This window comes from Sceloporus occidentalis, unplaced genomic scaffold (assembly GCF_023333645.1).
Source record: "Sceloporus occidentalis isolate IW3139 unplaced genomic scaffold, rSceOcc1.0.p SCAF_1, whole genome shotgun sequence".
In the NCBI taxonomy this organism is placed as follows: domain Eukaryota; kingdom Metazoa; phylum Chordata; class Lepidosauria; order Squamata; family Phrynosomatidae; genus Sceloporus; species Sceloporus occidentalis.
The window spans coordinates 274467324-274609539 of NW_028316981.1; the positions used below are offsets into that span (position 1 = coordinate 274467324).

Below are 142216 nucleotides of genomic sequence, written 5' to 3' on the forward strand. Positions count from 1 at the left end.
GGTCTCACACTTGATGAGCCAGTGATTAACTTAACTCATCTACCTTTTTCCCCCCATTGTTGTCAGACCACTTTACCTTAACAACACAATGCAAAGCCTTTGTTTACAATGACCAAGCAACCAAACACCTTTTGTTCTCACCATCAAGCACCTTTGCCAGAAGCAAGATTTTCCCTATAAGTATCATCAGACTTGCCTGTTCACTGGGCCAGTCTGGATTTCAGGGGGAAGCTCTGTCCCTTTGAACCCTGACCTGGCTCCTGACTCCTGGTTCCTGCCCAGTCAGTCTATGGCTGAGCCTCATGCCATCCCCATCATATTCCATTTGGACTCCTAAAGAAGCCTACTGAAGTAAGTATAGCCCTAGTACTGCCTTGAACTATTCCCTATTTCCACTCTTGATTTCCTGAGCCTTGTATGAGTGTGTGTTAGTGAATTTATGTGTTTTTCCCCTTATAAATAAATTGGTTATTAATTCTAGAAGTCTGTCTCAGCTCCATTTATTGGAATCTCCTGGTCTTTCAGTATACACAATGGGAGACGGGCCGTCGTAGCAGGCCCCCCTCTTGCAATATTGAGCTAATAACAACAATAATAAAATTCCCCTAATCAGACCCTTGGCTACAGTCGGAGCCCCATTTCCTTCCCCCAACCTTAAAAATCCTAGCCCATCAAAAGACTCTTCCCAGTTTCATAGTCTGAGAAAAAAAATAGTAAGAGGACTAATATAGAGGAGAGGCAGGATGGATTGTGTGAGGACACAAATGAGCATTTGAGGAACCAGTTACAGGTAAGCAACCTGTTCCTCGTCATTGTGATCTCTGTGACTAACACAAATGGGTGAATCATTTTGTCTCATAAATGGGATCCAGTCTTACTGTAACAGGAAACTCCTTGCTCCAGTCAGTAATGTCCCAAAATAGCACTGCTCCAAGTCTCAGAAGTGATGCCGTGTGCCCAAGCCTAGTGAGTTCCCCAACAGCCACTACTAGTGAAAGATGCAGCCAAGGGAATGAGCTTGCACAGGGAAGCAGAGTGGAAGACATCACCTCACAAAGCAATCAGTGAGGCTGTGCCATCCCCACCATGGTCCTAAAGGCTGCTGGTTCTTCTGGTCTTTCTTGTACACCAATACTTTGGCTGAAGGCACCCTCTGTGACCATCTTTTTCCTCACCGCCTTCCTGTTGCCCCTTTTTCCCTCACCGTCCCCTGGATCTTTCCACTGCCCCCCAGAAGGCTGTACCACTCACTTTGGAAATCGCTATCCTAAATGGTAGGTATGTTTAGGAGAATGTATGAAGCTTGAGTGATAAAAGCAGAAGTTTGTATGAATCTGTATAGTCAGCCTTATGTATCCATGGATTCTTTATCCACAGACTCAACCATCCATGGCTCTAAAATAATTTTAAAATATATAATTTACAAAAAGCAAAGCTTAATTTTGCCATTTTATATAAGGGACACCATTTTACTACACCATTGTATTTAATGGTACTTGACCATCCATGGATTTTGCTATCCACAGGGAACCAAAACCCAACAGATACCAAGGGTCCACTGTATACGGTCTATGATTGGTTAAAGTATGTGAGTGGAATGTGCTAAGGCTGAAGATGCGAGTCAGACAGGAGTAAGGTAGATGGAGACAGAAGCAGTCTGAGTCTAAAAACAGTATGAAAGTGGGTTATGTATTGCCTTAAAACTAGTTTGTTTACAGTTATTAAAAGAAAAGTTCCATAAACATATTATATTTTATTTGATAATTTTTTATTATTTTTTTCAGCATAACCACATCTACTACCTTGTAGCTAAGTTAGAGCCAAAAATTTAGAAGAACAGCCTTATTCATATCTCAGGAATTGGATTCACTAAGGATCCTGGTAGTTGTATACCCTTGGGAAGAGTGTGGCAATACTGAGGTAAGATCACTACAAGTAGTGGCTAGGAACATGATCAACCCCAGTGCTGATAATGTCACAGTCGTGTATGAGGCTAGCAATCAGTTCCCAGATTTTAAAAAAATCTAGTTATATAAAGTATGAAAATACTCTTCTATACAACTGAACTGATGGTAAACAGAATCACCATATTATTCTACAATGATTTATTAAAGCCATTGAGGTCGAAAGATTTCATTAAGTTTGTACACATAAATGGTTTTAAAATGGTTTTAACTTGCTTTAAATGGTTTAATATGTTTTAGACCACTTTTTTCAGTTAAATTTTCAATTGTTTAAGTTGACTTTCTTGTACTCTGCCCTTAAACTTTCTCATACATCACTAGATTCAAATATCTTATTCATAAATAAAAATAAACTTTACTTCAAAGAAATGGCTTACTATTTTGTCATGGTAACTGGTCCAGAAATAAAATATACTCTTTTAAAAATATTTTATCTAATACAAGATAATTTTTCTATAATTTACAAATATGATTTTCATGTTTTTTCCATCAGTAATTACAGGCAACTTCATTTAACAGGAAAGATCTTTTAAAAGATGTTTTAACTAAAGTACATTTTTAAGACGACATTGGAAAGGCTTGCCTTTGTGAAACATGATATGGGAGCATTTAATAAAATACTATTACTTTCACTGAATAAACTGATTAAACATTGGGAAGGAATATTAAAAATTGAACATTAGGGTTGAATATGTCTATTGTATTTAAATATTTTAAAGGCCGAGTTTCATAGGGCAAGATCCAGTGGTGCACCTCGATATCAACATCAGTAAAAATCAAGACATAATTTCTCTTTCTCACTTGCCCCTCTGCAGCTCTCCATGGCATTGAAAACCTGCTCCACAGGTTCCTTAAATCTCTAGAACAAGTTTTTAGAATGAAGTATGGCAGATGAGAATAATTATGACAGAAAAAGCAAGATCCAGTAGATGCTCTATTGGAGGGCATATTCCTTTTTTGCAATAAAATGTTCTACACCCGATAGCCCTTGTATGTATCCCTGATCATGTCAAAGTCCATGTGAAGGCTCATTCAGTCATTTCCTGGTACAGTAGTTACATAACATATTACCAAAACAGGAGATGGCAGAAGACCCATCAACAGATCTCATATATTTATCTGTTTGTTTTAAAATTTAAAAAAAGGGGGGCTTAACACTTCCTATGTTTTTCTAAAGGGCCTAATTATTTGGCTAACTGCTTCAGAGTAATTTAAACTAAGAAAATTGCATGGGAAGAAAGGTCATTAAGCTCCATAGATCCTTCAATTTTTTTTAAAATATGGAATTTCAGACATATCTTCTGATACCTTGTTTGGATCACAGGATGTTGCTTCAGCATCCTCCTCTAAACACTGTTAACTAGAGGTATTTTAATTCATATAGAAATAAACAACCATGATCAAGTGAACCAGCTGTTAGCCACCTAAACTCTGCCAATATCCATTAAGTGATATGAAATTTCAGTTTGTATGTATTTCTTTGTCTAATCAGTTATTTCAAGCCTCTTGTGCTACTTCCATTTTCAATTGCCAGACTTCAAAAGAATTTTTGAGGTTGGCTCTAATCGTTATCTGTTTCACACATATTTTTCCATCTTTGCAGTTCTCCAGCATTGTTAGTATTCCATATTTCAGCAAAAGTCAACAGCCTTTTCCTGAAAAACAAAACAGAAAGCTAAGTGTTAGAACTTACTATACATAAGCATTTAAATATCTCACTTGCTTATTTATATATAGTAACTAATCAGCAAGATCATTTATTTATCTAATTAGACAGAACATTAAGAACATACTTCCATTTCATATCAGAAGCATGATGTGAAAACAAGAGAAAGATATGAACAAAATTAAGCAGGCACTGACACACCACCACAATTTCAGAATGGGTGTCTGAAGCCTTAAATGCTACAGATACTGACTCTGCTAGTGACTGTTTGCCAGCAGGGCACACACGAGATCCAGATCACTGCCAAGGCCAACTGCCGAAGCTGAAAATGAATAGGCCTGAACCAGCCCATGAAGCATGACGAATCTGTGAAACAAAGTTCCTAATGACTCTGCTGCAGCGAGGAATGAAAATGAACTGGTGGTTTTGGTGAGAAGCCCCATATTACAGAGGCACTGGAGATGGGCAGGGCAACTGCCAAAAAGCTTCCATAATGCCCTAGAACAGTGGTTCTCAAACTTCCTAACGCTGCAACCCTTTAATACAGTTCCTCATGTTGTAGTGACCCCCAACCATAAAACTGCAGTGTCTCAGTTCCTAATACCATCGGAAATACGTGTTTTCTAATGGTCTTAGGCGACCCCTGTGAAAGGGTCATTCAACCCGCAAAGAGCTCGCGACCCAAAGGTTGAGAACCGCTGCCCTAGAAGGTTCTGAATGATGATTTTATGTGAGTCACAGAGACCACACAGAATAATTAAGTATTTAGGAATCACTCAGGCTCTTTTAAGCCTGGTCTCAGAAAGTTTATTTTACCCTCATGTGAAAGCATTATTACTAAGCAACATATTAATCAATTTATAGTCTAACCTTTTTATATTCACAAATCTCTCTAGCTCTTTTGATTTGTGAGCTGCCTTTTTAAGGATTTCTTCAGGAACATCTGCTAGTTTAGCAACATTTAGCCCATAGCTCCTTGCAGCAACTTCTTTTTTTATTTGATACAGGAAAGTGACAGATTCAGGACTTTCTTCATCTTTAATTCCTAGAAAAGATGAAATAAACTTTTCTATTAAGAGTTCACAATTGTGCACTGTGGTTTACATTTCACTTTCTCAATAACTATGGAAATCTCTAAAGTTACTTCCAGCTAACCATTACACAAAGCGAGTCATGAAACACCTCTAGTTGCCTTCTTGCAAATATTAACCTGTGGTAAGATAGAAAGCAACAATTCCAAACCACTTTCAGGCACAACAAGAAGAAAATAACCAATCAGGTAACTTTGATATCATACCCGTTCCTTGTTCACTATCATCTTCATTCACCAAAAAGGCCATGTGGTAGTTCCCAACCAGACTTGGGTAAGCCCTTTCTAATTCACATAAAGGAGGGTAATGGGTGACAAACAGTGTCAGTGAACTCACCTAGAGAAAGAAAACACATTCAGATTTGGAAAGAAAAAAAGCTAACAGGGAAGTTATATAGTATCATTTACCAACAATCATTTTAACACATATGGTTAGCAAGGCTAGAGGTGCTGATGTTCAACACATGTTCACCAAATTTTCTGATACATTAGAAATCAGTACCCTTTTCATCTTGGGAGTATCTGCTAGGATCCATAGCACTGTGCACAGTGAAATGTATAGTATTCTGCTTCTAACAGCACCTCAAAAAAGCTGTTATGAAAGCCAGGGACTTTTTAGCACATCACCCTATGGATCATGAGGGGTCTTCAGTGGAAGGAAGAATCAGTTGCCACTGTCTTTGCACTTGCCCTTAAGTGTACTTCCTCTTATGTGTTTTCCTTGACTTTAACCCATAAATGTGAAAGAGTATAAGCTTCACTTACATAATCTACTATGAGGGAGAAGAAAAGACTTTATGGATGGACCCTACTTGTGTAAGTATAAACTCAAATTATGCTTTAGACTCTGTATACACTAGTAGAGGGAAGGCATGAGCTGGAACCCTCCCACACACCTCTAGTACACATGCAATCAGTATAACAAGGCCATGTGTCAACTAGCCCTCAAGAATACCTGAAATTGGCAGAGACAACATTAACAAATGGTATTCAGCCTTTTCAAATCATACAGGATCACAATCTTGGGATACTGGATCCATGCCCACATGTAGACATCTAAATGACAGCATTTTGCTATATATATGATGAAAATATTAACTTTTTAAAAACTAGGAACAAAGCACCTCTATCACTTTAAGCATACAAGATTGTAGTGTACTGTATATGATGCTACCCTGGACTATTGGAAGATTAATCTGTAGAATAAAGTGACTCACTATAACACAGAGACATGACTCTTACACTTCAACATAGGCACTAGTTTCCTTTTATCTTATGAGAGTAATATACAATATATGTATCTTTTCCATGGTAGATGGCCTATATATATTGAACATACTCACATGCATATCTATGGGTTCTGTTCAAGCTTGTACATGGAGTGAAGGAAGGAAAGCAAGCCCAAGGCTTGTTCCTACATCCTGTGTATAACCTCTGTGTGTGTGAGAGAGAGGAGGAGAGGAGCCAGTTCCTAGCTAGAGGTCAAAGGCATCCTTCTAGTAATACCACAGTTACCTTTTATTTTTAAAAAAATCATTGATAGAAAAGAAGATTTCAGTGATCCTACTCATTTGAAATTCTCCTCAATGGAAGTCTAGCCAAGGCCAGAGTCTGAGAATACTTCAGAAACATTGTAATTTTGGGTACGAGAGTAGGTGGAATTAACTCTGGTGGGACCTGCTATTTTTCCACCTGTTTCCTCCCCATTAATTTTGCTGCATGATACGTCTTCAATGGAAACTTTTCCAAAATACTAGGATTAGGCTGGCTAAAAATCCAAACAGTATCTCCCAATATTCAAAACAAGATCCATTCAAAATAATATAATATACTTACATCTCTAATAAAATATTCTAGAGTAGCATAAGCAATTGCAATTCCATCATGTGTGCTAGTTCCTCTCCCCAGTTCATCTAAAATTACTAGTGAATGTGAAGTTGCTTTTCTAATTATCTCAGCTGTATCTGTCAGTTCTTCCATAAAAGTACTGTGACCTTTAAATAAATTATCTGTGGCACCCATTCTGCAATTAAAAAAAAAGGTAAGTCAATCTTATCAAGTCTAAATTTAAGAGACTACTACACAAAAGTATTACTGTCTTATAGTACATGTACTTGTGATGGTAAAAAAAATCATAAGAATCTTGGCTGAACAATTTTACTGTGTTCTCTGTCCATCACAAAGTTAGTTGGCTATTGAAACATGCAGACAACCAAATGTAAAGACTGAAATAAATAAGTACTGTGGTATTCACTGAGCTCAGTGGAAGAGATGGCGTGAGTGGGGCGAGGCTCAGTGGAAAGGGAAAGGAGAGGCCCCAGCTTTAAAAAAAATGTTGCATTTAAAGTTTTAGTATGTAATTAAAAATACCTTTAAATTTTTCTTTAAAAACAACATCTTACCAAATGTTCACTTTAACCATATGAAACTATGTACATTTTAATACATTTAGGTTGTGCATATAATATTGTAATTTAAAGGAGGAGTTCATTATGAGAAAAGTGACATCACGAGTTACTGCACTGAGTGACACCAATCCGAGTGATGCCACTGGAGCTGCTTCCATTTGTCAAACCAGAATTTACAGTGGAATGATTCCTTCAAGATCTTGTTGATTATAGCCTTTATTTTTATTCATTTTTTTTTAAAAAAACTTAACCGATTTTACCTAAATCTGACATATAATGCAAATGATACTGTACTGAAGGTACACAATACTAACAATATAACAAATGTATGTGTATTTTGTAGCATCTTTGAAACTGCTATGTGAAAGAAGTTGTAGCATAAGCATTCACAGACTTGATCTATTTCCTCAGATTCACATAACAAAAGATTATACTACTCTTCCAAAATAAAGTGTATATAAAAATGCAAAAATGTACCGTATATAATCATCCATAAATCTAAAAATGTATGCCGAAAAATTGACCCCAAAATCCCAGGTCGACTGGTTTATGGGTCAGTATGGAAACATGATAGCAGCACTTTCAGATTTCTCCATGTGGTGTGGAGAGGAGTTTAGCAAGAAAGAGCCAAGCAGAAAGAGTTCTGGGTGATCAATTGACATTGCTGCTTATTCAAGAGTTCCTCTCCCACCTGCCTGTCTGGCGGAAATGATGAAGAAAACCTCAATGAGAGTCGCTCTTGCCATACACACACATACACACACTGAAGGAGCCTCCAAGTTTTACCCTCGACTTATCCACAGGTCATGGCAAAATCCACAATTCTGACCCAAAACCTGACCTCGACTTATACATGAGGTCGACTTATAGTTGACTATATACGGTATAGAAAACAGCAAGCCATTTAGCTATTTTATGCATAAAAGTGCAATATACTTAATGATGCTAGGCAAATCCAAAATCTTCCAACACTCACACAGGGATTCAAGCAGCAACAAATTCCAGGCGTATCTACGGTTTAGAAGATGTACACCACAAGAACTGTCAACCACCAAACACTGATTGTACAGGACTAAGTGTGTTTCCCCCCCTCCTTTTGTTAATTTGGATACACAAAAGTCTAAAATGTACAACTTTTCCATTCCTGCTGGCAAAGGAAATGGATAAGGAAGTGTACACTGACATGTTTGCTCCATCATATCAAGCTAGGATTCGTTATAATCCTGTCTTATCATGATGTGTTAATTAGCGTATCCTCACAATGCTCCACTAATATATTTGCAAATGGAACACCAAATGAGCAAATAGATATAACATAATGACTTCATTTCAAGTTATGATGGGAGATGCATCTACACATAGCAAATTCAATCTGGCTAGAAATAAGCAATTAAATAATTTCTGTGTATCCCTACAGGATACAACATTTTTAACAATTAGAAGTTCACAGATTTACTAAATTTGAAAACAATTTTAAAAGGAACACATTATTTCAAAGTTTTTTTTAAAAGTGAGAACTTATTTGACTTAAAAAATAAATTGCATTAGTTGTGCCTTTATTAAAATTATAATAGGGATGTACCACTACTGCCAGAATGTTTTTTATTCTTTAAACTGTATGCAACAGGGGCTGATTTTCTTCATAAACCAGCAACATTGTTTAATTGGCTTATACATTTGGATTAGCTGGCTTCTGCAACAAAGCATACCCAATGGATATATGGAAACACAAAGGGAGAAAATATTTAATGTAGCTCTAAATTATTAATGTGTTCAGTAATGATCACAAAAATCTGCATGAAACAAGAACTTTGGAACACAAACTTTTAAAGGAATACTTTCAAAACCTTTTTAGAAGAAATCACAAACTGAGGCGCGTTACAGACCGCCCATTTGGGGCGGCCTGTACCCGGCCTTTTCCCCGCTGGATCGGGGCCTCAGCTGCCACAGTGGCAGCCTCTGAGGCCCCGATCCGCCGCTTTCCAGGCCGCGGGGAAGCAGCAAAAGGTTTCATGCCCCAAGGACACCCGATGGCGGCGGGGACCAAGAGAAAGGAGCTGCATGGCCCTTTACTTATTTGTATTGCTGGCGCAGCTGTGTAGAGGCTGCGCCAGTGACGCAAATCCTGGAAGGAGCTCCAAAACGGAGCTCCTTCCTGCACCGCCAAAAGAGCGCCCCAGGCGTTCTCACGCAGCACGAGTATGTCACTTCCGTGCTGCCTCATTTGGAGGCGGCGCAGTGGTGACATAGCAATGGTGGCACCCTTGTGTATAAGGCATCACCATTTTGTACGTACCTAGTCCGTACTAGTGTTAGGGGCATCAGAAAGTGATGCCCCTTCCTAACCCTAGTACGTCCTGGGGATGTACTATAGGCGCGTCTGTAACGTGCCTCAGATCTCTTCAGCTTGACTTGCTTAGCAAACTCATTATTTGCCCCATATTCCTTAACATCATCACAGACACAGCAGTCATTTAAAGGAAACATCATTCAAACTTATGATGTGAACAATATTAACAACTCCATTTTAACAGCTACTATTAAATTATTTGCTAATATTGGCTGCTGAAATTGGGTGCAAATGGATTTTCCACCTAATTGCTCATCCATTATTGACTGTCCACCGAATTAAAAAATGGATTATTTGCTCATTTATTGAAAATGACTGTTGAATTGTCCATTTAAAAAATATGGTCACTGTTCGTGGCTACTACAAGATGACTTTCAGATGACCAGAATGATGCATTTGATATTGAATGCTCATGTGACCTTTTCTTCAAGAATATAGATATATCTCTGTTGACTATGCCTCTGACAAAGAAGCTCCTTTTTACAAAGTCTTATTACAGCTGGCTAACATCCTTCTTGTCCTCCTTATCCTCAGGTAGCTGTAAGTACTTTTAGCAGCATCAATATTCAGAGGAAGGTAAAGAAACACAGACTTTCTGTGTTGGGTTGCAGGAGCATGTCTGCAATAAATAATGCAATAAAACTTTATCTGGGAAAGAATGAGATTATTCTTTAGCTGGTTCTATTGTAGCTGTGTGTGCCTGCCTATAAAAGGCAAAGTATACAGCAGGTAACTCTGGACTCCCTTACGGAGCATAAATGAACAGCACAACAGAGAGAAAGGGGGAGGGCAGAAACCTGCTTCACCAGCCACTCCACAGCAGGTTAAAAAAGCATAGATTTCTAAATTTGGTCACCAAAACAGAAATCATAAGAAAAGTGGGAACTAGTGAAAGAAAAAAGCCATCTCCCAGATGCATTTTGGAGAAAGTTTTCAATAGCTCTCTAGAAATTTCAGATTATTTCTGTTTACTTATGCAAGGCTTAGCTGAACTGGTTGTTTCATTTCACATGTGTATTGTTGATTTTAAATAAAAGTTGGCAGAAATGTGTTGAACTGCTGTTCTTGTTTTATGATGTAAGAACTTATCCCTATTTTTCCCATGTTATTTTAGCCTCTGAAACCAAATTTTCTGCTAAAGTAGTAATAATGATAATATAATTTATTTATATCCTGCCCTTTCCCAAATAATCAAGGCAGGTTACAAGACAAAAAAACAAACAAAAAAAAAACAACAACAACAAAAAACAAAACAACAACAAACCAATAAAATACAATAAGCATAAAATATACAATTAAAAATAAACCCAACTCCCATTCCAATCATAAAAACTATAACAGTATAAAACAGGTTGCAATATGCATTAAAAATTATAACAGAGAATGAGCTAAAATTAAAGGTAGAAAAATTGAGGCAAAGAGCTCTGTCTTCGCGGGGTAATGGGAACTATTAGTATTAGAGAAGGGGAGGCTAACCTGGAAAGGCCTGCCGAAAGAGATCCATCTCAAATGCAGGCATTAATGTTGTACCCACATCTATACACATTAAGAACCCATCACTTAATATGCCAGCATGCTGAGCAAAATGTTGCAAGTAGCAGCAGTCTTCATTCTTTATGCATCTCTGGTTGAAATCTCTGATTGCTGTTTATGACCCACACTGTCTATGATGTTGTTTGCTGCTGAATTTCTTGGATCTTCTGATGTTGATTTACTACTCCACTTTCAACTTTCAACTGTTCTTAGCACATGCTCTTCACTCTTTCTCCTTAACAGTATTTCTGACCTCCTGGTAACTGACTCACCTTTTCTAGGCTGCTGCTGTACACTGACAATGACACTGCCTCAAACTCTGCAATAACTGTGGCATTACATGCTGAGCAAATACAAGCGGCTTTCTCACTGAAGTGCCTAGTAAATTTATTTCAACAGGTAACCTAGGATTCCACTTCTGGTCTCCATGCTTGATTCCAATAGTCTCCCCATCACATGAAATAGCTGTGCTGGGCAGAATGTTGAGGATAGGGTAGGAAAGTCAGGATAAATCTTATTCTCCCAATTTCACTACTGCATAACAAGCAAGATGAACCTTCTCATTGATCTTCAGTCTGACTAATCCATCCTATTTAACTGACTGTGGATCTTCAGTGTACCAAGGTTAATTACGGGTTAAATAGCACTGCAGTAGGTGTTTAGGAATGACCATATCAACAGCCCTTTCCATCTCATGAATCCAAAATGAAATCATGGCTCAAAAGTATTGCCACAGAGAGGCCCCACTACCAACAAATCAAATGTCACAAGAAAGTAATCTGAACATTATGACAACAGGGTGGTTTCATAGAAGTATTGCAATATCTGCCCAAGAGTGGAGGGCGACTAAAATGGTGAAGGGTCTGGAAACCATGCCCTATGAGGAACAACTTAGGGAGCTGGGGATGTTTAGCCTGGAGAAGAGAAGGTTAAGAGGTGATATGACAGCCCTGTTTAAATACTTAAAGGGATGCCATATTGAGGAAGGAGCAAGTTTGTTTTCTGCTGCTCCAGAGACTAGGACTCAGAACAATGGATGCAAGCTACAGAAGAGATTCCACCTCAACATTAGGAGGAACTTCCTGACAGTAAGGGCTGTTTGACAGTGGAACACACTCCCTCGGAGTGTAGTGGAGTCTCCTTCTTTGGAGGTTTTTAAGCAGAGGCTGGATGGCCATCTGTTGGGTATGATTTGATTGAGATTTCCTGCATGGCAGGGGGTTGGACTGGATAGCCCTTGTGGTCTCTTCCAACTTTATTATTCTATGATTCTATGTGTCAGCAGGCAGGCCACGAGAAAGGAGAGACTGAAGGCTCTCTCATTTGTCCTCTACTAGTCCCTTTTCCTTTGGAGGTGCTGTTCTTCCACACAGTCTGTGTTAGGAACTGTGTTCGTCCCTGAAACTATAAGGTAGAATTACATTTCTATATTAAGATGAATACATTTTCCCTGGAAATTTTCCCTGGAAATATTCATTTTCCCTGGAAATATTCAAAGGTTTTTAATACACACGTAATCTTACTAAATAAGCATCTCTCCTAGAGATAAATTTAAGTCTTAGAGTCAATCATACTTCATTTTGTACTATTTTATAATAATGAAGAACAAAAATATATTTAAAATGTCAGATGATGGATTATTAAAACACAAGCTAAACTATGTGGATTGTATAGGAATCCTGGTACAGGACTCTTTTAAGTTAATTCAAGTGGCACACAGTAGACTGGTTCTGCCCCATTTTATTTTTTTTAGAATTTGAAGTTTTTCTTGATATCAGAAAAGATGTGGCTGTGATTGAAAAGACAAAAGGAATACTGGGTCAGAGGGTGAGTGCTAGCTGGAAGTGGTCGTAGGAAGTGCATAAACTTTTCCTCTTGCTAATGGACATTTCACTCAACCTATCCCTGGAATTTGAAGCTTTAGTGAGCACTTATCTTCCCATTCCTCAAATAGCAATTAGGTATGCTATGTGTTCTACTTAAAAAGTATGAACCTAAATTTAGCTAACTGTCAAGCATATGTATTTACAGATAATATTTATAAACAAGTGTTTGATAAAGTCAGCATTATTTTAAGTCTATTATTTAATATTAAATAAAGATTTCATCTCTCACCTGGTAAATATGCCATCAACAATTCCAACTTGCACTTCTTCAGCTGGTACATAGGAACCAATCTGTGCCATGAGAGTAATCAATGCAACTTGCTTTATATAAGAACTCTTTCCACCCATGTTAGGCCCAGTAATTATCATTACCCTCTGACCATCTTCCTGGAAAAAATGAAAAGTATAATTACAGTATTTTAAAGAAATTTCTAATTTAATAATTTCATATCTTTCTGGTCTACGCAAGGATCTCTGGAACTAGAATACTTCCAAATTATTACTTCAGAGGTTTCTAATTTCATTACAATAGTTTTAGTTGTTTATGATATTTTTGTCTTGCTGTCACCACCTTGTCTGAGTACCCAAAGTGGTTTACATCTCATTGAAATATGCACGCACATACAATGTTATCATTGTTCAACAAAAACAAAATAATTGGGTAAACATGGTCTTTACTTGTCTTCTGAAGTGTTGTAATTCACAAAGCACCTTTCTCAAAAGGGAGTATCAGCACTGGACAGTCTGTTTGATTTAACTACTATCCTTGGACCTGGGTCTATGCGCACATGTATGTGTACAGACAGAGAGACAGAGAAAGAGAGCCCATGGAGACAGACATCCCCTCCCAAATAAGAATGATGTAAATATACCAATTTAAAAAACAATTTGTGTATTAGCTTCTTAGCAGTTCTTACCATACACCAATATACTAAATACTATGTCTATTCATCTTAATCTTAAGTAATAATCTAAAAAAATAAGCCTTTTTGAAGCAATCGCTTGCATTTTTCAACAGGTAACTGAAGCTGTTCACTGAATCTAGAGTAATTGCCATTAGGAAACTAAAAAGACAGGTTATAAACAAGATATATTTCCATATATATATATATATATATATATATAATACTTACTACTAAATGTGTATCATTTGGAACATATTGTTCTTGCTCTTGCTCTCCCAGTAACACATCTATCATAGGGTGCTTCCCATTTTTAATCATTATCTCTGATCTCCCATCTTTTACTGCAGGTCTGAAAAAATGTTACAGTATGTTAAATGGAATGGCACTTAAGGAGTTCCACATTCATACTTCTGCACTCTGTGTAATGAAGCAAGCTAGGCTACATAGTGAAGGAAATGTAACCCCATCAATTCTGCCTTGATCTCCCACCTGATAAATATGTCATCAACAGTTCCAACTTTCATTTTCTCAGCTACAACGTAGGAATATTCCAGTCTTATGGAGAAAGTCCTGCTTTCAAATATGGCAAGTAAGTGTTTGACAGTACTTATTTCTGTATAACATTACAACAATAAAGCTAGACCTTACTTTTCTGTTGCTATTATTTAGAAAACCATTACCTGCAATAGCCTCCTTGTTTGGCAACCTCAGCCAAGGAAAAGATGCAGTCCACAGTTGCTAGGTGATCCACAGCTTTAGAGATTGCGTGATAATGATCACTAAAATCACTACATACATGAAAATGTGAAATGGAGGATAGATAAGGAAGAGAAACAAATGGATCAATATGAATATGAATAAAGTATATCTATCCCAGAGTAATAAGTGATTCTGTCTTACAAGATAAATATATTTCCTACACAACTAGTTGAAACTACTCATTTGAACAGAAATAAAATATTTAGGCACAGTCCTATAGTTACACTTCTCTGACAATAAGTCTCATTCAGTTTAGAATGACTTCCAAGTATAGTGCGCTCACGTATGGCACAGGTGCCTTTTATGCGCCATTTAATGAATGGCACCTGCGCCACCGCACCACCACACACACAAGCCCCATTATCCTTAATGGGACTCAAGCATAGGCGGAACTTGCCTTATGCGGCAGGGTCCGGAACAGATCCCCACGTAAGGCAAGGGACCACTGTAGATAATGCAGTGGATTTTTATAAATTAGACCACACAAAAACAAGTATCCTGCTTACCCATTGTACTGCAAAAAGAACAGAATCATAGTGTTGGAGGGGTTGCATAGGACATCAAGTCCAATCCTTTGCTCAATGAAGGGAATACATCTCTAGAGCATCCCCAGCTGGTAGCTGTCCAGCCCCTTTCTGAAGATGTGCAAGGAAGATCATTCCCACCTCTCTAGGTAATTGATTTTGTTATCAAACCACGCTTATTGTCAAGAATTTGCTTCTAATGTTCAATCGAAATCTATCCTCTTGTAAGGTAAACCATTAGGCCTGGTCTTACTTGTGCAGAAAGCAGAGGGGGAAAAACTGTACCTACCTCTTTGTGACAGCCCTTTAGATATTTAAAGAGTATAATCATGCCACCCTGTCTTTTCTTCACCAGATTAAAACTTTTTTAACTTTTAATCATATGTTTTGTTCTTTATACATCCTTTGCTGCAGCATCACATTTCTGGCTAATGTTCAACTTATGATCAATGATAATCTCAATATCCTTTTCACAAATACTGCTACTAGTCCCAGTATCCCACGTCTTAAGTGTGAATTTGGTTATTGTGGCTCAAAAGTAGAATTCTGCATTCGCCCCTGTTGAATTTAATTCTATTATTTCAGTCCATTTGAATTCTGCTCCTGTCTTTCAATGTGTTAGCCACCCACCCAGTTTTATACTATCTACACACTTAATAAGGATTATCTCTAATCCATCATCTCAGTCATTGATAAAATATATTGAAGAATGTCAGTCCCAGGACAGAAATCTGTGGCACTCTGCTTGAGACATTTTCCAATCAATTATTGATGCATCTGACAATGTTTATATCTATTCCACATTTAATCTGTGTGCTAATCTAAATATCACTAGGGACTTTATCAAATCGTTTGCTGAAATCCAGATAAACAACACCCCACATTCCTACCACCTACTAAAGTAATGACATGATAAAAAAAAAAGGTGTAAGATTAGTTTGGCAAGATTTGTTACTCACAACTAATCACTGCATTGTCATCTAGATATTTGCCTACTCCCTTATAATCCATTCTAATATTTTTCCTGGTATTGGGGTCAGGCTGATTGGTCTGTTTGTTCTTCTCTGGTCCTCAGGCACCTCACTTGTTCTCCAAGATTTCTCAAAAATGACAGCAAATAGTTCAGATAGTACATTAGTTAGTTCCTTCTGCACTGCAGAATACGTTTTTTTCTGGTCTTGTAGTCTGAACTCATTTAGGTTAACTCGGCAATTCCAGACTATTTTATCAATGTTGATTTGCAGTCTGGATCCCTAACCAAAGTTATTGCTGATACATGGATGCAGACAGTTCTCTTTTGGGGGAAGGAACACCACAAAAATATGGGTTGAGCAGTCCTACCTTTTTGTTGTGATCTCTTTGCATCTTATTACCCTTACTGAGCAGAGGTGCCACCATTTCCTTGGTCCTTCCTGCCTTGAAGGTATCCAAAAAAATATTCTGTTGTTCCCTGCATGTCTAGCCAGTCTTAGTTCATCCTGTGTTTTATACTATCCCTGCAAGATTGGGCTACACATTCATACTCATCCTTCTCTCCATTCTTTATACATGCTCTTTCCCCCATCTTCCTCTTTGAGTTACTGTGCAACCACAATGGCTTTTTTAGATGTTTTCCAATCTTCTTCTTCCATGGGATTGTTTGTGATTGTGCTTTTTGCAACTCCTTCTTCAAGAACTCCCACCCTTGCTGTTTGTTTTTTACTTTAGCATAGAATTCTACCCAGTATATTCCTGAGCTTGTTAAAATCGGCTTTCCTGAAAGCTAAAGTCCATGTTTGACTATAATCTTCTTTGCCTGCCCCACAATTACAAATTCTAGCATAACATGGTCACTTTTCCCTAAAGTAGAGTTTTGATTTCAATGACTAACTTCTTCCTTTTGATTAGGATCAAGCCAAGCCCCTTGTTCCTTCTTTTATATTTTGAAATAGCAAATTATGTTGGATCATGTTAGCAGTCTCTCAGCAGATATGAGAGTAACTGAAGTCCCCCATAACTACTGATTCTTGCATCTTTAAGATTTCTTTCTGAAAAGGATCATCCACTACCTCTTTCAGGTTTGGTGGCTTGTAGTAGACTCCTACTACAATGCTGCATTTCCAACTTCTCCATTTAGTTTTATCCAAATGCTCTCAGCTGGTTCACTCTGATTACTGTTATGGATTTCCATATAAACGAAATCATTTTTCACATATCATGCTATTCCCCCTCCTTTTTTGTTATATCTATTTTTTTTCAACAGGTTTTCAATGGGTATTCATATGCGGTATTTGCCTTACACTGGGGGGTCCAGAACGGATTCCCCGCATAAGGCAAGGGCGCAATGTATTCCTCTTTCTTTTTCTACTTTCTTCTCCACCTCGCTATTACATATACATATTCTTTCTTATTTTTGAACTATGTAATTTATATATTCTATTTTTTTTTCATTTGTAAGAAATTATTATTTTCCACATCTTATTAATATAATGATTATCTTTATTTTCTAATCAAGTTTGGACCATCTCTTTCTACAGTATCTCAACAATGGATCCCACATCTCTTCTCCTTCTTTAGTTATTTTTTCTCTCATTAACATTGTTAATTTATCCATTTCGATTACATCTACGGCTTTTAAAATCCAGTCATCTATGGTTGGGGAATTGCTATTAGCTTTTAATATACTCTGTAACGAAAACTGCTCCAGTCCTGACAATATCGTTTATACTGTGAAGATCTTTAGTTTTGGAACAAAGCTTTCTGAACCTTTCTAAAACTTGTGTTTATGAACTGAAGACTGACAGTATATGACAGGCCCTCCTCTAGATGCACAGTACCCACAAAGAAAGGTAAGATGGCTGGTTTTAATGGTGGCACTCTGTCTGTGAAATTGCCTAGTCAGAGAAGCTTGCTTAGTACTTAAACAATGATCTTCCAGCATCAAGCATTCTATTTGGAAAACTGTTTTAGTGCTTCTACAGCTCTGAACTTTTACTTTGCTGGTGGTTTTAATTTAGTTTTATACGCTATTGTGTTTTATTTTCTAGTGCTGATTTTATCTTAGTTTTGTATTCTGCTTTTTTAATCATTGCCTCACTGCATTATTGTTGTAAATATATTTTAAACAGAATGACATCATTCAGGGAACTCCAATTAGTAGTAAGTATAACTACTAATGCAACAGTAAGTAAATTAATGAATAGCCTAGTTGAACTAAAGATTGGGCTACTCTTTATCTACCTTGTAAGAATTGTAGAATACGATATAAACATTCAAAAAAGTAATTGCCGTGTTAAATTACTGGCTCAATATATTTTAAATGTGCCACCTTTTGCAAAGCAGACAAGTATACACAACTGAATAACATTTGCTACAGTCATAATCGTAATAGTCATCCACCTGTATTCTGAAATCCACTTTTAGTCTTACTTCAACAATAAAAATTCAATTTGTAAACTCACTCTAAAAAGCGGAGCCACTCTGTATTGCAGTCAAGGACTAGCTGCTCTCGTAGTTGATTCAGATGCCTGTAATTTTCTACAATAAAAGGAGTATGGAAACGGCTGACAGCTTTTGTGCTAGAAAAGAAAATCAAATATGAAATGAAGGTTACTAAGCAATCAGTCATGGAACAATTTATACACATGAACAGTTTTTCTTAGGAATCATCACACATTATATGTTGCATATACAGTGGTATTCTCCATACAGGAAAAGGAGTATCTTGTTATATGAAATGATACATTTCTTGATAAAGGAGCTGATGCTCTTCTCCACTTATCTGCCTGTAAGTTTACTTATGGCAGACATTCATTTGTTCCACACAACAGACAATGTAGAACACATTTTAATGGGGTAATAACCTAAGGTTACCTCCATATTAGAGACCAAAGTATATGTTAGTGGAACAGGTATTGTTCTTTTAATATTATGAAGCTGCTCTGGGTCCCAGTTCAGGGAAAAGAGTGGGATACAAATAACAACAACTCCCTATGTGCCTTAAACATAAGTTTCACAAGAAAAGGTCCTTTTACTATGTTACTAAACTGTCAGTTCCGTCAGTCTTTATATGGTGAGTAAGGTATGTGGTTGCCAAGAAGCATTCAATGAAGAAAACATTAAAAATAACATAATAAAATAAGGTCAAATGCTCAGCTTTATATATTCTGCTTAACAACAAAGTGTTTCAGCTCTAAAGAAATCACAATGGAGAAGTGCAAGTTAGAATTATTATTATTATTATTATTATTATTATTATTATTATTATTATTAAGCTTTATTTATATAGCTCTGTAAATTTACACAGCACTGTACATACAATCTTTTAATTAGACAGTTCCCTGCCCTCAGGCTTACAATCTAAGAAGACATGACACAAAAGGAGAAGGGAATGGTTGGGGGGAAAGGGATCAGGTCCTGGAGTTCATCTTTCCCTCTGAGGCCTGGATCAAGGCAGATGGACTGGAGGGAGGGCTCTGTTTCTTAAGGATAGGCCCGATGGCGTTGGGCCTGCCATTTCACTCCCTCCAGGCTGGATGGCTTACCCTTCTCCATCTCTGGATGATGGTGGATGGAGGGATGGGCTCCTCTTTCAGGGAAGGCCTGATGGAGCTGGCTTCCCCCTTCTCCCTCTCTGGATGATGGTGGATGGAGGGATGGGCTCTTCTTTCAGGGAAGGCCTGATGGAGCTGGCTTACCCTTCTCCCTCTCTGGACGATGGTGGATGGAGGGGTGGGCTCCTCTTTCAGGGATGGCCTGATGGAGCTGGCTTACTCTTCTTCCTCTCTGGATGATGGTGGATGGAGGGATGGGTTCTTCTTTCAGGGAAGGTCTGTTGGAGCTGGCTTCCCCATCTCCCTCTCTGGATGATGGTGGATGGAGGGATGAGCTCCTCTTTCAGGGAAGGCCCGATGGAGCTAATTAGTAAAATCTGAATAAAATAACATTTCCTAATGGAAAATAATTGAATACAACTGTTCAAAATTACGTTTCGGGTCTACTTTGTTGTTTTTACCTGAGGGTAAAAACTGTGTGTATGATTTTTGTGTGTATATGCTAACTTGTTTGTGTTTGGGTGGTATGTTCAGTCTACATTGTATGTGTGTACATGAGAATCATAGAATCATATAGAGTTGGAAGAGACCCCAAGGACCATCCAGTTCAACCCCATGCCATGCAGGAACTCTCAATCAAAGCATCCCTGACAGATGGCCATCCAGCCTCTAAACAGGAAGGAGACTCCACCACCCACTGTAGGCTTACCTTAAGGTTACCATAAGTCAAAAACGAATTGAAGAAGCACACAACAACATCATCAACAACAACATAAAATAAATTACAGGCGCACCAAAGCTGAAAGATACACTCATTAAAATGTTATAATGTGAATCAAACGTCCAAATATACATCTGATTCTTTCCATGATGAACAGCACTGTAGAAATGTAGTGAGATAGTGCTATTGAAGAAAGTAAAGATGTATACACATGCTTCACCACCCTTTCTTTCCGTATTGAGTCTTGACATCTAAAGTGGACTTCTACTCACATTCAAATGCAATAAGGAATCTGATTTTATCAGACTTTTTACACCTTCCCCATAAAGCAGAAAAGTTGGGAAACTGATTATTTATTCTATCACATATTTATTTTAGAATATTTTACACTTTTCTAACACTATTTAGGACTTTAAGATCTTTTCTTGGAAGTTAACTGTTTAGTAACTGAAGTAAAAAATGGAAAGCAATAAAGAAATTTATTATCTTTCCATACCTGCTAACTTTAATCCAGTCAAGTGGTACAGAAGACACAAGTGGGTTCTTAACTTCAATCTGAAACTAAAATATCATATAATTAAACATGAGACAGGAACCTGCTAGTCTATTTCAGAGAAAAATACATTGTAGTACTCAAAAGATTAACAAATGAGCTGTGGAATAATCCTTGATGAGCAAGAGCCTATGTCATCACATACTTCATGCCTATAAAGCATTATAGAATCACATAGCTGGAAGTCCAACATCTGTCATAGAGAAAGGGGATGTGAGCCTATCTAAAAAGACTGGATGTTTGCTGTGGAGTTTCTAGGAAATTCCACGGCAACATAGGACAGACTAGATGGTACCATGAACCTCTGCTTTCTTATGTGCTGAGAAGATCCCTGCTGCAGCCTGTGATGTCAGATAGGGGTGCCTTGCCATGTCAGTGTAGCCAGGCACCCTGTTTCCACCCATGTGGGCCACAATAGGGGGTTCTCAGCACACACAATAATGGATGCAGGTACAGGTGTGTGGTGGTAGTGGGTCATGATGTGGCAGCAGGCAGGTGTGTAAACACCAACCTATCTCCATGCCAGCCTGGGGAGTGCCCCAGGGCAAGATGCCACGGCCCCAGCCTATGCTATCATGCCCATCTGCTTAGGGCCCCTAGTCTCTGGAGCAACCGAAAACTAGCTTACTCCATTTTCAACATGACAACAATATCATAAAGGATCTTGTCAAAAGCCTTACTCAATCAAGATGTACTACCAGTGATGGCAAACCTTTTAGAAATTGATTGCCCAAACTCAGTGGCATACCTGTACCATGTGTCACTGGGTGCTAGGGGCAGGACTTTCAGGGGTGGGACTTCCAGAGGACGGGACTTCTGCCTTCTGGGGGTGGCACTTCTAGGGGAAAAACCCAAAGCACACTCTCTCAGCTTCAGGCTAGCAATAGCAAAAACAAAAACAAAAACAAACAAACAAACAAAAAAAAAACAAACCTGACAAAACTTGCCAAAAGCCTCCATGATAGTTTCACGTTAAGGTCACCATAAGTTGGAAACAACTTGAAGGCACCACACACATAAGTCATGCTCTCTCAGATTCAGAAAACAGCAATGGCAACCCCCCTCTGACAAAGCTTACCATGGAAACCGTGTGATAAGGTCGCCATAGTGCCATCAGAAACTACTTGAAGGCACACAACACCCTGCCTCAAGTCTGAAGGAGAAGAAAGTAATGGCGTCCCCCAAGCTGCTGAGAGGGAGCAGATCATTGCCGCGGTATTTGGTTGCTGCAGCAACGATCTGGGGCCAAAAGGAGTGATGTTTAGCCACCTGTCTGTCGAGCCCCTTAGTAATCACAGCATTACTTTCTACACAAACTGACTGCTTACTAAGCTATTTTAGAACCTTTCCTGTACTGATGTCAAGCTGACAGATTGAAAATTGCTCAACTCTTTTACACTCTTTTGAAGATGAGGAAACATTCCTCCAGTCTGCTGGGACCTCTCCTGTTCTGAAGTCTCTAAAAGATAATCAATGAAGATTAAATCTACAAATTACTTTAGTTCCTCAGATGTAGTTCATCTGGTCCTGAGGACTAGAATTTGTGCAGAGAATCTACACATTCCTGTGCTATCTCTTTGCTTATTCTGGGCAGCAGTCCTCTTCCTGTATAATTTGCTCTATTTGGTATAATTTGCTCTATTTGGATTAGGCCAAATGGTGTTTTCTTTTTGTGATAATACTGGAGCAAAGCAGGCCATCAACAAATAGATGTGCTCTACAGTAGAAGCAAAGTACAACCTTCTGTGAAGAAACTCTGGAGTTTCCTGCTAGCAAAGATATTAATCTTCACTAATCTTTCCCTTCAAGTCACTTCTGGCTTATGGCAATTCTATCACAGGGATGTCTTGGCAAGATAGGCTGAAAAGGGGTTTCCCTTTGCCTCCCTCTAAGGCTTTGAGAAGGTGATTTGCCACAGTCACCCAGTGCGTTTCTATGCCTAAGCAGGATTTGTGCCTTGGACTTCAGAGCCACTGTCTAACATTCAAATAACCACATCACATTGGCTCCTATTGTTTGCCCTACTGAAGTGTTTAATTGGAATGAAAATATAATAAAGACATATGTACTTGACTCTCAGCAGATCATTACTCAGTTTGACAAAATATCTGATTTCATAATGAGCATATACTCAGATCATTTGCAATTTTAAATTACTGAATTAATTCATTACATTTGTTTTCCAGATACCTCAATATAAATCCCACACCTGCTTTCTGAAATTCTCAGTGAAGTGTCCACATGTAATCAGTATAACTGCATTAGTTCCAAAGCATCTCTCTGTTGCTATTATTCTAATCCAAGATATTACATACAGTTCTATATAAAGAGATTATCTTCTGTTGATAAAGCCTTTTTCAAGGGTAACCAAAGAGCAAGCAAGATAAGCTTGGTCTGTGTTTTGTTTTGTTTTTTGCTTTCAGGAATGGGTTTTAAAAGTAGAAAACAGTTGGTGAATCAATTAACTCCTTCAATCTTTGAGGTAAATAAAATTTAACAATATAGGTAACATATAATAACACAAAAATTTAGGTGTGATATCACTCATTAGAGAACTCTTGGAATAGTCTAAAATCATTAATTGGTAAGCACTGTACAATAACATTAAAAATCCACAAAATAGTGCTATCTTTATCGGATCAATCAGAATACACAAAATACATGTTGCAAGCTTTCGACGCAACATATTTTGTGCATGTTGGTTGTCCCAATAAAGGTATCAGTCTTTTGTGGATTTTGGATATTATTATACTTTGCTCCATGGCCAACACAGCTACCTCTGGATATATTCATTTATAAGCATTGACACATAGCTTTCAAAAATGTTGGTGGATACTATGTATTTTCATGCTTCTATCCTCCTTTATCTTCTATGTAGCAGTTAATATGCAACCATTTATTAAGATGTACTTGAAAATAACTGCTCTGTTTTTCACTCAACATTATAACTCCTTACAATTGTAGGAGTATATAATGAACATGATTTCACTGAACTAATATTTCACAAAAGGGGTTCATTACATTTGATACCCCCACCTATAAACGTATAGGTCACCGCCAGTTATTATTACTATTAAAAGCAAAAGATTATATCTGTAAAAAAACAAAAAACAAGTAAGATTAAATGCTTGATACAATTTATAAAATGCTGGTACACCCAAAAAGAACAGAATATTGAAGCCAATAATGATGTTACCTCTTGTCCTGATACTGTTACATAAGCAGCAAATGGGCAATTTAGTATTCTTCGTATATCTTCAAGGTGAATCTGGATCTGACAGAGTACTGCCTGAATCTCATCCTTCCTTGTCCTTATTAAAGGAAATTCTTGAAGATCCTTGAACAGTTCAGTTTTGTCTCCAGCCCTAATTACAGAAAACCGCATTTTTAAAAGTTGTACTCAATTTTTTTTACCTAAAACATTTTTTATTTTAAAGAGTGGTAAATGCACATGTTGTGAAGTCTAAGGTTTTCATGGCCGGCATCCATAGTTTTTTGCAGGGTTTTTGGGCTACTCTTCTAGACCCCGAAAAACCCACAAAAACAATATACATGTTGTCTAATAATGTAAGTATGTAAAGCATATAAATTATGGTTTAACTGGTTTCAACTTTAGTATTTTGTGAATTTTGACTGTGTTTTTTATCTGTTTCAATCTGACTACTGCTGCTGTTGGAGGTTGTGGAAGCTCACCATCAGTCCTTGGTATGTTTTATAAGACAGTTATATAGAACAGAATTACAAAATTATTCCAAGTGCTTTAACATGTATAAAATTCCTTTTTAATGTTTAAGAACGTTACATGTTTTAGCTATATCGTTCTTTTTAAAATTGTAAGCCATCCTGAATCCCAATTTTGAGAAAAAGGTAGGGTAGAAATAAATATAATGATGCTCCAAATGAGTCTACTGCACAGACACTAACCCCTCTGTGTAATTCAGATAGAAGAATCAGTTAAACCTACAGAGTCAGCGCAGTGTGGCACTAGGACAACGGCAACTTCTCATTCAGCCACAGAAATCCAATGGGTGACGGGCAAGTCACTCTCTCAGCCTTAGAAGATGGCAGTGCCAAATCTCCTCTAAATAAATATTGCCCCCACCCCTCCACCCCCCAAAAAAACCAAACCTGTGATAGGGCTGTAACAAGCTGGAATCAACGGAAGGTACATAAGAACAACAAATTACTGAAAATACTTTTTACTGCAATGATTAAAACACCTGTGTCCCACCTAGACACCTTCTGTCTTGAGAATCACTGGTGTAATGCTTAAAACTACTGGTAGGAGGTGTTCTATTAAAATCTTGTGGCAGAATTATAGCTCACCAGAGCATATCATCAACATTAATTTTTTTATAAAAAATATGCAGGATATCCTTTTTTGTAAAAATAAATAAATAATGATGATGATATAGGTTTTCTTTAGGGTCACCCTAAGTAAAAAAAAATTGAAGGCATGCAGCAACAACAGTGTAGGATATTCCAGGTCAAGTTCTTGGCATCTCATTTAAAAGATCAAGTAGTAGGAACGTGAAGCCAAATTAGATGGAATATTTGCAATGTAGTTCAACATAGTTATGTTTTTCTAGAACAAGTTTTCAGCACATGTGGAGAGGGATACGATTTGGACTGAAACGATGGTACACCCATTCTGTGTCTGAGTTATATACAACAGGGGGAAGCTCCAGTGGATTGGAATGAGAATCTCACTTCCATTGCAAATAGCTGGTTTACTAGGAGGAATCACAACCAGATCAGTAAGATAGAGTTTAAGTGCCCTTGCCCCAATAACATGGTTCTAACACAGACCCTGAATATTTGTTCGAGGAAGAAGAGTCACACACAGGGAAATATATATGACAAATGTCATATCTAGTTTAGCTCTGACCCTAGAGAACTACTGCATATGCTACTTTTTAGAACTGCAGAACTGAATAGGGCATAATGTGCAAAAAGCAAACAGGAAATGATCACTATTCAGAAAAATGTGGAAGCCAATCAAAAATTCAATAAAGAAAAACTAGTAGAAGATTACGTATAAACTCCTCCATGACTGTGAGTAAGATCTAACATACGCTTTATACAGTTAAAAAGAATATGGAGATCTAACCATGTTTTTCCATGGGGTTCACATCTTAATAAAATCTCTGTAAAAAACTCCAATGACAGCCTAGATCTCAACCCCAGAATGTTTGTATTAGGGTAGAAGCTGTGACCCTGGTTGATGAATCTCCAAGCTTCTCATTGGCTGAAAGGATTTCCCTCCTGATTATCTTAAACCACAAAAAAGTTAGCTGACAAAAATGTCAGTTTAGCATTGCTCTTATTTATGTTAGATAAGTTAGGACAAGATCATTTGTATTGTGTTCTCTTTAAGGTATACTGGTGCAAAATTCAACTAATTTGATTTGCTTGCACCTGACTTCATATAGCTTTTATATATCCTTATTCACTGAATCTCATTACAGTTATTTGAACTCCCTTTACTTTGAATCTCTTCTCTGTACCTAAGTCCTCTCTTGCCATATACCATGTGGATGATGTTTAAAGTTAGCAGGTTGAGAAGAAAACACCTTTTTTTAATTGGCATTCTCCCTTAGCACTCTCTTGCCCTTTCCCTGATGACACTTAAAGTGTAACAGAGTGCCAGTAACAATGTTACTTTTTGAGGTACTACTGAGAGGAGACAGGATAACAAAGAATTAGTTAAAGCTACTGTTTAACAATGAAATGACATTGCATCCCAAAACTAATCATAAACTCAGTTTACTTACTTTGCTGCATCTTCATTAAGTATGCTTAAATATTTTTTTATTGAAGACAGCAACTCAGGAATTTCCAAGAGATTTCTATGCAATAATGTTGCTTGCACCTGAGTCTGAATAGCTGGAACCAGTGCTGTAATTGCAGCTTCCAACTGAGAGAGTGTGCTGACTATTAGAAAGAACTCTTGAGTGGAACACTGAAAGTAGAAACAATTGTAAATTCAGGGTTACCATTTTAAAACAAACACTCCGTAAAGTTTCCCTAATTCTGAATCTCCATTGTAACATATCTATTGTAAGTGACATATCCCAGAGAGGAACTGAGTATATGTGTACCTGTGATATAATCAAATGGGTGAAGGAAGGGGAAAGAAAAATAAGAAAGAAAAAGAAATGTAGCAGCACTTTTAGACTAAATGGTTTTTACTTTGACGTGAGCTTTCATAGACATAATACCCACTACTTTGGCTGTAGGACTATTACCTTACAGAATAATAATGTATCCTTGGCAGAGACTATAAGACTATTTTCTCTCCATGAGCTGTCATGGTTTTTGTAAACTGCTGTGATCTGCAAGGAATAGCGGTCTAGAAATAAAATTTCATTCATTCATTCATTCATTCATGAAGTGCCTTTTTAGTAGTACTGTACTGAAAGCAACAGACAGCATTTACATTAACAAAAATCCTGTGTGGCTGCATCCACACTGCAGAAATAATCCAATCTGACACCACTTTAACTGCCATGGCTCAATGCTATGGAATTTCAGGAATTGTACTTTGTTGTGGTACCAGAGCTCTCTCACAAAGAAGACTAAATGTCTCACAGAACTACAATTCCCAAAATCCCATAGCACTGAGCCACGGCAGTTAAAGTGCTATCAACCTGGATTGTTTCTGCAGTGTGAATGCAGCCTTAAATGTTTTCAGTGGATAATCTTTACTACAGTAAATTACAAGAATTTTTTTTCTACTATAAAGGCCATATTTTTAATAATTATTCATACCTCACTTACCTTTTTGTGATAAATACTGCAGATCCCTCTCTCAACATCTGGCATTTTATGCAGAAGACTCTTGATTTCATTAAGGGCACTTGATTCAGACAGGAGGATCTCAGATACTGCATCAAGTCGGGAATTAATTTCACTGGGAATTAAAAAACAACAGTGTTCTCTGCAGAACAATAATAAACTCAGAATTTTTGTGAATTACATAGTGATAATTTTCTAAAGTATCCTAAAGCAGGAATTGCTTGCTTAAACACTGAAAAGTATAGTAAAGATTCTGTTAAAAGATCTTCAACATATTATCAGAAAACAATGTACAAGGAACAGAGTGAACTCAGTATGATTCTGACATCACACTCTCTTGTTGTTCTACATATTTTGAAAACTAATTATATCTGGACTGACCATTGTACTGTCCATCTGAATAGAGGTATAAGGATTGAAGATTCCGAGGCTGACCATGGTGAATTACTTACTTTAAATGGATATGTACAAACATTAATACACAATAACAGACATGCCTGATGGTAAGAAGATCTGGATTGTCCAACCCCACCCTGATTGGAATCTGCATTCTTTTCATTGACATTATGAGAGTAGAAGAGCCCCCAAAATTTCCTGAAAGATGCATTTAGTTTTTTGAAATATTTATAAAGTTTAAATAGAGGAGTTCCAGAAATAAAATAAGCAATTCTAGATATACCATTCATTTTAATCATATTTACATTACCCCACAGACTTTTCCTTAACCTTGTCCACCTCTCTAAATGTTATATTTTATCATTTTACTTTTATTAAGATTAACCATCTAAGACAAATCCCTAGGGATAACTATACCCAAATACATAATTTAGGCAATATTGAAATTACTATGCTTTAAATAAGCTAGAGTCTGTCATCTCCCGCCAGAAGTATTTCTGATGGGCCAATTAACTGAATATCTAGATATCTTTAAAAACTATTAATTAATTGCATCAAAACAGGAATTATCCATTAGGACTTAGAAAGCAACTACGTACAAACCATTATCTCCAAAAACAGCAATTTAAAATTCTAAACCAATATACACAAATCCAGTGCTCCTGAAATTTTGTCTAATGGTAAGCCCAAACTGAATACAAAAGGAGATAATGAAATGACTTTTTATAAAGTTGGTTTGTAAAGTTGGAGCAGTCTTGATGCTAGCAGACTGCAAAAAGTGTTGCACCATTCAGTTGGAAACCCATCAGGGCCAGAACACTTCACATTTCTCATATTTGCTATTAAAATCACCACCAGCAGCAATCAAATAATCATATTCTAAGTCAACAAAGTTACTAAAACATTATGAAACAACTCTGGTGTTTATGGATTAGAAATGCTACATCTTTACACTGTCTAGAAACATTTGTAACATATTGGTTTCTTGTAGGTTGGGAACAGCCTTCAGAAAATTGTCTGGCTGAGGTCTGTTAGATTTTACTTATAAGCTATTTTGAAAAAGTAATTGTTTTAATTGATGTTTATGGGCCTAATAGTCATGTTCCAGAGCTGTTTCATAATGTTTTAGTAACCCAAATTGGTTTCTTGTAGAAATGGAATGTCAGCCTTCAATTCTTTTAATTAAGAAACCACTTGTTCTCATCTTGCAGCTCATGAATTTATGTTAAGCATTAAATCACCAGTACATGACACCCATGATTCCCAATATTATAGAACTTGATTTTTCCCCAAAAAATGTTGTATACAATAGCATATATTTCCTAAAATGTCATCTGTAGTTATCAGTTCCATAAATCATAGTCAGTGCTTACTGTAATCTAACAAACTTGGAGAAACCTTATAAAATTACATTTGAGTGAATAAATTAAAAAAAAAAACACCAGAATCAACACCTGAGTTTTTAGTGGTTTGGTTTTTGAAAATCTGACAGCAAGAATAGTTACTGGGCTACTGTTGTTATGAAGCATAGCTATATATGCATATATCCTAAGCTGTTCAGAGGCCTATAAAGATAGTTTAGCACACATCTTCCTATCTGCCTGAATTATTTGTAAGCAGGCTCCTAAGGCAAATTGTGCAAGGTAGACATGACATCTAAATGTCTTTGCAGATGGTGCTTTACCAGGGATAAAAATAGCTTTTTCCTGGGTATAGGAATCCTTCCCTCTCTCAGGCCCAGAGATGACTGGGAGAGGTAGGTTCTCACCATTCTATCTGGCTAGAATCACTATAGCTTCTACAAAGCAAAATGGGATATAGAATCTGCAGTTATTGGCATAATGCCCTGTCTCAGTCCTAGAATGAGGAGGCCTGGCTACTTATTTATATCTTGCAGACGCTGGAGTATAAAGAGTCCTGTGTATTTCTTGCAAACAGATACATACTACCTGCATCTACCTTGTCTTAAGGGACATGAACAAACTTTGTTTTTATTTCTGTCACTTGGTCCTTTCTGTAGTATTCCTAATCAATATAGATGTATTTTTTATATAATCATTGGCTTCATTTTACTTCTGAGCACTCTGGAACCACTTTTTTCTAGGAGCTGAGCAGATCAAGCCCTCCAGAACAAGATGCCTTTATTTATGTATTCATAATATATCAACTTGGACCAAACAAGATGCCTTTATTTATGCATTCATAATATATCTACTTGGACCAAACAAGTGCAACATACCAGTGTAAGCATACAATGACACAGAATACAGATGCACCACTCTTCTCTTGAAAGGTTAATCTGCACTTTAATCATTTTCACATATGGCTATGCTACTGTGTCTCCAGTAATCCAACAGAAAAGAAGCATTCATATAGTTCACCCACTGTAATCCTCAATATTAAAAAGGGGGTCAGGAGAACATCATCCAATATCGAGTGACCTATTTTTTCACTTCACTAATATTTTTGGAAATACTGTTCCAGAAATAATAAAATGCAATATCCTCTTGCAGATTTTCTTCACTTTATATATGGTAGAAGCATATGCCAGTTTAAGTTTTAAACATTTTTGCTTCTCTTAATATATGTTGTAAATACACATATATTGTTTCCACCTCCATTTCCCACTTTCATATATGCGAGGGACATGGATCTGAAGTCCGTGGAAATGGAGGGGTAACTGTGTATTATTTCTTTTTTAGTTTGAGTTTGTATATATACTAGTATTTGGATAAATTATGTTTTTAAAAACCTACTTTTATACAAATCTTAATTATATTTCAAGGTTCTTTAGATGTTAAAATATTAAACCACACTCTTTATTGAGCTGAAATGTGATATAACTGATTTAACAGCTAAAAACAACAGTTAAACAGGACTGGTTATAATATTATTCAATATAAACTGCATACACCATTTGTTATTTAAAAAGCACACACAGTAAAGTATGGTTTGCCATTCTGGAATGTCAGTTTGAATACTGATTGTACAGATAGTACTATAATATACTCATGTGTAAATCTAGAAATTTTAGTCAAAAAAACTGACTTAAAAATTGACCTGGGTTGTCTTATCCAGTGGTCAATATAAATATTGTACTCTAACTGTCATTAAAAAAAAAAAAAAAGAATTAGCCCATTCTTTTGGAAGAGTGATGAAAGGAAAGAACCTATTGCATCTCAGGAGCACCTTAAAGAAGCACCAACCTTCTCTACACTCTCTGAAATGTTGTTGCTTCAGACCATTTGGAATGACTGGGCAGGAAAATGGCAGCAGTGGCAGCTCTTTGGTGCTTCCCCTCAAAGGAATGCCAAAAGAAACTGGGTTTTGAAAGATCTGAATATGACATTTGTATGTATTTGTCAGCTTTTCAAGCAAAGTTATCACACTGAAATTAAAGTCTATAACCACTGCTAATGCTGTCACAATTTTCATCCATTTTTAACATGTGTCTATTTTTAATAATAATAATAAATAATAATAAAGCTTTTATTTATATACCGCTTTTCCTCCAGATCAAAGTGGTGTACATACGATAAAACTCTGTGACACATGTCAAATACAATATTAAAAACAGATTAAAAGCAGTTATAAACAATTCAATTTTTAAAAACAGTGCAGTTAAAAATAGTTGAGATATCAGTTATGGGTAGTCGTCTTAATCTAGTTGGGGAATACTTTCTCTAGTCTTTAACATGTTTACATTTTCTTAGTCCCTCCCTGTGCCTGGTCCCCCCCACACACACACATAGTAGTTACCGTAACTCCCTCTTCCATCCATCCAGCTTTTAGAGTGAAGACAAACAGTTAAACCAGCTGGAATATTTTAAGTTCTTTGGCATCATTTTCCTTCACTTCATCCTTTGCCTCCTTTGTGACATGGCCCTAACTTTTACCCTGGACCCATCCATAGGTCATATCAAAATCCATAATTTTGATAATTTATATTTGATTAAAAATAAACCTTCCCTCAACTTATACATGAGGTGGACTTATTGCCAAGTATATATGGTGAATATTCATCTGTTCAGATATATCTGATCAATACGGACATATTGATCTGTACAAAAGTGTAGTCATGCTGATCTGTGAATGTGTTTAACTGTGTACTTATACTTCTACAAAGAAAACAGTGAGAACTGTATAATACTCCAATTCTTGCTGTTGAAGTACAGCTCCCAGGACTCTTGGTTATGTTGGCTAGTTCTGCTGAAGGGCTGCACAATTCCCACTTCTAGATTAGAGACTTAACTCTATTTTAAAATAAAAGTTGTAGATCCAGAACAGTTAATGCTATGAATGGGCACCAAGATGCATGGCTATAATTGAAGTAAAACCCAGTCAAATGGCACTTTTCCCCCTCACAGATATAACAAAATTTCACCCTTCCAGACTGCTCACTGACTCTCCCACATATTAGGAAGCAGGAATTCTTATTAATTTTACTTCTATCCCTCTACATTCTTTCTCTCTCACACACATACACACTTACTTACACACACACACACACACACACACACACACATATATATATATACACAAAAGCTTGGGAGTTAGTAATGTAACATTTACCATGCAGCTGTTACACATTGCCAGTGTGTTAATATTAATTACAAATGTAAATTTTCACACAACAGAACTTAAACCAGAATATAAAGCCATTTCTTTGAATGATCATCATACAGATGGGTGTTGCACATGTACAGAACATCCAACAGAAAGTTCTAGAACTGAGTAGTCTTGGAGCCCCATCCTGTCCTAACCATCATGCATGCCCAAGCTATTGTCTCTGAAGATGCCAGCCACAAATGTTGGCGAAACGTCTGGAAGAAAAACCCACAAAAAACTATGGATGCTGGCCATGAAAGCCTGCAACTTCATATTGTCTCTTCAGTTCCATGGTAAGCTGAGCACAACATTGTACCAAAAAAGATGGGAGGAGAGAAATGAGAGGTCAGATGACCACCTGAAGAACCAGTTACAGATAAGCAACTTCTTCATAGTCTCACATAAAAGGGTAAAGTCAGCTTACTTCTGCAGGCTGGTCAGGTTATCCCAAGAGAGAAAAAAGTACTGCTCAACCAAAGTTGGGGTCTGACATAGATCTTCAATTAAGTCAGTAAGTTTACAGAGCAAAGTAAATAAAGACAGAGAAGGTGGATAGCAGAAACAGGTAAGAGATAGACAGTAATGACAATAACAGATACTACTGAGAAGGTGAGCGGCTGGGGGGAAGGGGGATAGCTAGTATATTTTGATGTAGGAGTGAGGGTTTGTTTTGTTTACCGTTGCAAATTTGTTGTTGATGATGTGTGTCTTCAAGTAGTTTCTGACTTATGGCAACCCTAAGGCAAATCTAGCATGATGTTTTCTTGGCAGGATTTGTTCAGGGAATGTTTGCCACTGCTTTCCCCTGAGGCTGAGAGTATGTGACCCAGGGTCACCCAGTGAGTTTCTTGGCCAAACAGAGAATTGAACCCTAGTCTTCAGAGTCATTGTCCAACACTCAAATTTTCCGAGGGGGCTAAAGTATATTTCAGTGAAACACAGTATTAATTACTGTATATACTCATGCGTAAGTCTAGAAATTTGAGGTAAAAAATAGATCCAAAAAACCTGGGTCTGCTTATCCATAGATCACTGCAAGTGCTGTACCTTAACTCAAATAGGAACCATCTCCCTCTCTAGCAAAAGGTAAAAGCTTAGTCCATTCTGGAAGAACCTCTACTCTCTCCACTTTGTGCCGCTTCTGGCCATTTTAAATGCTAGGACAGGAAAACAGCAGCATTCTTTGGCATCATTCTCCTTTCCTTGTTGCATGCCACTAAGTTTTACCCTCGACTTATACATGAGTCATATCAAATTCCATAATTTTGGCCCCAAACCTACCCTCAATATGTACATGAGTTTGACTTATAAGTATATATGGTATTCCAAAGCTAGCGTATTCACTCTGTCCAAGTAAACATTAGAAAAAACCCTAAAGATTCAGTTAACAAAACATGCATACATAGGTCCCTTAATTTCAATATGATGTGTTTTAATAAGTGCAGATGAACCTAAGAGTCCTTGGCGGGATACAAAAGGGCAGGGGAAGACGTCTTGGAGGTGTATTCTGCTGAATACGGAGCCTCCAGACCGCCCGCCCCGGGGGCGTGGCTCAGGAGATGGGGCTTCCACATGGGGGGTAGTGAAGACGCCTCACCTGGGGCCGTTTCTGACCCGCAGTTTCCAAACCGCCACCTCGGAGGACGCTGCAAAGAGAGAGGCAGCTTCCTCACGGGCGGCCAAAAACGGGGCTTTTTTTTTCCTTTGCCGGCTGGCGGATGCGCAGCTGCAGCGCTAAGCAGCGGCGGCAGAAAGCCTATGGGCACATTTAAAGTGCCCAAGCCCCTTTAAAACTTTTTCCCCCGCTCTGCCCAAGAACAATGGTGGTCTCCTGCCAGCTGGTGATCAGCTGGTGTTGGCATCCTTGTCCGCTTGCACGTTGGTAGTGTCACCAGCATCATGGATGCCTCCTCTCCTTTGGTCCCCGCGCTCCTGCTGAATCTGCAATGCACAGCCACAGCTGTCGCCGCTGCCACCACTGTCCCCCTGCCATCCCCCATCACCTCCCTTGTACATATGTAAATATTTACAGTTTTAGCGGTTTTTATTGTTAGGTGAAAATGGCACAGGAATGTGTGTAGGGGCTCACTTTAAAGTCCAAACTTTCCAAGCAGCGCGTGCGTACATGTTGCTCTAGGGTTAGGGTTAGGGTTAGGAGTCTTAAAATGCGCTGCAGCTGTGCTGCAGCTTCCACACCTGCATGGCAGCTGACGCTGCAATTAAAGCCTGACTGCAAACTGCGCATGTTCCAGGACCCCGACTCATTATGCGACGCAGCAGACACGGAGCTTTTAAATGGGCAACTTAAATTAGCGGCGTAGCAATTCTGACGTACTGGTGCAGCAGCTTACAGACAGAGTTGCGCAGCTGCGCATCAAACGGAAAAGAAGCGGAGAAAAGCAGCACCTTTTTAATGCTGCCTCTTCCCGCTTGGGGCGTGCGGGGGGTGTGTTCATGGCAGCATTCAGGTAAGGCCCGTCTGAAGGCTCTACCTTCATGACGTCATGAATACACCCCTTTTTGCCCGTCTGTATCCCGCCCAAGTTTATTTTAGTACATGACCATGATTGTTTGATCGCTAGAAATAAAGGATTCAAATAGGAAAATTAACAGATTTAATCTTTTACAGACATTTCTGTTGATGCTTCAACTCCTGACATCAAGCAAGAGGTAGATGGGTGGCTTGAACAATGTGATATGCTGGCATGAGTAAGAAATAAGGCTTGTAATTGGAAAGGGGAAAGATAATGCTGGTGAAGGGCTACTCTTGCTACCACCAAACAAACCACAAGTTCTTCAGCCAATGTTAAGCCACATTTTAAGATAAATCTTGCTTGGAATGGTGGTCTTTTCCAAATCACTTTTGGCTTTCACATAACAAAAAAATACTGTATTGGTGTTTTGAATGTGCTGTGAATAGGTTGTGTTTTTCTTTCTAATTCTGTGTCAGGTTTTCTTTTATTTCCTGCTTGTTTTTCAGAGAGTACATCCTGGGAAATGGAGGAAAATCATGGAAGTCACCAGAGGCAGAAAGGGATAGAGAAAACCATGCAAACAGCAGGAAAGGATGGCAGCCCTGCAAGCAGTAGATACCCATCACTCTCAGTTTTATTACTTATGAATGGTCTACTTCTCCTAAATATTTCTGACTGAGAATTCTTCTTGGATGTGGTTTCTTAAAAATACTATTTACCAACCATGTGTGTGAGATTTCAGATTTTTATTATGAAGTATTATTTCTGCAGTGTGTTTTGGATCTGTATAATAGAATTTGGGAATACACTCCTCTCTTATCCTTCCAATATACCTGAATAGCAGCAGCCCTTATACATAACTAGGCTATTCAACAAATGTACAAACACAGTTGTTCAAAAGACTATACCAAAAGATAAAAGTATTTTGTAAATATTCCCCATAATGAAGATTTCTTCTGTGTTCACCTTCATCCATTTTTCTCTCCAATGATTTCCACTACTGCCTTGCTTTTCTCTGGCTTGTTTTATGGCTCTGAAACCTATTTCCTAGGAAGGCTAGAGTGGCCCCCTCTTTGCTGCTGTGCCTCTATTGGCAAGCAAAGATTCTTATATAGTCAGACAGTCCTCTGTGAGCTGAAGATTTTTCAAGTAATGGCTTTTATAAGGGTACTGTACTGTTTTAATTCTAATGTTTTTAAACAATGTTTTGTCATTTTTAAGTGTTATGTCCCAAATTGGTTGTGTTGCCAATTGTTTAATTCTATTTTAAGGTTGATATTTTTTCTGTTTTAACTACAAGGAAGGGGCAAAACCACCTCTGTGCATTCCTTGCCTAAGAAAAGCCTATGAAATTCATGGGGTCATATGTTGACAGGTTATTTGAAGGTGCTTGCACACACGCACGCGCACACAAACTGTGTAAGCTGCCTTAAACCCAGGAAGAGGCAGGGTAAAAATAAGATTAACAATAATATTAATAATTTCCAAACAATGTTCTTGCCAAATGAATAAGGAAGAGATAACTGTGGCCCAAGGGGATTCATGTGGTTTCCCGGAGACCCCAGTGCATCCCCCATTCATTTTAACGCCGAACTTTAGAAGAGACCTTGGAGACAAGGCACTTTGGGAAGGGTGAGCTGAAAGATCAGTTGTCCCATAGTACAAGTGAAGCCATTCTTTCTCTAGAGAGCTCTGTCATTTACTACACAATACCGTGTGCTGCTATGGCAGTTCTCAAAGAAGAAGACGGCATTTATATATGCTACCGTACTGATGGTAGCTTGTTTAATTTAAGCTGCCTGAGGGCTCGCACTAAGACTCTAAACTATCTAGTCCACGAGCTGCTTTTTGCTGACAATGCTGCCCTCGTTGCCCATACGGAAGCAGCTGTGCAGCACCTAACATCTTGTTTTGCTACAGCTGCAAAGCTCTTTGGGCTGTAAGTCAGTTTGAAGAAAACAGAAGTTCTCTACCAGCCTGCACCACAGGAAGAACACTACCATCCTCATATCACTGTAGGCAAATCTGTGCTTAAATCCATCCAGCAGTTCACCTACCTGGGAAGCATCATCTCCTCAGATGCCAAGATTGATAAAGAGATCCATCACAGATTAGCAAAGGCATATAGTGCGTTTGGAAGGCTTCTCAAAAGAGTCTGGAGTAACAAACACCTGAGGCAAAGCACAAAAATCAGTGTGTATAGAGCCATTGTACTGTCTATTCTCCTTTATGGGTCTGAAACATAGGTCACCTATCGCCAGCACCTATGACTCCTTGAACGCTTTCATCAGTGCTGTTTACGCACAATTCTAAATATACACTGGACTGACTATGTGACAAATGTTGCTGTCCTTGAGCAAGCAGGGATCATTGGCATTGAGGCCATGCTACTGAGGATGCAGCTGCGCTGGGCAGGACACGTTTCTAGGATGAAGGACCATCGCCTCCCAAAAACAGTATTCTACGGTGAACTTGCCATGGGTCAGCGTAAGAGTGGCGCTCCAAAGAAGAGATACAAGGACTCCCTGAAACAACATCTCAGGCTTGGCCAAATTGATCACCAACAATGGTCCGCCCTGGACTCGCATCGGGAGGCATGGAGACACACTCTCCACAATGCTGCAGCCTTTTTTGAAAGCTCATGCCGAACGAGTCTCAAAGAGAAACAACAACGCAGAAAGAACCACAACCCGGAAACATCACCCAAGGAGACTTTCTGCTGTGCTTTCTGCAACCGGACTTGTTTATCTCGGATTGGTCTTTTTTGTCATCAACGCGCTTGTACAAAACTCGAGATGAGTCCTTCCTGAATCTTCGTTCGCGAAGAAAAGCCAGAGAGACAGCGTGCTGACAAAAATCCTGCCTCTGGTCACCATCCATGCCTGACTAACATTTAAAACAGATTATAATGTACTTAATGTGGGCCTGCATCTGAAAAATGCTAAGAAATTACTGATCCAGTTGTGAAAATGGAAAAATAAAACTATTCATATCTGAATTCCAAAATGAGGCAATGAGTATTAAGAGAAGGATGCTATATGGAACATAACTCTGATCTGCAGTTAACTGACTGGCTCCACACTGCTTTCTGGAACTAATTCTGGAGAAAGTTATCTTTGTAAACTCTAAAGTCTTGAACTTTAAACCACAATGCAGAAAACCTTAAAGGTTACTTTCTTCTTGTATCAACTTACCTATGCATTCATGTTCTCTTCTGATAGCCCTTCTGACATACTTTATATTCTTGTCTGATACTGCTGCTAAGCTAATGTGTGGATCCTAATGTATGGAAAAGTAGAGTATAGAGTATTTTTAATAAAAGTAACAGCACACTTGAGCTTGTTTGTTGGTTTCTTCGTAAATCAACTCAGTATCTCACTCAAAATGTAAAGGATTCTGAAACAGTCTGAATTATGGAAAATTCTGTTGCATTTACAAATTGGAATGTAATAGAACCACAGAGTGAATGCAACAGAATTTTCCATAATTCAGACTGTTTCAGAATCCTTTACATTTTGTTTTGTTTTGTTTTTCTTTTCAGTACAAGCAGCGTAGCATCAGGGCATTGACTTCAGCAAGAAACTAAACAGCTTTTTAAAATGAGTTTGACTGGTCAGGCTTTCCGTGGACTAAAATAAAGAAACAGCAAATGAGTATCTTTCCCCCCCCCTTGTATTACAATAACTTAGTAAACATCTTGATTTTATATGCAGAAGCATATTGGTAAAAAATATGGAGAATAAAAACATTTGCAACATGTTATTTGTTTACACAGCTAAACAGATTTGAATCCTCCAATGACTTTGTGTTAAATTTCTCACTGTACTATTAGGATTCATAGGGCGTTTTTTTTAAAGCAAACCACAGCATAATTTTTATAGTAGACTGAAGAGACATTTTGTCTATGGTTTGTGAGGCACCTTTTCTTTGGTTTAGAACAATGGTGGATTTTATGGAAAATAACTCACAACACCCTGAACAATAAACTATTCTCAGTCAGCATCTAGACAAACAGCATTCCCTATATGTTGCAAAGCACATCTATTTTCCTATGTTGGATCAATATATTTTATATTTTTTCATAGCTGAGAACATGACCACAACTTCACGGTCACTGATCAGCTTACAGTTGTGTCAGGAATTTTAAGTGCCTAGTGTAAGAAACACCCCATATTGAGTTGCATTCCTAGCAGTACTATGTTAGTGAAGAACCATCTTCTAGAACATGCTAACCATGATAGGCAACCCAGCTGTACACAAAATAATTTTCTGCATCATTATTCTACTTTGGCCTGGTTATCTGAAAATCATTACAACAGATGATGGGCAGTCTAACTCTGAGTCATTAATGTGGGTAAACTCCTCATAAACCCAATATTAGGGCACATTACAGACCGCCTGAAAACGGCGGTCTGCCGGCACTGCGTCCGGGAACCGCAGTGGTCTTTTTGGGCCCCAGAAGGGGCGCCGCAAGTGCCCAATGGCGCACTCACAACATCACTTCCGTCGCGAGACGTGCGGACGCTACACATCCACGACGTCAAGATGGCGGCGCCCGTGTAGAATGGGCGCCGCCATTTTGTACGTCCCCAGAATGTACTAGGGTTAGGGGCGTGCGTAAAGGACGCCCTTTCCTAACTCTAGTACGTCCTGGGGATGTACTTTACACTCGTGCAGAACGGGCCTAGGTTAGCAACTGGATCATTTCATGCAGAACCCTCATCTCAGATACACTAGTTTCTCACTTAAGATAAAGCATCTCATTCCCACATCTTCCTCAAATGTCTCAATGCTAAACTATTTATATTGATCCATTCTTCAGCAAAATTACTATTGTGTTTAAAACAGGCTTTAGCCATATGCAGTCTTTTTTCAGGGAAAGATGAACCATCTAGTAGAATAGTTGTGTAATGAAAAGCTGCTATCATCATAAATTATTCTTAACTACAATTACAGCATACTTAGCAGCAACCATAGTCATTCATCATAAGTTAGGAAAGGAAGCTGCTGAATACACTCTGATTAGAAGAAAACCAAATAAAAGAAACTGCATTCCAAGAGTCATATCAACTAGCATTATTTTTCCCAGCTTTCATTCACATTTGACTGTAAATAAAATGCTGACTGGTTAGTATTTTACATAAAATTCCAGAGTCTTAAATTTAGTCTTGAAACACTAAACAACTCTAAGTTTTCAGTAATTGCTGCCTCTAGTTCAAAAACAGCAGATGCTTTCTCCCATTTATAACAAATTGTATTGTCACAATGTGAAGCCGAAGACTTTCATGGCTGGCAACCACAGTTTTTTGTGGCTTTTTGGGCTTGTTCTAGAAGTGTTTGTTTCTGATGTTTTGCCGGCATCTACGGCTGGCATCTTCTCTGAAGATGCCAGCCACAGATACTGGTGAAACATCAGAAACAAACTCTTCTAGAACTTGGCCACATAGCCCAAGACAAAAAACTATGTATTGTCACATATTGCCAAGTACTACTTGCATTGTCAAGAAAGCATAAGTCAACTTTTTACTCTGTACATATACCACTGCACAAATGAAATTAATTAGTTGTCTCACACTAGAAGTTAACAGATACACTTATAAGATCAAGCCCCAAAGGACATGATGAAGGTTTATTTTGGTAAATGTAGAATTACACAGCAAGAATAATCAATGCAACTCCTCAAAGAAGTTGACACCTAAACATCATAATTGAACATTAGTACAAGTGAAGAATATGAAAGAAAATGCCATTACTTTTAAAGCTGAAACAAATATGTCCATCAATGAAAAACTAATACAGTTCTCTCTCCACATTTGTGGTTTCGATTATTCATGAGGTCAAGGCCTCCAGCCCCCCAAGACCCCTCCCCCTCTGGGCAGCCCAGGGAGCAATTGGGGAGGGAAAGGATGGAGGAGTCTCTAGTCCCCCAAGACCCCTACCCTCCCCAATCTCACTCTGGGGAGGGAAGGAGGCTGGAGGCTCCTCCAGACTTTCCCTCCCTGGGCTGCCCAGGGAATGATTGGGGAAAGGAAGGGTCTTGGAGGGCTAGAGGCTCCTCCTGCCTTTCCCTCCCCGATCACTCCCTGGGGAAGGTAGCAATCTGGCTGGGAAAGTGGCAGGGATCCAGTTAAAGGGATGGGAGGGTAGGGAAAAAAGGAGCGCACACTCCTGCTCCTTTCCCTCTCTTTAACTGGCTTCTGAGTGGGAGGGGAGTTATTTGCGGGTTTTCCACATTCACTGGGGTCTTATTCCCCCAACCCCCGCGAACGTGGAGAGAGAACTGTACACTTCATATTTTATGTATATGTTTTGACCTTAAAGACAAAGTCTCCGGAAATTTTCACTGATAAGAATATGTGATGTCCACACAGCTGGTCTAAAGCATAGACTTCTGGCAACCAACGATATAACTCAGCTATACACTGGATAATAAAGGTGTTTCATAATAAATACCTTGATTTCAGGAGAGGTTGTGTCACCCATTTCTTTAGCTTCCTTCTCCCAAATGAAGTTTTTGTATGATCCAAGATCCAGAATAGGCTGCCTCTTGTTTTCATATCAGTCTTCAAGAACAATATCATTTTATTAAATGTAGTTCAAAACTGTAAGCTTAAAATAAACTATAAATAATCAAAAATTAAAAAAGTTGAATCTTTAAATAGAATTCATCTTTTTCATACATATGAAACTATAGGAGTATCATAAAAGCACTTGACAAAATACTTGAAAAAAGCAAAACCTTTTCCTCACAAAATAAAGAAGCAGAAGTTAACTACAGTTATGCATGCGAACAATTAAAAATAGGAAATTATTTTAAAAAATGCTTAGGTGAATTGAAAACATGAAATTGTTAAAAATGAATGACATATACCTCCAGTGCCTAATTACTCCATATTTGGTCCAGTACCTAATTACTACATATTTTGTTTCATTCTACTTGATACATTTTGTACACCCCTTCTATAGTACTGACAGCCTGATCTAGAAATATTTTACTAACAAAGAACATAATTAGTTTCCCTTCAACTTTCTCTAACTTCCTATGGCTCTCTTCGGAAGAATTTCTGCTTCTCGTACATTTAAATCTATGTTTGTTTTACTGTTTTGTTCTTTAGCAGTTATATATTTAGGAAATTTCTTTATTGTTTACTCCATTTTCTATACAAGGTTGTGTTGAAAGAACTGGCTTTTTAAACTTCCCTTGGTAAGGTAAGGCCAGAGTTTACCTTTTAAAAGAAAGCACCATCATCATTCTCCTAATATCATTACCACCATCCATGGGGATGGTGGTGATGACGATATTAATAAATCAGTATGATGTACATATATTCTGCCTCTCTTCCACAAACCTTAATTCTCCCAGATCCACCTTTAAGTATAAGATAGGATCTGCTTTTAATATTTTACAATATATATGTTCTTTCCTTACTCTACTCCCCTCTTGTTGACTGGCACATGCCACAGGGGCTGGGTGGCCTGATCAAGCTTTTCATATTTTTAACCTTTTTACCAGCTTCTTTATCAGTTTGTGGCAAGGATGAAACTGTAAAATTCCAAGGTCTAAGTAAACAATAAGCACTCTATGGCAATATAACAGTCCAAGACTTGGTCCCCTAGCAAACAAATGCACAGCATTTCTTACTTGATTCTGTAAGATTTCAAGATTCTTTAATGTGATTCCATTAAGTGTCATGCATTCAGGTCCACCTGATAGCATCTTAAAATTACTAAAAGAAGAAAGAATTAATTCACAGTAAAGATGCAAATTTATCCATCAAGTAGTTGACACTATGCCAAAAAACTAAAAATCATGGCACTGTACACTGTTGGCAAAAATGCTGGAGAGTCATATGCAAGAGCAAACTCCAAGAAATATTTGAGTCATTTTACTAATATGAAACAAAAATTAACTTAAGAACAACTAGCAACGTTTATTCTTTTTTAAAGTATGTAGCTAATTTTGCAACGATTCTACTGAAATTATTACTTGTTTCGCTATGCTTGATTCCACATAAAAGCAGATTTTATGCCTTATTCTTTGGGAGGGCTTTTTAGAATTCACTGCCAGAAACCACATGTGCCTCAAAAAATTACAAAACTTTTCAGAGGAGGCTGTCAATATGTGGAATCATATTGCAGGTTTTGGAGTGGCATGGGAAGCTTTCAAAAGGAGGAATGGGGAAAATGTCCCACCATGCTAGTAAAGGTCTGCTAGCACAATTCTGGAGTTAAGCCACAATGAACTACAGTATCTGAAACATGTTTAATGAAAGTCAAAGCAATAATCTGCCGATCTACTGATTTGTAAAATCAGAGAAACAATTATTCTGCTCCAGAAAACACAACAAAAGCAGTCATTTGATAGAAACAATTAGAATGACCTCTCACTCCCATAGTTGTTCTATAATTAATATTCAATTACATCTTGTTATTGCAAAATATAAGTTCTGGAACCAGTGTTACATTTGTTTCTCTACTTGAATTGAAACTAGTCAGAGAAGAATGGGTTTATACCATAGGTATCACAATCACAGTGCACTTATTTTGAAAATTGTAATTTGCCAAAATATACAAAATAATATCACTATAGCATGTATTTCCGGATTATAGGTTTCTTAATTTTAAGATATTTACCTAGGGTTGTAGAGTATCTTTTCCAAATTAAATTCTTTGAGATATACAATTACAGCAGCCAAGGAGCATAATACTGCCTTATCCAACTTTAAAATGAGTGACAGGGCATGGGAGTCTGAAAAATACAATTTTTTAAAATGTGTGTAGTTGTATTCCAGCAGCTTTTATCAATAATAAAATTAGCCTGTATGAATTCCAATAGTGTTTTTGCATTATATTTTAGCCATCTATTTGAAATGGCCTCCCAATCAATGAAAATTCACATATTTTTTACCTATCTTTTATTTTTCACAGTGCAGCAAAGAAGTCTTGCATTAGGAGTTATTCAGAGTAAATATACACAGGATTGTATTATTTATTTGTGAAATGCTTAAAATAGAGACTTTTTTACCACTGGATAGCTGGGACAAGTTTTGCTGCCTGGCTAGACAAGGAGTATAATCAAGTTTACAAGATTAATGAACAGGTCTAGAGGTAGCCTGCTTTACTGTAATCTTAAAAAACTCAAGGCTCCCACACTTTTCTTTGGAATAATGAGGAATATAGAGCAGCAGCCTGAATTTTTTTTATGAGGGTTGCACTTTGATGGTTCTTAATTCTAGCAGGTAGGAGATGTAGGATCACTACACGTTTTTCTATTTCACAGGATTTTAGACATGAAATGAAGAATCTGTGAGAAATCTGACCAAAGTCTACTAGGGCTAATTACTGTACGTTTTGAGATGGATTTATGCCATGTGTGAATGAATTACTGAAATCTCCCCACCTGTACCATATTGGCTGTTTGCACTAGTTCTTGACACTGTTTCTGTTATGGTATCCAGATCTATTGAAACTTTTTTCTTCTCATGGGTAAGACATGAAAAGAAACAATCATTACACTGAGAGTTGTCTCTGGATCTGGAGTACCCCTTACTTTCCCTGGATCTGTAAGAGGAATGGAAAGACTAATAAGGGATAGTCCCCATCTGTGACACCATTTTTCCTCCTTTAAGTTTTCTTTTTTTCATTGATTTCAAGTGTGAAATGAACTGAGGGATTTCTAAACAATGGAATACTCTACAAAAGAATGCAAAATAGATTGGGTTTTCCTCCAACTTCTACTTGCCATGATTTGAACCTGATCTGACTCCATAATGCTAAAGATCCAGATTGTGCTCTGGCAAAGAATTGGACAACACTGCCTGGAATCTTTAACAAAAACAGTTGCGTTTATTTATACCTTACCATAACATTACATTGCCTTAGGGAACTCTCCTTCACTCACAGATATAAATGTTATGTCATGACTGCTGAAGGGGGCTGAGACAATATCTCAGGCACCTTCTAGAGCAGGGGTAGGCAATCTTTTTGAGCCGGGGGCCGGGTTGCTGTCCCTCAGACAACTGGGGGGCCGAAGCCAAAAAATAAATAATTAAATAATTTTTAAAGAAATTAAATATATAAATAAACCAGGACAAATGTAGGACAAAATTTTCAAATGGAAGACACTTTTTTTTAAAAAATGGAGGACACGTGAAAAAATTTGCTGATTTTTTAAAAAATGTTAATATAAATGCATGTTTCTGAGGCTTCTATAGACAATTGCCCCCCAAAGACCCCGGCGGCAATCGGCGGCAGGACTGGGCTGGGGCCGGTCCCAAGGCCTTGCCGGGCCGCATCCGGCCCGCGGGCCGCAGGTTGCCTACCCCTGTTCTAGAGAATAAAATACTTCTTGGGATATGAGGCACAGGCTGAAGCCAAAACCAGGACAATTAGTAGGATATCAGTCAGTGGTGATGCGACATGTCCAATTTTGGTAGGTTATGGAATTTCTTAATTTTAACATTGCTAGATGGGAGGCAGCCAGTTTCCCATGAAACTCCATGAAAACTACTAAGAAAAGGTACATGTAAGAAGATGGTCTTCAAAATAATCTTCTGGGGTAAACTGTTGGATTAGCTGGGAGACCAAGGCTACTAAGAGCTAAAATCTTGGTGATTTTGGGAAGCAGCAAGAGTAAATCCTCCACCTTAATAAATCTGAGGGATTTATTCGGTGCCATTCTCTCTTTCTTAGATAATTCAAGTGTGCCCTTGTCAGAGGAAAGGGAGGGAAAGTAATCAACTCCATCCATCCATGAAAGAGTGAAGAGTGAAGGGTTGAAACCTTGCTGATTAAGGGCCACCCTTTCTTAGCTTACAGTCTCTCCATCACAGACTGATTACTTCTTGAGTGGAGGGAAAGCACCTGGGACATTCCAATGCTATCTCCCTCCTTGGCCTCTGTTGGCATGCAGATGGAGACCTCCCAAGTCTAGTTTACTGACAGAAAGAGGGAAAAAAATAAAAAATCAAGGTGAATTGAAGAACAAGTAGTATAAGAAAAGAAAACTAGGGAAGGGAAGGAGATACAGAAGTAGTTGGCTTGACAAGCATGATACAGACAAATTACTTAATTAGAGGCAAGAAAAGAAGTTAGATGACTTTGGGCAGGTTGCTTTCTCAACACTAGGGGGCACTCTAGTTAAACCTTATTGGTTATTTCACCTTCATGTCAGGTGAGCCCAGAAAGAACCTAAGGATACAATCTACATCAGATAGGCAACTCTGGGTACCATTTTACCCTCCCCTAGACTTCAACAGGTTGTTTCCAACCTTTTTATAAAATCCCAGTCCCCATGCAAAAAGAAAACAAAAAAGTGCTGTGGCTCTTGGAGTGTATCTACCCATAAATATCATTCTTCCTCTCCCCTCAATATTTTAGGCCTAAAATAGCCTTTCAGCTTTTTTTTAAATCCACTATTTCAGGCCTAGGACAAGCTGGAGGATAATCTTAAATGATCAATCACATTTTAAGAGACTGGAGGATAGTCTTTAAATATCAATCACACTTCAACAGAAGCAAGAATGGCCACTTTTATGTGGAAATTTTATTCAAAATGGGGAAAGTATGAGGAGGCATACTTTGTCTATCCCTCCTCTTAATACTTCCTTAGGACTAAGTGCCACAGAACTCAATTGTGTTTGCTATTAAGCAGACAGGTATATAATTACACTGTAAAACACTAATGCCTACCAAAATCATTCCAGGATCAATATTGTTGAGAATTTTCAGGACTCCTTCTTTTGCTGCTTTTCCATCAGGCTCAAATGTGTTATTCAATCTACTAGTGCAAACTAAATTCTTGAATTATCCTTTGAGCTTCAATTTGAACAATTTGTGAATAAAAATGAGTTTTTGTATCAAGAAATATGAAACGGCCTTTTCCCTGTTGCTTGCACACTGCAGCAATGAACTCAGAAAAATTAACTGAGCTGGACCACATTGCCAGAAATCCTCCAGCCAACCAGTAGGAGTTGTGGTGCAAATCAGTAATGTTTCTAAGTTCTTCTGCTGTGCATTAGAATACTCTGTAGACACTGTAGCATGTTAATAGACATCACCTCAGAATATTTAATTTCACTTTATAGTATTAATAACTGTATGGCCAAAAAAAGTTAAGTTTTATAAAACAATCAAGTCATCCTTAACTCATATAAAAGCAAAGCAAAGCATTCTCAAAGATTTTCAGAATTACGAACCTGTACTATCAAGTACTCGACTGTTGGTATAGAAATCAGTTATCAGTTGAAAAGCACTGATGTTCTCAGAAAGTTTGTTTTCCATCCTCTCTACTCGAATTCTATCACCCTGCAAACTGAAAAAAATTTTTTTTTTCAAATTTCACTCTAATAATAAGCACTAACTCACAGTATCAGGATATCTCCTTGTTTCTTCCACTACGCACAAACAAATTAAGGTTAAGGAATCCTTTATTTAAGATAATCTTTAAAAATCAAGTTTAGATATATATTTCCTCTATGCAGACTAATACAATGTTATTACAACTCAACAGATTTGATTCCTTAATAGTCGGCCTTCAATATCAGGTATTAAGTTGTTTTTATCTAAGCCCTCATACCTTTAAGAATAGCATTAACTACAGTTTCAGTCAGTTTAATAATATCCCAATCACTAAAACTCAAGATGAGTAATAACAGCTTATTAATGCATTATCATAACACTCTGAGGAAAGCTTTTTGTTTAATATGTAATATTACAAGTATCAAGAATAAACTCTGTGAAGAAGCTACGTATACCATCTGATAATCATTGCTCTTCTTCTGCACTAACTCAGTTGAGGGAGAGGAGTTTTTGCACACTATAATGGTTATTTACTATTTTATACAATTTGAAGATTTTATTTTGATCTAAGATGTAAATTGTCCAGAGAATATTTTCTGACAGTAAGCCATCTAAATTCAATTAAGCAAACTAGCAAGTTCAAAAAAAGCAAAATCCAAACTGCAATGTGGGAGAAGAAAATTTCTTGGACTAATAGTAAAACACATCTAATCTCCAACTGAAATTAAGCACTTAAACCTTGGAGAGCCACCAGGCATAATGATTTTATGACTTTGAAACTGAACCTGGCTCCATACATACAGTGGTGCCTCGGGTTACGAAATTAATTCGTTCCGCTGTCAATTTCGTAACCCGAAAGGCTTTCGCAAGCCGAATCCCCATAGGCGCTAATGGGGAAAAGCCGCGATTTGGTGTGAAATCGCGCAGAAAAGCACCAAAAGTTTTTTCGTAACCCGAAAAAACTTTCTTAACCCGGAACAATAATTTCCTATGGGTTTTTTTCGTATCCTGAAAATTTCGTAACCTGGGTAATTCGTATCCCGAGGTACCACTGTACTGTAAAAAAAAAACAACTTGCCCTTGCTTACATGAATTGTCCTTCATGTTGAGAAGAAAAAAGATGGAATAGATTTTGTTCTGCACTTACAGTTTGGACTGGGAATTCTAAGTACAGGCATCTGATATGTTAGGAACAAATACTAAGGAATGATGGGAAAGAGCCCAATCTGGCATGCAGTAATATTCTATTACATTTATTTTTACATGCCAAATTAACTGCTAGGCACTGCACAATAACAACATATTAACTAACACCAGTTGCACTGGCTGTGTGTTTGATTCTAGGGCCAAATTATTGTAGTACTAAACCTCTTAAAAGTTTGGGACCAAGTTATTTAGAGGACCACCTGCACACTATAAACCTGCAGAGCATTCTGTTCAGCTGTGGAAATCATTGTTATATGCTTGGCTTGAAGTCAGCAACTAAAAAAGATAGATCCTTTTCCATCAGCAGCCCTGCATTTATGGACCTTCTGCCCAGCTCCTTGTCAGTTGTTTTGATAGCTTTCAAGGTGTTTTTATTTCAGGCTATTTTTAACTGCGATCAGCGTTGTATTTGTTCTTGGTGGACCTGTTTTAAAATCTTGGCTAGCTGAACAGAATGAAACTGAATACAGTCGGCCGTTCTTATACATGGATTTTTTATACATGGATTCAAGCATCCACAGTTTGAAAATGTTCAAAAAATTATAAATTTCAAATGTCAAAACTTGATCTTCTATTTTTTATAAGGGACACCATTTTGCTATGTCATTATATTTAATGGGACTTGAGCATACTCAGATTTTGTTATACACGGGGGATCTTGGAACCAAACCCCAGCATATAACAAGGGTCCACTGTATAATGGTCTGGTTTCCCCACCTCCACCCCACTAGCGTTGTGGGATGTTATTTTCAACAGTTATATATTTTAAACTGATTTTACTATATTAATTATGTTACTTCAGGAAAACATCTCCTTTTGAAGTATAATCACTGTTGACCAACCAGAAAATAATGGCACCAGACACAGATAGTTGGATTAAACAAGGGTCATTTTATTGATGTATAAGCTATTTAAACTGCTTAAAACCTGGAAATAAACAAACTGACAGAGGGGGGAAGGGGGAACAACCTAGTGTGAACCTCTTACACCTCCCCAGCTATCCTTTGGGTGAAACAACAGACCCCAAAAACAATCCAAAGAGATGGGTTGCTATCTTGGACAGTTTTGTTTTTATTTCTGAGCCCATCCTGGACCATCTGGAGCTTAAATATTTGGAAGGCCAAATCTGGAGTGCTCCCACCCCAAACCCATGGCTTTGTAAGAGAGAGTCAACTCCAGATCAGTCCCAAAGGCAATCTCATTCCACCCCACAGGCAGTTCCAGAGACCAACCCTCCACCACAATGGGGTGCCAAGATGTACACCCATCTGATATATCCTCCCCACACTACCTGCCGTGTGGAACGGCCACTGCCATTTTGTACGTGCAGAGCGCGTACTAGGGTTGGGGGGGTGCGGAAGCACCGCCCCTTCCTAACCCTAGTACGCGCTCTGCGCGTACTTTCATGGCGGCCTGTAACCCGCCACTGATTCTAATTCACCACAATGAATAAAACCCGACAAAGACTATTAATAATAAATTATCCCCCAACCACATATATCAATGCTCTTAAATCCCCAAATCAGTTGAAAAGATTAAATAAGTAATCCCCAAAATTAATCAAAACCCACTACAGTGTTAATCAAAATCAACACATCCATTAACCTGACTGGATAGAAAATGTTACCCTGCTAGATGACCCAAGATGGCGGTGCCCAGCCCAGATGGAAAATAGTACCCTGCTAGATGGTCTAGGATGGCGGCGCACAGCACAGAAAATCTGGGGAAACAGCCAGACATAAAGGACAGCAGGAAAAAGACATGAAGTGCAGAACAGATGACGAAGAAGTACAACTACGAAGCAAAGGAAATGAATACCACACCCAAAGCCCAACAGAATTTGCTCTAACCTGATCATGGGCTGTGCAACTGAATAGCTACACACACACACACACACACACACACACACACTGTGTGCCACGCAGCTGCATGCAGGGACACACACATTCACACAACAGAGAGAAGAAATATCACTACAGAGGCAAATGGGACAGAGAGGGAGGGAGGGTGGGTGGGTTGTGGACACACACAGCTTGCCCACTGCTGCAGACAAACAACCGCACAACTACTCCTTCGTCACAAACACACATCAGTCAACCAATCCATTCCCTAACTCTCTCAGCAGTGGCGACAATTCAGCCTGCTGACGTCTACTCTCTGGAATTCACTGCAGAGACTTGCTGCTGTTCACTCACCAAAACTGCAAAAAGTTTGCCCTAGTCATGTCACCTCATCTGGCCCATCAGGACAAGCAAATCATCATCTCATCTTCATTCATGGAGGCCAACAAAGAGGCCTCATCCGTCACAGCAGCCTTGCTGAGCAGTTTGGGGACCATTTGTTTTAAATAAATCATATAATTCAACTGACAAGTCAAGACAAGACACATTAGGGACAAAAGCTTAGGAGAATGAATCAGGAAAAGCCAAGACTAGAAGATGCTTCCTAAGAAGACATTCGGATCTAAAAGCAGGGAAGTATGTCAGACATCAGGAAGAAGAGCAATCCATGATGAGGAACTAGATAACTACAACAGAAAACAAGTGGATGGAAAGGGGTAGAGGAGGGATAATCTAGGTCAGGAGGGAAGAGAATACAAAGAGTTAGGAATCACCTTGTCTTTCAGATCTTGCTGTGCTGCAAGTGCCAGCAACCCAAGCCATCAACTGCTAATGCTGGGAATTATAGTCTTACAACACTTGGAAGGCCATATAATTCCCAAACTTGATACACAGCTAGCAGGGCATAATAGTTTGACTCTGGAGATTAAGATGGAATTCCACATTCAGCCATGGAAACCCATTGGCAAGTCACACAGTATCAGAGAACCCTATGAAAGTTTTGCCTTAGGGTTGCCATAAGTCCAAAACAATTTGAAGGCACACAACAACATATGGAGACATTTCAACTTAAGCCCAAGAAACTTAGAAATGAAGTTTAATAAGAGAGGAAAAAATTAAGAGAACTTTGCAAAAGCAGCGTGTTACTCCTATTCTAGATGTCAGCAACAGGAAACATTCTAATCAAACAGAATGTTCTAAACAAACAACACTATTAGATGTTTGAAAAAATGAGAATTTCATAACTGATTCAATACATAGGAAAAACATACTAAAGAAAACTGCAAGTGGAGAAATAAAAACACATTTCTAAGCTGTTGGGCTGTACTACACTGCACACTGTACTACAAACTATCTGCACAGTACACACCATCACTGAGTAGCCCCCAAAGGCCAACTTATTGAGAACTGGGGCCTGAACACACACCTTAACTGCACTGGTAGGAAGCACCACTATTCTTCGCTGTGTTTCTCTAACACCCAGTATATAAGTAACACAGAACAGAAATTCACTCTCCCACTGAAAGGAAAGGTACTGCCTACTTACATATGAATTAAAAATTGACATGACTTTACAAACACTCCAAACATCCTTTGAGCTTTTTTTAAAAAAATATATATATATACACCGCTATTCCAAAGATCATAGCGGTGAACAGCAAGTAAGCTAATTAGAAAGTAAGCTAATTTGCCCCCAACAGTCATTTTAGCAACCTCGGAAGGATGCAAGCCTGAGTCGAGCTTGGGCCCTTTTGCTGGTCTTGAACTCACAACCTTGTGGTTTTGAGTGAATGGCTGCAGTACAGGCATTTAACCACTGCGCCACCAGGGCTCCAGTTTTCTTTCAAAATGTTTACAATGTAGCTTTAACTTTATAATAGTTTGGATGATGCAACCATAACACACATTAGACATTTGCACACAAGATCAATCAACTGGAATTATGTTTTTATAGCATTCCACTATATTTTAGCCACTGCTCATTTTGCAAAGAAAAAAATTCTAAATTAGCTTACTTGCGAATTAGCTTACTTGCTGTTCACCGCTATGATCTTTGGAATAGCAGTATATAAATAAAACAAATTATTAATTATTATTATTATTGAATCGAAGTACTCTAATTGTTTCATCAACTAAGAGGGTGTAATATAAACCAAACTACTTGAAGATCCACCAGGTACAAGCAAGTTTTAAATACAGTACTACTCCCCTACATTCTGACATTGGCTTTGCAATCTCCTCAATATAAGGTATTGGACAGCAAGCAATGGACAGCTGGCTATGCAATTACTCTTCTAATTAATGTTTCCTTTTAAAAGTTAATACGGATTTAAAAAGCCACTGACAGCTAGGAAAATGCCATTGCCAATTTTCCAATTAATCGTTTTAAGCTTTTCTGTAGATTAATGAAAATATTTTTAAGTACATGGATCTTGCAATTTCTTTACTCAAACAATTCCACTGAGATCCACCATTTAAGTTCCGATCCCTTAGGTATTGAAACCCTGCCCCCCGGCCACCAGTTTCTGAAGAAGAGATCGTGTCTACTATTAATGGTCTGAAAAATAACAAAGCTCCAGGGGAGGACTTCTTACCAGCAGAATTATACAAACATTTTAGTGATTGGAGGGTACCACTTTTGACAGGTTTGTTCATGCATATAAATAATACTTGTCAGAAACCAGTTGGTTGGAAGATAGCTATAGTGATCCTCATTTATAAGGATCCCAGTAATTATAGGCCAATTACCCTAATAGATATTGTTGCTAAAATTTACACGCGTTCCTTTTGAACAAACTGGAAAGCTGGGTTAATGATAATGGAATTCTAACAGAAGAACAAGCAGGATTTAGACAGAAGCAATCTACCACTGATAACTGTTTTATTCTAAGCCATATGATTGCCAAATATACCAGCAAAGAAAAACTTCTATATGCTGCTTTGATAGATCTTTCTGCAGCATTTGATACAGTGAATAGAATAAAAATTGAATTGTGATTGTTGTTATTAATAAAAACCCTTTATACAGATACATGTTTGAGAGTGAGATTTGGATTAAATGGAGCCATAACAAATAAAATCGATACATACAAAAGGGTAAGACAAGGGTGCTTATTAGCCCCCTCATTATTTAATTTATATATTAATGACCTGCCATCTGAAATGAAAGATTCTACAGTCCATATGCCAACAGTCCTACATACTCCGTGTAACACTTTGCTTTATGCCGATATGATATTGTTATCATACTCACAAGTAGGTATGCGAAGACTGTTAAAAAGACTTAGTTGTTAGTGTCAGAATAATTTTCTAACTATTAACAAATCTAAGTCAAACATAATGGTATTTGGTAAACAAACGAAGAGACACAGATGGCAATTAGAGGGCAAGCCAATAGATCACATAAAGAGCATCTCCTATCTAGGTGTAACATTCTCAGAAAATGGATCCTGGTCATGCTATCATCAAAGGAGTTCACTTAGAGCAAAGGCTCATTTGAATCTCATACTTTAAACTAAACGCTCACAAGTACCCTGACTCTCTAACCCCAATAATTAATGTATATAAAGCTAAGGTTACACCTATGCTTTCATACGCAGCAGAAGTTTGTGGTCTAAATCCCATTTCAGTAGTAGAACTAGCACAGTCTCAATATCTGAGATGTATATTGGGTGTAGATAAGAGGATATCTGCGGCTGCTGTTAGAGCTGAACTAGAAATATATTCAATTCATTCACAAGCCAAAATCAAAGTGTTTAATTACTGGTGTAAAATCAATGAAATGGAGGCAGATAGACTACCAAGATTATGTCTCTTAGAACAGTCCCAATCCCATCTTCAGTCCTCTTGGTTTATGCAAATAACAAACTTTATAATGACTGTGGTTTTCCTGTAACTTGAACAGTTAATGATCAAGCAAAAAAGGTTGTGGGACAGAGAGTCCTAGATATCAAGGCCCAAAAAGATATAGCCACCCTTAGTAAGGTAGGCAATTTAAAATGGCTGAGCCGATTAAAACACACTTTTCAATGAGCTAACTATCTAAAAATACAAATGCCAAAATACCTGAGGGAGGTATTTACTTGAGCTAGATTTGATCAGCTTGACACTATGGTAAGATATGGAAGATTTAATGTTGTTCCTTACAATGAACAAAATTGTATTTGTGAAGAATGAGAAATTGAGGATTTAGTTCATATTCTATTCAAGCGTAAGTTGTACCAACAGGAAAGAGACCAGTACCTTGGTCCCTATATCAAACTACCAATGTTCTGGGATACCCATGTCAGAACTTCATATTTCATGAGTGGTCAAGATTCAAAAATATCTACCACCACAGCTCGGTTTCTATGTAAAGCAATACAGTTGAGAGCTAGATATATGGAGACAATTGGGGTAGACTGTAGAGGTAATGAGTAATTTTGATGTGTGATTGATGTTCAGTCTTTTGTTTTATGTACTATTACTTTAAAGCTGTAACTTTTTCTCTCTCTTTTACCCATTTTTGTATTTTGAATGTTTTATGTAGATTTTTATAATCAGTTTTATAACTGTTTCATTTTGGGTATTGTACTTATATTGTATGGCATTCACATGATATCTATACAGTATTTTATCCATATTTTAGGTTTATTATAACAATAAAAAAAATTTTATTTTGTTTTATTTATTTAGGTATTTATATCCCGCCCTTCAGCCCTAATGGCTATCAGGGCTATATTATTTATGTTTCCCTGCCTCTCCCAATGGATCGAAGCGGAGTTACAGACTACTTGAAATTATACAATTATATTTTAGCTGTTTCTAATTTCTATAGAACTTCTATAGAATTTTATAGCATGCTTTACCTGCTTTTGTGTTATTTTGAGATGGCCTAAGGGCTAATCCAGGGGTAGGCAACCTTTTTGAGCCAGGGGCCGGGTTGCTGTCCCTCAGACAACTGGGGGGCCGAAGCCAAAAAATAAATAAATAAATATTTTTTAAAAAAATTTAAATATATAAATAAACCAGGACAAATGTAGGACAAAATTTTCAAATGGAAGACACTTTTTTTAAAAAAAATGGAGGGCACGCAAAAAAAATTGCTGATTTTTTAAAAAATGTTAATATAAATGCATGTTTCTGAGGCTTCTATAGACAATTGCCCCCCAAAGGCCCCGGCGGCAATTGGTGGCAGGACCGAGCAGGGGCCGGTCCCAAGGCCTTGCCGGGCCGCATCCGGCCCGCGGGCCGCAGGTTGCCTACCCCTGGGCTAATCAATAAACATTGATTACTTATAAAGTCATAATCATTACTCTTCTTAATGATTCTACACATTTAAATACATACACTATATATGTGTATTTGTATGTGTTTATCTTTCTACACAATTAGGTGATCGCATTTACATGTTTTCTGCAGTTCTATTAAATGTAAATAAACAGGCAAGTTTTAACTTACTTTTATTTAAACACAGGGAGCAAGGGCAAAGACAGAGTTGCAAGAGTGAAAATGTCAAAGAACGTTTAGGACATGGTACTGTAATGCTACAGTTGGCCTTCTTATACATGGATTTTTTATACACGGATTCAAGCATCCACGATTTGAAAATACTCTAAAAAAGGATAAATTTCAAATATCAAACCTTGATTTTCAATTTTTTATAAGGAACAACATTTTGCTCTGCCATTATATTTAATGGGTCTTGAGCACAGATGGATTTTGTTATCCATGGGGGAATCCTGGAACCAAACCCCAGCGTATAACAAGGGTCCACTGTACTTGAAGTGGTGGTCCATAAACCAGTGCCAGTCAACAAGCCATCAGCTGCTAGTCTCTGGGGACTTTCCCAGAAAGGAAGAAACCATTGTAAGCAACAGGCTCAAATACAGTATGGGTACATAGTTTTTGTTATTAACCAAGCTTGAGTCAATCTTGACCCATGACCACTCTGTATATGAGACATCTCCAAGACTTCCTGTTCTCCACTGCTCTGCTTAGTTCCTGCAAACTCATACCTGTGACCTCCTTAATAGAGTCCATCTATCTACTGGTATTCAAATATAGCACATGGGGGGAGGGGGGGAGTTGTCATCAGAAAGGCTTAAGAAGCAATGCTTTACAGGACAGGAACATCAATCAGTGCTGTGTAATGGCGAGAGTGATGTTTTTGGAGTCTGGAAAACTAGATTCAAATTCCTGCTCAGTTACAGATTTTATTGGAGGATTATGAATCTTGGTTTGGCCAAGCAGCTTCCTACGATTTTTTTAGAGATGTTTCTGCCTATCCACTTGCTAATTCCTCATTTCCCTCTCCCATGATCCATTCCCTAAACATACAGGCAGCAAGTGTCTAGCGAGACTGGGACGAGGCAACACATAAATTAATCCAGCCAGCCCAGGTCATGCACAGGTAATCCAAGAAGTTAATTGAAGATGAAGGAAAGCGCAGGGCCAAGGTGCCAGCCAGTCCATAAATCAATACACAAAGCCAATAGTCCAGATAACCAGACCCAAAAAGGGGGAGACAGAGTCATTAAATGGAGCCAGCTGAGAAATCTAGAATCCCCAAAAACACGTAAACACCAAGCACACGTCCAGTGAAGGAGAATTAACAGCTGCAAGTAATGAGGACTCCCAGCAGCTGCTGGAAGATAAGGAGCTGCCTTTGGACACCAGGTGCTTGATTAGCACTGTTTCCTATTTAATAGAATTGGCTCTTACAAAGCAGTTTCTTCTCCCTTTGCTTCAAAAGGCAAGGGTGATTCGTCAGAGTCTATTAAGTCTTGCAGAGGAGAAAGCACCTCAGCTTTTCAGAGGGAACCAGAAATTCCTTGCAATTTAACTCTTCTGCGTCAGATTCCAGAAATTCCAGATAGCAAATCATGAAAATTTTCCGCACTCATAAGGTGGCAGCCTGGCTCAGATCTTGACTTGCAGTTAATTCAGCCTCCACAGTGACACTGGATCTGACCAAGTGTGCCACCTAAATCTGGTCCCTGTCCTGCTCAGTTGATTAAGGTTTTTAAGGTCAATTTTTAAACTAAAATTTCTAGACTTGTATATGAGTACATACAGTAGTTATAAGTGGTGAAGTGCCAACAGCTGAACTTGTACAGATGAGGTCAGTGCAGGGATCTAGGTAGTATACAGGTGGAATTTAACATGAAAGTAGAAAGAATGAGGCCTAAATTGCCAGCAATAATCTCACTCCTTTCTTTAGAAAGGGTTATAAAAACCTCCTTCTAATCACAAGTGGATAGTACAGCCTAAGCATATCAAAGAACAAACCAGAGAAACAGTGGCCTGTTACAGACTGCCAAAATAAAGCTGCTTCGGGTCTCTTTGGAGGTATGCTATTTAAATGATTCATGGGTCCTAAGAGTCCGGAGGTCACACCAAAGCCACACTCCATTCCTAAGCACTGGAGTGCAGCTTTGGTGCAGCTTCCGGATTCTTCAGATGCATGCATCATTTAAACAGCATACCTCCAAAGAGACCCGAAGCAGCTTTATTTTGGCAGTCTGTAACAGGCCAGAAATAACCATAATAAACCTGAATGTGGTACATTTCAAACCAACAAAGTACACTCATCTCTCAACATTTGCTGGTGTTAGGGGCACAGGACCCCCGTGAATGTGGAAAAACCACAAATAACAAAAACACCATGTTTTTACCTGAGAGAACACCTCTCTAAGAATCTCTAGATCCTCCAGTGCAACTTTGTGGTCAACATCTGGCAGACACTGACCACAGAATTGCATTGGATAGAGCTATAAATGCCTAGTGAAGTGTTCTCTCAGGGAATCTCTAGGTCCTTCAGTGCAACTTTTGGTTAAAGTTGACCATAGAGTTGTGCTGGAGGATCTAGATATTCCTAGAGAGAGAACATAATAAAATCCATGAACAATCAAATCCGCAAAAGTCAAAGCTGCAAATGTGCAGGGACGAGTGTACTGTTTTAGACAGTAGAATCACAATATTTGTTTATCTCTCATTCTTGATAGCACACACTTAAACTTTACCATGATGTAATTCCCAAGACTTGTTAAATAACTCACTTAGGAAGCTGTCCAAAGATTGCCAGTCCTCTAGAAAATTGGAAGAGTTTAATTCACATCAATTAGGGCTGCAAATCAGGATTTCAGATATTTAAGTAACTGTGATTAGACTTTTCTTTTATTAAAGAGCTTTATTCATTGAGTATCTTCCTTGCCCTTATTTAACATTATAAAAACTATTATACATTGCTGATAGTGCATACGTTACAAAAGGTTATGCTATAGTGAAGCAGAATAATTTGTAACCATCATTCTGTGATTTGAATTAACTGATTAACAGTCCAGTTATCATTAGCTATAGTTAACTGAAATGAAGAGTGGGGAGCAACACCAACCTGTCATTGGAGGAGGGAGTAGCCCCACACTTAATTTGGGCTCTGCATTGATTCCAAATTTTGCTTTGCTTGTTTGTGGTTATCAAACATTTTGATCCATATTTCAGACTTAGAAAAATTTATACAATCTTCATAAGACTTTAGAATATTTAAACAATCCTGCAAAAAAAAAAAAATCCCAAGCAACTTATATAAACATTTTATGCTATTTCTAGACTTTAAACTAGGAATGTTCCTATTGTGACAGTACTCCACTATTCAGATTATTAAAATGTACGCATATTTTATGCCCTCCCCCCCAAATATGAGTATTTTCTTTTATCTGTTGGGTTCTAAACAACTAAGAACAAAAGATTTTATGGGAAGTAAAAAGAAGAGATGTATTAGAACTGGAAGGCATCCAGAAATTAAATATAAATCTGAATTGAAAGTAACCTAAACTGATTCAGCTCACAACACCACAGTCTAACTATGGCAAGCTATCAAACCATTTAGGCTGCAGCAGTCATGGGCAAGCCAGAAGCTGAGAACCATGAACCACAGAAACAATGGACAACCCAGGAGAATCCTTCCAGTTCAGGGGAAGAGGTCCATTCTGGGCCTTTGTATCCTGAACAGCTTGATGCTACATCATCTATCTCACAAGGCAGTCACATATAAAAAAAACCCAAAAGCTTCATGTTTTAAACTGCAATTGCTCCTATGTAAGCAAGACACAGCCATCCAACCCGGTATTATTTTACTAGGATGCTGCAGTGTGAGATTGTCAGTAGTGGAAGATTCCCTTTTGAGATCCACAAAAGTAGCTTCTCAAGGCACTGATAAAAAGCAAATCCTATGATGTTGGTTCTAGGAATAGCAATGTGAAAGACTGCTAAAGATTTTGTCACTACAAGCCTGTTACATTAAAGGAATAGGAGGAATGTTGATGTTTCCTGTAAAAAGGCATTCTACAGGAGTTGTTTGGTTATGGACTCATTCCCTTCCTACTGCTACCCAAAAGTCACAAATCAGGAACTGCAGTATCATGAACTGGGCATTTGCTCACTTTATTACTGTGGTAGGTTACCAAAGAAGGGAACAGTTCAGTGAACCTCACTGTCACATTTCTTTGCCACCAGTGAAAGATCTAAAAAATAATAACACAAGAAACCAAAGGGAAAGGCACTGAATGAAACAAATGAGCAGGGGAGAGAAGGCTATCAAAAGTGCCAAAATTTACTCATGGCTGAAGTGTTTAGAAAGCAAAATTTCTTTCCTGCTAAGAAATTAACAATCGGCAAAATAAAGTCCTTAACTTTCTCATAACGCTCTTTGATTAAAAATGGCAAAGCAATTACCCATCTCAGCAACAAGGAATTGGCTTCAGCTGGTCCTATACAGTGGCTGGTTCTGCCCTGGCTGCCTAAAAATGCAAGATCAGTAATGAATCAAATCAAAGGCTAATCTTGCCAGAATATTGTTCGTACAGTAACCAACCACTTGCTTAATGGAAACCCAAAAAGAGGACATGCATTTAAATAATTCTGTTCCCCTCATTTGCCAGAAAATTGGTACTGAGCTATACTGGCTATGTTCATAATACAGTCAGAACTCCATATTCACAGGGGATCCATTCCAGACCCACCCCCTCACCCTCATGGATACGAAAATCAGTGCATGCTCGTCGCATTAAAAGTAATGGCAGCGTGTGTGGTTCTATGAGTGCAGGCACATGCACATATCAACATTAACCAAAATGGGGACTTGCTGTCTGTGGATAGTTAAATCTGTGGATGACACATCCACCAATAAGGAGGGTGGACTGCATACAACCTTCATGTCTAGTAGCCATCAACAGCATTATCCTTGATGATCTTCTTCATCAATCAGGAACATAATATGCTGTTGTACTGTAAGGATATCTGTTTGTTTGGCCAACTGCCTCTTTTATAACCTTCAGATAAACAGCTTTACAATGAGAAGGGAAAGACAAAAGAAAAATTGAAGGAAAAAAGAATGGCTCAACTGATACATCAAATGAAAGATACCTTACAGTTCACACAGACTGAAATAACTGGAAGTCTACTAAAAGGAGACTTTACATTATTAGTAGCAGACTCTCCTGGAATACAGGGATAATTAATAGGTCAAAAATCCAGCTAAATGAAAAATTAAGACACAGAGTTTGGGGGAAAAATCAGTGCCAAAAAAGCAGAAAAGAATCCTTCAAGGCAGAGTTTACTTCCAATTCCAGCAAGGTTAAATAATCTGTATCAGAAATGTAAGTAAAACACCCACAGAGAAGCCAGTAGGTAAATTGTCTGATGAAGAAGATAGAATAACTCTTTTAAATAGATATCTGAGACATGTGAAGTTGGCTACAAAGAAACTGTTTAAAAGCCTAACAAAGTGACAAAGGAATGAAAGTGACAAATGAATGAAAACAACTGACATAGGCAAACTGTTGGTGTGAAATGGCAAACAAAACCTACAGAACAGTGTGACAAACTTAATACAGTGGACCCTTGTTATACGCTGGGGTTTGGTTCCAAGATCCCTCGTGTATAACAAAATCCGTGTATGCTCAAGTCCCATTAAATATAATGACATAGCAAAATGGTGTCCCTTCTAAAAAAGGGAAAATCAAGGTTTGATATTTGAAAATTATACTTTTTTGAACGTTTTCAAACCGTGTATGCTTGAATCCATGTATAAAAAATCCATGTATAAGAAGGGCCAACTGTACTGCATTATATTTCTTCCATGTCTACATTCCCAAGATTATTGCTGTTTGCCAAAACAGAGGACGTTCTCAATAAACTACTCATATAGCCATCTCACTCCTATCAGTACAGTAGGTAACAAGATGCTTTAAGACAGCAATGCTTCCTGTGCCTTTAAACCTTTACACAAACCAAATTCCAATTTATAAGAAGAAACAAACTAGAGCAGTGGTTCTTCAACTTTCTCCCCCTAGGCCCAGTTTATATCTACAGGCACATGTCATCCCCCCACCACTTGATGTAATATATGAATTAAAATACTTTGTTTTTTAGTATTTGTATTTCTACGCACAGAGTTATGTATACTCACATGCTAACATTTTATAAGGAATTAACATTGTTCAAATTAGAACATTTTGATTTCAATAAATTCAATACTCAAGCTCAACACAATGTTTATACCAGATGTGATGCATGTGTTTGTTTCTGAGCACAAAGTTTACTAAAACTAGGGTTCATTCTTTCCTTCTCCTTGCTGCAAGGATGCCTCAGCAAGGTTTTAAATCCCTTCCCATATGAAATGTATGCCTAATTCCCAAGAGAAGAAAGAAAACCAAGAAAGCTATTGAACTGATCACTCTATTTTCCTGTGGAATGTGCCCAATGAAAATATTTGGAGAAAAAAACCAGAAACATTATAGGAGACACTAATCAAAAATGGAAATCTATAGGACCCTCTAGTGGTGAAGTGCTTTTTTATCTCAATAAATATCACTAGTTGTGTATGTGCATTTTTTTAATCCCCAGTTAAAACCAGGGGAAAATGGATTCTGTCTCTGAGGCCTGGAGCAGGCGGGCAGGAGGGAGAGGCCTGAAACCACTCTGGCCACAAGTTGATCGGGACTGCAGCAACTGCACAGCCTACTCCAAAAGCAAGCCACTGCCACTGGCCCCAACTTGTGCCGCTGGGGGCTGAATTATCCCTGGTTCCTTTTTGCTCTGGCCCAAAAGACCAGGCTACAGCATCAGAGCCCCCAAAGCAGCTAAAAGCTGCTTTCTTTTGGCCCATCTGTTCCAGGCCCAACTTATGTTAACTGTCTACATCAGCTATCAGTATGCAAAGGGATTCTGCAACACTCCTGAAACTAACTGAATGACAGAATTTAGTAGCATGAGCTTTCACAGATTTGAACCCATTTTCCTCAGATGCATGTGGTGGAGTGGAAAGCTTCCTGGGCTTCCTGGCCCTTCAGGAGTTGTCGGAGATTATTTGACCACCCTAGCTCTCCATCATGTACCTGAACTCTGTGCTTGATCTGGACTGTATTTAGTGACTCTGGATGCTGTTTACCTGACTTGGACATTGCTGAACTGTAAGCTGCCCTGTGACTGTGCTTGCTCATTAACTGATGGCTACAAGCTGTGTAGAATTAGCCTTTGGCAAGTTGCCAGACTGTATTAGGGACAACTAGATGAATTGGGAAATGTATCTCTTGTTCTGAACAGAGAGAGCTATCTTGAAAATTGTGAATGATGACTAGGGGAGTACCTCCTTTAGGACCAGTCTAGACCACACACAATGATAATTAAAGGAAATGGCATTCACAATGATCACAAGGATAATAGTACTGTAATAATATGAACATGAATGCCCATCAAAATAGTACAACTGAGAGAATCTTTTGATCAGGATATCTTTGGTTCTGGTCCTGGGGGCCATGACCATCTCTCAACTGCGGTGAACAAGAACAGTATTAATTCTAACATTCTTCTCACTCCTGATGACCAGACGCATTACAAATCTTAGCCTTTGAGAGTGAACTGAGAGGACATCTTGCTAAGCAGGTGAAAATTCTGCAACAGAGGTAACTGAGGTCAGGATAGTAGATTCCAAAGGGAGTGTTCAGATTAGAACCTCTTGAATTAAGATGTCAAATGACTTATTTTGGTTCTCTCTTTCTGCATAGATCATCTTCAGCCATTTACCATTACAGGCCCTATTCTAAGGTTCAAGTAAGGGATTTCCAATCAACTGCATCATTATCACTACCATACCAAGAATTAAGATGCAGCCTTGGTACCAACCATAGTTAAACTCAGTGGTTACCATATACTATACAATTTATAAACTACTGGTTCTGACATAGTAATGAATAATTCTACAAACTGTACTGTATGTTCCCATGTCAGCAGACCTGTTTCCCTACACTTGTCCAGTAAAGGTTGAACAGATGCAATGATGGGGTGTAATCTCTAAAATAAGACATTTATCTTGTTGATCTGATGAACAAAGCTTACAACCACAATCAATACACTGTTGAAAGAGAGGTCATAGAGCTGTGGACTTAAATCTTGCCAATTAAATATTATCATCTCTGCTGACAAAATAACTTCACATAAAGATTTTTGGGGGGATGGGAATGAAGACAACAAATGAGGAAAAGTATCTCAGGTAAAACGTAGAAAGACTGGGCTACAGATACTATTATTGTGATAGACAACGTAGGAGATGACCTCTGAGATATGTGTGTAAGGAATGGAAGGAATACTACTAGAATGCTTTGCTATCTAGATTCTAAAAGTCAGTCTGCACAGGTACTGACCTATATGTATTAATGCACAAATTTATAGATGGAGAACTATGAATATCTTAATTACAATTTTCTATTTCTTTCCCATCATATTTTCTGGGCTTTCTGTTCAGTTTTCATATTGTCTTGCTGTTGTGGTTTGGGCTAATCTCAAGTACTGGTACCAATGTCGAAAACAAAGCATCAGATTTCAGATTGACCTACCTTAGGGAAGTGATAGCACTGATAAGTTTTTCAGTTTGATCTGACACATCCTTAGGAAGAATAATCTCAACAGGCTGTAGGCGTAAAATTAAACTTTCCAGTTCTAAGCGAGCTGCAGAATCCTGAAAACTGTCAAAAATAATTTCTCCTGTAGTAGGCTGGACAGCCTGAAAAAAAGAAAGAATTAGATAGATTATACATAGATTAAAATTGCTGTATTTGTAGTAATAATTGGTTAATAAACATTGACTAATAAGACTATCCAGCTCATAATGTTCTTTGTTCTCCCTCTAGAGTTGTGTTAGGGATAGTGTGGTCCTCCAAGGGTCAGTGATTATACAAACATATTTTTCAGAAAAACACATTTTTATTCAAAATTCTCCTATGTTCTCTATATTAAGCTTGATATGGGGTTTGTTTTACCAAAACCATAATTGAGTTCCAGTCACATTTTGTTGTGGGGAAAAAAGGGAAAAAAGAAAAGAAAAGGCCTCTTCTGGAGGACATTTTGCATAAACAAAAATATAATCATTCATAAATATTTTGCAGATGAAGTAACAGCCCTCTAAGCATGTGTGGCCCCTAGACCTCAGATTGCTGACAACCCCAATTTATGAAACACAACATAGCTATCAAACACAAACATGGAGAAGTGAAAGAGAAGTTTAATGCAGTTTAAAATCTTTGTAGAAAAGTTTGCTTTACTGCTTGGCCCACACCTAATTTAAAAAAAGAAAACAAAAATATTTAAAGTAGTAACCGTGGAGAGCTATCAAGAGCAATCGCCCCAGATCGGGTGGTGGGGAGAGGGAGTGTGTGGAAGCAGTTAGTCAGAAAGGATCTAGCAACCCCTTCCCAGCTTCAGGCACACAGAGAGAGCTCTGCACCCTTTCAGCAGCTTTTTCTCCCCAGGCAAGCAAGACTCTTGTGTGACTCTAAGTGGAAAGGGGTTGCTAGATTCCTTTGACAAACTGCTTCCATGCTCTCCATGGCCCTTGGATTTGGGGCGACAGCTCTCAATAGTTCTCCATGAAGTCTGAGCTGCTGGAGGGTAGGAAGAGCGTGAACTCGTTTTAAGCAGCACCAGGCTTTAAAAGGGGGTGGCAGCTACACATATTCTTCATAATTCCCCTCGGGGAGCCTCCCAGCTGCCTGAGGAGCCTTCCTGGGAGGGAGCCCTGCCCCACCTCCACTGTATTTGCAGTTTTTTCACTTTCACAAGGATCCTGCTTCCTTAACCCCCGTGAATGGAGATGGCTGACTGTACAAACAGGAACCCAAAAAGTCTCAAGACCACAAAAATTCTTCAAGAATACTTACCACTATGCCTATGTGAACATTTTGATTCTTATCCTTTATATTTTCTTTGCTTTCCGAGATACAGAGGAGATAATTATCACAGACATCAGATGGTATTTCTTCAGCATCCACAGGATTATTCAATTTCAGCAGAGGATTCACATTTAACAAATGTTAAGGAAAACTAGTTTTCTACACAGTTCTTTGATAAACCAATATATCATGACATATTGGACTGAAATTACCGTATTTTCCGGAGTATAAGATGACTGGGCGTATAAGACAACCCCCAACTTTTCCTGTAAAAATATAGAGTTTGGGATATACTCGCCGTATAAGACCCCCCTCCTTAAAATCCAAGGAGGGAGAAGGCCAGTGGCCTTCGCGCCAGGCCGCGGCGCTCCTTCCCGGGCTCCGTGGGGTCTCGGAGGAGGAGAAGGCCGGCGGCTCTCGCACCAGGCCACGTGCTCCTTCCCGGGCTCCGCGGGGCCAGGGAGGAGGGCAAGGCCGGTGGCCCTCGCGCCAGGCCGCGGCGCTCCTTCCCAGGCTCTGCGGGGCCTGGGAGGAGGAGAAGGCCGGCGGCCCTCGCGCCAGGCCACGGCGCTCCTTCCCGGGCTCCGTGGGGCCTGGGAGGAGGGCAAGGCCGGCGGCCCTCGCGCCAGGCCGCGGCGCTCCTTCCCGGGCTCCGCGGGGCCTGGGAGGAGGGCAAGGCCGCTGGCCCTTGCGCCGGCAGCAGAGCCTTCCCGGCGTATTAGACGACCCCCCAACTTTCAAAAAGATTTTAGGGGTTAAAAAGTCATCTAATACGCCAGAAAATACGGTATTCTATCTTGACTGGGTCATGGTGTAAAAAAGTACTTTGTTTCAATCTAGGTAGGGTTACATTGACATAAATTCCAGCAGAGAGAGAGAGAGGAAAAAATTGTTTCTCCACAGTTTGTTTTACAAACATTTGTAATATCCCCTTTGGTCACCTTTTCTCTAAACTAGAAACTACGAGTATTTTTCCCATATTTTTTTTTGGGGGGGGGGGGGGAGAAAAAGAGAAAAGGCTTCTTCTGGAGGATATTTTGCATAAACAAAAAATATGAATACCATATTTTCCGGCATATAAGACGACTGGGCGTATAAGACGACCCCCAACTTTTCCAGTTAAAATATAGAGTTTGGGATGTACTCGCCATATAAGACTACCCCTCTTCCAACGCACACCAAATAAAAATTTAAAAAACATCAGATTTGATTTCAATATGGTAATTTTAATTCAAATGACATGCAGGTACTTAGCAGGAAATCTTGTTGTATACAAAGCCTGCTCGGATTGCCCAGCCCTCCCTGTCTCCAAGACTATCAGAGTGGTAGCTGCTTTCATACGATCGTCGCATACGGTGGGGATGTGGCTGCGGCCGTTTTTGAGCTCCCTCCACCATATGCAGCGACCGTAGATTCTCCAGTCCGGTTCAGAAGTTTCAGCACCTGCCCTATAAGATGACACCCGGCATATAAGACGAGCCCCGACTTTTGAGAAGATTTTCCTGGGTTAACAAGTAGTCTTATACGCCAGAAAATACAGTAATTCATAAATATTCTGAGAATGGAATAATAGCCCTCTAAGCATGTGTGACCCCTAGACCTCAGATTGCTGACAACCCCAGTTTATCAAATACAGCATAGCTATCAAACATAGGTAAATTATATTGATTCAATTGTTCTACTTTACCTGGGACTAACCAATAGGATTCAGGCGATTATGGCTGATAAACTCTAGGGATAAAGAAAGGGCAAGGAAGCACATTTTACTAAAGAAATAACAGTTTTCCCTTAGGGGATGATTGCAATCAATGGTGGCACAATCTTTTGCCTAGCTACTCCTATATACATGCCTATTCAGAAGTAAACCATATTATGTTCAAAGAGGCTTACTCACAGATTAGTGGATGTAAGCCTAAGGTAAAGAACCGCTGTTGCAAACATACTCTAGCTACAGGTAGATTTCCTCATGAAGAAACATATGTGATTCAATTTTTCTTTATTCTAACTTTATTATCTTTAATCCTAATAACAAGAATTCATTTCAATTAGAATATAAGGATATCTTCTCCTAATATTGTAGACTTTGTATACAATGCAGTTAATTTTCGGGCAAAGAGAGAGCTTCTGTTCTCTCCAGCAGCCTTCAGAGCAGCTGTTTCTATTTGTTTTACAACACCTACCTGCAAAGCAAGCAAAAACTGTAAAGCACTGGACTAAGAAATTATATTCAATGACAATAATGATTGTAATATCAAAAATATGATGCTGTGGACAGGTGGAGATAATTTAGGCCTATGAATCCCAATTACAAGTACATACTTGTCATACAAGAGTATTTTCTCCGTTTCTACATAAGGCACCGCACGATTCAACAAAAAAGATACAAAAGGGGAATCATAGAAGTATCAAAAGACTACTAATGGCATTGCACATGCTTTGCACACTAATACCTGTGAAAGACCCTGACTGAAAACTTGGCAAGCATCTGCCAATCAGTGTTCACAACATTGAGCCAGACAGTTCAACTATAAGTCATTATAAGGAAGTTTTATTTGAATGACATAGGAAAAAGCCATACAGAACAGCAGAACTAATGGGGGGGGGGGGGGGGAGGACAAAGAGCATCCTTTGCTGAAACAACATAGATGAATGCAGAAAGGAATCAGTGAGAATTACAGGCATCGTTTGACACTTTTTAAAGAATGGAACTAGGCAAACAGCCTTGTCACTCTGAGCAAGTAAGTAACAGTAGAAACAGAAAATACCAGGAGAAGAAATAAAACATTACTTGTAGGAATACCTTATATCCTTTTGCTACCAGACGCCGAACATGAACAAATAGTCTGTGAGTTGGTATGCTGGCAGTCATAAAGTTGTGATTTTTGTGACAGTAGATATTCAGTTCCTTAGCAGCAATCTATAAAACATGAGAACAATTAGCAGTTTAGTCTGATGGCACAGAAATGTCATGGATCTTAGTTATCTATAAATTACTGATTTAATGAGCACATATTGTGAAAGAATTGAAGCAGGTTTGTTGTTTAAAAACCCGAAAGAAAAATACAACTTTGCTAACATGCTTTTGTTGTTGCTGTTAACCATCAAATCTTGGCCCATGGTGACCCTGCTGATGAGACATGTCCAAGGCCCCCTATCCTCTACTGCTCTGCCCAACTCCTGCAAACTCATACTCATGATCTCTTTAATAGAGTCCATCTATCTAGCATGTGGCCTTCCTCTCTTTTTATTTCCCTCCACCTTTTCTAGCATTATTGTTTTTTCCAATGATTCATGTCTTCTCATGATGTGCTAACATGTTATTAGCTAGGAATTTTATATAATTTCATCTAGAGACAGTGAAACTCAGAACAGTTTCACATGAACCTTCCATCATTTTCCTTCTTAATACCAATTTCATATTCCAAGGAAGTTTTGTGATTTTGTTGAATAAAGGATACTTATGCAGATGTATCAGTGTTCAGGAAGACCTAAATAGCAAATACATGATTAAATAAATACAATGCCCAACTCTTTTCATAGAACAAGAGACAAATCCACTTAGGGCCACAAATCAGCATTTAGTTGCTTACCTCTCCCAACAAACATGGAAGGTTAGTCCTACTAATTCCAGATATGCTTGGGTGACTATAGATATAGCATTGTACCTTTTGCACATACACTATAACTCAGCTAAAATAACTGAAGATTATGATCACTGTCATCAAAAGTTGGTAGAAAGCAGTGGGTCGCCTATCTGTTTTAAAGTGAATGAGAATTTTTAAAGTGAATGAGAATGAATGAATTTTAATAGCAGTAATACTCAGAACACAATGCTGTAAATAGAAGTACTCTACCTCTGCATCTTCACCAAAAAATCTGTATTTATAACCACATTCTACACACAAAATAGCATCTTTATATTGATTTTTCATTTCTAGGAACTGGAGCTCAAGTGGTGTATACACACTTTTGGTTGATTTATTGAAAGTCACAGCAGATGTACTGTGAGTATTTTCAAAACTTGTATTTGAAGCAGAAAATTGGCTTATATGAAGGCACGTTTCTTCCTATAAAGAGAAGAGATCATATAAGAGTGAAGAAACACACAACTAGATACATTTCACAAAACTAGTTTAATTCACTGTGAGTCAGATTCAGGTTACAACTTCTAGTCAGAACTTTGAACTTGATCTACATCTGAATTCCAGCCCACCATCTTTAATACTGAATAATTTTTCTTTCACAAAACCATAAATGAATGGCTAAGCATAAAGCATGTCTTCAAAAAGCAAGTAAAATCTGCTCCAGGCTGACATATGTGAGAAGCCCAGATGAATCCCTCCCAGAAGAACAACATAAATATGGAGGGAAAGCCAGTTGTACAACTCCCATAAAACATCCCTTTTGGGTATGTTACACTTGCTATTGCAAGCAGGACAACTACAAGCAGCAATTTTCCACTCACTGACCTATCCAAGGTACAGCAGTATCCTACATCATGGGAGACATCCCACATCAGCAAACCTTCTCACCATCAGCTTCTAATGCCTTCTGGTAATCAACAACAGGGGAGGATTGTATTCTTCAGTTAAATAATCAACTGTAAATCCTGTTAACTTGACACAAAGACCTCAGGCAGTTGTTGCTAGATGTCTTCAAGTTGTTTCTGACTCATGACAACCCGAAACTGCAACTATCATGGGGACTTATTGACAAGATTTATTCAGAGGAGGTTTACCATTGCCTTCTTCTGGGGCTCAGAGGACAGGAATTGCCCAAGGCCACATAGCAGGTTTCCATGGCTGAGCTGAGATTTCCGGCTTGGTCTCTGAGTCATAGTACTACACTTAAACCACTGCACCATGTTTCTTTATTCTTGTTATATCCCCTTGAAGAAGGACCATTATCTGAAATGTGCCAGGCTAAAAATAAAGTTTCTACTTTTCAGCAAATGGAATTCTGTCCCCTATCTTTTGCCCTAAAATCCCACACAGAACTACACACAAAGACTTTTTATCAACAATTTTTATTATGAAACATTATTTTAAATCAAGAGAGAGCCTAAGAATAGTTTTAAGATTTGACAAGGGACCAGCAAACAGAAAACAGTAAAGAGAAATGTCCCCAACCCATTTTCCTTCTTATACATGCACATTACTAGACTTCTAGTGAACTAAAACTTTAAATAAGAATGGCATCTAAAGCCACACACATTCCTTATCTTAATTTCAAAAGCCTTTTGAAAAAGAGGAGTTTAGACTTTTGACACAAACCATCATTCATCTCCTTGCATCCCACTACATGGGGGGAAAAGACAAAAAGTTTCAGTCCTTCCTACAACGAGCATGCAGCCCTTAACAACTTGCTCCTAAATAACCATAGCCCCCAACAGGAAAAAAATGCCCACTCCTACTTTAAACACCAAAGAGACTGTCTCATATTCAGCAATGGTATGTTGCATCTGTTGGGGGGAAGCAAGTGATGTATTTTAAATAACTCAAAAGATATAACTACCCTCACCTTATCAATGTCCTCAGGATGTGTAATGTCACTCATTTCCTTGTTTTCATCCATAGAATGCTGGCATTTTTTTAAATCCAGAGATTGGGTTCCATGAAAAGCTTCTACATGAATTCTTTTGCTTGGATGCTCCAAGGGGCTGGAAAACTCTCTCAGTCGATCAAGAGTTGCTGAACATATCTGATGCCTGGTATATTTTTTTGGTTCTGCTGCATTAGCAAATACAAAGAAACACTTGTTTCATCTCAACTGCAGCATTTCCAAGAGGGAACTTTGCATATTTCCTCCCAAGATCTCGCATTTCAGCTAAATATTTTTTCTTATTCATTAAATATTTTATCAGTCATCCTGCTGAACAGGCACATAGTCTTGGTTTTATCTTTAACTCCAGTCTTTCCCATCTTGTGTTCATACCCTAGTCGACAACACTGAAAAAAAATCCTCACTGTTCCCTCAGCAAAAATTCTGGTCTATGCCTTGTTATCTCTCAACTGAGAGCTTCTGACTGTCATAATCCAACATATAAAGAGGGCATCAGTCTGGTGAATGCTGCTGGCCTATAACTAAGCCTAAGCACAGGGAACTGGAATCACAATATACAGCTTCTCTGTTCTTCAGCTTTCCTTCCCCTGCTGATTTCCCTGTATCAAACTTTATACTACAAAAACCTGCCACTTCAAAGTTTCATGCTACATAAATTAATGTTAGTGATATGGCTCATATCAACAAGTCAGAAGTGCTGTAATCTGACTTGTTGATGCTCTAATGCAATTCTGTATATTCTCATCTAAGAGCCTATTGAGGGAAAACCTGTTACCTTTCACCTTCATACACACTGAGGTATGGCAAAAGCCTCAGGCTCACACATGTAGAGAAAGGCGGAAATCATCGGAATATATCCCAAGAAACCTCTCATAATTATGCTTCCAAATAATTAAATTTTATTTTTGACATTTTACTATGTAAATAATTGTTTTATTTTTGAATATATGTATTTATTTGCATATAAAACATAAGAATTATTTTAATGGGAAACATTAACAAACTGATTATATTTGAAGATTTCAAAGTAGTGTATGATAATGATAAAATGTAATATAAAACATTACAGAAGAACAGAATATATTTACATTATCAGTAAAACGGCTGGTAAAACTAAACTACATTAGAAAGGCTTGCAAAACAGGTTCCTCTTCACTCTGAGGGTAAAAATAATAATTGCTGGTGTATGTCTAACATCAGAATAAACACACATGCAGCAGTAGATAAGTATACCAAATGAATATCAGTCTTATGAACTGAGGGCCAGAGTTGCATCGTTCACATCACTCTCATTGGACTCTGGCAAAATAAATACTATTACTATTGGGGAACACACTTTGCCTGAAACAGATTGATCAAGCAACCCTACACATGTCTACTCAAAAGCAAGTCCCTTTGAGTTCAAAAGAGTTCAAGAAACACAGCACAGACCTGCAGCCTGAATCAGTTTCTTAACACTGTACAACTCTCAGGTGACAAAGTGGTACAGTTACAGAGATTTCCCTGAGTTTCTGCAGCACCTTCTGGATGAAGATAAGGCCTACATCAGGGAAGGAGGACTGTGCAGTTCTGGAGGCACAAGAGCTCAGCCCTTAGATCCCAGCCACTGAACTGTGGGGCAGGAAAGTAATGTCTCCCAAATAAAATTATAGCTAGCCATCTTACACAAGAACTCACCAGTATCTTCTATTTCACTCTCTTCCTTTTCTCTTTTCTGCAGAGGCTCTGAATACTTCTCAACATGTACTTTGTTTTTTATAAATCTTTTTTTCCTTTCAGCTTCATGAGCCTAAAGAAAACAATACCAACAGGTGAAACTGTTAATTATAAATATATTGTTTTATTAAAACAGTATTTTTAAAAAATACTGTATATACCCAATTATACGTAGGCCTCATGGATATGTCGAGGGCAGGTTTTTGAGCCAAAATTATGGCTTTTGTTATGACTTGTGGATAAGACGGCTCAGAGTTTTTTTGGGTCAGTTTTTTGGACTAAAAATTCTACATGAAATTTATACATGAGTACACAGTCCGCCCTCCATTCTCACAGACTTGGGATCTGCATCCCTATGATCCGTGGGAGGCAAACAGAAGGGGTTAAAATGGGGGGCGTCCACATCACCCACGCGCATGGGGGCATGCCTCCATTCAAGCCAATAGGGCTTGAATATGCATATGTTCCATTTTTGCGGGGGGTGGTGGAGGTGGAGGAATTGATCCCTGCGAAAACAGAAGGAGGACTGTATATAGTATAAATCTATAAAAAAATACTTTTATTGTATACAAAAGGTAAAACACAATTGCATCATCATTCTATTTTAAAAACACAAGATTTACAAAACTGAGATCTCATTCAAAACACCAAACCAAAATCTCTTGTGGTGCTGTGGTGGAACATAAGCATGAGAATTGAAGTTTATATATTCTATAAGAGGTAACCACTATTCCTTGTACTGATTACAGTTCCTTGTCCCAGAGGTTCTCTTGACATTATCTGTAAGCTTCTCCATTAACCATACTTATAATTATAACACAACTAGTGATTAATCCCAAGTTCCTGGTGGCATTTTATGAGGCATAAGCCAAAATTTTTGAGACAAGGAAATTAGTAGAACTTGCAAAGAAGATTTAATTGCTCAAAGTGTTACAATGTAATCTGAATTTAGGCAGTATTATACTTGGACCACAAAAAGACCAGATAGGCTCAAATGATTTCAACTACTCCACTAAATTCATTGTGTGATTTCTATATTGAATATCATAACTTTCCAACAACCATGTTCTTTTCATTAGTTCCTTAAAAGATTGTGAGGACCTAACTGGATCAGATCAATGGTTCTTCAAGTTCAGCATCTTTTTTCCTACTGTGGACAAACCAGAGCTCCAGGGCAATCACCTTCACCTTCATGTGACTGAAGAAAGTGACATGCAGCAGGCAGAAAAAGAGGTTAGTAGCCACTGATAGAACTGTCCATGAATTTACTTCAGCTTCTTTATTTTCTCCACTCCATATTTATTACCAAAAATGTTTTTCAACTTTGCCCCAAAGTTCTGATCTCATGGGAATCAGTCACAGCATCACACAAGATAGATGCAGGTGACCTGATGAGACTGAGGTAAAATGGGAGTACTCAAGTCCAAACTCAGTGTCAGAGCAATACATTTGGTCCTATGGTGGCTCATGGATTTTTTTCAGGGGGGTGTCAATAAAGCTCAAAGAGCTATATGTAAAGACACTGTTTCATCACAGGGCTTTCCAAGAGACATCAGCAGCTCTCAATGGTCACTCGGAATTTCACGAATTATTATAAGTTACGGTTTTGCAGCTGTGCCGAACTTGATCTTGTAGCACCTTTGAGACTAAATGAAAGAAAGAAGTTGGCAGCATGAGACTAAAGTGAACACTTACAGCTAAAATGAAAGAATGAGGAGTCCAACCTTTACCCAAAAACGTAAGACAGGAGCTACTTTAAGAAAGGACCTACATTTCTGTACACTGTGGAAATAATGCACTTTGACACCACTTTGACTGCTATGGCTACATCCTACAGAACACTGGGATCTGTAGTTTTGGCAGAGAAGACTAAAGACCATGCAAAACTACAAACCCCGGGATTCCACAGCTTGAAGCTACAGCCCTTAACATTGGTGTGAAATTGCATGATTTCTAGAGTGAGAGCCAGCATAGTGAAATGGTCTGAGTGTGGGGCTATGACTCTGGAGACCAGGGTTCAAATCCCCACTGAACCACTGAGTGACACTGGGCAAGTCATAGAATAGAATCGTAGAATTGGAAGAGACCACAAGGGCCATCCAGTCCAACCCCATTCTGCCATGCAGGAACTCTCAATCAAAGCATCCCCGACAGATGGCCATCCAGCCTCTGCTTCAAGACCTCCAAGGAAGGAGACCCCACTACTCTCAGAGGAAGGAGTGTGCTCCACTGTCCAACAGCCCTTACTGTCAGGAAGTTCCTCCTAATGTTGAGCTGGAATCTCTTTTCCTGTAGCTTGCATCCATTGTTCCTGGTCCTGTTCTCTGGAGCAGAAGAAAACAAGATTGCTCCCTCCTCAATATGACATCCCTTCAAATATTTAAACAGGGCTATCATATCACCTCTTAACCTTCTCTTCTCCAGGCTAAACATACCCATCTCCCTAAGGCGTTCCTCATAGGGCATGGTTTCCAGACCTTTCACCATTTTAGTCACCCTCCTTTGGACACATGGCTCCAGTTTCTCAATGTCCTTTTTAAATTGTGGTGCCCAGAACTGGACACAATATTCCAGTTCTGGGCACCATCAATAAAAGTATAGTGTCTAGATCAATATTCTTGATCTAGACACTATACTTCTGTTGATGCAGCCTAAAATCGCATTGGCCTTGTTAGCTGCTGCATCCCACTGTTGGCTCATGTTCAACTTGTGGCCCACTTGGACTCCTAGATCCCTTTCACATGCAGCCAGTGTTGGCTGATGTTGTTCAGCTTGTGGTGACACTCTCTCAGCCTCAGAGGAAGGGGCTGGCAAGAAAAGCCCCTCCCCTCTGAAGAAACTGGCCAGGGAGACCTCCTGATAGGTTTGCCTTAGGGCCGGAGAAGGCCAGGCCCTGGACCCGCGCACCGTGAGGGGTGGAGCCGCCGCCGCCGCCGCGCCCTCGGCCTTCCTGGGGGCTCCTATGGGCTGGAAGAATTTGCTTAACACCGGCTGGCCCTGAGTCCCGCCACTAGGCTCCGGGTCTCCTCTCCTTCTTCTTCTGCCCCGCGGCATCACTATCGCGATAAAGTAGGAAGGATCTTCTCTTTAAAGACTTTATACGAGGACTAAGCTCCGCCCCCAACGAACGCTCCTTTTTATAGGGGTCCCCGGCCACGCCCCCTTTCCCGACGGCAAAAGAGCGCGCGCCGCTCCAGAAAGTGGGCGGGGCCTCATGATTCCCGCGCGCCTATGGCCTTCCAGGCTTCTTGTTGTCGTCTTTCTTGTTTTGGACTCCAGTTCCCAGAAACCAAGACTTATTGGCCAAGGTGGCTGAGGCTTCTGGGAGCTGAAGTCCAAAACCCTTGGAAGGGCGGAGTTTGAGTTTATCACTGTGCGCATGCGTAAACAACACGTGCTTTTTTTTTCCCCCCCTTCCTCTCTTTATCTCTTTACCGGTTAAATTCCAACAGTCGCTTTGCAGAAGCAGTCATGGTCCGCTCTTTGTACTCCATCGCTGCCGTGTGTCAGAACATGGGCATCGGGAAGGACGGGCAGCTCCCTTGGCCCCCGCTCAGGTAAAAGGCTTCTTTCCCCCCTGTGCTTCTGGTAAAAGATTCCCGCGCTTTTTGTGCAGGAACGAAAAAAGCCTACATCTCCCAGCATGCATTGAGCCTTGTAATCGCAGATGGGCTTAGCGCTCGGGAGCAGAGGCGTCTGGGAGTTGTGGTTTTCTTGCCCCAGTGGTGTCTTGTGTGTCTTCAAGTCCAGTCTGAGTTCGCTTTAACAGCCCAGGCTCAGTGCTGGGGAATCCTGGGAATTGTAGTTTCTCTGACAGAGAACGAAGGCTAAACCTCTCACAAACGCTACAGCTCCCAGGATTCCCTAGGACTGAGCCTGGGCAGTTAAAGCGGTCTCAAAGCGGGTTATTCCTGCAGTGCTGTGGGGCTGGGAGTTGTAGCTTCCTTTCCCTTGCCTTCAAGTCCTCCTTTTCCAGGACAGGTCCTACATTCTTCAACCTTGGCACGGCTAAGAAGCAAGGATTGGCGTTTTATTTTGAGTGGGGGTTTTTTTAAGCTCTTATTTGGGAATGCCCTCCTTTTTCCTGAATGACCTCCATTTTGTCCTCCTTTGCAGTGAGGCCATCTGGTCAGCCCAAGGCAGTGAGCCTCTCCTGGGTTTTACTTGGCAAGGTTTGTTCAGAGGGGTCTGCCATGGCCATCCTCTGAGGCTGAGAGAGTGTGACTGGCCCAGGGTCACCCAGTGGCTTTCAATGGCTGAGGGCCAAATGCTTCATCTCCAGAGTCCAAGCCCAACATTCAAGATACCACTCCATGCTGGCTCAAAATGGGCTTAACTGGAGCAAAGGCGTCAGGGAGTTGTAGTTTTCTTCTCTATTCACGCCTGAAAGGACCGTAAACGTTAAATGCAACAAAGAGTGTGCACTTCATAAGTGAATAATATAATATAAGCCAGTTCCACTTCAGGTCTAAAACACACTGCAGAAACAATCCAGTTTGAGGCTGCTTTAACTGCCCTGGCTCAATGCTAGGGAATCCTGGGAACTGTAGTGTGTGTCAGACATTTAGCCTTCTCTGTCAAAGAGCTCTGTGGCAACAACAAACTACAGTTCTCAGGATTCCCTGGCACTGAACCAGGGCAGTTAAAGCGGTCCCAAACTGGATTATTCCTGCAGTGTGTTTTGGGCCTTTAATGAGAAACTTGAGGCTTCAAAGACATGTCTGTAATGGTCTGGAAAGCCAGCAGGTAAAGGGATCTTGTAACACCTTTGAAACTAAGCGGAAGAGAGAAGTTGGCAGCATGAGCTTTTGTAGACATGAGCCTTCCATGGGTTTTCCTCTGGACTTTGCCTTGTGACCATGACAGATATTTCCAAATTTGTGTGTGTGTGTGTGTGTGCGCCTGGCTTCCACTCCACCAAATGCATAGTCTAGGAAAGCTCATTCTGCCAACTTCTCTCCTTCAGTTAGTCTCAAAGGGGCTACAAGATCCCTTTGTCTACTGAGTTTCAGACTAACACAGCCATGTCTTTGAATTTAAGACTATTACTGAAGTCATTTTCCCTCTTTCCCGCACGCCCATATCCAATTTCCTTAACTACTTACTGTATACTTTACTCTTGTTCTGTTTACCTGGGCAAAGATCAACGACCGGCAGACTTTAGAGGTGAAATGAAGAGAACTAACAAAGGGCACAAATGCTGTTAGCAACAGCTGATAGAGGCCTGAAAGACTCATTTAATCATTGGAAACTTTGTCTAAGTTCTGTTGATTTGATTTGTCTGTTCTCGTTGGAACGTAGAGGTTTGAGTGTTGGACTAGGACTCTGGAGGCCAGACTTCGATTCCCAGCTCGGTTACTGGGTGACCTTGGGCAAGTCACACTCTCTCAGCCTCAGAGAAAGGCAATGGCAAACCTCCTCTGAAAAAATCTTGACAAGAAAACCTCATGATAAGTTCTCCTTCGGGTCACCATAAGTCAGAAATTAGTTGAAAGCACAACACCAGTTGGAACTAACAAATTAATTTAGATCAACATATTTAGCTGGGGGGTGGACCCATTTCGTCATCATAGGCAAAAAACAAAATCATTATATGCCCATTCCACATACAGTTGACCCAAACTGATACATTTCTGCATCTTAGTTCAACAGGAGTTGGCAGCATAGCATTCTCCTTCACACCTTAAAAAGACAACAGCTCCAAAAGTTCAATTGCTTTCTTTTGGCTGACATTCTTTAATATCTGGGAGGGACATTCCAGGCTCTGTGTGTTATTTCATATCTCCCCCTCCAAGTGTACAGCAAGTGTCCTGACCTTGGAAGGTAAGATCTGACCTTATAAAACCCTCCAAGATGCCTGGAAACTTCCAATGTCCTTCTGCAACACCAGGAGAATTCAGGAGATGTGTTCAGGTAGAAGGCAAAGAATCATCAGGATCCATAACCCCTCCATTCCTCTGTATGTCCTGTTCCCACAGTTGGCATAATTATTTATGATAGCACCCAAACGGAAATAAATTATAAAAGAAAAGAAAAACATGCGGGAGACAAAAAATGCCATTCCACCCTTTCTTTCCTTTGCCAGTAGAAGCTAGACGGGGCACTGGATGAGGCAGTGCCTCTGCTTTGGAATCCGCTTCCTACTCCCTCATTCTGTGTTTAAATGCTGAGCTGCTGCATTTCAACATCTCTTAAAGAATCTTCATGTATTGTTAAGTTCCGAATTCCTAATATTTAATGCACTATACCAGAGATGAGGAACTCATCCGTGTTAACTGCCATGTTTGCGTCCCGTGTGTAATGCAAGGATTTGCGGTTTAGGGAGTGAGATTTTGAATTCTCAGATAAAGAGCTTTATCATCTCACCAAACTACAGACCCTAGGATTCTGTAGGGTACAGCCATGGTAATTATTGTATATACTAATGTATAAGTCTAGAAATTTTAGTCAGAAAATTGATCCAAAAAACCTGGGTCAACTTATCAGTGGGTCAATGTAAGTACTGTACTTTAACGCTTATATATCTAAAAAAGGAGTCATCCTCTTTCTCTGAACAGAGTGGTAAAAGGCAAGAGCTTAGGAACTTATATAGGATGGTTGGAGCTACTGCCAAAAAGTTGCAAAGTAAACTTTGCCCAATGATTCCAGAAGGTTCCAAGCTGAACTGCACAGGCGCAGTACAACCCATTTGTATGAGTCGCAGAGAACATGAAGAAGAAGCATGGATACCTCTCTCATCTATCTAACCTTTAGAATGAATGCAAACAGTTATGCCTGGCAGAATTTTGTAAGTTATTTGGCATCATTTTCCTTTGTCATCCTTTACATCCCTTTTTACATGCACCAATGTGTTACCCTTGATTTATCCATGGGTCATATCAAAATCCATAATTTTGGCCCCCAAGCCAGCCCTTGACTTATACATGAGGTCAACGTATAGTCAAGTATATACAGTAAATTGAAAATTAATGCTATAATTGTGTAATGTGAAATGGGTCCAGGTTTTACTGGACTACAGCTCCTATCACCATGCTGACAGAGGCCTTCAGGCATTAGTATCGTACAGCATATGGAGGGCCACCACAGGTCCTCTACCTCTTCTTACAGAAATAGTGATGGAAGAAAATTAGAAGTACATAGTCGTGCATAAATAAAAATCCAAACGCTGATATGTGATTCCAGAAACCAGTCTACTCCTATATAAGCTTTCAGCAAAGGTAGGATTTAATGAAGCAGTTGTGAAGATCTTGAAGACACTAATAGAAGAGAGAGTATTATTGGTTCACATGAAATCACCACACATTGTTTGTTTATTTTTGAACAGGAATGAGTATAAGTATTTTCAGAAAATGACCATGACACCTACACAAGAAGGTAATAATGCTAATTTTCCCTGGCCTCTTAAAAATACAACTAGAAGCCATTTATATAATGCTCTGTTTGATGTGTAACGTTAGTAAAAAAAAAATTGCATTTCTTTTTGTTCTGAAAATGAAAATCAGATGACGACTCCCAAATGTACTTACATATCCCACAGTGTCTTAAGTTATATTTCAAGATTTTGAACAAATTAAGTTTTTGAAGCTGTTGATTATGTCAGAAGGCAACAAATGGCTGGATGTTTTATGTTCTGTATGATTGCAGTCTGTGAGAAAATCCTGTGGAGGATTATAGGCCAGGTTTGCATCCTTAAAGAGATAACTTAATACAACCAAGTATTTAGCAAATATTTCATGCTTTACATACATTTTCTCAGTGGATCTTTATAACAATACAACAATTATTCTCATGTTGCAAAGGAGGGTCTATGTTGTATGCATTCAAGTCATTTATGACTTAAGTGATGCTGAGAAGTAAACACAAGATTTTCTTGGCAAGATTTGTTCCTTTGCCTTTGAGGCTGAGGGAGTGTGACTTACCTATGGTCACCCAGTAGGTTTCTGTGGCTGAGCAGGGATTCAAACCCGGGTCTACAGAGTCATAGTTGAACTCTCAAATCACCACACAATGCTGCCTCTCAGGGTTACAGGATTATTTAGTTAAGGTGTCCTAAGGAATCTTCTGTTAATAAGTTAATAGTAGAACAATATTTGGCTTCTGGATTAGTGTTTTATGCAGCATAAACTCATTAATTGTTTGCACATTTATATCCCAGTTAATATCGCATGTCTTATTTTAATACAAAATTACATATGTCTTGTGTTCTCCATTATTGCTTGTAAGTTTAGCTCCACTGTTTTCAGTGTGTTACTTCAGAATTTTTTTTAGGATTATGGCACAGTTGCATAAAAAAAGTTAATGGGAGACTACTATTACCACTAGATGTCACTACTGGTATTTTCTTTTTTTCTATACATAGGAAAACAAAATGTAGTGATAATGGGGAAGAGGACCTGGTACTCCATTCCTGAGAAAAGTCGCCCTTTAAAAGGCAGAATTAATATTGTACTCAGCAAGGAAATGAAGTAAGTATTCAAACTGATGATCGTATAGAATGTATCAAATCAGCTTCAGTTACTAAACTGAATTTGTTCAGTAAGAACAGGGTTAAATTAACTGATAGTACATCAGCGCTTACAAATTATATTTTTTAATCACAACAGTAGGATCTACATGGAACCGTTCTGTAGAGAGTGCTGTCTATCAGCCATAATAGTACTGTCTTCTCCTTTAACTTGTGTATCCAAAGTGTATGAAATGCAAACCTCCAGTGCCCATGCTGTCTGGATGTGTATGGGTATTATGCGAAGAAAAAGTAACTTTTCTAGCCTCTGAAAAAGTTATCTTACATATATATATATATATATATATATAGTAGTCATAGATCATACTACAGTTTTCCTTTTGGCATACTGCCTGGAGAACTGATTGAGTGAATTTACACTCACTCAGTAATAGCATGCCAGAATCCCCTTGGATTATTTCATTCAATATATTTTTAAGATTCTTATGCCTATTTTAGGATAGAGTCTGTTGCTTTGTAAATTAAGGCATGAGCTATTCTAGCATCTTAGTCCTGGTAGTCTGGATCCAGCCTGCTATGAGTGAGAAATGCAATAGGCAGAGATGCTTATAGTTGACAGAAATACTGAATTACACAAGAAAATACTATTTTACATATACAGAAGGCCCTTGATATCTGTTTGGGCTTGGTTCCAGGACTCCCTGTAGATACCAAAATCTATGGATGCTCCAGTCCCCTAAATTCAATGGCACATGGTGAAATGGTGTCCCTTATATAAATAGCTAAATCAAGGTTTGCTTTTTGAAATTTATCTTTTTTTAAAAATATCTCCAAACCTGTGGTTGGAGCTGTTGATAATTTCTGGCAATGGGGGGGAGGGGGGCAACTGTATAGAATAATATATATAGAAACGGCTGCTTTTGCAACTATGGAGCTATACAGCCCACCCCTTTCCTGGCCAGATCAGGGCCACGATCCGGCCTCTGGAGGGCGCAAAAAGGAGCTGCAAAAAGTGGCTCCTTTTTGCACACCCTCCAAAGGGCACTATAGCCGCAGCAGCACAGCTGTATCTTTGGCGCTGCATCATGTGGATGTAGCACCGGAGTCATGCCATGATGCCACACGCCATCTGGAACAGCATGCGGCATCATGATGCCCTGGGGGCGGAGTTAGGGCACCCAGCATCAGGACACTGTGCCTTGACTCCACCCATAGGCCGGCACAAAGTGCTGGTCTGTACAGGGCCTACCACAGAGAAGCTGTGTAGAGATGTGCATTTCTGGAGGGATTTGATAGAAAGTTTCAGTGTAATTAACTGTTGATACACCATGTATGCATGCATATATGTGTGTGCGCACCTACTCATTACTGCCTGGTTTCTAAAATTCTAGCAATATCTGGAGGCCTAAAAATTGAAGTTTCCCTGGTTCAACTAAATGCAGCTATTTTTGCTCCTTCTAGGGAAGTTCCAAAAGGAGCCCATTACCTGACTAGAAGTCTAGATGAGGCACTAGACCTTCTAGAATCATCAGATCTGGCAAGTAAAATAGACTTGGTTTGGATAGTTGGAGGCAGTTCAGTTTATAAGGTAAGATTCAAACACAAAATGGATATTTGGAAATAAAATAATAGAACATTAAACAATCAATATTGTTATTTCTCATGTAGTACTGCTTTGACTGTATAGATCACAAAAGGCTATGGAATGCCCTTAAAGACATAGAAGTGCCAACACATTTGATAATCCTGATGAGAAATCTGTACTTAGTACAAGAAGCTATTGTCAGAACAGAACTTTCCACAAGCCAGTGAATGGCTATGGCTGAGCGGTAGGGACTAAATGGAGAGTCCAGGGGTGTAGATAAGATTTGTAGCATAGTTCTGCCTGCTGAACTTTTAAACTATGCTCTGCAATACAAGATCTCAGAGTTAGTTGTAAAATAGACATGATAAAGCAAGCCACATATCTCATAACAACATCTACCTACCAAGTAGGTCTGAATTTAGTGATGTTTTTAATATGAATCTATTTAGAACATAATATTTTTCTAGTATATGAAACATTTATTATTATTATTATTATTATTATTATTAATAATAACATCTTAGGCTGCATCTGTACTGCAAAAATAATCCAGGTTGATACCACTTTAACTGTCATGGCTCAGTGCTATGGAATGCTGGGAACTGTAGTTTTGTGTGTGATATTTAGCTTTCTTTGTATGAGAACTGTGGTGCCATAACAAACTACATTTCCCAGAATTACATAGCATTGAGCTATGGCAGTTAAAGTAGTATCATATTGGATTGTTTCTGCAATGCAGATGCACCTTTAGTGAATATGATCAGGTTGTAGTTTTACAGAATATTACAATCATTTTGCCATTTTTACAACTGGATTTATTGCATGCTATCAAGCTTGTCTTCCACTATAAAGAATGAAAACATACTACTGGATTTTGCAGAATTTGGGATTTATTGGGGGGAATTGTTCCTGTTACGTAGATTCCAGGTAAGATTGCAGTCCTGTACTGACTCACTTGACTGTAAGGCTTATGGAGCTCCATGGTGTTACCTCTGAATAGACATGTGCACAGTTGTACTATGTAGACAAATATAGTATTTCATTTACTACTGGAGTGACAGGTTAGTGAGGAAAAACATTGCCACCATAATTAGGTAGATAAACTAGAACTTTAAAAACTTAGTATCTTCTTGCTCTAACTGCCGAAACAGACAGCACTGAATGGGTGGCTTTAAGCGCCCCTTCCGAAGGTGGATTGGGGCCGTGTCAACCGCATGCCACAACCCCAATCTGCCTTGAAGCCACCCAAGGAGTGGCAAAGAGGAGGCAAAAAGACGGCTTTGCCCGTTGCAGCTGAAAGCCAACTTTATGGTGCTCCAGCGACGTGATGTACATAAACACCATGCCACTAGAGTGTCCAGAAGCCAGCCCACATGTGGGCAGCCGGGCAGTTTGAAGCCAACTTCCGGGCATCTTGGGGTTGTGCGGCATCTGTATGCCACATCCCCAAGCCCGCTGGAAGCCAGGTTTTATGCCAGTCTTTTTCGGCCTTAATTTTGAAAATGGTGTAAGTGCTAGATTTACAAATACTGGATTGTTTTTTGTAGGGGTTTTGGGCTGTGTGCCTGTGTTCTGGAAGAGTTTATTCCTGAACATCTGTGGCTGGCATCTTCAGAGAGTGCTGGCATGGGAGTGAGTGGGGGGTGTGTGTGCGCGCGCGCGCACACACACACACACACAGAGGGAAGAGGAGGACATAGGGGGGAAATAAACTCAGTTACCAGTTCTTAAAGTACTTTAGTTATTAATAATCTGCTGGAACTGAAACAGGGAGAGGAGAAACCAAATGGAGCTTCAGCAGAACCAATGGACTGAAAGCTTTTCTTTTCTTGCACATTTGGTCTGAAAAAGGATATTACTGGATTCTTCTTTCTAGTGAATATGACTACTCCAATCCTAAACAATTATTCAGGAAGAATTTCATTAAAATCATTTGGAGTTGCATCTAAGTAAATTTGTTTAGTGTTAATCAGACTACATGAGAATATAAATTAGTTAATATGATTTTGTAATTCTGCATGCTTATTTTTATGGCCTTTAATTAGGATTCTCCTGCAAGTGTCCTAAAATGAATGGTAACTATGCAAGTGCACTGCCCCACTTAAAACTATGCAAGTTCTAAGTGGGGCAGTGAATACAAATTTGTACTGATTTTTTTCTATCCAGGTTTCTGTTGATTCACCCTTTCTTTTCTGTAATATTATATACAGATATGCAATCTTTATCAAAGCTCTTTAATATTTTTTGCCCCAGTATTCTTTTGTTTTGTTTATTACATGATGATGTTACAAGCTGATGTGACTCAAAGTGAGCATTTATGTAAAAGTAGAATATACATTTGGATCAGTGGCACAGTGGCAGTAGAATCAAAAAGTGTCATTCTGCCACGTGTCTCACTTCCAGTTACTTCAAAGAGAATCACACCATTCATATGTTGTAAAGCTCTTAGGTCAGATGAGACACTGAACAAAACTAGCATTTTGTCTGAAAGGTATATGCTACACTGACCCAGACAGTTCCATAATAGCTGTACAGCTTACGAAAGCATGTAACATAATTTAGAGCATTCAAACATAAATTGTTCTGCTCTTAGTAGTGGGGTCAGGATTAATGCAGTTGTAACAAAATGTAGGCTTTATTCTAGCATAGGCTGCATCCACACTACAGAAATAATCCAGTTTGACACCACTTTAACTGCCAAGGCTCAGTGCTATGGAATTCTGGGAATTGTTATTTTGTGAGACATATAGCTTTCTCTGTCAGAGAACTCTGGTGCCACAATAAACTACAATTCCTAGAATTCCACAGCATTGAGCCATGGCAGTTAATGCGGTGTGAAACTGCATTATTTCTGTGGTGTGGATGTAGCCACACAGGACTTTCGTTAAAGTAAATGCTGTCTATTGGTTTAAGTACAGTACTACCAAAAAAGGCACTTCATGACAACTCATGGAGAGAAAATTAACTGGTTCTGGAGAGAGTTTTGTATTTGTGCTGACATGACAGTTTTTAGTAGATGAATTACATTAACACTTTAGTTTTAAAAACTCAGTAATGTTTCGGTTTATCAGAAATGTAATGTGGTGAATGATACACATTTCTGAAAGATCACTATTTTGCTATGAACAGGTGTGAGTAGGAAATTATGTATGGGTACTGACTATTGCTGGTAACTGAAATGAATCATTTTGTTTGGTGCAATCTATTTGTAGCAAGGAATTGCTTTTCAAAGTTTAGTGATGTTGTTATGTTACATGCTTTAGTAAGCTGTACAGCCATTATTGACCTGTCTGGGTTGTTGTAGCATATATCTTTCAGACAAAATGCTAGTTTTGTTCAGTCTGTTGGGTCTCATTTGTCCTAAGAGCTTTACAACATACTGAGGATAAAAATATATAAATTAAAATAAACACTATATATTATCTTATATTTAGAAGTTTGATGTTGATGGGTTTGTGTAGTGAAAACCAGAGGATCAATTTCAGTTAATGGAAATATTGTTTGACTTAGAATCATAGTATCGTAGAGTTGGAAGAGACCACAAGGGCCATCCAGTCTAACCCCCTGCCATGCAGGAAATCACAATCAAAGCATCTCCGACAGATGGCCATCCAGCCTCTGCTTAAAGACCTCCAAAGGAGGAGACTCCACTACACTCCAAGGTAGTGTGTTCCACTGTCGAACAGCCCTTACTGTCAGGAAGCTCCTCCTAATGTTGAGGTGGAATCTCTTTTCCTGGAGCTTGCATCCATTGTTTTGGGTCTGGAGCAGCAGAAAACAAGCTTGCTTCCTCCTCAATATGACATCCCTTCAAATATTTAAACAGGGCTATCATATCACTTCTTAACCTTCCCTTCTCCAGGCTAAACATCCCCAGCTCCCTAAGTCGTTCCTCATAGGACATGGTTTCCAGACCCTTCACCATTTTAGTCACCCTCTTTTGGACACGCTCCAGTTTCTCAATGTCCTTTTTGAATTATAAACAAACAAAGCTTTAGCATATGATCAAATGCTGTTTAACAGAGTGGTTCCTGAGAAAGTGGTCAGCACACACCCCTGCAAGTGCCATTCTTGCTAAATTTCAAGCTGAATAGAAGCTTGTAGCCAGAATATTAGGAGTGTGAAGGATATGATTTTGATTGTGGAAAACAGCAAAAATACAAATACAGTTAGGCCAATATGTTTTAAATGGCTATATTTATGAAATAGCATTTGAAAATAATTTTTCATTTTTTAAAAAGTGCTATGTTCTTATCAGTTATACCAGCTATTCTGCATTTACCTCTTTAGGAGTGTGAGTAAATAATATTACTGAAAAAATTGGGTGTTTTTTTTCTTGTCCTCCCCCCCTACACACACACACACACACACACACACCTCTCCATAAATAGACTAGAGCAGTGGTTCTTAACTTTTTTTCATGGACTCTCTTGTAAATATCTTTTGTTAGCAGGTACCACCAAGACTTAAATCAAGATTTAAAACCCTAAAGTACTTCAAACATGGCCTGTCTGCAAAGAAAGAGGGTGCAAGCTCTGACTTGCGAGACCTTTAGTACTTTCCCTCTTACTTAACAAGTTAGGTTGTTATGTGCTGCGATCCCAAAACTGTTGAAGAAGCAGGGAGCCCAAAGAAAAAGGCCAACTTTCCCCAGAAAAGAAAGGAATCCCTGATACACACGGAGGGGTAAATTCTTCCCTTGAATCTAGGAGGTATTATTTTCTTCTCTCCACCCCTCTCCATGTTCCCTGATGGAACAGGCTGGCTATGCACACTAGTCTTACATTGGCCGGTTTGGGCACAAGCAGGAGATACTACCCCAGCTCAGCTCACCTTATCTGTGCATAAGCCTTTACCATTAATAGTTCCTAATATTTCTTCAAGCCTTAGCAAATCCCCTTTGAGGACATCATGGACCCCTAGGTGACAACATGCAACAGGTTAATACCTGGACTAACTGCTGGACTACAGGCTGAATCCAGAGAAAACGGAGGTACTTACAGTAGGTGCCCCAAACCAGGTATAGGGTTGCAACCTTCAGTCCTAGATGGGATCACGCTCTCCACAAAGGACTGTGTTCACAGTCTGGGGGTGCTCCTAGATCCGTCACTTCACGTGAGAAATCAGGTGAATGCGACGATCAGGAGTGCCTGTTATCAGCTCTGGCTGATACGCCAGCTGCGCCCTTTCCTGGAAGTAAAGGACCTAGAAACTGTTGTACATTCACTGATACCTTCACAACTTGATTTCTGTAATGCGCTCTACATGTGGCTACCTTTGTGCCTAGTCCGAAAACTTCAACTAGTGCAAAATATGGCAGCCAGGCTGGTCGCCAGAAAAACTAGGAGTGACCAAATAACACCCATCCTAAAATCTCTTCACTGCTGCCTATTAGCTTCCAAGCACAGTACAAGGTGTTGGTTATAACCTTTAAAGCCCTACATGGCTTGGGTCCAACCTATTTGAGAGATCGCCTGCTCCCATATAATCCACCTCGCACCCTCAGGTCCTCTGGGAGGAATCTATTACAGCCTTTAAAAACCAGACTAACTGCTACCTCCCAGAGGGCCTTCTCTGCAATTGCTCCCAAACTATGGAACGGCCTGCCGGACGAGATCCGTCAAATTGCAAGATGGATCTCTTCCGGCAGGCCTTGCCTGAATAAAAGTGCCCGGCCACAGAATCACTGCTCCTCACATCATGTATTAGCTCACCACTCTGTCCTCTGTCCTCATTTTTTCACACACACACACACATTCTGTTTTAATAGATATTTTAATTATAACATGTTTAATCCTGTTTTAAGGGGGAATTTGGGACACAATGTTGTAAATGTGGGTTTTAATGTGTTGTGAGCCGCTTTTATTGTCTCATCACAGAAAAGTGGGATAAAAATAAAAGTTTTATTTATATACAGGGTACTGTTACTACTAGTGCTACAGTCTATCTATCTATCCACAGGCTGGAGCATCTGCAGATGGGACCACCCCATTCTCTTTAATGGTGGCATGTGCAGCACCATTAAAAAGAATAGAACTTGAGGTCCTGTGATTTTGGGCATAGGGGAATGGAACCCCTGTGGATATGAAGGGCCGATTATACTACTTTATATAAAGTAAATCTTCAAAGAGGAAGCTTCAGGTATTTTTGACCATGACAGCTCTCACCTCACTCACTTGGTTACATAAAGGACCTGATTTACTTGATTCACACATGTCATTAAAGTGGTTACATAAGACAACTCTGATGCACATTGTGCATTTTGCTCAAGGACCAAATTTGCACATTTGACGTATAGATACATCATTCAGCAAGCATTGACTGCTCTAGTACCTAAGGCACGAAAAGACATGGGCAAAAAAAGAAGTTTCTGGCTGCTTTGGGGGCATGGCATGCAGACAAACTGTGCCCCCGGAGCAGCCAGAAGCTGCTAAGGTGGCCCAAAGACGCTAGAAGGAGTGCAAAAAAAGTACTCCTTGCTGGTGGCCCATTTGGGACTGCCACAGAGTGGGCTATGCAGTCACTGCAGTCCCCAGCTTATTGAGGCTGGAGGGGCCAAAGCCTGCTCTAAACTGCCAGTCTGCTTCATCCCCAAAATGACAGCAAAAAGAAAAAAAAAAGAAAGAAAGAAAGAAAGAAAGAAAGAAAGAAAAGAAACAGATAGGAAAAGCAGAAAGAAAGAATGGGAGAGCTTACCTTTCATTTCTTGCCTGTTAGTCATCCTGAGACTGAGGCATATCAGGATTGTTTGCGGGGGTAGGGGAGATTTCTTAAAATGCCCTTTGGAAGGAACATACTATCTGCCAAAGGATTGGCAGCAGTGGTGAAGCATACCTAATCAAAACAAATTCAGGAAAGGAAATTACCCCAAACAGCTAGACAGGTAGGGTTGCCATAAGTGAGGACCTCCAAACCGGGACAAATGTAGGGCAACATTTTCAAATGTAGGACACATTTTTATAAAAATGGAGGACGCGCAAAAAAATTGAGGTTTTTTTAAAAAAATGTTAATATAAATGTATGTTTTTAGGCATGATCAAAATGGAGGACATTTTGGCATTATTCGTAGACAGATGGCAGAAATGTATTTGCCCTCAGGTTCAACTGTACTTCTCAGAAGTGTGTACTTGGTCAAGGGACTGTGGTTTTTCTTCACTGCGCATGAGTTTGTAAAAATCACAGCAAGTTACATTGGCCATGCCTCAGAGGCTTGTTGATATCAATATCACCACCACCACCATCATCATCATCATCATCATCATCATCATCACCACTATAATTGTGCAAGAAAGGCAGACTTGTTAGCATTCAAAGCACCATAAACACACAAAAAATGCACTTGCATATATTTAATAATAAAAAATAATGAAAAAATAATGAAAAACAAGGCAGGGGTGTATATATTTAATAATAAAAATTAATGTAATAAAATAAAAAACAAGCAATAATAAAAATTAACGTAATAAAACAAAAACAAGCAATAATAAAAATTAACAAAATAAAACAAAAACAAGCAATAATAAAATTAACGAAATAAAACAAAAACAAGCAATAATAAAAATTAATGAAATAAAACAAAAACAAGCAATAATAAAAATTAATGAAATAAAACAAAAACAAGCAATAATAAAAATTAATGAAATAAAACAAAAACAAGCAATAATAAAAATTAATGAAATAAAACAAAAACAAGCAATAATAAAAATTAATGAAATAAAACAAAAACAAGCAATAATAAAAATTAATAAAATAAAACAAAAACAAGCAATAATAAAAATGAAATAAAATAAAACAAAAACAAGCAATAATAAAAATGAAATAAAATAAAACAAAAACAAGCAATAATAAAAATGAAATAAAATAAAACAAAAACAAGCAATAATAAAAATGAAATAAAACAAAAACAAGCAATAATAAAAATTAATGAAATAAAACAAAAACAAGCAATAATAAAAATTAATGAAATAAAACAAAAACAAGCAATAATAAAAATTAATGAAATAAAATAAAAACAAGCAATAATAAAAATTAATGAAATAAAATAAAACAAGCAATAATAAAAATTAATAAAACAAAAACAAGCAATAATAAAAATTAATAAAACAAAAACAAGCAATAATAAAAATTAAAAAATTAAATAAAATAAGTATTTTATATTTTTAAATATAATTTAAAAACCCCCAAAAACCAAGGCAGACCTAATGGCCACTGACTCAGCTTTCCTCCTCCTCCTCCTCCTCCGGCCCAATTCTGCCCTGGCCTTCAGGCACCCTTACTCCGGCTCCTTCCTCCTCCTCTTCCTCCTCCTCCTTTTGATGGCTGGCGCGGGGGGGAGGAAAGTGAGGCAGGCGCGCGCGGGGGGGGAGGCAAGCAGGGCAGGCGCGCGCAGAGGGAACCGGGGCAGGCGCGCGGGGGGAGGAAAGTGAGGCAGGTGCACGCGGGGGTGGGAGGAAAGTGGGGCAGGCGCGCGCGCGTGCGGAGGGAATGGGGCAGGGCGTGCGCTGCCACTGGCCCCTGCTGAGGCCTGGGCGGCGCGCAAGCCCTCCCAGTGGGGGTGCGGTGGCGGCGGCGCTTCTGCCACCTGCCGAGGAAGGGGAGGAAGGCGGAGCCGGAGGAGGAGGTGGGTTGGCGCTGCAAGCAGCCGCATTAGCAGCAGCAGCAATGGCCGGAGCGGCCCCCCAAACCGGGAACAAGGCATGGGTGGGGGCCCAAACCGGACCGGGACCGGGAGGGGCCCCCCGAAACCGTGAATGGCACGGGGCCCGCCGGGTTATGGCAACCCTATAGACAGGGAAGGGTGGGGAAGGGTGGACCTCTAAGAGAGAGTATTCCAGAACTAAGTATAAGGTGTTGGTGATTACCTTTAAAGCCCTACATGGCTTGGACCCAGAGTACTTGAGGGAACGCCTTCTTCCCTATTGTCCGTCCCGCACTCTAAGGTCCTCTGGAAGAAATCTACTACAGCCAAAAAAATCTAGGCTAACATCTGTCTCCCAGAGGGCCTTCTCTACTACTGCTCCTAAACTATGGAACGACCTGCCGGAGGAGATCCGTCACATTTCCACTCTGGCAGCTTTCAAGAAAGCACTCAAGACGGATCTCTTTCGGCAGGCCTTTCCAACTTAGTTACCCTCCCAAGATATAGAGATATTTATCCCCTCATCTGTCTATTTTTCCCCTGCCAATGTTTCTGCCTATTTTTTGTTTGTTCAATGTTTTTAATGTTTTAAATGTTTTAATATTATTACTGTTTAATTCTGTTTTAGTACTGGGAATGGGGGTGGTGGTAGGTCTAGGGTTTGGGTTTTTTTTAACTCTATTGTAATTTGTTGTATTTTATTGTTGTAACCCGCCTAGATTCTTCGTGATTGGGCGGGCTAGAAATAAATCTATTATTATTATTATTATTATTATTATTATTATTATTATTATTTGCCTCCATAGTGAAACCTGTTTTCCATGCACATCCAGTAGATGTCTGATGGTGTGGGGATATAGAGCAGAGCTTTGATGGAGCCTTAGCTGCTCTGGGAGCCTTTTTTGGCTGAAAGGCATGGTATAAATACTCTTAGATGTAAGACATGGCTAATTTCACTCTCTCACACCCACAAAATTCCAGCTGCCTGGTATATAGTAAGAGGACAGTTAACAGAGCAAATGACTAAACAAGCACTGGGGTGGAAAGGGAGAAAAAAACAAAGGAAAAAAGAGCAGAGAATGGGGAGGAGAGAAGAAAAAGAGAAAGAAAGCTAAAGTAGTGATGTACAGGAGGGGACTAAGGGATTCTAACTTATGCAAAGTTAGTTCACGTTAAGTATCCCTCATCCAAATGCTTTGGACCAGAAGTGTTTTAAATTTTGGGCTGGGGAGAGATTTTGGAATATTTGCATACACATAATGAGATATATTGGAGATGGGACTCAAGTCTAAACATAAAATTCTTTTATGTTTCATATACACCTTAAACACATAGCCTGAGGGTAATTTTATACACAATGTTTTTAATAATTTTGTGCATGTAACAAAGTTTATACATTGAACTCATGGCATCATGTCAGCAGTCAGAAAATTTTGGATTTGGGAGCATTTTGGATTTTTAAATTAGGGATGCTCAATATGCACTTCTAGTTTAAAAAAATAAATGCTGTTAAAATAAAACATAAATGCAAAATGATAATTTGGCACAGTCTAGAATTAGCACTTGTATTTCATTCATGTGAATAAACATGCTGATTTGATATTCCACTGGAAAAATTATAAACAGGAGGGGGATGAAAAGTTAGAGCATGACTCATTGATGGAATCACTTAAACCTTCATTTTTCTGTTTTTAATTGCCTTGTAAGAATGTTTCCTGGCTTTTTAGAAGTGTTTGCTATAGAAGTGGGTGTACTTGAACTGCTCTGAAGAAGAGGTGTGGGAGAGACGATTTATAGAGGAAAGAAAGATTTCTTCAGCACATTACAGTTACTGCTGAGCAACAGACTGTGGGTCATTTTTAAAAAATAAAATTAAAAAGGCTACAGTATAATCTTTTTTCTTTTGTACTCAAGGCTTGTATAAGAGTACTGGCTAAACACTGCCTGCTGCCCTGTGTGAATCAAGTATGTGGGATTCACCATAGGGCTCTCTCCTTTTCCTCATTATATTAAGCTGCAGGTGCTTAGTGTGGAAAGATTTGGCTCTGCAAGAGAAGAGGGATTAGTTCAAACACAAATCCTAGATAGTTTGGTAGTGCTTTCTTGTCCTTGAAATTTGGGTTACATAATCAGCCAAATAATCCCTTCTAAAAACCAGCAAGGAGTGCTTTTTCCTCTCCACCCCAATGTACACTGTTAGGATTCTAAACAAACAGCAGATATTTGATTCCATTTGAACATTTTTCTTTCCTGCCAGCATACAGCGCTGTTTGAAAGTTAGTTTTCAAACCTGACAGAAAAATGCATTCACAGCTATGTTCAATTCAGATTTTTTTGAAATAGAAATTATATGCAGTATGAAGTCAGTATGAAGCTCCGTTCTCTTATTTTAGTACAGTAGTCCCAAAAAAGAATGATCAATTCTCACTTATGCCAAGCTGAACAATAACACAGTTCCTTAGATAGTTCTCAGTATAGAACATATCATCTCTTTTTCAGAATAGCTTCCTTTCTGGCCTTTTTGTCTATAGATATAGTTCTCAAATAGTGCTATTCAAATCCTCAATGTGCGTAGGTATAAATTCATAGAGAATAACAACGGAAGATACAAAGAGCGGTGCAAATGACCCTGTTGTAGTTTTTTCTCTGTAGACTGCTTGGGAACTTCATGTTCCCAGAAGAAATAAGTTTGCCTGTGGGGGTTTTACCCTTTCCAGCTATGTCCAATAACAGTTACAAATGATCCCATTTTAACATATTATTATCATGTATCAAATGGATATGATTATGTGAACATAAAGTTGCTGTAATAGCTTATAATATCATTAGAAAGATGCAGTAACCAAGTTTGGTTGCAATTCAGCATGGCTCAGCATAGTATAGTAATTCTGTATTCAGACCAATGCTAGACTGAGCTCTATAACACCAACCCTGGACCTACCATTTAACTCCTGAAACACTCTCTCTCTCTCTCTCTCTCTCTCTCACACACACACACACACACACACACAACCATTCTGTGCCTCATGGGGAGTGACCAGGGAGAAGTATCAGGCTCTGTCCCTATAGCCAGACACAAATGATTGCAGCAGCACTGAGATCTGTCAGGATCCTCTGGAGGTCTCAACAGTGGTGTAATCAATTTGCAGGGATTTCAGAGTATACAGGAAGATGGGGTGGATGGTTCTTAGGGTTCTGTGCAATGGCTGAACAAGGTCATACACAAGCATAAGGGGAACTTATGCATGTATCCACAAGGTGGGACTAGATCCTCCCTCAGTCACTTTCATTATTCTCAAATAATCCATAGTAGCCACAGTTTGAAATACATGCAATACTCATACCCTCAGCGTAAGGCAAATCCCGTGTATGCTCGAGCCCCACTGCAAACAATGAGGCTTGTCCGCACAGCACATGCGGTCATTGCCACTTCCCTTGCACGGCTTTCAGCATAAGCTGAAAGTCACATATAGCACACCTGCGTATGACATGAGCACACTGTCTCTCTGTGTGTGTATCTTACTAAGAGTAAATGCTTACATCAATTTTTGCTCATAAGAGTGGCCTGTAACCACACGATATCACAGTTTGTTCCAGGAGTGGACAACTCCAACAGGTCCTGAGGCCACCCTCACGGGTCACATTGCAAAAAACAGAAACCTAAATAAAGCTGTAAGCAGCCAGAAATATTCTTAGGGTTGTGAAAAAGATTGGTTTTGTGATGTCAGGATGTACAGAGAAGCCATTGAAATCCACAAACACCTGGACAATTTCAACAGGAAAGAGGAAACCCTTAAGTAAACAAGGCTTGGCTACTAGTCCTGAAAAATAGCAAGAAGAAGACTCAACAAATGCAAATGAGAAATCTCCCAGGGTCAGGGGTTTCCCAGCAGACAATGAGCACTAATCAAGCAGACATTAATCCTCTTGTGCAGACCCTCCCACCCTGAGGCCTGCCATTAGCAACAGAACAATCCACATGCAAATCATTCCTGCCTTCCCAGGTCACACAGTATACACATACCCAACTCCTTTCCAGGCAAGCATTCTCTGAAGATACCAACCACAGATGCTGACGAAACGTCAGGAATAAACTCTTCTAGAACATGGCCACATAGCCCAATAAACCCACAAAAAATTATGGCTTTGTGATTGGGGTTATTTTAACATTAAACAGTGCAAGATATCCCTGCAAACCTACTTTAAAAACAAATTGCTAATCTGGAGGCTTCTAGGAGAGACAGATCATGTTTAGCAAGAAGGGCAGAAAAGTGGCAGTCTGGAGGATCTGGGGCAGTTGAGGGCTGCAAAAGCAACCTTAGAGTGCTGCCTGTGGCCCCAGGGTGTCCCTGAAGGGTTGCATGCAGCCCCTGTTCTATTTACAAATCAAAGATGGGTAATCTAAGAATCATGGCAATGGTTCATCATATACATGCCAGTCTGGTGAGCAGTCATGTTTGTGAGTTCTACAACTGCAGTATTTACCTAGGAATTACTTGGGAGTGCATTACCACTGGAGATTACTGCTATTCTGGAAATGCATGTGTGTATGTATCACAGAATGGTCTGCATGAACCAGAATGTTTTAGTAGTTCCTTCTCTTTAAAGATATACTTTGAGCTATCCAATATTGCACTGATAGTAGCCTGTGGAAGGCAGGAGAGCATTTTTTAATGAATGCTGCATTCCCTTCCTCAGTGGTAATCTTTCAGTGTCCACAAACTTTCTGTCTCCTTATTATCTCTTTTTGACACTCCCTTTCATTCTCCTTTTTAACAATTAAAACGTAGTTTTCCACTTCAGGGGTAGTGCCTGTAATTCTGTATGCATAGGGGACAGTCTCTCTGTCAATAAATAGAAATTAATCGTTAGTTCTGGGTTTAATGCTTCTTCTTCTTTTTCAACATTTCTCAGCAATGGGGAGAAATCAATCCAAACTCACCCAGAGTTGCCTACCTAGGATCTCCCACTTCTTAGTCTTTGGTCCTACAGATTTCTTGGATTTCATTTCCTAGAATTCCTGGCTCGCTGGGGCTTCTGGAAGTCCAAAACATCTGGGAAAACAGAGATTTTAACCACTGGCCTAGATGAATCACACACATGATGAGCAATGAGTTCTCAGAAGGTCAGATGAGACTTTATTTCAGTGGCAAATTTTGGTATAATCCTTGGAATGCCCTATGTCTGAAAAGGAGCCATCACGACCCCCCATTTGTGTCAAGGACCATTTACAGAGGAGATAAACCGTACCTTTCTTCATACCTTTTTCCAGCTGAAAAATCACCTCTTGAAGCTTCACTTTGCTTCCAAAGGTGCTACGTAAAAAAAGTCTTTAAATTCTTACAGATGTTGTCAAATTGTCCCCATGTATTGTGATCCACAAACAATTTATAAATCATGAAATCTTTTCCAAATCATTTACAAATATCTTTCTGTGTGAAATTACTTCTGTGTTTTTGTACTGGTTGACTTTTATTGGTGGATGCATTGTAAATTTGACACAATATAACAAGCAGTTCAGAGGGGAAAATAATATGTGAATAGTACAGTTTTACTCCTGTTATATGTTAATATATCAAGCTTGTTTGTTTTGTTTTTTTAGCCAAGAAATGCTAAAAAAAAATCTAGCTCAGCAGAGATGTTTTCTTTTTTCCTGGAAGGTCTTCAAAACGGAGGCAGTTAAAAGTCATGTTCTTAGCAAGTGCTGTTAAATTACTGGATGAGATTTTCACGAATAGACATTTGTCAAAACAATAGTTAGCAACAGAATGTTGGATGAATCATCTTTAAAAGATTAAGTTTTCAAGGAGGGAAAGTGAGGGAGAAATTTTTAAGTCTGTATGTTCGAAACATAATGGTTAACTCTCATTATTTTCACAAGCAATCCTTCTCCCATAGTTTTTTGTGGGTTTTTTGGGCTATGTGGCCATGTTCTAGCAGTCTGCTAGAACGTGGCCACATAGCCCGGAAAACCCACAAAAAACTATGGATGCCGGCCATGAAAGCCTTCAACTTCACATTGGAAAACTTTCTCCCCCCCCCCCCCTAAACAAAAGAGGCTACACTAATCTATATGCATAATGATTCATAATGAATTGTTTCTAATTTACATGTCATGTTGACAATTTAGAGGCTGGTTGCCACATTCCAGATTAAGCTGATTAACTGGTGAATATGCTGCATTGTTGAATAGCCTTATTCTCCTGCACAGGACATCCTGTAGCAGATTGTCTCTCTCATTCACTCTGGGAGGCAAGCTCCTTGAGCAATGAGACAAAAGGACTCATGCCTCCCCTTCTGCAAAGAGGTAGGAGGCTCTAGCCATGATGGAGGAAGCAGTGAAGGCTCGAATTACTAGGGAGGCTAGTAATTACTAGGATCTTTTTAGATCCTAAGCATACCTTCTCTATTTTGACATAAACCAAAGTAAGGGCCAAAACAGGAGCCTATCTCTGTGTGGGTGTTACAGTTTTGTCATAATCTTTTTAGGTAGCATGTAAAACTTCTTTGCATGTGATCTGGAATTCTTAGACGAGGCTGCCTCTATCCGCTCCTCATTAATCACCTCCCTAAAGTTGCTAGGGAAGGGGACCTCATAAACATTGCCTGAAGGGTTGCTTGAAGACTTTGTCAGAACCCTGAGGAAGGTCTGCGTCTACTGGCTGTATGCAGGGCCTGGGGTATCCAGGGATAACATTTTGACTGCTTTGTTGCGCAGGAGGGAGAAGACTTCCTTTTGTTCCTCTCTCTCATCCTCTTCCTTTTTGGTAGAGCAGAAGTTTATGAGTTGGTCTCCTCAGCTGAGGAGCAGACTGAATAGCTTCAATCCAAGTAGGACCAAGTTGGCCTTGGCCACCTTGCATTTGTGAGTGGCATGGCTTCTCTGGGGATCTCGATCCACCATGATGAAAATGGATTTGGCAGTGCCCTCTTTCCTGTCTAAAGCATAGCCTGCTTGGATGTAGCTTCTGCCTGTAGCACACCCCAGGTCATCCTGAATTGAAGAAAGAGACATGCCTGTGTAACTGGATTAGAAACAAACAACAATGAATGGTACTAACTTTTCTTTGTTCTGTTTATGAGCTTCAAGGGGCATCTAGATAGAAGATGTAGACTAGCTAGAGAGATAGACTTCATGTCCTAACAGGAAAGTTACTGTGTGCTTATGTTCACAGGAATTGTTTTCTCATCTGTCTGCTTTCTTTGACTATCCATATTTTTTATGCTCTGAACATTATGCTAGAATGTTTTTAAAATGCCAAATACTTTTAATAAACACCTTGATGTTTCTGTCTGCAAATGACTGGTAACATATTATTATTTGGTATTAACATTCTCAAGGTCTGTGAAAATACCCAATGAAAAATACATAATATTCAGTTTAAAATCAGGTATTCATTCTTTTCTGTTGGCTTATTGAAGGAAGCAATGGACAAGCCAATTCATCAACTACTGTTTGTGACAAGAATCTTACATGACTTTGAAAGTGATACATTTTTTCCAGAAATTGATTTAGAAAAATACAAGCTGCTACCTAGGTAAGCATTACAAGTGTATGTATGTATGTATTTTATACCAAGCCTTTCTCCCAGCATGAAATTCAAAGTGACTTCCAATGTTAAAACAACTGTTAGTACAAAAATAGTATTTTTAATAACAAAAATATAAAACTATAAACACCCTATTAAAAGTTCCTTTTGCTTCAACAAATTAAGAGTCAAAGGACGGCCTAAATAAGAAGGTCTTTGCTTGCCAGCAGAAAGAGGCAGAGAAGGGGCCCATCACACTAAGAAGGTTCGCTCCTGTGTCCTCATCAAATGCAAGGTGGGTGAGGGGGGTGTCTGAGATAAAGCCCTTCTACCCAGACCTTAAAACTACAGTCTTTCAGATAGTCTAGACCCAGGCCATAGAGAGCTTTACAGGTCATAACTAGTACTTCTGGATGCTGTCCTAGAAATGACTTCTAAGCCAGTGGACTGCTAAGCCAGTTTTAACAAGAGTTATATACTCCCTACAATGAGTCCCAGACACCAAGCAGCCCTACCACAGCATTTTGGACCCCCTGAAGCTTCCAGACAATTTTCAAAGCCAGCCCCAGATAGAGTGTGCTACAGTAATTCAACTAGATTATAATCAAGACACATGTCACTACAGCCAGATCTGACATCTCAAGGAAATGGGCACAGCTGGTTATGTGAATGCACTTATGGCCTATAAATGCATTCCAGAATCCTGGATATCCAGGCTCAGATTGTAGTCCAGGAGTATGCTCAAATTGAGAACCTGAGATTTCAAAGGGAATATAACCCCATCTAGCACAGGCTGAATCCTTATTTCCTGGTCTGCCTTTTGACTTACCAGGAGCACCTGTCTTTTCTGGATTAATGTTCAATTTGTTTATCCCTTTCAAGTCCATTACTGACACCTGACACCAATTTAGCACCAAAACTGCTTCCTTGGAGTTAAATGAAATAGATAGATAGAGTTGGGGATAATCGCCATGGTGGTGATCCTAAACTAACTCCAAAACTCCTGATAACTTTTCCAAGCAGTTTCCTGTAGATGCTAAACAATATTATCTCTCCCCTTCAGGAAGGACTGGAACTACTATAAAAGACCCCTCTCAAAGCATTTGACTTTCTCTCAGATTCCCCCTCACACACACCTCTGATGCATTTGGTGTCCTAAGTCCTATCTCAGGCAAACAATCAAAAGGATCCATCAGAGCCAACAGGGACCTGTCCCTGTCCCACATCCAATTCCCAATGTAGGTCATTCACCAAGACAACCAAATGCGTCTCTGTTCCATAACCATGCCTCACTCTAGATTGAAATGGATCTAGATCTCCCAGAGCTAGACCGTCACAAGATTTATAGTCTTGCCCAATAAAGGAATATTGGGGACTGGTCAATAATTTTCCAATATGATGGGGACCAGAGAGAGAATTTTTCAGAAAACACCACAGCTTCTTTTAGGCAAAATGAAAACTGCCTTGCTGCAGTGAGGCATACATCACTTCCCTTACCTATTCAGACAGTTCTCTGTACCAACTGTTATACGCCAGAAAGGATCCAGTATACATATGGGGGTTCTTATTTGTATCCGCATACTCAAGCTACATAAATTGAAATGTATCTAATAGCGCACAGCAAGCAGGAGCCAAGGTTATATCCATTGAACCTTGTATCAATCACAGTATTGATGTCAAAGTGGGACCAAGGGATTTTATCTGCAAAATGTCTTGCCAGTTCCTCACAGTGGACAGATAATAACTTGTTATAGCGATGTAAAATTTCCAGATATTTTGAAACCAAAGAAAAATACATAACTTTTTGCCGACAGAGGCTTTGGAGTAAAATTGCTAATTTGGGAAGATTTTAAAATGTACAATACTTATTTTCCTGCACGCTGTACATAGCTAAGGTCAACTTGTTCATTTAGGATGCGGAGGGCAATGTTGGCCTGCATGCAGCTGCCCAGAGGTTCCTGTGTCATCCCCCACCCTCCTCTTTAAAACACACACACACACACACATCTGGGAAATAGGGGCAATTGTGTCAAAGGTCCAAAATATACTGCAGAAATAATCCAGTTTGAGACCACTTTAACTGCTCTGGGTCAGTACTAGGGAATTTTGGGACCTGTATTTTTGTGGAACATTTAGCCTTCTCTATTGCAGAAGTCTGGTCCCATAATAAACTACAATTCCCAGGACTCCCTAGCAATGAGCCACTGCATTTAAAGGGATATCAAACTGTATTATTTCTACAGTGTGTTTTGGACCATATTCTCTATTCCCTGGTTCTTTTAGACCAGGAGGCTTTCCCCCCCAAACTGTGGTGTTTTCTGGACATTTTCTAGTTTAGAAGAAGGCTTCTCTTTGCCAAAACAGTCCAGAAATATTAAGAAATCTTTTTCAGTTTATGAGAAACAGAGCAATGCTTAAGGTCAGAAACAAAAGAAACTATCAACATTATTATAAAACAAAATAATTCTGAATTTAATCTTCGCAGTTATCAAGCATACACAGAATATATTCATTTTCGAGGTGGGAGCATCAAAATTATAATAAAACCAAAAGAAATCTGAATCTAGTCCACAGTATCAAGCATACACAGACTATATTCATTTTCAAAAAAAGAGCTAAGAAGAAAAAGATGTGGGTTGACATAACTAAAATTCATTGTCCATTTTCTGAGCTATCATTGTCAGCAGCTTCTGCTTCTTCTGATCCCTTCACTGCACTTTTATCACTTTCAGCAATTTCATAGACATCTAAAAACATGATTGTTCAGAATAAGTCTACCTGTAAGTGATCTGATATGCACATTTACTCCACAGGAACGCCTTTCAAGGAATATCCAGGTCCTCCAGTACAACTCTGTGGTCAGCATCTACCAGAAGTTGATCATAGAATCATGCTGGAGGACCCACAAATGCCTAGTAGGTTCTCCAGCACAATTCTATGGTCAATTCCTGGCAGATTTATACTAGAAACCTAGTGATTTCTAGAGAGAACATATTAATCAAATACACAAAAGTTGAAGCCGCAAATGTGGAGGGCCACCTATATTCTGTCTTAAAACGTGATATGTGCTATGTCAAAATATAAAAATGCATTCACATTTCTGTTGAGAAATAATAGTGAATCTCTCAAGCGAAGTAAGCAAACTGGTAAGTAGGAGTTTGACAACAACCACTACCACACCTACCATGCAAACATGGGATCTAGCAGAGAAAGGAAAATGGCTTAGATTGCTTTGTAAAGTATATAGAAGTAGCTTTACTTTAAATACTTGTACATTATCAAATACATGTTTATCATAATGGAAAACAGAAAGGAAAGAAGAAAAATGGCTGCAGGTTAGAGTGATGGAGGAAGAGACTGTGTTAAAAGCAAAGAAATGTGAATTTTACAAACTAGCAATTAACAGGCATGCAAAGGTTGTTAATGAATAATTTCAGCATGAAATACTACATACAGTCATAATTTGGTACATATAACAATGTACAATGCTTAGCTTGTAAACCACAGGGAAGAGGTGTATACAAAATCTTCCTTCACGTGCTGCAAAAAACAGATATAAATTGGAGAGAAGCAAGTCTGTGTCATATGAAGTCTTTATCACCACATTTCAGAAGGTATATGCTTGAGATAAACGTAGATGGCATTCATAGATTGAATACAGGAAGATGCTCTGCAACTTTAATATATGAACTTTCTTTCCAACATCAGTTCAGTGTTCTTTAAAATCATTGCAGGGCACTTAAAGGTTAGGTGACAGTATAGGAACATCTCATTATCAATATTTTATTCATTATTTTGAAATGAAAATATTTTATCATCTAATTTTTTTCAGCAACCCCCCCCCCCAAAAAAAAAATCTCCCCAAAGCTGGGCAGGGTGTGTGGGCTTCATAATAACAGTAGTGATATCAACTGAATCTGATACAAGTCAAATCAATTTCATAAATTTATGGTGTGAATGCTGAAAAGAGATACTGTATATTTGTAGTAACAATAAATACAAGAAAATTAGGTTCTTATTTTTCTCTCCTTTTAATCAAACATACTGAACTGATGTCCAAAAATTATTTTTATGGTTTCTATTCTATATTCAGTTGAAATTGTACATATACTTAACACACTGTATATTTAATGGCATCAGCTGTAATTTATGCATATCTTCCCTTTTTCTCTCAATTTCTTTAGCTATGCAGGGGTTCCCAGTGATATTCAGGAAGAGAATGGCATTCAGTACAAATTTGAAGTGTATGAAAAGAACATCTAGTCTTGCTCGATTTGACATGTCTTGTCTCAACATATGGTTCTTATTTAATCTATTCTGCAAAGTAAACTTTGTGCCTCACCTGCTCCCCAAGAGGAAAAAGGAGGTGACCACTGTGCCTTCTCTCTCTTTCCCCACTATTGAGGCCATCTTGACAAATAAGACTTGGGTTCAGTAGCAACTTTGTTAAGAGGAAATATTTTTAGAATAAACAAGAAAAGACTTATAGAGAGCCCAGGTGCAGCTGTCATGCATCAGATAGGGAGCAACACTTTTTTATTATTTTCCTTCTCAGTGTAGGAAAATGTAATCCATGCAGTTACATAGGAGTAAACCCTGCTGAAGACCATGAAACTTTAATGTACAAATTGTCTAGAGTTTTGCACAGTTATGCTAAAAATTGCATTCCATGTTTTATATCTGAAAGAATAAATCATTTATAAAATATTAACCTCTAAAACTTCATTTTCAGTGTGTGAGACTACTTCACTATTTGCTCTTTTTGTATACATTTCCTTTGCTGAGATAGCAGTTTAAAAAAAAAAAGCCAGAATCTTTGGCTACACTAGTACACTTTCTGTGTAAACTTATACTACTAACCCTCATCCAGAGAAAATTGTTACAACTGCATCAAGTGATTTCTGATGTATCCTCTGTTCATCTCTTGTAGTCCGAGGACGATGGGACACAAAGCATCAAAAACAATGATTGGCAGGTAGATAAAAGCATGCTTTTTTTTTTTTTTTTGCTATGACTGGGAGAAAAAACCTAGAGCAAGCCCAGTGTAGCCACATTTCACAAGACCAGTGGCTTCGAGCGCAGCATATGCAATATCGAGTTCATTACAAGATGTATGAGAGGCAGTAGAATAGAAGCAGCCATCAACATTCATAAGACACTACAAATCAGATAAATGTCTCTAATTTTATGAAGTCAAAAGATGGGCCTTATTTTTTTAATAAAATTCCATCTGTCAAATTAATTTCTATATTTAATAGAATTCATAATATTCATTCTTTTGTACTTCAAAATGGGTTATTACACTTTTTTCAACAATATGCTTGAAAACTTGGAATACTACTGTGTAGAAATTCATTCTCTGTATCAGTCCTTGACAGCCAAGATATTATAAGAGCTATTTATTCACTTCTGTTTCATTCCTATTTTCCTGGTTATATACTGCTGAAGAGGAGCTTAAGCAACTCACTGGTTAGACTATATTCCAAGTTCTTGTTTTTACATCACATTGAACAAGGCACTGCCCATATGCTTGAAGGCAATGTCAAAACAGCTTCCTAAGATAGACACTGTATTGTTATATGGAATTTAGGATGAAAACAATATACATCATACATCTGGAACAAGCCCCATGCTGTTCCCCAGGCCTCCCACTACAACCCCCTTCAAACTTTACACACACACCCCACACACACCATTTATTTATTGTTTTGCTGCAAAATGGTCAATCAAGCATACTCTTATGGAAGCTATTGACTCTTCTATACTGCATTTGCTCCTAAGTGGTATAAGGGTTGTGAGGTGCTTTCCCCCCACCCACCGCCCAAAAAACCCTGGAAGCTCACAAAAGTATTTCAAAACTGGTCATTTCCAATTTTCACCCAACCTCCTTCATTTTGACCCCTGAATCCTCCATGGAGACCCCCAATGCCCTCCACCACCACTCCAAAATTAAATTGTACCAGTTTGAGGATGACTGTAACACAAAAGTCAAAATGTCCCCAAGCTACCCAGAAATTGGTTAATTTGTGTCACCTACCCACCCAGAAACCCACCCCCAAAATCTAAAAAAAAGACTGAAATTTTGCCAGTTCCACCGTGGTGCCATTCCCACTATGAAACAGGGTCTTTTGGATTGGGTTTTTTTTAACCCCACTGTCATCCCCACTTGTATTTGCACGGCAACATTACCCCACCACCACCTTTTTTAATGCCAATCAAGCTAATCGTTTCACCATGTCATTGGTGATGTGGTCAGACATAATAATTTCGGCTACATGAGGATACTTTCTGGTGCCCTCCCCCCCCCCCCCCCCATATCAACTTTCTTTATTTCCGTTCACGTTTTAGCCTCGTAGTTGCATGGCCATGATAGCCCTTGCTCATTATAGGAAAGCCTTTGCTCACTTTGGGGCTTCTACGAACTATGAGAAATTGCATTTCCAATTCAAAAACTTATTTTAAAAAACACACACACACAAAACAGATTCCCCATCCAAAAGAAAAGCAAAAAATACATTTAACCTTTCACAGTGGCAAAACCATCATGGCCAAAGAAGGAATTGATCAGTGTAAAGAAGGAAAATTAAAAAGCCATCATATGCGTGGGTAGACAAAGGGCAGTGCTAAAAAATGGTATATTTCAAGCAGCTGAAGGCTGGATGGGTGACACCCCCTGCCAACCCCTCTGCTATAGTCTCTCTCCTCCAGTGAGATGTGATTCTGATCCAAAGGTTGTTCCCACTTGTTGAGCATCCTTGTGAGTTGGTTCTTCTCAAAAGAACCTCTTGAAAAATTACTGTCAAATAAAAGTGAGTTTTCTGCATTTACTACACTTTCACTGAACTCTATCGGATCAGAATCAGATCAAAACAAGCGACAAGTGGGGACAACAGACATTTAACCCAATCTGCAATTCAAAATACAGTAAATCATAGTGGGAATGCAGCCCAAAAATCCAATGGTGCCACGGTTGAGCAAAAATTGCCCCCTGCATCATTGCATACCTCTGCCCTAGAGGGTCTGATTTGCCATGGGGGTGTATTTGGGCAACATTTCCTGTGAGGGAATTGGAGGGGTGGGTGAGACTCTCCCTGATCCTCATAGTATATGGAAGTTGTCCTTCTTGGTTCTAGACTGAAGCTTACTATTGCTGTTTCCTCTCAGATGTCACCTACATGATATGAATGATCTAGAACTATGAGTATTCATGGTAGCTTGCTTACATTACTATATTCTGGTGGTCTCCACTGTGGTGTCCATGGCCACCACTGTACCCGCAGTCATTTTTGGCTGCACCTGTCAAGACCCTGCAGTTTCTGCTTTTTAATTTTTTACATTCAAATGTTACTGGGAGGTACTGGCTCCCAATGCTTTTTAAAATGATTCATAATGGAATTAAACAGGGCCCACTGACACAGTGTTAGAAAATTTAAAGGCAGGTGGGTACAGTAAAGCTTCTCTATTTTTGAGTGTGCCCAGCTGCTCAAAAAACAAAAGGGAGCAGGAAGACTCCTAGGTGACTACAGGTAGTAGTGAGGAGTGAATGTATGTGTTTTTGGTGTGTGAGACTGTTAAGTTGTTTCTTTGTTTGGCTGTGGTATCAGTTTAGTCTGGATGCACGTGGGTGCATATTTCTCTAAGATTTGCTAGCTGTCTTTTGTGAAAAAGGTATTTCATCACACACTGCATAGCTATACTATGTACAGTAATTCTTTCCCACTAGATTTAGTAATATTTACCAGTGCTGCTCAAAGTGGTGGCATCTGGACCAATGCCAGTTCCTCACCCATTTGGCTTCTGATCACTGGCAGGTTTCCAGGAAAGAATGAAACAGTTATACTCAATGGGCAGAAATAGAGTGCCACCCCCTGGCACATTGGAAAGTAATAATTGCCAGTTCCCATCCGGATATCATGAAAGCCCTGATGTATACCACCTCTGGCAACTTTAAATATGAATTAGGCAATTTCATGGATAATAAGATACTAGTCATGAAAGTCATATGCCATTTCCAGAAGTAGCATGCTTCTTGATACAAGTTGCTGGTGAATATGAACAATAAGATGCTATTGCACTGTTGTTTTTCTTGTGGATTCTCATTGGGCATCTGTGGCCACTGTGGGAACAGAGTGCATCACCAAATGGATCTTGCAACTCTCCTACATTTTACAAACTGTAAATATAGCTAAGTCTACTTAGCTATAATCATACACAAATACATGCAAAGATGGACAGAAGCTACATCCTGTTAAATTTGTGCATGTAAGGGAGAGAAAACTCATATTTGAAGGAGGCTGAACAAGGGTACAGCTACCCAGTAATCCACCACTATTTTACATATGTGAAGGCAGTGTGATAATTAAACTCTCAATTTTTGTTGAAGGTTGGCATATTTTAAGTGAATCATGAGTCTACTTTTGGAACTGGAATGCAGACCAGCTGGCTTCTGCTCTCTCACTGGTGCTACTATTAAACAATATTTAATTTTTAAGCTGTTTAGAACACTTTGTTCTCATGGAAGCATGCATGAGGGGGATTAAATTATATCTGTATTATACTTTCCTTAGTGATTGGCAATTATATTGTCAGTCATTTTGCTTTGTTATTCATTGTACTTAGCTGCACAGGGACTGGAAAAATATTTTCCTTTTGTTGTTCCACAGCAAGAAGTTGTTTCAAACTTCTAAAGTATAGCACTGGAGTCAGTGGTCTTACTTGTGGGGGGGGGGGTTAAGATTTTGAATTTGAAGAGTTTCCTACTGTGCCCAAGCAGAAGGGGTACCTAAGCCCACCATTTTAAGGCGAAGCCCCTCACTCAGTAGCACTATGCTCTTGCTACTGCTTGGTCGTCAATATGGCATATAAAATATTTTTTATTTATTTTGCAAAATAAATTTTGCACACCATTTTGCAAAAAATTCTGGTTATGACATATTAGAAGGATTAACTTTTCATAAAAATGTATTATTACTCTTAAGTAAATTGCAAACAAAATATTATTAGGAACCAGAGCCATTTGGAATGCATTGGAATAGAGCTCTCGTGGGGGGGGTTTCTTGCCCTTTGGATAATTCTTGTCCTTTAAAATAACTGTATTCACTTGGCTTGAAGCAATACGCCACATAGGTTCAGTATTTTTAACCATGGCAACATATGCAGCAAAGAAAGAGAAAAGAGAGATGCCTGTATAGTTCAAATGGCCACAGTCATGGCCCACAGAAACTGCCACAGCATTGTTTTCAGTAGCTGTCATGACACAAATGAAACAACTGAAGCCACATCTGAAAAATAACATCTGAAGTTTTGTGGTTCCTAAATATGATGGTTAGAATCCCAATGGGCAGTTATGAATGTGCAACCTAGAGTCATGCAACTGTGACGGTTTCATATTCACAATCCCTAGTTTAGTGTGTTTGTGTGTGTGTGTGTGTATACAGTGTATGTGTGTGTGTGAGCGTGCATATATATAGATTACTCTCATTGATTGCACTAGCTGCTGTCTGGTAAGTGGGAAATGGGGGGACTTTCACCGTCCCTAACATATAAATATGGACCTAGAAAGTCCCCCAATCCCCACTTACCAGATAGCAGCCAGTGCAGTCAATGAGGGTCTGTTCCCCTGTTGACTGGGAAGCAGCTGAGTGATGGTCCCACTGACCCTTTCATGTCAGCAGTCTCCAGCAGCAGGGGATTTGTGACAGGGCTGGAGATCAGGCTGGGAATGTCAGTTAGTTGTTTCCTGGTCAATAGGAACAGAAACCCATTAAGCAGAGCAGCAACTGCCCAGTAAATGGGGATTGGAAGGGGCTAGGACAGGAGTCACTGCATAGCACTCGAACATGTGTGACTCCCAAACAGAATTCTGGCCGACATACAGAAAATTCTAAACTCATACTTTATTTTTTATTTTTATTATTTATTAGAGTACTTATGCCCTGCCCTTCAGCACCAAGGTGTGACCTTACCTAAACAAAAACATTGCTGAAAAATCAAGTTAATCTGTGAACCAATATTCCAGGTTCTGGGCTTCATGGAGAGCTTAATAGAGAAACAAATAATTAGGATCACTAATGAGTGCATATCAGAGCAGACACAGAAAGCAGCAGTTTCATCTTTTTCTCACACCCACACTCTCCAAATAGCAAATAAGCATTTTGGAAAATCTTCACTGATATATTGATGGATTATAAATCCATGAATGAATGCATGGATAACACCGTCAACATTCATGGCATTTTACAATCCACAAAAGAATAGGTTGCTCCCTAATAAAGCTTGGAGACTAAAATTATACAGGGAAATAGAGGGAGGGGAGGGGAAGTGGGAGGAGGAAAGTGCTATTATTTAAATTACATGCATGTTCCCTTTTGTTACCATCTTAAGAAGAACCAGCAAGCTAAGAGGCTAGGCAGAAATATAAAACTCTGGTTCTCCTAGGAAGGGTTTGCATTACAAGGCCATCATTTTAAATGTTCTGTGGAGATGCTGGAGCAAAATGAAAATCTGGAGGTTTGCATTCCTTAAAGAACATTCACAGCCAAGTTAGCCTTGGGAGAAACAACAAATGAGCTAGCCATTGTCCTGAAATGGCTCACTTATAAGGTAATAAATCCCAATGATGTCAGTAGTACAATTAACTTTCAAAGATGTGTATCTGTTCCCATTGATTGAAGAAAGTTCAATAAGTACACCCGTAGGAGAGATATTTAAATTGCATTCTTCTAATTACAGACTGCTTGTTAAATGCTGAAGGATTTATCCATTTATTCTGCAGGATGTGTATGTGAATCACTTTCCTGCTACACTCAGCATTAAAGTACCCAACAATTTGTGGTAGTCTTCTCTAGTATCTCCATTCCATGGAAAGTTTCAAATGTCTACATACCATACCCCAACTATGATTTCTCTAGGCAGTAAGGGGTTGTCCACCCTGGCAAAATAAAGCAGCTTCAAACCGATTTGAAGCTTACCTGTTCAGATGACGTACAGTGCCAGACCGCATGGAAACAAACAGAAAGCCATGCTATGGTGTTAAAAACTGGAGCAAAAAGAAACTCTCGTACTCTGTGAAATACTGAAAATGTGCATCATCACACCAGTATATAAACAGCACAGCATGAACGTGGGAATGCAAGAAAGCCTAGGCAATGTATGGAAGTAGTCTGGAGCATTCACCCCGAGATCAGTGAGATGCAGCCACTGGTGCCATTGCTCGCCTTACATTTGTTTTTTTCATTTCAGCATACAGGTGCATGAGCCTAGGGTGAAGGGGGGAAAGAGGGCATGTGGAAAAAGTATTTTGTATTTTTCAGTACTAGAGGAAACAATGAAAAAGAGTTCACATACTCACCATATTGGCATTTTTTTTCCTTCTCAGTAGTTATTTCAAATTGAGATCTGCCTGTAAACAAGGCTGTGTGCGCTTTTTCTGTCATGCTCTACTGTGAGATTCCCATAGGCATATGCCTGACCCTCTGAGAACAGAATGCTGGTTTAGGTGTTAAGAGCAACATAGTGTTTTTGGGGGGAAGGAGAAGGCGCTCTTCTAGGCACTAGCTCTCTGCAGGACCTTCCAGGCTGAAGACTTCAAAAACAAACAATTCACCAAAGTGGCTCTAGATGAAAATGAGGTAAAAGGACAAGCTGATTTTGCAGCAAAAACAATTATTATTATTATTGTTATTGTTATTATTATTATTATTTCTTTATTAAAAAGGCAGAAAAAGATACCAACAGAACACTCTATACTCAATGTAATCTATTTCTCAAAATAAAAGGGAAAAACAGCATGGATACTTAAAAAATAAACTTTCTCCTAACCAAACTGTGGTGAGAGGTCACTAGTGGGGTGTAGCTAAGCTTAAAGGGCTTACAGATTAAAACACACATGGATTTTCTCACCCTCCTGTGTGGAGATGGCTAGAGACTCGGGAAGGACAAAAAGAGCTCTGTGCCTGTATTTTTAAGGTCTTTCTCACTTGGGAGGGGTCTCTGAGTGAAGGGAATGCCTCTAGGTGGAGCAAAAGTGTCCTCAACATGTGTTTACAAGAGCACCTGCCCTTCATGTTCTGATAATGGCTCTCAAGTAGTCTGAACAATACCATATAATTGGGTTGTGTGCACTGGACAAAAATCCAATCTATATAGGCAATCACTTTCTTTTAAATCCAGATGTTTGTCCAGCTCTTTTAAATCCAGATGTTTTCCAGGCCCTTTGAAGACAGCACAATACCTCACCATAGGAGGTATACTGATCTGAGCCAGTTTGACAGGGTCTCTCTTCCATGGATGGTAGACAAGACAGTTAAGCACTAATAGCTCTCAATCAATGCAACCATTCCCTTGCCAGCGAGGTGCGGGGGCGGAGGGGGACTTGGCAGTTTTGGAATGAAACTTGGCTTTTCTAAGATGTACAAAGAGTCCAGGCTGCAGTAGCAGCCCAAGTTTCTACATTATGAATTCTTTAGACTCCGGCAGCAGACACCTTTCCTGTCTTATGCATCAAAGTCTAATACTCATATTTAATGAGCATACCTGGTAGCATAGGTAGTCCTTTCTTGTGATTCAGGACAGCACTTACGTTTTTGCTTTCTGTGACATTCTCTCTCTCCTTCTGAGCTGAACATACACTTGAAATGGTGGCCATTCCGTTGTTATATTTCTGGTCCTGGCTAAACAGAGGTATAGGTTTAACCTGCAAATGGCTACTTTGAATTTTCTTCTACTTTAAGAACAAAGAGCATAATACAGTGTTTTATATTTTCAAATTTCCTTTAGAACTCTGGAAGTACATTAGAAGCAGAGACCACTCTGCATATGCTATTTCATTTCTCAGTTCACAGGCTCATAGAGTTGAAAGAGACCACAAGGGCCATCCAGTCCAACCCCATGCCATGCAAGAATCAAAGCGTCCCTGACAGATGGCCATCCAGCCTCTGTTTAAAAACCTCCAGAGAAGGAGACCCCACCTCATTCCAAGACAGCATATCCCCCTGTTAAACAGCTCTTACTATCAGGAAATGCTTCCTAATGCTTAGGTGTAACTTCTTTTCCTGTAGTTTGAATCCACTGCTCTGTATCCTAATCTCTGGAGTAGCAGAAAATAAGTTTGCTCCTTCTTCAATATGACATACTTTCAAATATTTAAGCATGGTTGTCATGTCTTCTCTCAAATGTCTCTTCCCCAGGCTAAACATACTGAGTTCTGTAAGTTCCTTCACAATTTTGGTCACCTTCCTCTGGACACACTCCAGCTTGTAAATATCCCTCTTGTGTTGTGGAGCCAGAACTGGACACAGTATTCCAGGTGAGGTCTGATCAAAGCAGAATAAAGAATATTACTTCTCTCGATCCTTTTGATGCCACCTAGGATCATACTGGGTTTTTCAGTTGCCACATCACATTGTTGACTCATGTTTAACTTGTGGTCTACTAAGACTCCTAGATCCCTTTCACCTATACTGTTGTCAAGCTCGGTGTCACCTTCCTTATATTTGTGCAATTCATTTTTACTGTATTTCTCCCTGTTGAAATTCATTTTGTTAGTTTTGACCCAGTGTAAAGGTCATTTTGAATTCTGATCCTGGCATCTGTGGTTTTAACTACCCTTCCTAATTTGGTGTCATCAGTCCCTATTCCATTATTCACACCATTGATAAAGATGCTGAATAGCACTGGGCCCAGGACAGAAACATGTGGCACCCAGCTAGAAGTGGAGATTTTATCTCCACAACATTTTATGTTCATTGGTGAACATCCTTTGGGTTCAATCAGCCAACCAACTTCAAATCCATCTAGTCGCCATTTTACTAGTTTTTTTGTTTGTTTGTTTGCTTGCAAGAATATCATGTCAAGGCCCTCACTGGAATCAAAGAGACATAACATACACAGCATTCCCCTCATCTACCAAGCCTGTAACTCTATTTTTAAAAAGGTTAAGATTACTCTGGGCATGACTTGTTTTTGAGAAATCCATGTTGACTTTTAGTGATCACAGAATAACTTTTTAAGTGCAACAGACTGACTTTTTTATTATCTGCTCTAAAATCTTTCCCAGTACTGATGTCAGGCTGACTCAGTGGTAATTATTTGGGTCTCTTTTTTCCCCTTTTTGAAAATGGAGACAACATTTGTCCTCTTCCAATCTGTTGGACTTATCCTGTTCTTCTGGTTTCTTTCAGAATTTTATGTTCCTTCAGATAAAGCACAGTATTGTTCCTTCTTTGCTGTTTAGAGAAATGGTTATTTGATTCAGTGCATCTGTAAAAACAGCTTTGGAATTAAATGTTGAGTATATAGTCTTATATGGATTTAAAATTCAAGCCTTTCAATACAAATGGTAATCTTTCAAGTACTAACATACACTGTATGCAGCTTTTATCTTTAAGTAAAAAACATAAGAGGCCAGGTAATTATACAGGGCTAAGTGTTTGGCAACAACCAGTAGCATTTCTGGTTAGCATAGTCTAAACGGATCCAGCCAGTGCTGTGGCATCAAATCTGTTCTTCTTTCATAACAGTTAATACCAATACACATAACTCACATTTATCAAATAATGGCAGACTCATAGATAAAACCTTTAAAGGTCAAAACCACCCAAAATTATGTACTAGTAGTAATATTAATAACCATAACCCTTCCTTCATTTTTATTTATTTTTTGCTAAGTCTGCATCTGTTACTCTTGGCTAAAACCTGAACACATTTTTAAGGGGATGTGAATACTAGGAATAGATTGTCTATGAAGAAATACTATTTTAAGCAGATAACTCTGTCAAAACATTGAAGAACCATGAAAGCCATTTTATTTATCTGTGAGAGAATGTTCATAACAAGTGAACATTAATGCAAGCATATATTTCACTCCAGTCAAAAACAAGTGTTTGAGCTGATTGTGTAAATGCATACATTTCTTAAATGAATGTTAATGAAGTACCAGTAAAAAGAAGGAAGAAACTTTGGGCTGGCTGTTCCACCTTGTTGTTTTTCATTTTTCAGAAGATATATTTAATGTTTACAACACAACAGGGGAGACTGAGCCACTCAGAGTTGGTGGTCCATATACAGAGACCACAAGATGTGGTTGTAAATATTGCCACAGTTCACCCACAGGTAACTGATAAGTCCATTGCACTAAATATGTATTGAAAAGGGCAACAATTCTTCAGTTGATCTAAAGATGGATCCCACAATATTCAATTTCTTCCATAAAAATACTTGTATCACAATCTTCACATTAGGATTGCCCCACAGATTTAGTTTAGCTTAACTGTATGGGCCAAACCTCCATACCATCTTAACTGAGAACAATTATAATAATAATATCTTAACAAAATGTAGACTTATGACTCCAACATCATTTTTTTCTTTTTCCTGTTTTTTAACACCTTTGCCTGACGTAAAAGCCAGTGGTGCTTCAAAAGTTTACATCATGTATTTTGTGCATTTCAGTTGGCCAATAAAGGTATTGTGTGGGTTTTTGATGTTATTGTATCTTGATCTATGGCCAACATGGCTACCCCTGGATACGTTGACAAGATACTGTACCCCAAACCATCCTGCCAGAAAAGGTTGCAGATGTCATTGTATCTTACTTCCTTCAGTTAATACAGTTGGCCCTTCATATCCACGGGTTCTTTATCCATGAATTCAACCATCCATGGATTGAAAATATTAAATATATATATATCAATCCGAAAAAGCAAACCTTGATTTTGACATTTTATATAAGGGACACCATTTTATTATGCCATTGTATTTAATGGGACTTGAGCATCCATGGATTTTGGTATCCACAGGAAGTCCTGGAAGCAACCCCCCGTGGATATCAAGGGCCCACTGTAGAACCAAAGACTGTCCATGATGAAGATGTTCCATGTAAGTTAATTCCAACTGTTGGAATGTGTTGGAAAGTATTATGTAAATCTGATGTTAATAAATTTAGAGCTAGATTAAACAAAGAGGTAGATTGCAAGATATAAATTAACCAATGGAAAACTGCCCTAGCTTCAACATATAAAATATCTAAACCTAGGATTATATTTAGTCCCGAAAAACCAGTGCTGCAGGTGTATTGGACATCATTACACCTTTTCAGGAAGAAGTTTTACAAGAACTAAAATGTTGGTGGTGTCATGCAGATAATGTTTCCCTCTGGCATGTTCAGTGATTATCCATTTGAAGTTGAATGTGTTACAAAATGTTAATTTTGTATTAGAAAAATCTTTGAAATTTCTAGATACACATTTTCCTTTCAATTACATTCCTCTCATGTGGAATTTAACTGATGATCTATTGTGCTGGATCCTACATGTGTTTACTGTTACAGAAAGATAAACATTAATCATCCATTGTTCAATTGTAAGAAGATCTTAATGGTTTAAATAGGCTGCTGTTGTGCACCCTCAAGTCATTTCCATAGAAGAGAATCATAAAATCATAGTGTTGAAAGAGACCATAAGGGCCATCCAGTCCAACTCCCTGCCATGTCCCTGCCAACTTACAGCAACCTTAAGACAAACCTATTATAGGGTTTTCCTGGCAAGATTTCCTCAGAAAAGGTATGCCATTTCTTCCTCTGAGAGTGAGAGGGAGCATGACTTGCCCAAGGTTACCCAGTCGGTTTCCACAGAATAATGGGGATTTGAATCTTCATTTCCCAGCATCCTAGTCCAACATTCAAACCACTATCCCACACTAGCTCTATACATGAACCTATATTTTATAGAGATCAGTTTCAAGAAAATGTATTTTTGGAAATATGCTTGCCTTATGTTAATGTATATGCCTAGCCATTGTTCATATCCTATGTATCTCCCTCCCTCCCATTTCTATTTTTTTCTCTTTTTACTGTTTCTTTTTTATCATACATTTAAAATCTATTTTTTTAAAAGAAATAAAGCTGAGTGTTCTACCTAGCATCACAAAAATGTATTATCCCAATAGGAAACTGTTCATATAGTCATCATTTGCCTCAGCCCTCAAAGTTCACTCTGGATTTTCCATCAAGTTGAACTAATCACTGTTTAAAGAGACTATACCAAAAATTAAGCATAGGTGGTATAGAACTACTGGTATTGCCACTGTATTATGTATGTGTATGTGCCTTCAAGTCACCTGTAGAATTAGGGCAACCTCATGAATTTCATAGGGTTTTCTTACACACAGAAAACTCAGAGGTGGTTTCTCTCTGGTATATAATATAGTATATAGCACCTAATTTTTTGGCAGTCCCCCATCCAAGTACTAACCAAGGCTGACTCTGCTTCAATTACAAAATCAGATGGCATCTGGTGCCTATAGAGTATTTAGGCACCCCTGCACTGTACTACAACAAAACAAGTTTTTAAAAAGGTAAGTGTCACTCATCTTTTAGAAATGGAACAGCCAATTTAATAGAAGGCTACCATTGAGAAAGAGAAACTGCTGTTTTCAACTAATTAAACTAGGAAGTATGATCTTGCAGAGTTCCTATTCATTAAAATATATAGAAAAGATTCAAAGCTCAAAATAACCTGCCTGAATAGCAGATGAAACTATAGTTTTCAAAAATGTTTTCCTCCTACGAAAGCCCTATTACTTCAGTTGCCCTGAAGTTCCTCACATTATTTGATTACAAGGGCATAAATATAGCAGCTGAGTTAAGTCAATATGCAGGAGTCTACTTTAGCCCGTAATGATGCCATCCCAACCAGCAACCCTGAAAAACCATCCAGAAGTGTACACCACCCACATGCCTTACATAATCCAGGCAAGAACGGGTCATAGAAGAGCAGTAACATTTCAGAAAGAGTGGGTGTGTTGCGTATTCATCTTCTGGGCTGTTCAATAAAGAAACAGTATTAACAATGTGGGTGGTATGTGACGAAAGGAGGAAGCAAGGATAGCAAGACAGGAGAAAATGGCATAAGTGTCCTTAGATGTGTTCATCATAGGGACCTCTTTGTTATATTGTTTACATCTGTACCTTATTCAGCTAGCTTGCTCACTCAGAGTCATGGTAACATGGCATGCCTGTGTTCAAACTATTTTTATGACAATGATTGAACCATTAAATTAAAGCTTAGGTTGACAAGCCATAGACTAGTGGCCTTGCAATGCTCTAGCTTCCTATGGATATGTCTTTCTTGTTCTCATTGTCAGACTTCTGTAAAATAACAGTAAAGAACAAACTGCTTGCTCCTTGTGATGTGACAGGAGAGCAGTGCCTATGTTCCCTGTTTTCAGAAAATTTAATGTGTATGTAGACTGCACAAAAAGGAAAATTGCAGCGCAGCCTGTGTTCTGCTTTAAGAAGCAGGCTCTGATCCTATCCACATGGTCTTGGGATAAGCCCCTTGAATTCTGTGGGATTTATTTCTAAAGAAACAATAAAAGATCAGACCATTTGAATGCCTTCTTACAAATATAGGAAGCTATGGAAAGCTGATTTGTAAGAGAACAAATAACTTCTCTTCCAACCCCTAAGTGTTGGAAGAACAAGTGCAAATAAGTCAAGCATCAAGTTCAGCTGTTACTCTATTACTCTATGTAGCCAGGCACTGGTTACTTTGACTGGCAATAGCAGTCTCCGCATCCCAGCCCTGCTAGCTTTAATTCAAGATGCTAAGCACTGAAATGGAAAACTTTTAAATGTGCTTCTTTACCATTGAGACATGCAATTTCTGTCTTCCACATCTAAATGTGCAAATAGGATAGAGTGTGACATATAGACCGAAGCGTCAAGAGATGCCAGAATATGAATCAACACAACACAACTGCTCCTCATGTCTTTCAGTTCAACACAGTCAACTATGGTCATAATAGCTTTACGTGGACTTAGACTCCTGATTACTGTGTCATAAACCAAGTCTTATGCTAATTTTCCTTACCTATCTCCTCCCCCCTCTGTATCTTCTCTCCTAAGACTAGTCACTTCATGAGAAAGCACACATACTTTTTTTAGTACTGGTAACTGCAGGATGAGATAGCTTAGCAGTTAAGACACCGATGATCGCAAGGTCAGCAGGTCGGCAGTTTGAGAGCCAGGTGCCGTGTGACAGAGTGAGCTCCCATTACTAGTCCCAGCTTCTGCCAACCTAGCACTTCAAAAGCATGTAAAAGTGCAAGTAGATAAATAGGTACCACTTTGGTGGGAAGGTAACAGTGTTCTGTGAAGTCATGCTGGCCACATGATCACAGATGATGCTGGCTCTTCAGCTTAGTAATGGAGATGAGCATTGCCCCCTACAGTCGGACATGACCGAACAATAATCTCAAAGGTGAGACCTTTGCTATTTTTAAGTACAGTACAGCAGGATCATTGCACTAATTTCCCATGCAAGTAAGTGTGTGGAATAGGAGTTTTAGGGAACAGGAGTTTTGGGGGTGTAATTAATGCACTTGGCTGAGACTGTGGGCCTCAGATATTGAAATCTCACCCCAATAGTTTCTGAATGTTGCATTTCACTTTTCTCTAACATGACTACCTACAATTTCCTCTCCCCTCACAACTATGTATGTAGATACATCTGTACACTAGGAAAAATGTATTGCATCTGGTAAACTATACTGTAGTTCTCAAAAGCTTATGCTTTACTAAATGTGTCCAGTCTTAAAAGTGCCACACAACTATGTGTTGTTTTTTCTATCCCACTAGAAACTTTTCCTCTAAAATGCAACTTGCTTCACATGTGGGGCTAAAACCGTGTTTTAGATTTATTGGTGTGCAGTGGTCAGCTTTTCTGATGACATTAGCTTATTTACAATGGTTAAAAGGGATAGCACTGAGGTTCCAAAAGCATCTCTCCAAATGGAGTGAATGAGTATTAAAAAGGTTAATGTAGTCCAGTGTAAACGAGTGCAGGGTGGTAGGCACTTGTGTAAAAAAAATCTAGTTTCAAATATTTGCTGATGAAGGCAGAACTAGTGACCAGGAAAGAGATCTTAAGATAGTTCTGTTAAAATGTTGGCTAGATGTGCAGTTTCTGTAAAAAGGCAATTTTCATGTTAAAAATCATTAGAAAAAGGGCAGATAATAAAATTGCCAACAGTATTATTCCTTAATATGGAACTATGGCATGACCACTTTTGGAAGTGGATTTAAAATATCTCGGAATTAAAGCATCAGGGAATAATACAAAACATTTTCAAGACAACTATATTAAGGTAAGGACCTGTCAAGATTTGGTGTTTCTATGATAAAGATGAATAATAATAATATTAATAATAATAAAATTTATTTATATTTTCCCTCCTCTCCCAAGGGGATCGAGGTGGGATTACAACCCAACAATAACAATAAGATACAAGAATAAAACATATAATTTTCAAGCATTAAAACAGTTAAAAACAGTACAGTCAAACCCCCATATGCTCTTTTTATTTCAGAACATTCCAATATTCACAAATGATGGCCTGTTTAAAGCATGGCATAAAGACATATCAAAATATATATGGCAAGGCAAAAAGCCAAGAGTCAAAAAAGAATACTGTAGATTTAGAAAGATGAAGAAAGAAGCAACAAAGTGATCACATAACTAGATCCACAGTTCTATGAAGACAAGTTATGACATTCTGAGAATTGATAGCTACAGTATTTTAATCAGTTTCAGGATAAAATAAAGGGAGGAATCTTGTGGCTTTAAGGCTCATTTATTTTAGAACAAGCTTTGATGGATATCAATCTACCTTCAGATGCATTGATGGGGTACAGTATTGGACCACTAAAATATTGTCAGCTTTTGAGTCCTTCCAGTTTTTTAATTACAAAACCTTATATGTGTAAGAGAAACAGCAAAATCCAAAGAACGTGACCAGATGTTATTGCCACTATATTTGGAGAATTTTAACTTGGGGGGGAGAAAGGTGTATAGCACTGTGCATGGTGTGGAGGAGGTGCATAAAATTCCCCCCTGGGGGCCTGGGACCATCCAATAAAATGTGAGTGATTTCAGATAGACAAAAGGAAATGCTTCTTCACATAGTGCATAGTTAAAGTATCAAATTACCTTCTGTATGATGTGTTAATAGCCACTGGCTTTAATCTATGGTGCAATGGCATCCTTGATTTTCTCTTGTTCTCCCACAACTCCCCTATTTTGTTGCATCTTCACCACACATGGCTAAGTGAACCATCCCCATTGCTATAGTGCCAGAGTATTACATCTGATCATATATATTTTAGTCAATTGCGTTGAAGTATAATACCACCCACAGATTATTTTCTCTTGCTCCGACATTCTTACATATTCTACTGATATTGTCAAACATTTTCCCACTGTGATGTGTTGATGTTAAATGATATCCCCAAACCGTCTCCCACTTATCTTTAAAACTCACATCCAGAGTCTCTAAAGTCAATATGGGAGTGCAAATTTTCACAATAGTCTCTTTTTGCAGCTTTTTTTTTTAAATGGTGAATAGTTTTGATCAAAAATATCTGGCATGTTATTCTGTTTTTGAATACAACTTTGAATTTGTAAACACTGTAAAGTACTTTATTAATGTTATGGTTTGTAGTAGGTCTGATATTACCTCTATTTGCTGTCCTTCACATCACTGAATGTTAGCATGTTGTAAAGAAATCCACATACATAGTTATTTGACCCGTTTCATGTAGCATTTTTTTACTCTGACTAGCAGGCTACATTGTCTGATGGTTGGATACCTAAGTATTTACCTCAGAGGGTTTCTAATGAGAACCTCTAATCTCAATTAATGACTTAAGATCCTTCATCACATTAATGGACCTTAATGCTCTGCAAGATAACTTCCAGAGTGTTCTCTTACTCCTCACCTTGTGGGACAGTTTCTCAGTGCCAGTGTATAGCCATAAAGCCATTAAGGCTGCATCTGCATGGCACTAATAATCTAGTCTGACACCACTTTAACTGTCATGGCTCCATGCTATGGCATTCTAGGAACTGCAGTTTGTTGTGGCACCAGAGCATTCTGACAAAGCTCTCACAAAGCTGCAATTTCCACAATTCCATAACACTGGGCCATGGCAGATAAAGTGGTGTCCAACTAAATTATTTCTGCAGTGCAGATGCCGCCTCTAACTCCTGGCTTTTAATTTTAAAAGGCTCAGTAGAGATTGGTGAAAAAGTTTCATGAGACTGGATATGGCCTGTGACAAAAGGGGGACAAGAGGGAAGGACAGTCAAAAAGACTGCATGCAGCTTGTGAAGAGTTTTTAAAATTGGAAATTCTTGAGATTTCTGGAGGCATTTTGTCAAGAAAAAAGGTGTTTGGGCAGTTTGTCCAGACATTAAAATCTATGTCTGTGTGATTAATACTGATTATAATGGTGGTCCAAAACACACGGCAGAAATAATCCAGTTTGAGATTGCTTTGACTGCCCTGACTCAGTGCTAGGGAATTCTGGGAAGTGTAGTTTTGTGAGACATGTAGCCTTCTCTGTCAGGGACCTCCGGTGCAAGAATAAACTACAATTCCCAGGATTCCCCAGCACTGAGCCTGGGAAGTTAAAGTGGTCTTGAGCTGGGTTATTTCTGCTATGTGTTTTGGACCCATGATATCATGATACCTGACATCATCATCATCCATGGTTAAGAGACTATTAAGACTACCATGGTTAAAAAACAATATATGTGCCCACTGATATTTAGTAAACTTAAAGCACAAATCTATGCTGGGTATTTACCATAATAAATGAAATGTAAAAGTAAAGCACAAATCTCTGACAAACTAGGTGCAATTCAGAGATGTAGCCGTGTTAGTCTGTAGAATCAGTATGTAGAGAGATTTTGTAACACCTTTGAGACTCACTGAAAGGACAAAGTTGGCAGCATGAGCTTTCCTAGACTTGAGTCTACTTTCTCAGTTGCTTTTGGTGGAGTGGAAGCCAGGGACAGACAAATACACACACACACACACACACACACAGAGAGAGAGAGAGAGAGAGAGAGAGAGAGAGAGAGAGATACCAATGGCATATATGTCTGTCCCTGGCTTTCCTCTCCACCAAAAGCATCTGAGGAAGCAGACTGAAGTCTAGGAAAGCAAAAGCTCATGTTTCCAACTGCTTTCTTTCAGTGAGTCTTGAAGGGCCTGCAAGATCTCTCTACATACAAACTGGGCATGTTATTAGATTCACTGATTTAAGATTAAAAAGAGAAGGAAGGGCAGATGATATACACCAATCTGCTCACAACACTTTGTGTGTGAAAATAAGAGGAGGGAGAGAAAGAGAAAGTCTGCATCTGTGGAACTTGCTCCTGACTGACCAGCAGCTTTGAAAGGCTCCCAACCTGGGTGTGTGTATGGAATACAGCAACTACAAGGCTAGCATCCAGTAGTTACACATTGACCTGAGAGTAGGGAATTCAGAGAACAGTGCCTTTCACAAAGCAATTTTTGTGGCCCCCTCTCTGTCAGAAAAATAAAATAAAAAGGCATGCATAAAGTAAGGCTAAGTAAGGATCATGTAGTAGCCCCTTTGAGATTAACTGAAAGAAGCTTGTAGCATGACCTTTTGTGTAGCCTTGAGTCTACTTCCTCAGGTTGCATCTGCACTGCAGAAATAATCTGGTTTGACACCGTGTTAATGGCCACGGCTCAATGCTGAGGAGTCCTGGGAATTGTAGTGTTCTGAAACATTTAGCTTCTGTGTCAGAGAACTCTGGTGCTGCAGCCAATTACAATTCCCAGGATTCCTTAGCACTGAGCCATAGCAGTTAAAGAGCCCATCCACATTGCAGAAATAATCCAGTTTGACATCAGTTTAACTGTCATGACTCCATGCTGTGGAATCTTGGGAACTGTTGTTTGTTGTGGCCCCAGAGCTCTCTGACACAGAAGGCTAAAGGTCTCTCAAAACTACAGTTCTCAGGATCCGATAGCATTGAGCCAGGACAGTTAAAGTAGTCTCAAACTGGATTATTTCTGCAGTGCCAATGCAGCCATAGACTGCCTTTTTAGAGCATGCTATTTGTAGTCATCATCACTCTGAGGAAGGCAGCATCCACGCTGCAGAAATAATCCAGTTTGACACCACTTAAATTCAGTGCCATGGAATCCTGGGAATTGTACTTTTGTGAGAACTTTAGCCTTCTCTGTCAGAGAGCTCTGGGGTCATAATAAACTACAATTCCCAGCATTCCATAGTATGGAGGAAGGGCAGTTAAAGCGGGGTTAAACCAGATTACTTCTCAGAGTGGATGCAACCAAAGTGGTGTGGAGATGGATTATATCTGCAGTGTGGATGCAACCAAAGTGGTTCCAACCTGGATTATCTCTGCAGTGTGGATGCAACCAAAGTGGTTCCAACCTGGATTATCTCTGCAGTATGGATGCAACCAAAGTGGTTCCAACCTGGATTATCTCTGCAGTGTGGATGCAACCAAAGTGGGGCCACACCAGACTATTTCTTCAGTGTGGATGTAACCCAAGAGGGGTCAAGGCAGACTCTTCCTTCCGTGGGGGTGCAGCGCCTGAGAGCTGTCCAGCGTCCCCAGCCTCTTCCCTGCCCTGAAGCCCCCCTCTCCCTGAGCCCCCGCCTCCTGGGCTTCCCGATCCCAGCCCAAGCCCCTCGCTCCTCGCTCCTCGCTGCTGCTGCTGCCTTAAAGGGAGAGGCAGCAGCCCAGCTGCAGCCCCAGGAGCTCCGCGCCGCCCGGCAGCCGCTGCCTCTGGAGGGCCAGCCTTGGCCAGGAGAGCAGGTAAGCCGGGAGCAGGAGGAGGAGGAGGGCCAGGGCGCCCCAAGATCTAGGGGGAGGAGGAGGACAGGGGCCCAGGGGAAGCCCCCGAGGAATGCAAAGCCCTGCTGCTTCAGCCCTGCTCCTGGGCAGAAGGGGGAAAGGAGGACAGGAGCCAAGCCAGGTTCAAGACACTCCTAGCACTAGCCAGGTTCATCCATGCTTCTTGGTCCTGCTCCACATGGAGGGCATTTGGGAGATCCCTTCTGGGCAGGAGGCTGGAATGGAGGTCAGGACCAAGGAAAGCTCCAAACCCTCCTAGAGGTACCAACCCATGCCATTTGGTCCTGCTCCAATGGAGGGAGTTTTTGGAGACCTCTCCTGGGCAGGAGGCTGGAATGGAGGAGGTGCCCAAAAAGGAGCTCAAATACAAACCCATTCTGTCTGGTCCTGTTCCAAATGGAGGTTGAAAGGGAGGACAGGACCAAAGGAAAGCTCAAAGCAACATCCGTTCGTACTTCTTTCGTCCTGCTCCAAACGGAGGACGTTTTGGAAACCCTCCTGAATAAGAAAGTTGAAATGTAGGACAGGTCCTGGAAAGGGAGGACACCTGATCACCCTGGAATAGAGGAATGAGAGTTCCTGCATGGCAGAATGGGGTTGGACTGGATGGCCCTTTTGCTTCTTCCAACTCTAGGCTGTGACATTCTGAGTTGCCTCCTGAGCAGAAGGTGGAAAGGTGTAGGAGAGGAGCAGAAGGGGACCAAAGAAATGCTTAAAAACACTCCATATCAATCCCTGCTTCTTCAGTCCTGCTCCAAATGGAGGACATTTTGGAATGCTTCTTGGAGAGAAGGTGGAAATGCAGGGACAGGGCCAAAGACAAGCTCAACACGAAAAGCTCATGACCCAAACCAAACCAAAACCTAAATTTCAGAAGGAATTCCCAAACGTCCTCCATTTTGAAGCAGGACTAAAGAAGCACGAATTGATATTGATGAGTTATCGGTATCAATTCATGCTTCTTCAGTCTTGCTCCGAATGGAGGACGTTTGGGAATTCCTCCCGGATAAGAAGCTAGAAATGTTGGGACATGACCAAAGAAGAACTGAAAACACTCCTGTCAGTATCAGTTCGTGCTTCTTTAGTCCTGCTCCCAATGGAGGACAGTTTGGGTTTCCTCTTCAACAGAAGGTTGAAATGTAGGACATGACCAAAGAAGTGCTAGAAACATTTCATGTCAATTCATGCTTCTTTAGTCATGCTCCAAGTGGAGGGCATTCTGGAATTCCTCTTGGACAGAAAGTGGAAAGGTAGGACAGGTTCTGGTCACCCTGAACATTTTGAGTTTCCTCCTGAGCTGAAGGTTGGAATGGAGGACATGTCCTGGAAAAGGAGGATGCCTGGTCACCCTGGATATTTTGAGTTTCCTCCTAAGAAGAAGGAGGGAATGGAGGGTATGTCCTGGAAAAGGAGGACCTCTGGTCACTGGACATTTTGAGTTTCCTCCTGGAAAGAAGGTGGGAATGGAGGACATGTCCTGGAAAAGGAGGACCTATGGTCACCCTGGACATTTTGAATTGCCTCCTGGAAAGAAGGTGGGCGCGGAGGAGATGTCCTGGGAAAGGAGGGTGCCTGGTTGGTTCCCCAGTTCCTGAGGGCAGAACAGCTTCTCCCCTTCAGCTCTACCTGGCATTTGAGTCAGTGCCTTTCTTGCTCTTCAGTGGAGAAGGAAAGGGACCCCTCAGGCTATATATAACAGGCAGACCAGGTGCCCTGACCACCAAGGAGGACAAGGCATCACAAAATGTGGGACATTCCAGAAGAAAAGCTCATAGAACTATCAATGCATGCTTCTTAGTCGTGCTCCAAAGGGAGGACACTTTGGACAGTCACACTCTCTCAGCCTCAGAGGCAGCCAATAAAGGTATCACAGTTTGGTGGGTTTTTGTTTGAAAAGGGATCATGTGTGTGTAACGTAGGTGTTGTGTTGTGTGTATATGTAATGTTCTACTTCATTCACCTTTACCTACTAAGAACATATAATTTAACCAATTAGTAGCATTAACCAAGAGATTTTCATTAACTAGAAGCTGCTTACCTTATTTCTTCCTGGAGTTCAGTGGCAATTTTGTGGGGTATTAGATGATTTTTAACTGTTTTCAAGTTTGTAGTGTAAGGTTTTTAAAAATGTTTTTACTTTGTGAGCTGTTTTGGGTCCCTTTTTTGAGAGAAAGGCAGCATAAAAATGAATGAAAGAAAGAAGTTGGGAGTGAATGAGGGTTGTTGTTGTGTGCCTTCAAGTCGTTTCTGACTTATGGCAACCCTAAGGGGAACCTATCATGAGGTTTTCTTGGCAAGATTTGTTCAGAGGATATTGGCCATTGCTTTCCCCTGAGGCTGAGAGTGTGTGACTTGCCCAAGGTCACCCAGTGGGTTTTATGGTCCAGCTGGGATACAAACCCTAGACTCCAGGGTCACAGTCCATTTTGAACCCTTTTGTTCTTTTTTTAACTTTTAAAAATAACATTCTTTATCCGTTCACAGCTTCCTTGATTGTTTTTGTGTAACAGCATTAAAAACTAAAGACAAACCAATTACTAAAATAGATAAACTCACTTCTGGATGCAATTCTACTTGGCCTTCAGATTACTGCAGTCTGCATGTCTTGTATTTTCCAAAAGTATATCATCCTAAAAGTACATTGTAAGTGCATTATGCATTTCTCTAACTCCCAGAGCCCTTTGCAGCTTCCCAAGCACATGCTCATATGGACATCCTCATTTGTTTCAATGCAGACTTTTTTTTACCTTCCTCCCTGTAAAATTACATGGCAACTGTATACAATCTAAGGTATTTGCAATACAAGTTTACATGCACATTTTAGAAGTGTCATGTTATGGCTCAGAAATCATTCCTGCCTCTTTTAAAAGCCCTGCAGTCAGTTGCAATCATGGCTCTTGAGCAAGAGCAACCGGGCAAGGCTACAGTGTCATGCTTTGCTAGCTGACTTACCAGAAACATCTGCCTTGCCACTTACAAAAACAGGGTCCTGGGCTAAGTGGGTCTTGGGTTTGATTTGGGAAGGGTACCAATATACTTATGGCTTCCCTCACCTGATCTTTTTTTTTAGCCTCTGTCTATATATCACTCTGCCTAGTAAAACAAGTAAGATACTTATTTTGTTCCACGTAATTTAGAAGCAAAACTCTATGGCAGGACCAAGAGAGAATGTACATGAATGTAACTGTATAACTATTGACTTGATAAAGAGAATAGGTTTTGTCAAACAGGCATCCATCCTTAGAAGTTATGTTTCTCATCTACCATAGTCCACAAATGTTTATGCTGGTCTTTCCAAACCTGGGGCCTTCCACATGTGTTGGAATACAACTCCCATAATCCTCACCCTCTCTTAAAGTGATGCTTCATTAACACTCTTTATCATCTTAGCTGATGTTTAGCTTTTTTGCTCCTCACATTAATGTTCCCATCTTCTCCCACCACCATCACCCCAAATACACTGCTTGCTTCCAAGGAAATGATGTATTTGTGGCTTGAGATTATTATGCTTCCCAACAATACCTTAAGTGTAACAAAACAATCTTGTTCTGCTGTAGAACTGTGACATGGCTCAGGAACATGTTCAGCTGCTTTAATCCAAGGGCTACAGAAATGAAATAAAATGAATGCATTAGGGTGATTATTGTCGAAAGTGATTTGAGTAGACACTTCACAAACAGTAAGTGAATTCTGTTCAGTGCTCTTTTGATGGAGAATAATATTTTTGAAGAAAACAACACTTTTTCCAGTTCTCATAATATATGAACATTGGTGAGTGTCAACCATTATATTAGAAGCAGGTGCTATTGTCCTGTCTTCTTAATGCTGATGCCAATAGTGGTCAAAGCTGTAGGCCCCAGTGGCAGCAGTGGAAACCTTTCCAAATTTAAATGCAGTACAAGTTGGAGATTTTTTCTAGAGGTGTTGCAGTGCTTGGGGAAGAGTAGCATTTTCTTCACTAGTAAAGCTCCCCCTGAAATTTAAGTTTTCAAAGGCTTCAGTTAAAATTAAATTAAATATTAAAACCAATTTTTATAAGCTTCCAAAAGATTCTCCCTTGCAGAAATTAATCTTTTAAAATGCCATCTGTTGATACCAGTGGAAGGGTTTTTTAAAATCTAATTACAGAGCAATGGGGACAGGAGGGAAGCTGCAGGCCATGACAGTTGCTTGTATCATGGGAGATACTCTGTCTTCCAAGTGATCTGATCAAACCTGAAGGCTCTCCTCCCCTTTCTTAACATGTATCTTAGGGGTCAGCATCTTTGAGCATCAGGCTTCTAGTTGATCTATTTGTTTATTTAAAAAAAACTGCTTCTCAGCCAAAAGGGATCCTGTAATGGTTTAAATATAATTAAATGGGTGAATTACAGTACATGAAGCCTGCAATCTATATATTTGTGAAATACAGGGCAACAGGCATTCATTCTATCACAAATACATCTTTATAGCTTTAAAAAAAGTACTTAGAAACAACAAGCAAAAAATGTTTTGTGGATAGTAAGAGCATGCCATTATACTCCAACTATCCAGACAGACAGACATACCAGGTATGAATGGGAGACCTCCAGGTCACTCTGTCATCAGCAGCCCTGCTCAGGACTCGCAAACTCAGGGCTGTGGCTTCCTTGATGTAGTCTATCTACCTGTAGTGTGGTCTTCCAGTTTTCTCACTGCCTTCTACTTTGTCAAGTATTATTGTCTTTTCTAGTGAGTCATGTCTTCTCATGATATGTCTAAAATATGATAGTCTCAGGCTAGTCTTGGCTTCTAATGATAGTTCTGGTTTGCTTTGTTCTAGGATCCATTTGTTTGCCTTTTTGGTAGTATATGGTACCTGAATAACTCTTCTCTAGTACCATATCTCAAATAAGTTGATGGCCTTCTTATTTTTTTCCCCACTTTCCAGCTTTCATAACCGTACATAGAAATCAGAAATACGGTGGCATAGACAATCCTGACTTTAATAGTCAATGACATATCTTTACACTTGAGGATATTGTTTAGTTCCTTCAAAGCTGTTCTTCCTGTCTTACTCTGATTTCTTGACTGCAGTCTCCACTTTGATTGATGACAGAGTCAATGTATAGGAAATCTTTAATTATTTCAGTGTCTTAAGATTCAGTAAACAGCTTGGTTGTAGAATTTTAAGCATCACTTTGCTTGCATGGGAGATTAATGCAATGGTCTTATGGTTACTGTAATTCCTGGTATGCCCTTTCTTGGGGACTGGGATATATATTGAATGTTTCCAATATAGGGCCATTATTTTGTCTTCCATAGTTGTTGACAGATTTGTTAGAACTAGAATAGATTCTGTCTGTAGCTTGAAGCAGCTCTATTGGTATGTCATCTGTTCCTGGTGATTTATTTCTCCCAATTGGTTTGAGTATATCCTCACTTTCTAAAATTGTGCATTCAAATGGTTCTTTCTTGAATGAATGTCATCCCTTCCTCTCTTTTATATAGTTCTTCAATGTATTGTTTCCATCAAGTTTTTATTTCATCCTGGAGTGTGTTCCCCTGCTTGTTGTATGCCATCCTCACTCTTGCTTTAATTTTCCCTTTGATTTCTTGGATCTTGTGGGAAGGGTCATTTGTTTTACCTTTTTTCTTGTAATTTTCTTTTTCTCACATGGGTTGTTATAGTAATTCTTTTAGTTCCTGAGCACAAGTAATTGAACAGTTACTTTTGAGGTTCTTAACCTATTTCTATCTTATTTTTGCTTCTCATCTGTCCTTAACTGCTTGAAGAGTTTTATCTGTCATCCAGTAAGGCTTTTCATTCTTTTTGGTTGCAGATAATGTCCTTTTGCATTCTTCCTTCACACCCTCCCTAGCTTCAGTCCAGAGTTTTTCTGGCTCCTAATCAATTAGGGTTAATGGTGCAAATCTATTTTTACATTATCTTTAAATTCTACCAAGATGTCCTTGAGGCTGTATTTTGGCACAGTGATCCATTTAATGGTTTTGGGTTTTTTTTAGCTTTTCTCTCATTTTTGATATTAGTAGTTAATGGTCTGTGCTACAATCTGCTCCTGGTCATGTTTTTGCAGAGAGAGTGCCGCTTCTCTGTCTTCTGCTTCCAATTATGTAATCTATTTGATTTCCATATTGACCATGTATACAGCCCCCTCTGTGGTTGCCTGAAGACCGCTTTTGCCTTCACAAAATTCAATCATTTGCTGTCCTGCTTCATTTCTTGATCCTAAGCGAAATTCTCCTACAATCTTTGCTTCTGCTCTGTTTCCTACTTTGCATTCAAGTCACCTGTGATTACCAACATGTCCTGTTTTCATGTCCTTCTGGACTCAGGAACATAATATTTCAGTTTCCTCCTCTTTATCTTTGTAGTTGGAATATAAACTTGGATTATGGTTATACAGTAGTCCCTTCCCTTACGCGGGGGATCTGTTCTGCCCCCCTCCCCGACATAAGGGAAATTCCACGTAAGCTCAAGCCCCATTAAAGCCAACGGGTCTCGTGCTTTTGGTGGCAGTGGCACGTCACCGGCGCATGCGCCATTACTCTTTCTGGCATGCAGTGCCATTTCTTCTGGCACGGCTTCCAGCATATGCTGGAAGCCGCATAAGGCACGTCCGCATATAACGCAGGCGCATATGTTTTCCCTGAAGTCTTATTGATATGATTTGGCCATATTCCTGTCATATGTGTTGTGCAGCTTTGGACTTTCCTTTCACCTCTGAGTACGTGAGCAGTTGGTAATTCTTTTGTCTTGAATCTAGCTTTTTCGTTAGCCACAGCACTATTAAATTAAATTAAATTATTACAGTACAGAAACCCAATAAAATCAATTTACAACATATAAAATAAAATAGAAGTATAAAGAACAATTAGTCACATAGCACTACTGCTCTACCCCAGTGGCTCATTGAGTGCCTTCTGACCTGGGAATCTTTTGGCACTGTCTCTTGTTTCATTTTGGATTGTCTCATAGGGATTTCATGGCAAAAGACATTCAAAAGGGGCTTACCGTGCCTCCTCCTGTACAGTTCTAATAAGAGTTAGCTAACTATCACTGCCATTGTCTCTGAGAATGTGAGACTTGCCCAAGATCACTTAGTGGGGTTCAATGACTGGATGGAAATTCGAACTTTGGTCTCTCAGTGTCCTAGTCCATCACTCAAAGTACTTGTTTAATGCATATTGCAGCTTTTGTTGTCAGATCAATAGAAATCTGGTGTTCATCTGAAAAGATATTGGTACATGTAGACAAAAATATGATTTTAAGTTTTTAAAACATCTGGACTATGATATTCTAGACTATGATATTTAACAGAGGCTTTTTTCATCTTCCCATTGTCAAATATTAGTGGGTGGGTAGATGATTAGACAGATAGACAGACATTTCTTTTAATCTCTTTATGTTTAATTTTTCTCCAATTTAGGTAACATTCTGAACAACCTTAGTCTTCAATTCAAAAACAGAGAAGATGGAGGAAACCGTAGAGCTTTCACCTGATGGAAATTCTCTGATAAAAGCTGTTTATCACAGAAGACTGCGTCTCACAAGATTGTTATTAGAAGGTGGAGCCTATATCAATGAAAGCAATGACCGTGGTGAAACTCCTTTAATGGTTGCTTGTAAGACAAACCATGTGGACCCCCAAAGTGTCAGCAAAGTAAAAATGGTTAAATATCTTCTAGAAAATAAGGCAGATCCAAATATCCAGGACAAAACTGGAAAAACAGCCTTGATGCATGCATGCCTACAGAAAGCTGGCCCTGAAATAATTTCTTTGCTACTTAAAAGTGGTGCAGATGTAAGTTTGCAAGATCATTCTGGCAACTCAGTTCTTGTTTACTCAGTGAACTCAGAAGATAAAGAAACCCTGAAAGTTCTTTTAGATGCTTGTAAAGCAAAAGGGAAAGAAGTAATAATCATTACAAAAGATAGATCTCCATCTGGAAAACAAAGAACTAGGCAGTATTTAAATGTACCTCCAATGGATAGTGATGAATCTCAGTTTCCAGGTTCTTGCACTTCTCCATCAGATGTAGAAGTTAAAACATCTCCATCTCCATCAGCAAATTCAAATCAAAAAGAAAATGCTCTCTTTAACTTTAAAGAGACTAGTTATTCTGGAAGAAAGGAAGATTCGCCTGAGCCACACTCTCCTTCAAGGAAAACACACACAGGACCTCAAGTGCAGCATGTATACTCCGAACCCTGGATGAAGACTACTTCAATATCAGAACAGAATCAAATATCATCTTTACAAAAAGAGCTTCAGGATATAACTCCTGAAGAAGAACTGTGTCTTAAAATTAATAGTCTAGCCCTGTCTAAGAGGTTTATCACTAGACATCACAGCATTGATATAAAGGATACCCTTAATTTCTTGAAAAACTTTGAGCAAACTGCCTCAAGAAAAATGTCATGTGATGAGATAAATTCTCATTTGTTATTTGGTGAGCCAAATCGAAGTGAAGTTCCTGTTGAGCAGAATCCAGATTCAGGTCAAACAAGTTTTGTGTCCACACTGAAAAGCATTGTACAAAGGAGAAATCTGGGGGCAAATCACTACAGTTCTGATTCACAGTTAACAACTAGCATAGGCCCCCTTACAGAAGATAGCAAATTGCTTCTTGGGAAAAGAAAGCTTCTCTCCCCTTCCCCATCACTGTCATCTAGTTCCAGAGAACTGATTGAAAACATGCCTCCTACTTTCTTGAGTAGGAGAAATCATGCTATTTTAGAGAGACGGGGATCAGATCACAGTGCCTTGGCTAGACCTGGTTTTCTCCCTCCCTTAAATGTGAACCCTCATCCACCATTTACTGATATTTACAAGATCAATGCAACGTTTTCTTGTGGACAAAAACCCCTAATCCCAACAGCACCCGCTTACCCTAAAGATTTCAAAAGTAAGACTCTCTTGACAAGGAGACAGTCATTACAAACTGAGCAGATAAAGCAGCTAGTGAATTTTTAGATGATTACAAGGAAACAACAGTCAATGGCATTCTAACAACCTGACTCTTCTGGAGTATGAGAATTGGCTGCACAAGCCTCTGAGTAACAATGATGTAGCAGCTCCATTTCTCTGACTCAGTTATGAATGTTTTTCTTGAGCTTCAGCTGTGAAAAACCTTGCTTTTGTTGGTTGCAGATAAAATATGGTGCAAAATATTGCTGCCTTCATAATCACTTTCTTAAGAAAGTATGCATATGATTCTCCATGTTCTGCACAGAGAATATAAATTATTTTTTTAATGAGGCAAGACTCTGATGAGGCAAAGTCTTGAGTCTGCAAATACCAAACTCTGTCTTTTATGAGACTACTGGTGTTTTCACTGCAGTGTGTGACTATATTTCAACAGCTATTGAATGACTAAGCTTTGTGCAGTGCAATAATGGGACAGATAAAAAAAATCAGTATGTAGTTAAGTATATTTAAGCCCTTGAATTCAATAGGCTTAGTCATGTCTCATTGTGGCTAGTGTCTATTATTCTTATATCAAAGTATACTTTTAAAAAGGGTTATAGATATATTTGTAATGGTGAGTGCATACTGAGAAAAAATATAAATTTAGTAACAATTTCTAAAGGTGGAATGTACGAACAATAGAAAGTATAGCCGTGTATAAAAGAGCAATTATTTAATCTATATGATAACAAATGGAAGATATGGTTTAAAATCCAAAATACTTTTCCAGCTTTACAAAGCAATTTCCTCCTATCTAGTTTGCTACGCTTTTGATGTTAATCTATGTAAAATATTTATTTAAATTAAAAAAAAACCTGTGGCGTGATGAAAGTCAACCAGAGCTGCATTACATTATTATTTATTTATACAATATATTTCAGCTGTTGTTGTTAGCATTCAATTTTTTTTTCCTGATCGTGCTCTTTAACATTACAAACAAATAGGATCTGAGGGCTGGCAGAAACCTTACATTTTTGATGATAATGATTATGATGTGTTCTTGTAGTGGTAGGAGCAAAAATTATTTATTAGGTCCAGTGCTCTTTGATTATGTTCTTAGTGAATGACACTGTAAAAAAAAATGTTCTGGACTATATCCAAGTATGGTATTGTGTTAGTATAAAGCCCATTGTGCCAGTGATTTTGCATTTTCACAGTGAGCACAAGAGTGTTATCAGAAGAGGTGATTGCAATTAGTTGTGGAAGTAGTTGTATAAACTCCTGTGCAGTTCTTTTGCAGAACCCCTTGGAAAACTGTGTAATCCAGAACAACTGCACCAGTTGAGATTTTCTCCTTACAAGTGTTAATTGGATTTAGACCTCTGTGTTTATCAAAAGCACTTGGAAATCCACAGTTCTTGTTTTAGTGTGTCCCTGACTAAGATTTAATCAAAGTACATTGGGCTTTGTCTTCTTTATTTTTGTCATTTATTCTTTTCTCCTTTCTTTCACAAAGCCTCACAATTAAACATTCAGACATTGTTGGTGTGGAAGGAGATGAGAAAAGGCACAAATGAGATACAAAGAAGGGAGCATGGGGTCACTCAAGCTGCATTGTTCTCTGTCTCTTGTGCATTAACTAGATCCATGGTGTGGGGAACCTATGGCACGCTTGCCAGAGATGGCATGTGAAGCCATTTTTGACAGCACACAGAGTGCAGGGAAGAGAAGGAACAGGTGTGTGCCTCTTTATCCTCTTCCCAGCCATTCTGGACCTTCAGCCGTCTCTGGAGAGGTAGCTGAAGGCCCAGGAGGGTGGGGAGAGAGGAGGAGGAACAGGCACATGTCTGTTCCTCCTCTTTCTGGCCATTCCAGGCCTTCAGCCATCTCCAGAGAGGCAGCTGAAGGCCCAAGAGGGTGGGGCGGAGGAACAGGCATGCTCCTGTTCCTCCTTTTCCCCACCGTCCTGGGTCTTATGCTGTCTCCAGAGAGGCACTTGAAGGCCCAGGAGGGAAGAGGAGAAACAGGCACACGCCTGTTCCTCTCCCCCAACCAGCCTTCTAGGCCTCTGGAAAGTCCCGCCTCCAGAAGGCAGAAGTCCTGCCCCCTGGACATCCCATCTCCCTGCAAGTCCTGCTCCCTGGCACCGGGTGACACTCGGTGTGGGAACAGTTTTGTTTGGGCACTTGGTCTCTAAAAGGTTCGCCAACACTAATCTAGATGTTCTGCTTGTTTGTGTGGACTGGAGGCTGTTTTAGTATGATTTCTCTCTGTATGCATCTCTGTGTAGGCTGGAGTGACTAGTTTGTATTTTATTTTGAGTTATATGATGGAGAAGACTCCTAGAAACCAAAGGCAGCTGTCATGGGAATGTAGCATGAGTAGTGATACACACATACAGAATACATATTGGGGATTGTAGGGAGAAATTCCTCCCATGGTTGTATGATGTACATGTGCAATGGTTATTATAACAAAGGACACTGTGCATAAACTCACTCACTCCCTTCTTGGTTGCTGTTATTCAGGAACCTTGCTAGTTCTAGAAACCTAGTCACGACAATGAAGTCAGAATGAGTATCTTGCCCAGGAAGGGGATATTTGTTCAGAAGCATACCAATATCTTCATTGCCTGAGCATGAAGATGGTTTTTCTTTCATATGGATAAGTCTTTGGAGATTGTGGCAGGTGCTTTTTATATTTATTCCACCTTTTGCTAGTCCTACAGACGCATCCTGTGAAAAATAGCATTGCTGTTTACTTGTCTTTTATAGAGGTGGGAAAGGGAGCTGATGTTGTAAATGTCAGACTTAATTGTATGAGCACTTTTCCTGAGAAGTGGCATTTATCATATCTCTGTAGTCAGAGATAACTGGTATTATGTGGTTCATTTAAAATGCCTGAAGCTTTTTGAATCTCCCTCTATTCCCTACAGCTTTGCTTTCCACTAGCAATATTCAGTTCTATGTTGTGTGTAATTCCTAAGAGTTTCACTTATACCAAGACAGTAGGTCCCTCTTAAATGTGTGTAATTCCTAAGAGTTTCACTTATACCAAGACAGTAGGTCCCTCTTAAATAATGAATGTTAATTGCCTACACTGACCTCTACAAATTACATTCTCCTCAGTATCTAGATTCGTTTTCACCAGTGTTTCTTCCAAAGGCAACAAAGAATCTTCTGACATCATCTGAATACATTTTATTTGTGAGCCAAGACCCACTTTGCCATAATAAAATTGGTTAATCATTATGGTGCCACAGAGACTCTGGTGGTTTTTTTAAAATGGTTTTTGCTGCAGTAGACTAACAGAGCTCCCCTTGTGGAAAACGTTTTGCCCATTATTTTTTCCAGATGGTCAATTGCCCACTGTTTCATGTTTCTTGCTCCCAATTCCTCACTGCAAGAAAATAAGTTTCTTACTTCCTTGCAAATGAAGAGCTTTGTGGGAATTATGTTCAAGAGACAGTCAGATACATCTCTCTCCCCAACATATAGGTTTTCATAAAGGAAGGAAAAGGTATTGCAGTTAACCATCAAGTATCTATTTGTCCCATGGCCTAAATGCCCTAATGCACCAGATAGCACCTGATTTTGGAAACTAAGCAAGACCAGCCCTGCTTAGTACTTGAATGGGAAACCACCAACCAATACCAGGTGCCATAGGCTATGTTTCAGATGACAGAACTAGCAAAAAGCCCCTCTGGGTATTCCTTGCCCAAGAAAACCCTATGAAATTCATGGGGTTGACAGAAGTTGACAGGCAACCTGAAGACACACGCACACCTCTTTGACCTACAATAGTGGAAGTCGGGAAGAATTCTCTGAAACTCATTAAGAATTTGTGAGGTAAATTTGGGAGTGAAGCAGCAGATACTGGTATATATCCAAAGAGATTTATTGTTACTAATTTTACACTGAAACTTTATTCTCTTGATTAAGCAATGTGGGATCTGCTAAACAAAAACAAATAAAAGACAATAAGATTTAATTTGCTAACAGAGAGAGACGTCTAGATGCTACAGGCATTTCCTGTTTACTTAATTTTTAACATTTGTGCATTCCTTATTTCAAAACAACTCTAGCAGGCACCATAGTTTAACTGTATCTCATATTTTAAAAACTGGATGGATAAAAGAGCATTTTTAGTAATGAATGTTATGAAACAACAACAGAGAAATCCACAATGTGGAGAAGCCACATTTGTGTACTACAGCTCCCAGAATCTCCCATCCAGCATGTCCAGCAGCCGTGAGATGGGGGATTCGGGCAGCAGTTGTGCACAAATTGTAATTTTTCTTTGCTCTTGCCAATTCTTTTTATAGTGTTTTAAATGACAGTCCTTTTAGGCTATTATCATATTGGAAAATGATCCCTGTGCCCATTATAGAATCATAGAATTGTATGGCTGGATGGTACACCAAGAATAAGGTACAGCATTCCCATTTAAGAGACCCCTTTTAGCAGCAAATCAATTGCCTGAAGCCTTATTGACTAAAAAGGTCTTTCTCTGCTAGAGACCCATCATAGCCTCTCTTGCAAAAAGTTCCAAAACAAACATGCTTATAAGGATAGCAAAGTGGCAAGGCCTCTCATGAAGATCTTAAGACCCAGGCCAGAAAATTTGCTTGGATAGGTTGTTAACCCTTGAGTCATCCCTGACTTGTGGTGATCCTATGGATGAGACGTCTCCAAGACAGCCTGTGCTCTACTGCTCTGCTTAGGTCCTGAAATATAAGGCCAGTGACTTCCTTGACTAAGTCTATCCATCTGGCATACGATTTTCCTCTCTTTCTACTCTTTCTCTTTCAGCCACTCTGAAAGCCATTAGGGCTGAAGGGCGGGGTATAAATAATGTAAACAAACAAACAAACAAACAAATAAATACTGCCCTCCAACTTTCCTAGCACTATTGGCTTTTCTAATGAGTCTTGCCTTCTCATGATCTGGCCAAAATATGACAGCCTCATCTTGGCTTCCAGAGAGATTTCTGGTTATATCTGCTCAAGGACTTACTTGGTCTTTTTGGCTGTCTCCAGCACTAGATCTCAAATGAGTTGATTTTTCTTTTATCTGTTTTCTTCACTGTCCAGCTCTTGCATCCATACATGGTGATGGAGAATGCAATGGCTTGGATGATTCTAGCTTTAGCGTAGGTTTGGCATCTGAGTCAAATGTATGCCATCCTAACCCATTTTTCCATCATTGCAGAGATTGCAATTCTGTTCTGTCTGCCCAATGACTAAAATACCCCAAGATATGTCAGTGAAAAGCAGATGGAGCAACTAATACATTTTCAGCAGCTGCAATGTGACAGGCATCCTCTGGAAGGTCTGTGGCAATGATGTTATTGGTGTGTGTGAAGCTAAAGGAAAATAGCTGGATGTATTTCTGCTGATTTCCCCTGCAATCCACCAGCACATAAATAGTGGTGTTGGGGGAACTGCACACTGAAATGATGCATTTGGAGGGGGGATGCTGCACCAAGAGATGTATGCCAGACATAAATTCCCCTGTGCAGAATCTTAGCTAAAGTCTTTTCAAGAGCCTGGAAGTTGTATACAGCTTTATATAATACATCAGAACCTGAATTGTGCCAAGACCTGTAGTTAAAAAGTTACTCCAGAAATCAATCAAATCAGCTTAAGATTTTATATATGTACAAACTGTGTCATATTACACTGTTATAGCATTGTTATTCCACTTTAACTGTGATGGCTACCTCCTGTGAAATCCTGGGATTTCCAGTTTAGGGAAGGGCATTTAGAATTTTTAGCCAGAGAGCCCTTAGGCCTCTCTAAACTAAAAACCTCATTATTCTACAGGAGGCAGACATAACAGTTAAAGTGGAATAATAATGCTGTAACAGTGTAGTGTGATATTAATTTAAACTATAAGCTTAATGTAAATTAAGCTTGTTTCCAAAGGCCCAGTGAATGTGTGAATACAGGGCTTCTATCAATGAACAGTCTTTTGATTGATTTAAGTTGTACAATATTTTTATCAGATATAAAATATTTTTCCTAAATCTAATATGATCTCTGAAAGGCCTGTGTAAAATTAACTGCTTGCACCAACTCAAGAAAACTAATCATACTTTGATTTATTTGTTTGTAATTTATTTTATAAAGATAATTTATATCCTTTAAATTATTTGGTATGTTAATCAGGATCTGTAGTCCACACGCAATTTCCCAATCAATATAAAAACTTGCATAATGGAGTCATGCTAAACCACCATATATTCTATTCATGTTTTAGCTAATTCAGGCCCTCCAGGCCATATACTAGATCAGAAAATTTGCTTGTACAGGTTGAGTCTCCCTTATCTAGAATCCTGAAATCTGAAATATTCTACATTTACTCAATGATTGCTGACAGAATGTATTAAAAACTAATGTTGGGACTCCAACTGATAATGTAAAGATGAGGGATAAAATTCCAGGCACCATTTTTATTTTAAAAACTGCACCTTCCCCCAAACAAGGGAATAGCAAACAGTGCATTGTTTTATTTCTTGTATGATTTTTATTAAGATTTGTATTGCAAGTATGTAGAAACTACTAGTGTAGTAGTTAACTAAGTCTGTCAGCTTTTCAAGATAATAACCCAAATATTACATCCAACTCCCTCAAGTCATATGTATAATTTTGCTTGAAATGTTAATACAGTAAAGCAACTACATTCAGGCAATCTGTCTGTTTACAGAAATAAGGAGCTGTCAACACTATAAGAGAAATAAGAACTGAACTGGTAATGTCAGAAGCAGCATTATTATGCCTGAGGAAAGACTGTACGGTATCAAATCTTTTTATAACTATCAGTTTCCTTTGTAGTCTCTAAGGCACACAGTCACTGGTAATATGAAATAGATAACACGTATCTATAAGGACAACATTCTTCAGTTTCCAAACACAGTCTAGCTTTGTATCAGAGTTCTATCAGATAACATACAGTATGTTTTATGGAAGTATAAAAATCAATCCATTCCAGTGTCAACAAAAGGTTGTGATTAAAAATGTTTGGCTAATAGAGAAAACAAAACAAAACCACTTAATGTCCAAGAAAAGATGAGTTACATTTTAAGTGGATGAATACTAGATTCGACCTCTGTAAATATAGTTTTTTTGGGGGGGAAACAAACCAGGACCCGAATGCTGAAAGATAATATGTGTTTAGGACAATGGGTTGAAATAGCATATTTATTTATTTATTTATTTATTTATTTATTTATGGAATTTATATCCAACCTGTCTTCCAAAATGGGATTCAGGGCGGTTTACAATAATTTATAAAGATTGCTTTCAATGCAGTGCTAATTGAAGGCACAATGAAACTAAAAATTCCTGTGACATCATTGTAATGCTAATGAACTGTTATAGGTTGATAAGATACGTCTGGCAGCTCTAAATTCAGAAATATTATGTCAACTTTTGTAGATATTTCATTGTGCCCATCTTAAATAATATTTTACTTGTTTTACTTTCTACTTTTGCAATACTGTATTTCTTTTGAGTTTCATTAACTTCAAATGAAACCGCTCTTACTGTGAAACACAACTGGTGCACATATGCATTCCTGCTTACTTAGACCACAGACAACTGGAATCTGAAACCAAATCTGCATATCAAATTATTTTTTGTGACGTCTAGAGAGGAAATTTTATTCTTAATTGCTTTTATTGGTTGCTGCAGACAGAATTGTCCTGATACCAGAAAGTTAAATATATAAAACAAAGGGATATATTTTATTACGTTCACTGATTAAAGTTTCTGAATAAAAGAAAAAGGAATGCCTAAAAACAGGAAGAGAAAGGGGGAGGAAGGGGAATGTGGCAGCACCTCTACGACTAATTGGTTTTTATTTTAGCATGAACTTTTGTGGATATTAACCCAATCAACAGTTGTGGGATAGAATGTAATAGGACCCAGAAAGATGCAAACCATGTCCCTTGCCCTAAATGTCAAAAGGACTGGATGAGGTGATCGAGGCCTTCCAGATCTTTGCAGTGGTTTTTCAGATCTTTGCTGATTTGTGAATATTCATCTCCACGTATTAAGGCAGCACAGGATAAATCGGAGGCAGCAAGATTATGCGCATTTTGAAAACTATCCTCTGCTTCCTAATGTCTGCAGCTCATTGTACTTGATGTGCTGGATCTTTGAACACTGGCTAATACGGAGGAAGGGAAATGGGGTAATATTACCATATTTTCCAGTTTCCCTGCCCCAATCTTAGCCAGTTTCCAAATCTGCTCTAAAGAGTAGGAAAATATTATAGAAGAATGTGCCAGTCAAGCAGCCCACTTGGTGAAAAATTGCCCCCCCCCCCTCCCAGCTGTGAACAGGAGTCTCCCCTAAACTGCAACATCTCATGTGAATACCTTCTCCTTTTATTTGCAGACGGGCTAACAATGATCAGGGCTTGGAAAAATCAGTTTTGTGAGACCACACTTGGAGAATCCCACAACCAATGGCTATACTAGTTTAGGGAATTCTGGAAGTTGTAGCCTTAAACAATAACAAGCTGTAGTCTGGATCCAAGTTATAGTATCAGACAATGCTCTAGAAAGGCACGACTGTGAGTCCCTTTTTGTTTGTTTATAGTATTTATATCACTTTTTACATGCAAATGCACTTCAGGGTTGCTTACAGCACTAAGCAATTACTCAGTTAAACAAAATGAATAGTAAAACTGTAGAATAAATAAAGTTACTATATATACACACACACCAGCAGAAAAACATCCCACTGTATTTCCTCAGATCAGAAAACCCCAAATGTCCTGCTCCCAAATAGCCTTAACTTGCTGCTGGAACGCTAGCAACGGCATGTATTTAATCAAGGAGAGACTTCCAGAGCTTTAGGACCACCATGAAAAAGGCCTAGTCCTAATTAATCCATTGCTGTATATCAGACAGTAAAGGAACCTAAAACAGGTTTCTAAACACCTCAGTAGCACTGCCAAAGCTTATATTAGTATGTTAAGAGTGAATTAAATCCTCAAAATTGTAAGCAACAATAGATAACAAAAGCCTTGGAAAACCAAAATTGTACCAACCACACACAAGTAAAGTGAAGCAATTTAAAGAAATCTTTAGGGGTGGGAAGCTCTAATTTGAGAAGGAGTGTGGCAGAAACAAGTCAATGAGGACCGAAGATAAATTATAAGTGCCCAGTGAATACTGAACTGTTGGAGGGGAGGGAGGGAAACAAACACAGGAGAAAAGAGAGGCTGCTCGATGACAACCTCAACAGGAATTTCATAGTGCAACATTTTGTCACAAATCCCTCTTTTTTTGTATTGGTCAGCTTTCATCAACATAAAATATTCATCAGTGTCATCATGGTTGAGATCACCAGATGCATAGCACTGAAGACCAGAGACCATTACAATAAGGAAGCAGAAGTGAAG

At 39.1% G+C, this 142216-nt stretch overlaps 3 protein-coding genes across 4 annotated transcripts; 2 read left to right on the forward strand and 1 right to left on the reverse strand.

Moving 5' to 3' along the window:
• Window positions 1-1723: 1723 nt before the first annotated feature.
• Window positions 1724-76089, reverse strand: MSH3 (mutS homolog 3). Its single transcript, XM_089493845.1, has 24 exons — window positions 75906-76089; window positions 72960-73071; window positions 71241-71449; window positions 69575-69787; window positions 68521-68637; window positions 67783-67900; window positions 65709-65851; window positions 64389-64555; window positions 47365-47480; window positions 43802-43916; window positions 42810-42894; window positions 41621-41730; window positions 27672-27804; window positions 26666-26853; window positions 24088-24256; window positions 20835-20899; window positions 18526-18642; window positions 14483-14590; window positions 14031-14151; window positions 13127-13284; window positions 6557-6743; window positions 4928-5057; window positions 4501-4675; window positions 1724-3619 (listed from the first exon to the last, which is right to left on the reverse strand). The coding sequence occupies exons 1-24, from the start codon at window positions 76050-76052 to the stop codon at window positions 3526-3528; spliced, it is 3297 nt and encodes a 1098-aa protein (XP_089349971.1). The 5' UTR covers window positions 76053-76089; the 3' UTR covers window positions 1724-3525.
• A 186-nt stretch (window positions 76090-76275) lies between these two features.
• Window positions 76276-103928, forward strand: DHFR (dihydrofolate reductase). The gene is made up of 6 exons (XM_089512647.1): window positions 76276-76555; window positions 80323-80372; window positions 81358-81463; window positions 82924-83050; window positions 99108-99223; window positions 103399-103928. Exons 1-6 carry the CDS (start codon window positions 76470-76472, stop codon window positions 103475-103477), a joined length of 564 nt encoding a protein of 187 aa, XP_089368773.1. The 5' UTR covers window positions 76276-76469; the 3' UTR covers window positions 103478-103928.
• Window positions 103929-123791: 19863 nt separating this feature from the next.
• LOC149323887 (ankyrin repeat domain-containing protein 34B-like) lies at window positions 123792-133628 on the forward strand. 2 transcript variants are annotated; one of them, XM_089512659.1, is made up of 2 exons: window positions 123792-123873; window positions 131322-133628. In XM_089512659.1, exon 2 carries the CDS (start codon window positions 131367-131369, stop codon window positions 132867-132869), a length of 1503 nt encoding a protein of 500 aa, XP_089368785.1. In that variant the 5' UTR covers window positions 123792-123873; window positions 131322-131366; the 3' UTR covers window positions 132870-133628. The 2 variants fall into 2 exon arrangements, with proteins under 2 accessions (XP_089368785.1, XP_089368795.1); XM_089512669.1 differs by lacking the exon at window positions 123792-123873 and adding an exon at window positions 124907-125776.
• Window positions 133629-142216: the final 8588 nt, after the last annotated feature.

Coding starts and splice junctions, on each gene's coding strand:
- MSH3 (XM_089493845.1), bottom strand. CDS start 76,052: ATGCCGCGGGGCAGAAGAAGAAGGAGAGGAGACCCGGAGCCTAGTGGC. Junction 71,450..72,959: donor GAGTGAAATAGAAGATACTG/GTGAGTTCTTGT, acceptor TTGCTAATGCAG/CAGAACCAAAAAAATATACC. Junction 69,788..71,240: donor ATCCTGAGGACATTGATAAG/GTGAGGGTAGTT, acceptor TTCTCTTTATAG/GAAGAAACGTGCCTTCATAT.
- DHFR (XM_089512647.1), top strand. CDS start 76,470: ATGGTCCGCTCTTTGTACTCCATCGCTGCCGTGTGTCAGAACATGGGC. Junction 83,051..99,107: donor GAGGCAGTTCAGTTTATAAG/GTAAGATTCAAA, acceptor GGCTTATTGAAG/GAAGCAATGGACAAGCCAAT. Junction 99,224..103,398: donor AAATACAAGCTGCTACCTAG/GTAAGCATTACA, acceptor CAATTTCTTTAG/CTATGCAGGGGTTCCCAGTG.
- LOC149323887 (XM_089512659.1), top strand. CDS start 131,367: ATGGAGGAAACCGTAGAGCTTTCACCTGATGGAAATTCTCTGATAAAA.